This window comes from Oncorhynchus masou, chromosome 31, assembly GCF_036934945.1.
Source record: "Oncorhynchus masou masou isolate Uvic2021 chromosome 31, UVic_Omas_1.1, whole genome shotgun sequence".
NCBI lineage: Eukaryota > Metazoa > Chordata > Actinopteri > Salmoniformes > Salmonidae > Oncorhynchus > Oncorhynchus masou.
In genome coordinates, this window is record NC_088242.1 from 18,030,257 (window position 1) to 18,174,435 (window position 144,179).

General features: G+C 42.8%; 3 protein-coding genes across 4 annotated transcripts; 1 reads left to right on the plus strand and 2 right to left on the minus strand.

Moving 5' to 3' along the window:
- Positions 1-31,160: 31,160 nt before the first annotated feature.
- LOC135523503 (stonin-1-like) lies at positions 31,161-50,181 on the minus strand. The gene is made up of 7 exons (XM_064950239.1): positions 49,957-50,181; positions 36,688-37,993; positions 36,332-36,529; positions 34,832-34,972; positions 34,109-34,628; positions 33,527-33,729; positions 31,161-33,220 (listed from the first exon to the last, which is right to left on the minus strand). The coding sequence occupies exons 2-7, from the start codon at positions 37,891-37,893 to the stop codon at positions 33,155-33,157; spliced, it is 2,334 nt and encodes a 777-aa protein (XP_064806311.1). The 5' UTR covers positions 37,894-37,993; positions 49,957-50,181; the 3' UTR covers positions 31,161-33,154.
- A 1,975-nt stretch (positions 50,182-52,156) lies between these two features.
- On the minus strand, positions 52,157-76,516 carry LOC135523504 (protein phosphatase 1 regulatory subunit 21-like). 2 transcript variants are annotated; one of them, XM_064950242.1, is made up of 21 exons: positions 76,209-76,516; positions 74,580-74,648; positions 74,257-74,403; positions 73,776-73,880; positions 70,445-70,588; positions 70,157-70,215; positions 68,665-68,759; positions 68,053-68,105; positions 66,253-66,402; positions 65,414-65,604; positions 64,958-65,094; positions 61,728-61,820; positions 61,343-61,470; positions 59,442-59,594; positions 59,102-59,194; positions 58,590-58,856; positions 57,362-57,397; positions 57,140-57,256; positions 55,737-55,835; positions 55,155-55,283; positions 52,157-54,325 (listed from the first exon to the last, which is right to left on the minus strand). In XM_064950242.1, exons 1-21 carry the CDS (start codon positions 76,260-76,262, stop codon positions 54,293-54,295), a joined length of 2,352 nt encoding a protein of 783 aa, XP_064806314.1. In that variant the 5' UTR covers positions 76,263-76,516; the 3' UTR covers positions 52,157-54,292. The 2 variants fall into 2 exon arrangements, with proteins under 2 accessions (XP_064806314.1, XP_064806313.1); XM_064950241.1 differs by having other exon boundaries at positions 70,445-70,609.
- A 26,679-nt stretch (positions 76,517-103,195) lies between these two features.
- Positions 103,196-143,821, plus strand: foxn2a (forkhead box N2a). The gene is given in 6 exon segments (XM_064950243.1): positions 103,196-103,340; positions 133,534-133,631; positions 133,633-134,118; positions 138,138-138,312; positions 139,087-139,158; positions 140,052-143,821. Coding segments are annotated over 5 exon segments (1,281 nt in total). The 5' UTR covers positions 103,196-103,340; positions 133,534-133,547; the 3' UTR covers positions 140,516-143,821.
- The last annotated feature ends 358 nt before the right edge of the window (positions 143,822-144,179 follow it).

A 144,179-nucleotide genomic window follows, 5' to 3' on the forward strand; every position in this document is an offset into this window, starting at 1 on the left:
TCAACCTTATATTGTCACAACACAACTGATTGGCTCAAACGCAATTAAGGAATGAAATTCCACAAATTAACTTTTAACAAGGCACCCCTGTTAATTGAAATGCATTCCAAGTGACTACCTCATGAAGCTGGTTGAGAGAATGCCACGCGTGTGCAAAGCTGTCATCAAGGCAAAGGGTGGCTACTTTGAAAAAATCTAAAATATATTTTGATTTGTTTAACACTTTTTTGGTCACTACATGATTCCATAAGTGTTATTTCATAGTTGAGGTATTCACTATTATTCTACAAAGTAGAAAATAGTACAAAATAAAGAAAACCCCTATTTTTGACTGGTACTGGAAAGTATTCAGACCCCTTGACCTTTTCCAAATTTTGTCAGGTTATAGCCTTATTGCAAAATAGATTAAATTAAATAAAAATCCTCAGCAATCTATACACAATACCCCATAATGACAAAGTGAAAACATGTTAAGACATTTTTGTAAATTTGTAAAACAGAAACAGAAATACCTTATTTACATAAGTATTCAGACCCTTTGCTATGAGACTCGAAATTGAGCTCAGGTGCATCCTGTTTCCATTGATCATCCTTGAGATGTTTCTACAAGTTGATTGGAGTCTACCTGTGGTAAAGTCTATTGATTGGATATGTTTTGGAAACTGTCCTTTAAAGGTCCCACAGTTGACAGTGAATGTCACAGCAAAAACCAAGTCATGAGGATGAAGGAATTGTCCTTAGATCTCTGAGACAGGATTGTGTTGAGGCACAGATCTGAGGAAGGGTACCAAAAAATGTCTGCAGCATTGAAGGTCCCCTAAGAACACCGTGGCCTCCATCATTCTTAAATGGAAGAAGTTTGGAACCACCAAGTCTCTTCCTAGAGCTGGCCGCCTGGCCAAGCTGAGCAATCGAAGGAGAAGGACCTTGGTCAGGGAGGTGACCAAGGACCCCATGATCACTCTGACAGAGCTCCAGAGTTCCTCTGTGGAGATGGGAGAACATTCCAGAAGGACAACCATCGCTGCAGCACTCCACCAAATCAGGCCTTTATGGTGGCCAGTTGGAAGCCACTCCTCAGTAAAAGGCACATGACAGCCTGCTTAGAGTTTGCCAAAAGGCACCTAGTGAGTCTCAGACCATGAGAAACAAGATTGAACTCTTTGGCCTGAATGCCAAGTGTCACGTCTGGAGGAAACCTGGCACCATCACTTTGGTAAGGCATGGTAGTGGCAGCATCATGCTGTGGGGATGTTTTTCAGCGGCAAGGACTAGGAGAATAGTCAGGATCGAGGCAAAGATGAACGGAGCAAAGTACAGAGAGATCCTTGATGAAAACCTGCTCCAGAGCGCTCAGACTGAGGGGGATGTTCACCTTCCAACAGGACAACGACACTAACCACACAGACAAGAGTTCTTGAGTGGCCCAGCCAGAGCCCGGACTTTAACATCTCTGGAGAGACATGAAAATAGCTGTGCAGCAACACTCCCCATCCAACCTGACAGAGCTTGAGAGGTCTGCAGAGAAGAATGGGAGAATCTCCAAATACAGGTGTGCCAAGCTTGTAGCGTCATACCCAAGAGGTGAACTTGTACATCAAGCTGCCTCATGCTACAGAACCAGGAGATCGGAGCAGGAGCCTATGAGCTGTTCCAGCTCACACAAGCCATGGCTCGTGCAAGGCTACTGACTAAAGGCGCCCGCATACTAGGATCTAGGGATTTGCATCTCTCTCAAAAATATAGAATAACCATCTTTAAATGAATTACTTGGTTATAAGATAAAAGCTTGTTTTTAGTAATAACACTTGTTCACGTTACATTTTACCACTTTAGATTATACAGAACAATAAAAGAATGATGCTAGCGAAAGCCAGGATAATCACTTGTACAGTTGAAGTCGGAAGATTACATACACCACATTTAAACTCAGTTTTTCACAATTCCTGACATTTAATCCTCGTAACAATTCCCTGTCTTAGGTAGGTTAGGATCACCACTTTATTTTAAGAATGTGAAATGTCAGAATAATAGTAGAGAGAATGATTGATTAATTTCAGCTTTTATTTCATCACATTTCCAGTGGGTCAGAAGTTGACATACTGTACACCCAATTAGTATTTGGTAGCATTGCCTTTCAATTGTTTAACTTGGGTCAAACGGTTCGGGTAGCCTTCCACAAGCTTCCCACAATAAGTTGGGTGAATTTTGGCCCATTCCTCCTGACAGAGCTGGTGTAACTGAGTCAGGTTTGTAGGCCTCCTTGCTCACACACGCTTTTTCAGTTCTGCCCACACATTTTCTATAGGATGGAGGTCAGGCCTTTGATGGCCACTTCAATACCTTGACTTTGTTGTCCTTAAGCCCTTTTGCCATAACTTTGGAAGTATGCTTGGGGTCATTGTCCATTTGGAATACCCATTTGCGACCAAGCTTTAACTTACTGATTGATGTCTTGAGATGTTGCTTCAATATATCCACATCATTTTCTTACCTCAGGATGCCATCTATAGTCATCATGTCAGGTAGTCCTGGGGCATGGTCCTAGGGCTCAGGTCCTCCGAGAGAGAGAAAGAGAGAGAGAAGGAGAGAATTAGAGAACGCACACTTAGATTCACACAGGACACCGAATTGGACAAGAGAAGTACTCCAGATATAACAAACTGACCCTAGCCCCCGACACAAACTACTGCAGCATAAATACTGGAGGCTGAGACAGGAGGGGTCAGGAGACACTGTGGCCCCATCCGAGGACACCCCCGGACAGGGCCAAACAGGAAGGATATAACCCCACCCACTTTGCAAAGCACAGCCCCCACACCACTAGAGGGATATCTTCAACCACCAACTTACCATTCTGAGACAAGGCTGAGTATAGCCCACAAAGATCTCCGCCATGGCACAACCCAAGGGGGGGCGCCAACCCAGACAGGATGACCACATCAGTGAATCAACCCACTCAGGTGACGCACCCCTTCCAGGGACGGCATGAGAGAGCCCCAGTAAGCCAGTGACTCAGCCCCTGTAATAGGGTTAGAGGCAGAGAATCCCAGTGGAAAGAGGGGAACCGGCCAGGCAGAGACAGCAAGGGCGGTTCGTTGCTCCAGAGCCTTTCCGTTCACCTTCCCACTCCTGGGCCAGACTACACTCAATCATATGACCCACTGAAGAGATGAGTCTTCAGTAAAGACTTAAAGGTTGAGACCGAGTTTGCGTCTCTGACATGGGTAGGCAGACCATTCCATAAAAATGGAGCTCTATAGGAGAAAGCTCTTCCTCCAGCTGTTTGCTTAAACTTCTCTGTATAACGAGACCCAGATACAGATGGTTCGAGTCTCTGATATTGATTAGAAAACAAGGGGCAGGCAAGAGACATGTCGTGAACAGGCAAAAGATTATAAACCAGGTCAGAGTCTAGGAGGTACAGAGTGGCATGCAGGCTCAAGGTCAGGGCAGGCAAAGGTCCGAACCGGGAGGACTAGAAAAACAGAGACTTAGAAAAAGCAGGAGCACGGTTTACTTGACAAATCAAGACGAACTGGCAACAGACAAACAGAGAACACAGGTATAAATAAGGAGGGTAATAGGGAAGATGGGTGACACCTGGAGGGGGTGGAGACAAGCTCAAAGGACAGGTGACACAGATCAGGGTGTGACAGTTCCCCCCCCCCCCCAACCCCCAGAGGCACCACCTGGCATCCTAACTTGGGCGTGCATACCTGGTTGATTGGGGTGCCGGCAGCGAAAGTCGGCGAAAAGAGCCGGGTCCAGGATGTCCTTAGCAGGGACCCAGCACCACTCCTCCGGGCCATAACTCTCCCAGCCAACCAGGTACAGAAAACCACTGCCCCGTGGTCAAACATTCAGGAGGCGTCTCACCATGTACGCCGGTTGGCCATCAATGACAAGGGGAAGTGGGGGGAGCCTGGAAACAGAAGACAAAGGGCTGTGAGACAAGGGCTTAATCCTGGACATATGAAATGTAGAGTGTATACGGAGGGCACGGGGTAACAGATGACAAACAGCAGTGGGACTAAGGACTCTAGAGATGGGAAAGGGATCAATGAAACGGGGGGAAAGTTTGCGGGACTCCACCCGGAGGAGCAGGTCCCGTGTTGATAGCCATACCCTTTGCCGATAGCGGAGAGCTGGAGTCCGGCGGAGGTCCGCTTGTTGACGATACCTGGAGTTGGTCTTAAGAGCCGCCCAAGCTCTTCTCCAGATACGCCGACAGCAGCGGACAAACATCTGAGCCGAGGGTATGTTGACTTCCTGTTCTTTTTCCGAGAAGAGCGGAAGCTGATACCCCAAGGAGCACTCGAAAGGGGAAAATCCAGTGGCTGAGCAGGGACGAGTGTCCCCGGCATACTCCACCCAGACCAGTTGTTGGCTCCAGATAGTGGGGTTGGTCGAGATGAGGCACCATTGTGTCGTTTCCGGGTCTTGTTTCGTTCGCTCTGACTGGCCGACGACCCATTAAGGGTGCAGACCGTCTTCGAGAACCGGAACGAGAACTGAGGACCCCGGTAGGAGACCATGTCCACAGGAAGTCCATGGATCCAGAAGACATGCTGCACCATGAGCTGGGCCGTCTCTTTGGCAGAGGGTAGTTTGAGGAGAGGAATGAAATGGGCGGCTTTGGAAAACTGATCCACTACTGTCAGGAACTAGACAATCATTTGTGCCAGGTGTGATATCCCTCCTAAATAGCTTGGGCTAATGTTCCTATCGATTCAGTAAGGCCAGCAGGCTAGTCTTTTTATTGGTATGTAACCGTTATGAAAGTTGTATTGTAATTTTCTTTAGTATTTAAAACGCCACTTTAAATGTGTATATGACACTGCAACAAAATTTCCCCATGGGGACAATAAAGTCAGTAAGTAAGTGTTTCCATCAGACTGAGGAAGCCCAGTGACAAAATCCAGGGAAATATGTGACCAGGGGCGATGAGGAACAGACCGTGGCTGAAGGAGGCCCGGCGGAGCTTGCCACGCAGTCTTATTCTGGGCACAGGATGACAGGTAAGCCTGGAGGAATGAGCCCATTCCAGGACCTCGGACCGGGCTGAATATCTGCTTAGCTGGGAACCCTCCAGGGTCCGTTGTGCCTTATGGACCAGGGTCTTAATATCCCAGACAACTGAAGCCGCAAGGCATGAGATAGGTAGGATGGTCTCAGAGTCAGAGGGTAAGGCGGTGGAACTGTACAGGCAAGCTAGAGCATCTGGCTTCACATTCTTAGACCCTGGGCGGTAGTAGATGGTGAAGTTGAACCTGGTGAATAACAGAGCCCAACGGGACTGCCTGGAGTTGAGGCTCTTGGCTGTGCAGAGATATGCCAAATTCTTATGGTCGGTCCAAACCAAAATGGATGTTATGCTCCTTCCAGCCTGTGTCTCCACTTGTCCAGCACCATCTTGACTGCCAGAAGTTCCCAGTTACCTATGTTGTAGTTTCTCTCAGCGGAATTGAGACGATGAGACATGAAGGCACAAGGATGGAGCTTTTGGTCCTGGAAAGATCGCGCTCTAACGTCAGAAGCATTGACCTCAACCAAAAACTGACGGCGACGGGTCGGGATAGACGAGGATGGGGGCAGTAGTGAATCGAAGATCTACAAACGCCCTGTCAACAGCTGGGGACCATGTGAATGGTACCTTTGAAGTGAGTGCAGAGAGGGGAGACGCCAGGGTTCTGTAGCCCAAGATGACGGGGCGGTAGAAGTTGGCAAACTGCAGGAAATGTTGCAATTGCACTCTGGATGTCGGTTGGGGCCAATCCACCACCGCTCTCACATTTTCAGGATCCATCTGGACATTGCTTTCAGCGATGATGTATCCCAGAAGGAAGATTGTAGAGTGGTCAAACTCGCACTTCTCAACTTTCATAAACTGGTTCCCCAGGAGGCGCTGAAGGACTTGTCGGAAAATCAGCCAAGACCTCAGAAAAGAAATTGTAGACCTCCACAAGTCTGGTTCATCCTTGGGAGCAATTTCCAAATGCCTGGATGAACCAAGTTCATCTGTACAAACAATAGTATGCAAGTATAAACACCATGGGACCACGCAGCCGTCATACCTCACAGGAAGGAGACACGTTCTGTCTCCTAGAGATGAACATACTTTTGTGCAAAAAGTGCAAATCAATTCCAGAACAACAATAAAGGATCTTGTGAAGATGCTGGGGGAAATGGGTACAAAAGTATCTATATCCACAGTAAAACAAGTCCTATATCGACATAACCTGAAAGGCTGCTCGGCAAAGAAGAAGCCACTGATCCAAAACCACCGAATGACAGATTTGTACCTTGTCAGCTTGTACCTTCCGGTTACTAGTCCAACACTCTAACCCCAATGACAATAACCCCAAGCATACTTCCAAAGTTGTAGCAAAATAGCTTAATGACAACAAAGTATTGGAGTGGCCATCACAAAGCCCTGACCTCAATCCCATAAATATGTGGGCAGAACTGAAAGTGTGTGCGAACAAGGAGGCCTACAAACCAGACTCAGGTACACCAGCTCTGTCAGGAGGAATGGGACAAAATTCACCCAACTTATTGTGGGAAGCTTGTGGAAGGCTACCCGAAACGTTTGACCCAAGTTAAACAATTTAAAGGCAATGCTACCAAATACTAATTGAGTGTATGTAAACGTCTGACCCACTGGGAATGTGATGAAAGAAATAAAAGCTGAAATAAATCACTCTACTATTATTCTGACATTTCACATTCTTAAAATAAAGTGGTGATCCTAACTGACCTAAGACAGGGAATTTCTACTAGGATTAAATGTCAGGAATTGTGAAGAACTGAGTTTAAATGCATTTGGCTAAGGTGTATGTAAACTTCTAACTTCAACTGTATATAGCCATAGGACAGACTGAGCATCTAACACTATCAGATTAGGGGGGGGATTTTATATTTTTGTCCCCACTGTTGTCACTTGTCATATAGCAGATGAAAAAAATTGGGCTGGTAATATGTCAATATGTATCTTTAGAAATGAGCTATGACATCCATAGCCAATTAATATAAGATACTGTGGATTGAATTTCACTCTCTAAAAGCGAATAGTTTTGACTGTTTTGAACTTTACTGAGGAGAGCTGATCTTCTCCTGTTCAGACCAGTGCGGCTCATAAAACTTGTCCTTGTTATGAAATTACAGATTTACACAGATTTACACTATTTATGCACTGACCTTTTAAAGCAGAACTATCAAGAATAGTTGAACCAGGGAACCCTATCGGTGAATCGAAACATCCCTACTAGGTTCGGTTTTCTCCTAGCAGAACTCGGCTAGGCAAAGTGAATGTCTGTGCTTCACATAGCTGCTCCCTTATAAGACTTGAAACATTTGAGCAAAAGCAGCAATATTACGGTTTGTCCCTCTTGGGACGCCGTAGCAACAGCTAGCATACACTTCCCCAAAATAGTCTGAATTAAGATAAATCAAGAAATATAATACATTTAAAAGTTTTTTTGCTTAGGACTTAGTTGTGCAACTTTATTTCTAATTAAGATGTTTGGTGTAGTATTTCTCAAGTGAAAGTGGTTAGGGTGTTGGGCCAGTAACCGAAAGATTGCTGGATCAAATCCCTGAGCTGACAAGGTAAAATAAATAATATGTTGTTCTGCCTCTGACCAAGGCAGTTAATCCACTGTTCCCCGGTAGGCGGTCATTGTAAATAATAATTTGTTCCTTACTGACTTGCCTAGTTAAATACAAGAGAAGCACATGGAGTTATCTTGGCATACAAACCAGATCAGGGTGAGGTAGCTGCTGCCACACTGGTTTTTGCCAAAGTGTTTTAAAGTATTGTTGTTGAGTATATGGTGAGTTGATTAAAGTGCATTGTTTGTATTGTATTTTTTGCTTGTGTACATTTTAAAAGCGGAACGCCATTTTGTATTTGCCTTTAGCCTGATTCATTGGTAGCTAATAGCTTGTGTGGCTCAAGTGTGCTGTGCTTCACCATCACCGAACCTGAGTGCTGTGATTTATACCTCTAATTTGAACATTTGGTGTGATATTCTATTTAGAAAACATTGTGATAAGTTAACTGTTCCATTAACCAATAAAACCTTTAGTATCCCCTTTGTTTCATTGAAACTAGTAATAAACTATATTTGTAATTGTGTGATGTTTCCTTGACTTTGTACCTAGTTGAAGTCTCCATCTCCAGTATCAAGAGTCTGTTACATACAGTATTTAACCAGAATTAACTCAATTCCAATTATTTACTTTATTGGGAGTCATACAACACTGTACATAATGGAAATGGACTTCCTGCCATTAGCTACATTTTCTGACTTTTTGGGCACACAATCAAGCTAATGCATTTTTGAGCACATGAACCTGTTTGCAAAGAGCACATGGCAACCTATTCCATATAAGGCTCTGGTAATAGTGCATTATATAGTGCCATTTGGGAGACAACCATGGTCGTATACACCAGGGTTTCCCAACCCTCTCCTTGCTAACCGGATTCAATTAGTCAAAGGCTTGATTAGTCGACTAATTTAATCTGGTGTGCCAGTTCAGGGTTAAAACTAAAATGTGAAACGTCTGGGGGGGGCCTGAGGAGAGGGCTGGAAACCCTGGTGTAAAGCATCCATTTGCCCTGACTACATAACATGTCCTTTTCCATTTAGATTCTGTGTTCTGTATGTACATTCTTAATTTATGACAAAATAACAGCAGGGTTCATATTAATGATTTTATTTTATTGGCAGTGAAAACATAAGAGGTATTTGAATTCACATTTCAGTCACTACCAAGAACTCAGAAAAGACCACCATGGCAGAAAAAAACAAACATTTTGTGGTATACTGTATACATTGTTTTGTAACATTGCTGAGAATAGAAAATCACATGATGTATCTCTTAACATGAATGAATTTGATACATATAAACAAACAGAGCATCATCAAAAATGATTAAGCTCCGTTTGGACCTACTTGGCAAATGTGCTCATTAATGGCATTACACAACATAAATAAGAGAAACATTTTAAATAGTTAAATAAAGGATGAAATCAACAATTCAGAAAGACCTTACTGTACTGTGGTGGCTGAATTAGATATTGTGAGCATCCCAAATGGAACCCTATGCACCATATAGTGCACTACTTTTTGGGACAGACACATTAATTCTCATCCAGACATTTCCTTCACAGAAGTCTGTATAGATTCCAAATAGTTTTTTCTAGCTCACTGAACAACTAGTTTTCCCCAATAACTTCAAACTGATAATATTATTGTTATTATACATCTCGTTGGACAAATTTAAGACTAAGTCAAGGCTGTAGCCACATGAGTGAAATACAGACCAGGGTTCTGTTCTGATATTCACACTGGTATGCTACTTAGGATCTGTATTGGCATTACAGTGGAACATAACATGAATCCAATCACCACTCTGCCTCCTCAACAGCCTTCGAGAAGACAGTCCTCCCCTCCGTAACACATCACCCCACCCTTCAGATAAACTTCCACTGGTTCTTAATGTGGTGAATCTGAAGTAATATGTTTGGAACATCAAATCACAATAAAAATCACAGTATTGAATCGCAATACATGTTGTATTAGCACCGAACACCATACCCAAACCAGACAAGTGCAAATAGATTTTGTCCTCCCACACCAAACGCGATCACGACAAGCAGGTTGAAATAGCAAAACTAACTCTGAACCAATTAAATTAATTTGGGGACAGGTCAAAAAGCATTAAACATGTATGGCAATTTAGCTAGCTAGCTTGCAATTGCTAGCTAATTTGTCCTGGGATATAAATGTTGAGTTGGTATTTTACCTGAAATGCACAATGTCCTCTACGCCGATAATTAATCCACACATAAAACGGTCAACCGAATTGTTTCTAGTCATCTCTTCTCCTTCCAGGCTTTTTCTTCTTTAAACTTTATATGGCGATTGTCTTTTTTTTAAACACCTTCATTTAACTAGGCAAGTCAGTTAAGAACACTTTCTTATTTTCAATGACGGCCTAGGAACGGTGGGTTAACTGCCTTGTTCAAGGGCAGAACGACAGATTTTCACATTGTCAGCTCGGGAGATCCAATCTTGCAACCTTACAGTTAACTTGAACCAATGCTCTAACCACCTACCTCTCATTGCACTCCACGAGGGGCCTGCCTGTTATGCGAATGCAGTAGAAGCCAAGGTAAGTTGCTAGCTAGCATTAAACTTATCTTATAAATACAATCAATCATAATCACTAGTTATAACTACACAAGGTTGATGATATTACTAGTTTATCTAGCGTCCTGCATTGCATATAATCGATGCAACGCTGGGGGATGATTTAACAAAAGCGCATTTGTGAAAAAAGCACAATCATTGGACGACTGTACCTACCCATAAACACCAATGCCTTTCTTAAAATCAATACACAGAAGTATATATTTTTTAACCTGCATATTTAGCTAAATCAAATCCAGGTTAGCAGGCAATTTTAACCAGGTGAAATTGTGTCGCGTTCATTGCACGCAGAGTCAGGGTATATGCAACAGTTTGGGCTGCCTGGCTCGTTGCAAACTAATTTGCCAGAATTTTACGTACTAATGACATATCATTGAAGGTTGTGCAATGTAACAAGAATATTTAGACTTAGGGATGACACCCGTTAGATAACATACAGAATGGTTCCATATTTCACTGAAATTATACAGTAGTTTCCGGATTCGACCATATTAATGACCAAAGGCTCGTATTTGTGTGTGATGTTATAATTAAGTCTATGATTTGAGGTAGGCAGCAGCAGGCTCGTAAGCATTCATTCAAACATCACTTTCGTGCGTTTTGCCAGCAGCTCTTCGCAAGCACAGCGCTGTTTATGACTTCAAGCCTATCAGCCTAATGGCTGGTGTAACCGATGTAAAATGGCTAGCTAGTTAATGGGGTGCGCGCTAATAGCGTTTCAAACATCACTCGCTCTGAGACTTGGAGTACTTATTCCCCTTGCTCTGCAAGGGCTGTGGCTTTTGTGGTGCGATGGGTAACGCTGCTTCGAGGGTGGCTGTTGTCGATGTGTTCCTGGTTCGAGCACAGGTAGGGGCGAGGAGAGGGACGGAAGCTATACTGTTACACTGGCAATACTAAAGTGCCTATAAGAACATCCAATAGTCAAAAGGTATATGAAATACAAATGGTAGAGAGACAAATAGTCCTATAAATATTATAATAACTACAACCTATAACCTCTTACCTTGGAATATTGAAGTCTCATGTTAAAAGGAACCACCAACTTCCATATGTTCTCATGTTCTGAGCAAAGAACTTAAATGTTAGCTTTTTTACATGGCACATTTTGCACTTTTACTTTCTTCTCCAACACTTTGTTTTTGCATTATTTAAACCAAATTGAACATGTTTCATTATTTATTTGAGGCTAAATATATTTTTATTGATGTATTATATTAAGTTAAAATAAGTGTTCATTCAGTATTGTTGTAATTGTCATTATTACTAAAAAACAAACAAAAATGGCTGATTAATCGGTATCGGCCTTTTTTGGTCCTCCAATAAATCGGTAGCGGTATCAGCGTAGAAAAATCATAAATCGGTCGACCTCTAATATATACAAAAAAGTTTCTTACCCAAACGGGCGGTAAGGTATATGGTTACAGTGAGCGTTGTTTCCAAATGTACAATAAATGTCCCTTTCTCACTCTCTTTTCCCCACCTCCTTCTCCATGTGTAACAAGCCGTCATATCTTGTCAGTCCACTAGGGACTTTTGTCTCATGTAAGTATGTGTGTGTATTCTGTGTTATTATTTAGTTAGTTAGTAAATAAATGTGTGTAGTACTGAATAATCAGAAAAGGCTGCGGTTCTTGCAGATTCAAAAAGTCTGCAAAGTTCAGCATGAGACTGATGAGGTAATGATTAATAAGTGACTTCTCGATATAACACACACAGTGGCAAGAAAAAGTATGTGAACCCTTGGAAATACTTGGATTTCTACATAAATTGGTCATACAATTTGATCTTCATCTAAGTCACAACAAAAGACAAACAGTCCGCTTAAACCTATAACTCAAACAATTATACATTTTCATGTCTTTATTGCACACACCGTGTAAACATTCACAGTGCAGGGTGGGAAAAGTATGTGAACCCTTGGATTTAATTTTACCTTTATTTAACTAGGCAAGTCAGTTAAGAACAAATTCTTATTTTCAATGACAGCCAAGGAACTGCCTGTTCAGGGGCAGAATGACAGAAAAAGCATCAGCTCAGGGGTTTGAACCTGAAACCTTCTGGTTACTAGTCCAATGCTCTAACCACTAGGCTACCCTGCCACCCCAGCAGGTTGACCCTCCTTTGGCAGCAATAACCTCAACCAAACGTTTTCTGTAGTCGAGGATCAGACCTGCACAATGGTCAGGAGGAATTTTGGACCATTCTTCTTTACAAAACTGTTTCAATTCAGCAATATTCTTAGGATGTCTGGTGTGAACTGCTCTCTTGAGGTCATGCCACAGCATCTCAATCGGGTTGAGGTCAGGATGATGACTGGGCCACTCCAGTAGCGTATTTTCTTCGGTTGAAGCCATTCTATTGTTGATTTACTTCGGTGTTTTGGGTCGTTGTCCTGTTGCATCACCCAACTTCGGTTGAGCTTCAATTGGTGGACAGATAGACTAACATTCTCCTGCAAAATGTCTTGATAAACTTGGGAATTATTTTTTTCTCTCCAATTGATGATAGCAAGCCGTCCAGGCCCTGGGGCAGAAAAGCAGCCCCAAACCATGATGCGTTACAGTTGGGATGAGGTTTTGATGTTGGTGTGCTGTACATTTTTTTCTCCACACATAGTATTGTGTGTTCCTTCCAAACAACTCAACTGTAGTTTAAACTGTCCACAGACTATTTTGCCAGTAGCGCTGTGGAACATCCAGGTGCACTTCGGCAAACTTCATACTTGCAGCAATGTTTTCTTTGGACAGCAGTGGCTTCTTCCGTGGTGTCATCTCATGAACACCATTCTAGTTTAGTATTTTACAACATCTCTAATCTCATCTCATCTCATTGATTGGATTTAGCCGACTCCTGACTCCAATTAGCTTTTGGAGAAGTCATTAGCCTAGGGGTTCACAAACTTTTTCCAACCTACACTGAATGTTTAAATGATGTATTCAACATAGAAAAGAAAAATACAATAATTTGTGTTAGGGTTAAACGCTCTGGTTTTGTTTATGCCAATAAGGCATACGAGGCCCCAAATACTGTATGGTGATTACTGTCAAACAATGAAATAGCAATATTTACTGATTTTTGTACAGTTTCATCAGCATGGGAATCTCAAGGAGATTCCCCATCATTTGTCCCGGACTAGGCATGATCTCTGTCCGGCAAACCAGACCCAAATACTTATTTTGAAAAACAAAGAGGACAGGACGCCCTTCTTTTCCTCAATGGAAATGGGTTTCTTAGCTCTTCCACTGGGATTTCATCCATCCAGACACCATCACCACTGGAGCTGGAGTTGCCATCATCACTGCTGCCCTCTGCCTCCTGTAGGGCCTGCAGAGCCTCCGCAGTGATCATACCTACAAACTCATTCTCTCCCATTGCACCTGTGAACACAGACGGAAGAGGAAGCGAGACATCCCACACCCTCATCTTTTGTGGTTCATATACAGTTGATGAACTAAGCAGACCAGACCCAGCTACTAATGCTTGTTGCCTAAGTGCATTGCTGCCTAAGTGAGCGCCACCCTGTTCAGACTGGAATTGACCATTTTGGGACATCTTCATGTGGGACATCTTCATTTATCCACCATCTTTGCTGTAACCACACTCGTTAGCTTGTGCATGCATCAGCGAGCTCCTCTATGAGAATGACGCAGCGACCGTTAGCTATCAAGGCAAACACTTCCTTTGGCTAGCATAACTATTGTTGACACAATGCTACACACCTCCATCCATCTCCTCCTCCAACTCCTCCACATCAGAACTGCTGTTCAGGTGGATGATGTCTGCTAGAGCATCGTTGAAGTTGTAGTCTTTCAACAGGGTCATCTCCAGCTGGAGAAGGAGGAACAGGAAGTGTTATGAACTACAAATTGAGACCAGATGCCCGATATGTTTGTGGAGATCTGAGAGAATTTGACTGGTGTTAGTGTAATTCTGTGAGTTAGGTCTTCATCTTGTAGAAGCTGACAATGCGCCATCAGTGCCAGACTGCACTTTAATGATGAGACAGAACGCATAACTTATCAGGGGATAATATAAATAAATAATAAGGGGTGGGGGAATGGGACCCCTCCACTGAGTAGGCTACATTATAGCCACTCTGCCTGATCCCCACCCAGCAGCTCCTTGCTAAAGTGCAGAAGCCAATTAGAGTACAGGTGGATGTTATCAGAATAAAATTCCTTCAACACATATGCCACATCTTATTCCCTTCCCACATTAGCAATATGACAAAAGCTCCACCTTGCCCTCATAGGTTAAGTGGAAGTTTCACCATATCACTTAAACTGTACCTACAGTATGAAATCCTTTCAGATCTCCAAAGTACATAGGGTCTAGGGGTGGATTTGGGATTGCTATCTCCGGTCTTACCTTGGTACCTTGGTAGCATACACAGGTAGACCCTCCAGGTGTGTTGTCATATCCTGCTCAGGTGTGTTGTCCTTCTGTTCACCATCTCCTCCACCCCCACCTCACTGGCCCCAAAGTCCAACCCCCCCCCTACCATGACCCTTCAGAAATGCTTATCTTCATCTTGACCTGGGTAAAATAGACATGATTATGTAAGCTGTATGTTGAACCTTGGCTCGGGTCGCTTGTTGTCCAATGGCACACTATTCTCAATAAAAGTGCACTACTTTTGACTAGAGCCCTATGGTCCCTGGTCAGGATGTGTACCATATAGGGAATAGGGTGTCATTTGGGAGGAAGCCTCTGTCTTATTAATTATAGCAGTACCCTGCCTTGCCATTGTAATTCAATTACATGAGATTGTTGACTATATGATGAAGATATAGCTGAGTTGTCCACAAGTCGTTGAAAAAAACATATAATACTTTACCTAAAGCCTTGGTATCTGGGCGGAGCCAGAGGAAAGGGACGAGGACAGGCTCATGTCTAGCTGCTGTCGACTGTCGAAGTCAATCCCATCCAGATTGAAATCACCACTGTCAAAAGGTTTCTCTGGGGGGTGAGATGGCGGTTGGGACGAAAATAAAAGGACACTGGAGTCTGCACAGAAAAGCATGCCTGAGCTAAAGGAACCTGTGGCTGCTGAAGGAGATGGTTCTCCTGAACTGGGGGCTGGACCACGGGTTTGGGTAGCACAGGCTTCTCATCAGGTGATTGGGGAATAATAATAATACACTTTATTTGTAAAACATATTTCAAAAACATTTCAAAGTGCTACAACAACATCAAGATGGTGGTTCCCCTGGACCGGAGGCATCACCTGGATGGATGTATCAGGGTCTGCTCTGGTGTCTGAGGTACAGCTGTGGGAGGGGCCACAGGTCGTGGGGAGAACGGATCTGTCTTCGGAGTGGTCATGGTCTTGAGGACAGTAGAAGGGACCACCATAGCTGACTGCTGGGAAGATGAGCTGGGATCCTTCCACTCCACTGCAGGTATCCCCTTCTGGAGCTGAGGAGAGAGGGCTGTGGCCCGGCTGGAACCTGGGACACCATCACTATAAAGTTGACCATGTAAAGCTGGCCTTATGGAGGTAAAAGAGGGGAGAAATAGATACAAAAGTCCCATTGTAAATGTTGGAGAAAAAAAAAAAGACTGATGAAGCCATTTCTTTTTTCTATATCGTGACATTTCATGTATCATAAACATACATCATAGAGATTTTGGTAAATGTTTCTATGAAATAGCATTGGACCATTCAATTAAGTTAATCGAGGGAGTGTATGGAGGGCTATGTTTTTCCCCTTCTTACCAGAGGATGTCTGCGTTGTGAACCCTGCAGGGATCTGGACTGGGTAGGTCATCCGTGGAGGAAGAGAGAGGTGGCCAGAGTCCCACTGTTGTTCTGCAACACAATTAGACAGTTTACACATATTTGCTCCACTCAATGAAAGAACGTTCAACTGTATTTGTTGTATAGACAGGGAAATTGCTTGTGCAACAAGAGCACACATAAAATAAAATGCAACAGTTAGTAGGCTACAAGTCTTCTTGACCTCTGCTCTCACACAAATAACGGGGTCGCTGAGTTGACTTGTCAGTTACACTTATCACTGTTTTCCAGTGAGTCCTGGGTTCAGGCTCAAGTCCTGGGAAATTAGAGGCTGTCTAAGAAGCATAAGAAAACATTCAACATTTTAACCTCATCAGTTGCACAGAGATATAGATATGCCATTATAAAAACTCACTAACAATTAGACTACATCACTGTCTGTAATTTCATAAAAGGAGTTACTGTAGTAGGTCATCATACAGTTAGTGTAGAAAAAAGATTATCCTGTTCAGCTTGACATGACTAATACAGTATAGGAGGACTGTTGACATCATGACTCATGCCGCTACAGTATAACCAAACACATAAGACTGTTTAAGGTACTGAGACGTGCTAAAGGTAGCTACTTAAAGGCCCAATGAAGCCATTTTTATATACATATCAAATCTCTTCTGGATAACAATTAAGTACATTACTGTAATAGATTTCCATGAAAAAGTGCCAAAGATTGCTGTTATTGGCAGAGGGGTTTAGAACTATCTGTGTTACTGATCAATTAACCAATTTACCACATGGTGATGTCACAATGGAAAGCACAAACTCCCGTTCATGCAAACCTGCTCATTAAAAGCTCCTGTGTAGATTGAATTTTAAACCAGCAACTTCTACAACTACCAGGAAATAACACTGATCACACTGTTACAGTGTTCGTTTCATCATCTACTGTACAATAGGATATAAAACACAGGAAAACAGAATTGATTGCACTGGGCCTTTAACATCAAATTGAGAGAGAGGGGAGAGAAGAAAAACCCTAGCTGCCCACAAACAGGATGCTCTAAAGACTGATTTCCTTTTTACCTTTCTTTGCTCTGCCCACATCTAGGCCTAAATTAAAATGTGCCCCACCATCCCATCCTTTGTATGGTTAATATAGTGTCATCTTGACCTGTCCTCCTGTTACCAGACACAACATAAGGCCCTTTCCCAGACAAATGTGTTACCAACCCTGGTGTGTACAGAATCACATAAGAACGTGGGGTTTAATAGGCTGCTGCTGCTTTTCCCCAGTCACTCTCAGGGTGTGTCCCAATAATCTTTCCTTCTTCCCAAAGTGTGCACTCATTCACTTTTAAAAGCATTGGATTGATGTAGGCATGTGCTAGAGCAGTGTTTCCCCAACTGCAGTACCCCCAACAGCACACATTTTTGTTGTAGCCCCAGACAAACTCACCTGATTCTTCTCATCCAGGGTTTGATGATTAGTTAACAAGTTGAATCAAGAGTTTGTTCGGGGCTACAACAGAAATTTGTACTGTTGGGGGTACTGGAGGACCGGAGTTGGGAAACACTGTGCTAGAGGAAGTTTCCATACATCAGTGATTTCCTTTCAGATCCATGAAGGGAAATGAACAAGTGCATACTTTGTGAGAAAGGAGAGATTATTGGAACGCAATCCTAGTGAGGTGTAAAAGGTTGCCCCAAAACAACAAGGTGGTGAGGTCTCTCTGTTACCTTTTTCACACCATCGTGTGCTGACCCTAACCATACAGTGCTGCTAGCCTGGCTCTGATATTTGCTGCTGCCCTGACTCTGATCAAGCAGCTGAACACCTTATTGACAACTTGGCATGTCAATCAGGGTGTGGCTCCAAAATTAAACATATTGACGGAAGTTTTACTTACTATGACATGTGGTTGTCGTACCTTGAGTTGAATGAACTAACTATAAGTCGCTCTGGTTAAAAGTCTCTGCTAAATGACTAAAATGTCATGTAAATCTGGCTGACATGAAAAATACATTAAGAGGAAAATATCCACAGACTCCAGAGGCTGATTATCTTTCTGCACACCTGTGTATTTACAATGCTGGCTGCCATGGTTATTACAAAACGCTGGACATCGAACAGTATTTTATTAGGATCCCCATTAGCTGTTGCAAAAGCAGCCGCTACTCTTCCTGGTGTCCCAACAAAACATAATGCAGAACATCAAGACAAGAACAGCATAAAAAACATGTAAGGTACACGTAACCTACATATCAATGCATTCACAAACTATCTAGGTCAAATAGGGGAGAGGCGTCGTGCCATGAGGTGTTGCTGTATCTGTTTTTTTAACCAAGTTTACTGTTTATTTGAGTAATAGGAGATGGAATGAAGTTCCATGCAATAAGGGCTCTATATAATACTACGCTTTCTTGAATTTGTTCTGGATTTGGGTTCTGTGAAAAGACCCCTAGTGGCATAAGTGTGTGTAAATTGACAATGCAAACCATTTGGGATTTTAAACACGTGAATGTTTCTTATAAAAAGAAGAAGCGATGCAGTCAGTCTCTCATCAACTCTTAGTATTTATATGTATGTCAGTATCTCTTGGCTATCAGCCCTCTGATTACAATGAAGAGCAAAACATGCCACTATGTTCTGGGCCAGCTGCACCTTAACTAGGTATTTCCATGCAGCACTGAACCACACGACTGGACAATAATCAAGATTAGACAAAACTAGAGCCTGTAGAACTTGCCTTTTGGAGTGGGGTGTCCCAAAAAAAATTGTACATCTCTTTATTACAGCCAGACCTCTCCCATCTTTACAACCATTGAATTTATATGTCTTGACCGTGGCAGTTTACAATCTAAGGTAACGGCAAGTAATTTAGTCTCAACTTGTTCAACAGCCACACCTTTCATTACCAGATTATGCTAAGGACTAGAACGTACGGAATGATTTGTACCAAATATAATGCTCTTAGTTTTAGAGATGTCCAGGACAAGTTTATTACTGGCCACCCATTTCAAAACAGACTGCAACTCGAAGTGTTTCAGTAACTTCAATAACTGTGGTTGCTTATGCGTATATGGATGAATCATCAGCATACAGTGCCTTGTGAAAGTATTCGGCCCCCTTGAACTTTGCGGCCTTTTGCCACATTTCAGGCTTCAAACATAAAGATATAAAACTGTATTTCTTTGTGAAGAATCAACAACAAGTGGGACACAATCATGAAGTGGAACGACATTTATTGGATGTTTCAAACTTTAACAAATCAAAAACTGAAAAATTGGGCGTGCAAAATTATTCAGCCCCCTTAAGTTAATACTTTGTAGCGCCACCTTTTGCTGCGATTACAGCTGTAAGTTGCTTGGGGTATGTCTCTATCAGTTTTGCACATCGAGAGACTGAAATTTTTTCCCATTCCTCCTTGCAAAACAGCTCGAGCTCAGTGAGGTTGGATGGAGAGCATTTGTGAACAGCAGTTTTCAGTTCTTTCCACAGATTCTCGATTGGATTCAGGTCTGGACTTTGACTTGGCCATTCTAACACCTGGATATGTTTATTTTTGAACCATTCCATTGTAGATTTTGCTTTATGTTTTGGATCATTGTCTTGTTGGAAGACAAATCTCCGTCCCAGTCTCAGGTCTTTTGCAGACTCCATCAGGTTCTTCCAGAATGGTCCTGTATTTGGCTCCATCCATCTTCCCATCAATTTTAACCATCTTCCCTGTCCCTGCTGAAGAAAAGCAGGCCCATGCTGCCACCACCATGTTTGAAAGTGGGGATGGTGTGGTCAGGGTGATGAGATGTGTTGCTTTTACGCCAAACATAACGTTTTGCATTGTTGCCAAAAAGTTCAATTTTGGTTTCATCTGACCAGAGCACCTTCTTCCACATGTTTGGTGTGTCTCGCAGGTGGCTTGTGGCAAACTTTAAACGACACTTTTTATGGATATCTTTAAGAAATGGCTTTCTTCTTGCCACTCTTCCATAAAGGCCAGATTTGTGCAATATACGACTGATTGTTGTCCTATGGACAGAGTCTCCCACCTCAGCTGTAGATCTCTGCAGTTCATCCAGAGTTATCACGGGCCTCTTGGCTGCATCTCTGATCAGTCTTCTCCTTGTATGAGCTGAAAGTTTAGAGGGACGGCCAGGTCTTGGTAGATTTGCAGTGGTCTGATACTCCTTCCATTTCAATATTATCGCTTGCACAGTGCTCCTTGGGATGTTTAAAGCTTGGGAAATCTTTTTGTATCCAAATCCGGCTTTAAACTTCTTCACAACAGTATCTCGGACCTGCCTGGTGTGTTCCTTGTTCTTCATGATGCTCTCTGCGCTTTTAACGGACCTCTGAGACTATCACAGTGCAGGTGCATTTATATTTATCATCATTAGTCATTTAGGTCAACATTGGATCATTCAGAGATCCTCACTGAACTTCTGGAGAGAGTTTGCTGCACTGAAAGTAAAGGGGCTGAATAATTTTGCACGCCCAATTTTTCAGTTTTTGATTTGTTAAAAAAGTTTGAAATATCCAATAAATGTCGTTCCACTTCATGATTGTGTCCCACTTGTTGTTGATTCTTCACAAAAAAATACAGTTTTATATCTTTATGTTTGAAGCCTGAAATGTGGCAAAAGGTCGCAAAATTCAAGGGGGCCGAATACTTTCGCAAGGCACTGTACATGGACACACATGCTTTGTTTAACGCCAGTGCAGGTCATTGGTGTAAAAAATTATTTTAAAAAAGGGTCTAGAGAGCTGCCCTGCGGGAAACTACATTTAACATGTTTGACATTAGAAGAGGATTCTATTAAAGAAAACCCTTTTTGAGTTCTATTAGATAGATACAGTTGAAGTCGGGAGTTTACATACACCTTAGCCAAATACATTTTAACTCAGTTTTTCACAATTCCTGACATTTAATCCTAATAAAAATTCCCTGTCAAAGGTCAGTTAGGATCACAACTTCCTTTTAAGATTGTGAAATATCAGAATAATAGTAGAGAGAATGATTTATTTCAGCTTTTATTTCTTTCATCACATTCCCAGTGGGACAGAAGTTTACATACACTCAATTAGTATTTTGGTAGCATGCCTTTAAATTGTTTAACTTGGGTCAAACGTTTCAGGTAGCCTTCCACAAGCTTCGAAGGCCTCCTTGCTTGCACACACTTTTTCAGTTCTGCCAACAAATGTTCTATAGGAAGGAGGTCAGGGCTTTGTGATGGCCACTCCAATACCTTGACTTTGTTCTCCTTAAGCCATTTTGCCACAACTTTGGAAGTATGCTTGGGGTCATTGTCCATTTGGAAGACCCATTTGCAACCAAGCTTTAACTTTTAGCTTTAACTGATGTCTTGAGATGTTGCTTCAATATATCCATAATTTTCCTCCGTCATGATGCCATTTATTTTGTGAAGTGCACCAGTCCCTCCTGCAGTAGAGCACCCTCACAACATGATGCTACCACCCCCGTGCTTCACGGTTGGGATGGTGGTCTTCGGCTTGCAAGCATCTCCCTTTATCCTCCAAACATAACGATGGTCATTATCGCCAAACAGTTCTATTTTTGTTTCATCTGACATTTCTCCAAAAAGTACAATCATCTTTGTCCCCATGTGCAGTTGCAAACCGTAGTTTGGGTTTTTTATGCCGGTTTTGGAGCAGTGGAATCTTCTTTACTGAGCAGCCTTTCAGGTTATGTCGATATAGGACTCGTTTTACTGTGGATATAGATACATTTGTACCCGTTTCCTCCAGCATCTTCGCAAGGGCCTTTGCTGTTGTTCTGGGATTGATTTGCACTTTTCGCATCAAAGTACATTCAACTCTAGGAGACAGAGCGCATCTTCTTCCTGAGCGGTATGACAGCTGCGTGGTCCCATGGTGTTTATACTTGCGTACGTTTGGAAATTGCTCCCAAGGATGAACCAGACTTGTGGAGGTCCTGGCTGATTTCTTGTGATTTTCCCATGATGTCAAGCAAAGAGGCACCGAGTTTGACAGTAGACCTTGAAATACATCCACAGGTACACCTCCAATTAACTCAAATGATGTCAATTAGAAGCTTCAAAAGCAATGGCATAATTTTCTGGAATTTCCCAAGCTGTTTAAAAGGCACTGTCAACTTAGTGTATGTAAACTTCTGACCCACTGGAATTGTGATACAATGAATTATAAGTGAAATAATCTGTCTGTAAACAATTGTTTGAAAAAGTACCTGTGTCATACAAAGTAGATGTCCTAACCAACTTCCCAAAACTAAAGTTTGTGGAGTGGTTGAAAAACGATTTCTAATGACTCCAACCTAAGTGTATGTAAACTTCCAACTTCAACTGCTCTGAATCAACGATATAGGAGGTTGAAAAGCCATAACTAGGGTTGCAAAGAGTCAGAAACTGTCAGGTAAATTTCTGGAAATTTTCCATGGGAAGTTAAGCCCGGGAATTTGGGGAATTTTGCTAAATTCATCAGAAAAAGTTAGCTTATAACAGTCAACTTTTTTGTGGGATACACAATGCAATTCTAGGTCTTGTGGCATATTTTGGTTAAACTATCCCCAATTCAATGGAATTGCAACCCTCTGCATTAGAGGTTGACCGATTATGATTTTTCAACACCGATAATTGGAGGACCAAAAAAGCCAATACCAATTATTTGGTGACCAAAAAAGCAGATACCGATTAAATCAGCCAATTTTTTTATTTATTTGTAATAATGACAATTACAACAATACTGAAAAAACACTTATTTTAACTTAATATAATACATCAATAAAATCAATTTAGTCTCAAATAAATAATGAAACATGTTCAATTTTGTTTAAATAATGCAAAAACAAAGTGTTGGAGAAGAAAGTAAAAGTGCAATATGTGCCATGTAAGAAAGCTAACGTTTAAGTTCCTTGCTCAGAACACGAGAACATATGAAAGCGGGTTGTTCCTTTTAACATGAGTCTTCAATATTCCCAGGTAAGAAGTTATAGGTTGTAGTTATTATAGAATTGATATAGGACTATTTCCCATTTGTATTTCATTAACCTTTGACTATTGGATGTTCTTGTAGGAACTTTAGTATTGCCAGTGTAACAGTATAGCTTCCGTCCCTCTCCTCGCTCCTACCTGGGCTCGAACTAGGAACACAACAGTCACCCTCGAAGCAGCATTACCCATGCAGAGCAAGGGAAACAACCACAGGCTCAGAGCGAGTGAAGTTTGAAACGCTATTAGCGCGCGCTGACTAGCTAGCCATTTCACTTCAGTTACACCAGCCTCATCTTGGGAGTTGATAGGCTTGAAGTCACAAACAGAGCAATGCTTGACGCACAACTAAGAGCTGCTGGCAAAACGCACGAAAGGCTTACAGCCTGCTTCTGCCTACCACCGCTCAGTCAGATACTTGTATGTTCAGTCAGATTATATGCAACGCAGGACACGCTAGATAATATCTAGTAATATCACCAACCATGTGTAGTTAACTAGTGATTATGATTGATTGTTTTTTACAAGATAAGTTTAACTAGCTAGCAACTTACCTTGGCTTACTGCATTTGCGTAACAGGCTCCTTGTGGAGTGCAACGGTCATTATTGCGCTGGACTAGTTAACTGTAAGGTTGCAAGAATGGATCCCCTGAGCTGACAAGGTGAAAATCTATCGTTCTGCCCCTGAACGAGGCAGTTAACCCACCGTTCCTAGGCCGCCATTGAAAATATGGATGTGTTCTTACCTGACTTGCCTAGTTAAATAAAGATTAAATAAACGTGTAATAAAATAAAATCGGCAAAATTGGTGTCCAAAAATACCGATTTCCGATTGATATGAAAACTTGAAATCGGCCCTGATTAATCGGCCATTCCAATTAATCGGTGGACCTCTACTCTGCATGCACAGTGCATTCATCAAGTGTCTTCCATCACATGTACAGCTGATTCTCAAGATCTTGCACACTAATGAGATGCTATGGAGCCCAAACTACTACACTGTCTGAGCAAAGGACTACATGCTTTCTGGTAAGTTTGATTACGATACTGGGTGGGGTGAATATATTTTGACATACATCATTGTTTTTGTTAACTAGTAAATAGTAGCCTACAGCAAAGTGTGTTTAAATCATTTCTAAATTGTTAACCATTTCTTCTAGTTAGTGTTTGCTAACGTGGGTTTTAGCTTGCTTGAGCCTGCTAACTGAGTGTTAATTCACCTGTTTCCATAAAAAAAAATATTTTAAAACATTCATCTTACAAAAGGAGTCGTTTAATCTAACTGCTTAACTTTTTATCATTGAATTGTATTATTTTGTATTCATTTTTCCCCTAATCTTCACAGGAAAATTCCGCAGGCAATATCTGATTTGTGGAGACATTTCTCTGCAGCTAATGTAGAAGGAAAAGCAGTGTACATTTGCAAATACTGTGCCAAAATCATATGTGAAGACTAACAAAGATGCAGAATCATCTGGCCAAGTGCATAAAGTTCCCTCAGTGCTCACAACAAGCAACCTCTGACAAAACTCCCTCTACTTCTATTTGAGGTGAAAATAATGAATCAGACATCTTATCGACAGCAACAGCTCATGGTCCTCCTCGAATCAGAAGGTTTTTTGACTCAATGGAGGAATGTGGCCATGCTGATGAATGTCTTGCTCGAGCTGTGTATGCAACTGCTTCACCTCTGATGCTCACAGGCACTGTGTATTGAAGAGATTTCTGAATGTTCTACACCTAGCATACACCCCTCCTACTCAATTGCTGGATGCAGAGTTCAACAGAGTTCAAATGAAGGTCAAGCAAATCATAGAGAAAGCAGACTGTATTGCAATCATCTCTGACGGGTGGTCGAATGTTCGTGGGCAAGGAATAATTAACTACATAATCTCCACCTCTCAACCAGTATTCTACAAGAGCATAGACACAAGGGACAACAGACACACCGGTCTCTACATTGCAGATGAGCTGAAGGCAGTCATCAATTAACTTGGACCACAGAAGGTATTTGCTGTGGTGTTGTCATCATGTTTGACAGACTCCTGGAGGGGAAGGGGTCTCTCCAAGAAACAACCATATCACAGTCTGCTGATATGGACAGCCCCAGCAAGAGAATCCTCCTGGATGATGTATTTTGGGAGAGAGTGGTAAGCAGCCGGACTCCTGAAACCTATAGCAGTAGCCATTGCACAGATTGAGGGAGACAATGCCATCCAGTCTGATGTTCAGACTCTGCTTGCAGATGTAAGAGAAGAAATCCGTACTGCCCTGCCCACTTCACTGTTGCTCCAAGCAGATGAAACTGCAGCTCTGAAATACATCAAAAAGTGTGAAGACTTCTGCCTGAAGCCCATACACGCCGCAGCATACATGTTGGATCCCAAATATGCTGGCAAGAGCATTCTGTCTGGTGTAGAGATCAACAAGGCCTACGGTGTCATCACTACCGTGTCTCGGATGAGGGCAATGTTCGTGGCAGTCTGGTGAAGTACACTTCCAAGCAAGGGCTTTGGGATGGAAATGCAATATGGCAGTCGTGCCAACATATCTCATCAACCTCCTGGTGGAAGGGACTTTGTGGTTCAAAGGCTCTTTCCGCTGTTGCCTCCATCATCCTCTAAATCCCACCAACATCAGCCACCTCAGAGCGCAACTTGTCCTTTTTGGGAACACACACACACCAAAGCACGCAACAGGCTTACCAATAAAAGGGTTGAAAGATTGGTGGCCATCAGGGCAAATTTGAGGCTTTTTGAGCCTGATAACGAACCATCCTCAACAAGGTTGGAAAGTGAAGGTGAAGATGAGGCCATTGAGGAAGAGATGGACATTGAGGTCAAGGGAGAAGACATGGAAGCCTGAGAGGAAGACAACCAAAGCTTGAGTTTCTAGACTATCATTTTACAGATGTCAAACATTTTTGTTAGATGCGATGGATCATTGGGGATCATTCAATATTCCCTTTTGTTGTTCAGTGAAATCAAGAGTCAACTCAATTAATTAAAGTTGAATTCGTAACTAAATAGTTTATTTTGTTTCTATTGGAAAGATTTAATCATTTGCAATTATGTCTACTTATGATAAGGTAAAAGGTTTATGTTTGTCTCCATATGATAAATATATCCAACGCAAAAAACATCTACATTTAAATGGTATTAATATTAATTTGCATATAATTTCTGTTAATTCCCATATATTCCCGTTAATTCCCACGTTTTTTCACAAACAGGTTACGGTCAATAATATGAAAAGGCTGCACTGAAATCCAACAGTACAGAGCCCACAATCTTCTTATTATCAATATCTTTCAACCAGTCAGTCATTTGTGTCAGTGCAGTACATGTTGAGTGCCCTTCTCTATAAGCATGCTGAAAATCTGTTAATTTGTTTACAGAGAAATGGTATTTGGTCAAACACTATTTTTTTCCCAACAGTTTGCTAAGAGCTGGCAGCAAGCTTATAGGTCTGCTGTTAGAACCAGCGAAGGCCACTTTACCACTCTTGGGTAGCGGAATTACTTTGGCTTTCCTCCAGGCCTGAGGACAAAGACTTTCCTCTAGGCTCAGATTAAAAATATGACATAATATGGTAGCTGACTCTGTAGCCACTCCTCAGTAGCATTCCATCTAAATGCCATGTTTGTCATTATTTATCGATTTTTCCACCTCTCCCACACCAACTTTACAAAATTCAAATATGCAATGCTTTTCTTTCATTATTAGTTTTTTTTATGCATGAATACAATTGCTCACTGTTCGTTGTTGGCATTTCCTGCCTAAGTTTGCCCACTTTGCCAATTAAATAATCGTTAGAATAATTGGCAACATCAAATGATTTTGTGATGAATAATCTGATTCCATGAAAGATGGAGTTGAATGTCTTTCTGTCCATAATTTAATTTAAAGTACACCAAAGTGTTTTTCCCTAATTCTTTATATAATTGATCTTGGCTTCATAATACAGTTTATTCATCTTTTTGTTGAGTTTAATCACATACTTACTGAAAATTGAGAAATGAATCCAGTCAGATGTGCAGCCAGACTTATTAGCCACTCCTTTTGCCCATCTCTTTCAACCATACAGTTTTTACATTCCTCATCAATCCATGGAGCCTTAACAGTGCTGTCAGTTTCAGGTGCACGTTAATCAATAAATTGGAAGAAGCAATTTCATAAATTCAAGTGCAGCGTCTGGATGCTCCTCATTCAATCACATCAGACCAACAAATATGTTTAACATCATCCACATAAGAGTCACAGCAAAATATTTTGTATGATCTCTTATACACTATTTTAGGCCCAGCTGTTGGAACTTTGGCTTTCCTGAATATAGCCGGATAAAGCTTTAGAATAAAGTTGTACAGTATTAGTACAAATGTGATCGATACATGTGGATGATCTTGTTCCTGTAGTGTTCGTAAACACCCTGGTAGGTTGATTAATAACCTGAACCAGGTTACAGGCACTGGTTACAGTAAGAAGCTTCCTCTTGAGCGGACAGCTTGATGAAAACCTGTCAATATTCAGGTCCCCAAGAAAGTATACCTCTCCTTTTACATCACATACACTATCAAGCATTTTCACACATATTATTTAGATAGGCCACTAAGTGCTAACAGTCTATAGCAACACGCCAAAAGAAAAGGTGAACCTGCAATCACAACACTTCATTAACACTTGACATAAGATCTTCTCTAAGCATTACATGCATATGGCTCTGAATATACACAGCAACACCTCCCCAGAGGCATTTATGTCTCTTTTAAAGAGGTTATATCCTTGTATTGCTACTGCTGTATCATCAAACAAATTATCTAAGCGAGTCTCAGAAATTGATAATATTTGAATGTTATTGGATGATGGCAAGTTATTGATTTCATGAACCTTATAAGGCTACATATATTCATATGGGCTATTTTCATCCCTTTCCTGGGAGGCTTACCAGAGAGACATAATACTGAAAAGAGCAAACAAGGCAAGAGAAAAATACAATCAGCAGTCCATTAATCAATTGGTGTGTGTGTGCTACGGGGTTGAAGCTACGAACCCATAGGCTTGGCTCTCTCATCCCTTCGAGGCTTCTGGGAGGGAGGGAGGACAATAAGCCTGTCATAGCAGATGTAAGCAATGTCGCCACACACTCTGGCAGCTTTCATGGCTGGGATCAGTTCTTTCCTATTCTGGCGCACACCTTCAAGATAGTCCTTGTTGAGGAAGATATATGTTCCTCTCAAGTTCTTGGCTCTTTCCAGAAGAGCTACCTTGTTCTTGAACCTCAGGAACTTGACCACCATCGTCCTGGGCCGGTGGTGGGTTTTCCAGTCCTCCGGGCACGCTCCACCTCAATCTTCCTGTGGTCCATCTTCAATTTCTTAGAGAAAATTTCCCTGTTTCAACTAATCGAGCTGACCCTGGGAGAACTGCAAACTGTTCTTCAGGTCCTGGACCTCTCTGGTCAGGTCATCCATTATTTTATTAGTAGAATCTAAGAGTATTTGGACAAAACACTTGAAGCCATTTCCTTGTTGTAACAAGGTCTCTTTTTGTTAATTTAAAAATATCCTTCATGTGTGATAGAGAGACACCACTGTCCTCAACTGTACTCCCGCTGGCTTTGGTCTTTGTCATGGTAGCTAGCAACGTAGTTTACGCTGTCACTCCTCGCAGTTCCAGACAGGGCAGGTCACAGGGAAGATTGAACACAACAAACAGCTGGGATCTAGACAGCCACAAACCCGGGACTATCCGCGGTCCCAGCCACAATGGCTAACTGCGTCATGGGCTGCGTTCATGAAGACCCTGCTAGCTTAATATGCTGCTAGCTGCGATGCCAAATAGCTCCTCAGACCCATCCTTGGTCAGCAGGATCACTGGAAAGAGACAAGCAGTCCCAGCAACTGATGCCAACTGAGTGGCGGGATCCAAACTAAGAAGCTAGCTAATTGCCATGAACTTCCAATACACTTTCAAACAACAAACTTAAAAATTAAATTAAAATACCGAGTTCTTCCATGGTGTCTTTATGACGTCTGACCATAATATATGGTCTGTATCTCTGTCTTACAGAAAGTCAAATAAATATTTGTGCAAACTGTAAGTGTGACTTCTTTCCCCAATGATTTCCTAAGGCTGAGGTATTTTGTCAGTTATTCCATGACAAGATGAGGCTGAATGACAAGACCACAAACAAACATACACACAAAATAAAAATAAATCTCATTGGTACATGACTGTTCAGTCTGTTGAATATTCCATCAATGAAAATATGGATTTATTGTCTGGACAAAGGTTGTATTTAAAAAGGGACACACACAATAAAGGAAGTTTAGAAAATAAAGTAATTAACAGAGCATTGGGCCAGTCACCAAAAGGTTAACCATAATTGCTCTGGATAAGAGTGTCTGCTAAATGACTAAAAAGTCCACACTTCAGAAGAAGGACAATGGATATGCAGCCAATGTTAATGGTCACATACCTTCCAGTCATTAGTATAACAAAAAAAAAGCAGGTTTCTATAAAAGGGTAAATAATTGACAAGTTGTTGCAGTAGTAAGGCAATGGATCCAGAGCTGTATATGTTAATTATGGACATTAAGGTCACGGGCAGGTAGAGGCGGTCAAATCACCTCAGGCCCTTCGGAAGGGGAGAATATTAGGGTTAGTCAAATTAAATGTGCTTAATTACAGGCCCTTAACCAACAATACAGTTTTAAGAAAAATATGTGTTAAGTAAAAGTGAGGGCATCACTAAAAGCATAGTACACCACATGCACTTGGAGTAGAGAATAATTAATAGTGTTGCTGTGGACACTGGATAATCTGACTAACACACACCTGTTTGACATTGCTGAGTCAATTCAGGTAGCATTCAATGTTTATCAAGTTGATACTTGAAAAGTACTTCAATTAAAATGAGAGAACAGAAAATGATAAAATATGTTAATATGAAAAATATTAGATAAACGTATTGGTCATGCAAATACATTTTTGCGCTCTGGTTGCCAGATGAGCTCGCTCATTCCACCAACACTTCCACTCAGCCAGACAGGTACTGAACTGAATGCTTCAAACATCACATCAATAGCTAAAATGTCTGGCAAATGTAGATTAAAACTTGCCTGGCAGGATATTGATGTTTATAAATCGGTTTTGCCAGACCCAACCAGGGATGTAGTGGAGGGTAAACGCAGTTTACGCACCTTTTTATATAGTGTTCACTCACCTTTTTTATTTTGTTAATTAGCATTTACCCATTATTGTGTTCCTAGCGTTGAAAATGCTCAGAAGACTTCTTGATCGGAGTTCTAATTGTGCCTACCTTTGCTAACGAGTTGAATCATGAATGATTCATGTATGCTCGTTATGTTCACCAGCTGCCTTGGATTTGCCTTGTTAGCAGCACATTCATTCACCACTCTGTCCAACGAGAAACTCTGCCCGTGACAGGCCGAGAGGTAAAACAAACATCCTCAGCCCAGACCTACAGTGGTAAATGGCAGAGTGGGATTTTTTTTTTTAATCCCTTGACTCCTTCCGTGTCAACAGACATTCCCCAAATAAAAATAAAAACTGACTCTCGGAGAATGAGTTTACAACTGGTAAATAGTTGCTGATATTTCAGTCAGATGTCTAGCTCGATAGTTATCTCAAGGGCTCCAGCTATAGCTTGCTGGCTAGAAGGATGAAGTTAGCTTCTAACGTTGAACAGAGCATGACCTCAGCAGGAGCAGTTGACTAAAATGAAGCTAGCTATAATCAAAGGATGGGCTATAAATTCTCATAACAAAATACATTTTCTTTACCGAGAGTAGTGAGATAGACAGTGATGAGTCAGGCTGCAATGAAGGAGGCAAAAGAGATGCACAGAGAGAGGAAGCATTGAAGCAAGCAGGGAGAGAGGTTTGTAGTACAGTGGTTCCCAAACTTGGGGTCCTTGACCCATGTTGGGTCCCCTAAAATGTAAATAGGGTCTCATGAGATAATCTTTAATGTTATGAAACACAATAACTTGTTTCTCTTCAAATGGGTATAGGATACAACATTTTAGAGGCAACTAAGGGCCTTTTACACTGTTAAAATTCACTTTCATGTCATTGTGTTGGGAGAGCCTACGGGACCTAACATTTAGTGAAATATATAGAGAATTTTAATATAAAGACTATTTAATATTATTATAATGTGCACTGAACAAAAATATAAACACAACATGCAACAATTTCAAAGATTTTACTGACTTACAATTTGTGTAAGGATATCAGTCAACATCATCAGTACTGACATATAACTCATGTATGTAGTAAATAAGTAGTGAAACACGTATTATTGAGTAGAACTTGTAAGGTAGTGATGAATGGTAGGTATTATTATTTTTTTTTACAAGATTGTGGCAATATACTGCTATCTGGTGGTGACTAGAACAATTGCATAATAGGAACTATTACAAATGGATGGTCCTTGAAAATAAATACTAGTACTTGAAAATGTACTTGAAAGTCCTTGAATTTGACTTGCCATTGTCTGTACGAACCCCGTAAATGTATGATGGACATCCGCAAATGAATGCATATCACATGAAACATAAAGTATCATGCTAAATGGTTTGTCCTGGATTTACTATCAAAACAATACAAAATCCTCTGAGACCAGGTTGCAACCTTTGATCTACACCTCTACCATTTCACAAACACAGGCATAAAATGCAGATATCTTTAATTTGTTTTGTTAATAACTACCACTTAATTCATATACACATACAGCATATTTAATAAATGTAGTTATATAGTTTCTTTAGTGAGCGGAGACCATTGCTGCATCTCTAGAGCCCCCTCTGAAATATTGTAATTAGTAATGCATTTTAGTCATTTAGCAGACACTCGTATCCAGAATGACTTACAGTAGTGAGTGCATACATTTTCGTGCTGGTCCCCCCCGTGGGAATCGAACCCACAGCCCTGGCGTGGCAAGTACATGGGACCATAATGTATGTGGGCTACTTCATATAACCATAAGTCAATGATATTGACTTATAGAATAATAGATGAGTGCACATGCTAAGCTGTGCAAAAGGACCATGGTCAGCTAGCTAGTCAACAAATGACAGGACATTTATATAATTAGCCTAATTGTCTTAATTGGAAATTCATTCCAGATAGTTTTTGGAAACACTATGGGTTGTTTCCCAGAGACAGATCGAGCCTTGTCCTGGACCGAAAAGCAAACTCAATTGAGAATCTACATTGAAGGTGCTTTTTATATAATAATAATATATGCCATTTAGCAGATGCTTTTATCCAAAGCGACTTAAGTCATGCATGCATACAGTATATTTTATGTATGGGTGGTCCCGGGAATCAAACTCACTATCCTGGCGTTGCAACTGCCAACTGAGCTACAGTGGACTAGATTTAGCCTAATCTCACATGAGGTTGGTGGCACCTTCATTGGGGAGGACGGGCTTGTGGTAATGGCAGTAGCAGAATAGGTGGAATGGTATCAAAAACATGGTTTCCATGTGTTTGATGCCATTCCATTTGCTCCATTCAGGCCATTATTATGAGCTGTCCTCCCCTCAGCAGCCTCCTGTGCCTAATCTGTGTCTGGAAAACCAGTCCTTTTGAGTGTGTTAAATGCAAGCCTACAATATTATATGTGGTATTTACTCTTTTATAAAGAGAGCTTCTTCAACCGCCTGTCATTTCACAATGAATAATCTTCTGAGAGAAATGTAAAGTGCATTGTGATGGTAGGGCTGTGTGTTCGGTTGTTTGTTCTTCCAATCATAATATATTTGTTTGTTGTAGCCTAATTCTATTCTACCGTGCAGGTTAGAACTAGCCTGGCTGCCAGTCTGTTTCTGCTCTCTTGTCATGTCTGGCACCCAGGATAAACAACATGTTAATATCCATACATACAGGAGTACAATAGGACCAAACAATATTATGACAGACTTAAAGGTGATAAAGTATACACCACGAACACAAAATATAAAAGCACAATTGTTCATCAGCCACATGTAGATTATGTCCCTTTCAAACATTTGTCCTTGTATTGAAACAGCGAGGATGAGTTTGGTTGGCAAAAATGTCTTGGACCAAGGATAGGCATCTAGTGTATAGCCTCAATTCCAGACTTCCTTATGACTAATGAGACTTGGGAGTATGGTAATGTAAGACTTGATCCTTTAAGACTTCCTTGATCATAATCATTACTGTGTTGTGCAGCCTGATTGCCCTTGTGCTTCTGTCTCAATCCACTTCTTCTCAATTTCTACCTATAAAAAGGACAGACCGATACGGTTCAGTTTCATTAGATATGGAATAATCACTATAGCATGACAACGATAGAAGATTTTGCTACACTACAGCACATGCCTAGCCTGGTCCTATAGTGTAAGGTCAGCTGGTGTCACAGTAATAACTACAGTATAAAAAATACCCTGCACCCTTAATCACAAAGCATGATTCTGCTTGGGAAATAGATTGAAATAGAGTCTACAACAGCATTATAGATATTAAACAGCAAAAAAATACTAAACATTATAGATATTAAACTTAACTAATAATATCTCAGGCCTTACCTGACAATAATAGTGGGTCCTACTGGTGACATGTTTCTGAGGCTGAATGTCACTCTCTGTGCCCAGTGACGTCACTCTGGTCTGTGAAACCACGGCCCCCACCATGTCACACTCCATTGTGACAAACGGGTACCAGTCACTGGGGATCTCCTGGTCTGAACCAAGCTCTAACTTACAGGAGAAGGTATGGGGATGGTCCACTGCTGTGAGGTAAAAAGGAGAATGTGTAGTTAGCAATCTATACCACTTGGGGGAACACTATGAGCAGAATCTGAAAGATACATGTTTCCATCCTCTGGCACAATGCAAACAAATCACTAACATCAGTCAATTGGAATGTAATATTTAGCCAAGCAATAGTTTAACAAACCATAATACTATAAATAATATGTATTGTAGCTAAACTGATTAGGGAACATAAGTTACAATTCACATAGACTATTTGGAAACCTATTTCGGTAAGTTGTAATTATAACATGTAAAATAAAGCCAATATTGTCAGAATAAACCAGCATTCCATATGAAAATAGATCAATAGACCGCCATCATCAATAGACAGCCAAACTCTTCCTTAGTCCTTACCCATGTTCTTAGCAGGCAGTCTGTCGATCCTCCACACTATGGCTGAGTACACATTCTCATACTTGACCGTCCCCACGGTAACCTGCATGACTGGCTGTGACTCTGAAGCGCTGACTGACCCCAGACAAGCGTTCCGGTTCATCCTGGCCGTCAGTGACTTACGTCGTAGCAACGTCACTGTACGCGACACCTTCACCCAGTCCCCCGGTACCGGCACACGGATCAGGACATTCTCGCAGAGTGGCTGAGTCTCCGACACGCTGATAAATGACGGGAAGATGGCTGACATGTTGAGAAAGGCTTGGAGTTCCACGTAGGCCCCTTGGACAGTCACCACAGCTTTGACGGAGAAGGGCAGCTCGGTACTTCCCAGGGCTAATGTCTTGTAGCGCATCAGTTCTACTCTACAGGCGTCCGGAGGAGAGAACTTGAGCAGCCGAGACCTGTGGAACTCTAAGTCGTTGATGCACTTGTGGAAGTGGCAGTCACTGATCTCCATCCAGCCCTCCAGGAGGTCATCCTGAAAGACCACAATGGCAATAGACATATCTTGATTTCTTTTGGTCATCCTGGATGATTTTACTCATGTTAAAATTGTATGTTTGTGTTGATGGGTGTTAAGATTGTGCATTGATGTGTGTGTTCAAATTGTATGTTTAGTTGTTATGCATGTTAAAATGTTGTTTGTGTGTTGATATGCATGTTAAGAAACTAATACTAAACCTCCTCGGAGCCAGAGCCATAGCTGGCGTCGAAGCGGAGAAGCCCCAAGTCGTTGAGAGCCAGGAAGCACTCCCCTGGGCCATTGAGGAACGCCAGGCAGTGGATCCTCGTCATGGCCGCCCGGTCCATCAATACACCGTCCTTGAAAAATGTATCCTCTGATTTTAGCAAATGAGAGGTGGAGTGGCAAAAAGGATCCCCAAGGGGCATGCAATATATACAAAATAGGAGGTAGGGAATCATTTTCATGTGAAAGATTTTAGGAAAAGACATTCATAGAAATGTATACCCTTATTATTTAGGCTTTCAATGTGTTATATAATAAGTAACAGCAATTAATAAAATCGTTTTTAATAACGCCTGATTTTAAGAACCTGTAATGTATAGCAACCCCAGGTGTAAAATAGTAAATAACTGCTACTTCTCAGAGAGAAGTATGGCTGAAAATGCATAACATTGATCTAAAATTTACCCTAGAAATAGTACTGTTAGGAGATCTGGATAGACCGGGTCAGTCTATTACTAATATACTAACACTCTTGGTAAACGTATATATCTTCAACTCGCAATCTGTGGATTCTATTCGATTAGATCGATTGAAATTGTATGTTAAACATCACAGCATAGTTGAAAGATATGTGGCGTAGAAATCCAAACAGGGTGGCCAGCAGAGATGGATGGGATGTGGAATTGGAGACAAGTGGGAGTGGAGTTGCTGGGCGGGAGATAGAATGATAGTCAAAGATAAAAGTCAAAAAATAAAGTCAAAATAAAACATAATAAAAAGAATGACACTGAGGGGCAGTGTTTTTACAGCTAATGCCGGTTTGCCAGAGGCTGATGCCATGCAGGTGTTTGTACACATCCATATACACACACTCTCATTCAATACACACATGTAAATAGTGCCAGACATGCACTCAAACAAACAGTTGGCCTTGCTGTTATGATTTTAGTTGTCCTTTGATGTCCTTTTTTTTGCATTGTTTTCTGTTTTCCTTTTTGTCTTTTTTGTCTTTAGTTAATATTCTTGGTTGTTGGCGCATTGGAGGGCTTCTTGGGGGTGGGGAATGGAATTCATTAATTTTTTTATTATTGGGGGGGTGTGGGAGGGGTCTCGGATTGTTGAGGGGCAGCTATTGGGGAACTGTGGGGGGGGGGGTCTTAGAGGATTCGTGTCCCTGTTTTTTGCCTTGTGAGAGATCTGTCGACATGCTCTTGTGCAGGGCATTGACCCTGGATGCTTCTGTGTGTCGCCCTGAATGGGAGTCTGTTGGATGAATGACTGGTATGATGTCGTTGTTGAGTGGCTTCACTGCAAGTATATTGTATGTTTTGGATATTCTTTTTTTTTAAATGTAAAAAATTCAAAGAACATGTAATAATGCTGAAATACCAATGAACTACACTAGCAAAGTTACATTTCCTGACCAAAATGTGTGTGCTTGCGCCAACTGTCTTACAGTAGTTGTATGGTAGTGGAAGAAGAAGTACATGCACCTTGTCCAGCTGCACCCAGAGGTGGTCTGTGATCTGCAGTGTCATCTCCTGTTCGTCGTAGTGCCGTTTCTGCAACAACGGCGGCGCCAGCCTGAGAAGCTCCTCCTCCATAGTTTCGAAAAGGTCCTCCATGTCGCCGTGTTCCGTGGTTCCAAACTTCAGCAGCTGCTCCACCTCTGCCTCGTGGGACACCTCCAGCTTCAAATCAAACTTTATGCATTTAAAATCACGACACACAGTAAAACAATATGATGACATCTATAACAGTAATATCATTGATTGATTAAACGCCAAGCTACAAAAGGTGTGTTTTAAATGTGATTTAAAAACCTCAATTGTGCCTCCCCCCACATTACCTTGGGGTGGTAGCGCTTCTTCTCTGTGTAAGACACGTGCTCCACCTTAACTGTCTGAATCTTGCGAGGCTCTCCATTGCTTTCTAGCTTGAGATCTGACAACCTGCAGTGAGGCTGCAGCTGGAACTCTTTGAAGGGCTTCTCCAGTCCTTTCTCATAGTACATCTGGAGCACACCTCCAGACAGCAGACGCAGGTAAATGGGGCCCCACTGTCGGGACGACATTCGGTTTTTCTTCTCTGGGATCCTCAGCATTAAAGACCAGCCGTCTCTCTTCTCGCTACGGAACAGACCGTGAGAGACAAAGGCTGGGGATGGTCCCTCCTCGGCTGCCTTCCTGTCTCTTACTCCTCTCCTCTCCCCCCTCTCCATCCCTACTCCTTCCTCTGTGTCATTGTCTTCCTCGGCCCGCAGGCCCTCCAGCTTGTGGCAGATGTAGGAGTAGGAGCTCTGGAGGTGGTCTGGTCGAGGAGGCTCGTTGCCGTCTTTCGTCCGAATGAAGAAGCGAGGCAGACTAGAACCTCCAGCCTCGGAGTCGGAAGATGAGCTCCCAGAGTCCACGCTATGCCCACCAGCCCCCTCCCAGAATGGGTTGAAATGTCCCGGGTCCCCCTGAAAGGAGGGGAAGGTACTGGGGCCATCGGAGACAGAGATGTCACCCTGGAGATGTGTGGTGGTGCCGGTAGTGGTGGCCTGGTCTGGGCCAGGGGGAGAAGAAGAATAAGGCACAGAGGCAGAGGATGAACTGGAAAAACTACTGAAAAAATCCTGCTGATCCCAGGGCCTGCAATGGAAAGGTAACGCGCCGGTAGGAGGAACCTCCCTCACCGGAGTGCAAAGAGGAGTGTTGCAGGGCACACAGGAACTTCCATTGAGGTTAAAGTGCATTGGAGGGGAGCTGGATTCAAGGGAACTGCTGAAGATCCAGGATGGATCTCCCACTGGGGGCAGTATCAGCTTTAGTCCATTGGGACGGGGGATTGTCTTTAACCCTGTCGTTGTCACACTACCTGGGGCTGTCTTCAGGGGTGTAGAGGCAAAGGAAGGGGGTGAACTTGTCTTTGCCCCTGGTGACTTCAGGGGTGTTGCGGCCAACTTTGTCCCACTCTCTGGGATCTTCAAGGGGGTTGAGGCAAAAGAAGGAGACGTAGACGTTCTCCCCTCATCCTCGAAGGTCACCCAGTTTGGATTGTTCACAGAGCACATGGCTTTGGTTGTTTGGTGTCAAGGTTCAAGACAGCACTTCCTGCTTCTGTTGTTGGCGTTATCCTCAGACTCTGCCACAGGGGTCTTCCCTGCTGAAACACTGAACAGAACATAGTCATAGATTAGAACACACAGAGTATCAGAAAATAATATTTTTCTGTAGAATCTACAGTTATTATATATTGATGCATTTGCTTTGAAAGATATCAGTTATCTCTTGTGTACACCGAGAAATGACCCTACAGTGTCCCCTTGTGAGCATTCTGGCCTAAGAGACATCTATAGTTAGTGTTGCCAGATAGGGTCGTTTCATGGGCTACTTTTAGTAGATTGGAGGGGGATTTTTGCTCAGATTCACCTGAAAAGTGTCATGAAAATCTGGCAACACAGTGCAGTTAAATGATGTCCCCTCTCAGCCACTCGGCAACATTAAATTTCCCACATGACTGTTGGTTTAATTATTTAATAGCTGGTGTGTTGGTATGTTGGCGTGTTTCTTTTTTCCTTTTTATTTGTGGCAATTCAGCAACTGGCTCCATGTGGTAATATTTACAATAATGCTCTTTGTGCTAGGAGTAAATTCAAGTAAAATACATGAGGGGAGGAAAAAATATAGTACAACTCTTTGCTGTGTCTAAGTGTCTTGTCACCAGTCAACCACACACACTCCATGTGTTCTCTCACTGGAATTGAGTAGGATAAATATAGAAACACTGAATATGCTAGTGGACACTGCTGAGTAACATTTGGCTAAACGCTACAGCTGCAGCCTTGTTGAATGAAAATGCAGAGAGGTACAGCTCTGCTCTGTCAGCCACTACCAGAGGAATTGTGGTCAATTTCAATTTGGGTTGAACTTCAGGCGTCAGCGCCCTCCTATTCAAAGGTGGTGAAATTTGGAATAAAGTGGAGTTGGAATAAAATGTAGGGTTTTGGAATTTGTAGATAAATTGTGTTGGATGAAAATACCATGCTCTGGTAGGAAATGTAGAAGACGGAACTGAAATGGGATTGGTTGGAGGGGAACCCAAAGCCTGGGTAGGATTCAGGAAACGTGTCACTGGCACTCGAGCAGAGAACCAATCATCCTCTTTATTCTGCATCAGTAAGAAGCCATCTGTGATAACTAGGCTGTGGAACACTGGAACAGCTGGTGTGAGGGTTCTGGATTATTTAACAGCTGGTGAGACATGAGGCACAGACACTCCTGTGCTGTGGTGTAATGGGAACTGGAAAATCCAAGCATAATGAATGTCCTCATAGGACTTAGTTAGTTACACCTCCATATATATAAATCGGACAATTTTTTAAATTTATTTGTAATTAATGACAATTACAACAATACTGAATGAACACTTATTTTAACTTAATATAATACATCAATAAAATCAATTTAGCCTCATAAATAATGAAACATGTTAAATTTGGTTTAAATAATGCAAAAACAAAGTGTTGGAAAAGAAAGTAAAAGTGCAATATGTGCTATGTAAGAAAGTTAACGTTTAAGTTCCTTGCTCAGAACATGAGAACATATGAAAGCTGTTGGTTCCTTTTAACATGAGTCTTCAATATTCCCAGGTAAGAAGTTTTAGGTTGTAGTTATTATAGGACTATTTCTCTCTATACCATTTGTATTTCATATATCTTTGACTATAGGATGTTCTTATAGACACTTTAGTATTGCCAGTGTAACAGTATAGCTTCCATACCTCTCCTCGCGCCTACCTGGGCTCGAACCAGCAACACAACGACAACAGCCACCCTCGAAGCAGTGTTACTCATGCAGAGCAAGGGGAACAACTACTCCAAGTCTCAGAGCGAGTGATGTTTGAAACGCTATTAGCGCGCACCCCGCTAATTAGCTAGCCATTTCACATCACATCGTTACACCAGCCTAATCTCGGGAGTTGATAGGCTTGAAGTCAAATAGCAGAGCTGCTGGCAAAACGCATTAAAGTGCTGTTTGAATGAATGCTTATGAGCCTGCTGGTGCCTACCATCGCTCAGTCAGACTGCTCTATCAAATCATAGACTTAATTCTAACATAATAACACACTGAAATGCGAGCCTTAGGTCATTAATATGGTCGAATCTGGAAACTATCATCTCGAAAACAAGACATTTATTCTTTCAGTGAAATACGGAACCTTTCCTTATTTTATCTAATGGATGGCATCCTTCAGTCTAAATATTCCTGTTACATTGTACAACCTTCAATGTTATGTCATAATTACGTAGAATTCTGGCAAATTAGTTCGGTATGAGCCAGGCGGCCCAAGCTGTTGCATATATCCTGACTCTGCGTGCAATGAATTGCTGGCCCACACTGCTTGGGGCTGCAGGGTAGCCTAGTGGTTAGAGCGTTGGACAAGTAACCAGAAGGTTGCAAGTTCAAACCCCTGAGCTGACAAGGTACAAATCTGTCATTCTGCCCCTGAACAGGCAGTTAAACCCCCTGTTCCTAAGCTGTCATTGAAATTAAGAATTTGTTCTTAACTGACTTGCACGCAAGAGAAGTGACACAATTTCACCTGGTTAATATTGCCTCCTAACCCTGATTTCTTTTAGCTAAATATGCAGGTTTAAAAATATATCATCAACCATATGTAGTTATAACTAGTGATTATGATTGATTAAGTTTAATGCTAGCTAGCAACTTACCTTGGCTGCTTACTGCATTCGAGTAACAGGCGGGCTCCTCGTGAGGCAGGTGGTTAGAGCGTTGGACTAGTTAACCGTAAAATTGCAAGATTGAATCCCTGAGCTGACAAGATAAAAATCTGTCATTCTGCCCAGGGCAAGGCAGTTAATCCACCGTTCCTAGGCCATCATTGAAAATAAGAATGTGTTGACTTGCCTAGTTAAATAAAGGTTAAATAAAGGTGTAAAAAAAAACGGGAAATTTGGCATCCAAAATTACCGATATCTGATTGTTATGATTCCTTGAAATCGGCCCTAATTAATCGGCCATTCTGATTAATCGGTCGAACCCTAGTTGGAACATTGCTGCAGGGAATTGTTTCCATTCAGCCACAAGAGCAGTAGTGAGGTCGGGCGCTGATGTTGAGTGATTAGGTCTGGCTCGCAGTCGGCATTCCAATTCATCCCAAAGGTGTTTGATGGGTTGGAGGTCAGGGCTCTGTGCAGGCCAGTCAAGTTCTTCCACACCAATCTCGACAAACCATTTCTGTATGGACCTCGCTTTGTGCACAGGGGCATTGTCATGCTGAAATAAGAAAGGACCTTCTCCAGATTGTTGCCACAAAGTTGGAAGCACAGAATCGTCTAGAATGTCATTGTATGCTGCAGCATTAAGATTTCCTTTCACTGGAACTACGGGGCCGAACCATGAAAAACAGCCCCAGACCAGTATTCCTCCTCCACCAACCTTTACAGTTGACACTATGCATTCGGGCAGGTGGTGTTTTCTTGGCATCCGCAAACCCAGATTTGTCCGTTGGACTGCCAGATGGTGAAGCGTGATTCATCAAGCCAGAAAATGTGTTTCTAATGAGTCCAATGGCGCAAGCTTTACACCATTCCAGCTGACACTTGGCATGGCGCATGATGATCTTAGGCTTGTGTGCGGCTGCTCGGCCATGGAAACCCATTCCATGAAGCTCTTGACAAACATTTCTTGTGCTGACGTTGCTTCCAGAGGCTGTTTGGAGCTCGTTAGTGAGTGTTGCAACTGAGGACAGACGATTTGTATGCTCTTCAGCACTCTGCGCTCCCGTTCTGTGAGCTTGTGTGGCCTACCACTTCGTGGCTGAACTGTTGTCGCTCCTAAACGTTTTCACTTTACAATTACAGCACTTACAGTTGACCAGGGCAGTTCTAGCAGGGCATAAATTTGACAGACTTTTTGGAAAGGTGTTATCCTATGACGGTGCCGTGCTGAAAGTCAATGGGCTCTTCAGTAAGGCCATTCTACTGCCAATGTTTGTCTATGGAGATTGCATAGCGGTGTGGTCTATTTTTAAAGACCTGTCAGCAACGGGTGTGGCTGAAATAGTCAAATACACTAATTGGAAGGGGTGTCCACATACTTTTGTACATATGTGTACTGTAAACCTCATTCCCAGACTAATTGCTAGAGAAAGAGCCGGATGGTGGAAAAATCTAATACAATGGTTACTGCATAGCCTATTATGTGGTAGCAGTTTCTTACGAGCTGTGGAAATATAGCCTGGTCCCAGATCTGATTTGCAAGACATCACTGACAGATCTGGGACCAGGCAATTCAAAATATAGGCTAGTACATTATCCTGAGCTCTGATGTCATTCATGTCCTCCACCCTAGCCTCGACCCCAGCTGTTAAAGATTTCCAAGTTAGAGAATATGGCAGAATGGAGAGCAGTTACGCTGTAATCAACATACCATCTAGCAATTGATTCCCAGTCAACCTCAGCAGCCAATTGTGCCTTGGCTGTGACACGCTGGCAACACTGCTCTTGCCAGCAGCAGCAGCAGCAATGACAGTAGTAACACCCAGACAGAGGCAGATCAACTGGTTTCAATCTGTATCTGTCACAGCCACCGACCTCACCACAGAGATAGAGGCCTAACTTACATTACATTTACCACAGTCAATTGGTTAAATATAATAGGGCAAGTTTCCCTTGATGCTATAATGAAGTATATGAATAGAGCTCAGGGGCTGTAGGAACCCAAGGTAGCATCTCAGAGTAGGAATGCTGATCTAGGATCAGTTTTTCATTTTAGATCATAATGAATCAACGGGTGTATTTACTTTACAAATAATTTCCTGCAATTCTACAGTTAGACATTACTTAAAATACCCCTCTCGAGGCATAATAAGGGGTATATGGAGGGGTATTTTGAAAACACAGTATAAGTGGAAAGAAAACCGCTAACTTCCTGCATTTCAACACGTTTTACTATGGGGCAGAGAAAAAAGTTTGCTGTTTTATAGCTGATCTCATGCTATTCACCACATTTTGTCATGAGGATTAGACATAATTTTGTAGTTTTAAAGTTAATTTCCTTCTACTCATTTTGCCATGAGACAGAGGCAATGTTGCAGTTTTCAAGTAACTTTCCAGTGAAAATCTCACTTTTAAAAGTTAATATTCTCTTAACTCATACCCAAATAATGTTGTTGACTCCTCTTATACTCGTGGTTTGTGGCCAGCGCATAAATTGGGAGGGGAAAAATCACTTCAAAAGCCCCACCTCCAACGTGTATCTCAAACAGACCATTTCAAAAATGCTTGCTATCTCCTCAGAAGATGATGTCATCCTCCTGAGCAGGATGAGCTGGCCAATCAGCGGTCTACTAATATTTTTTATGACCACTATATACGCCCACACCATTCTGTTGTTGGGGTTCGCCCACACCATTCTGTTATTGGGGTTCGCCCACACCATTCTGTTGTTGGGGTTCGCCCACACCATTCTGTTGTTGGGGTTCGCCCACACTATTCTGTTGTTGGGGTTCACCCACACCATTCTGTTGTTGGGGTTCACCCACACCATTCTGTTGTTGGGCTTCGCCACATCATTCTGTTGTTGGGGTTCACCCACACCATTCTGTTGTTGGGCTTCGCCCACACCATTCTGTTGTTGAGGTTCGCCCCACCATTCTGTTGTTGGGGTTCACCCACACCATTCTGTTGTTGGGCTTCGCCCCACCATTCTGTTGTTGGGGTTCACCCACACCATTCTGTTGTTGGGCTTCGCCACATCATTCTGTTGTTGAGGTACACCCACACCATTCTGTTGTTGGGGTTCGCCCACACCATTCTGTTGTTGAGGTACACCCACACCATTCCTACACAGAAAAGCTGCTTTTGAACATACTTAATTACAATTTTTTTGTAAGAAAACTATTTTACTCATATTGTAGTTATGTCATATTTCATATTTCATATGTAAATATGTCATATTTCATAGAAATCTGGAAACACTGAACAGTTACTTCAAAGGTTGACTTTGGGCAAAAACAACTCCTTTTAAACTGTATAACTGATCAATGAACCATCATACCAGGTCATTTAATGATTAAAAACAAAAAAAAGTTATTTGGCTACAGAAGTGTAATTTCTTACTGATTTCTACAGCTTCCACCAAAAAACAAATCCTGTGAAATAACATCAACACATACTGGAGAAGTGGCTAGCTTAGCTAACAAACTAGCTACATCGGTCGTGGCTTGTATGAGAGCTGGGTCATTAATATGAGGACCATCCTCTCCCTCCTTCTTATGGACTCACTGAAATGTGGTTTGATCTAGCAGTGCTTCAATAGCCTTGTAGACGACAGGCTAAGTGGGCAATGGATCCAATGGATCCAGCAGTGCTTCAGCCTTAAAGCCACATTCTGGAATTGTCATTTAAATGAAAGGTTACTAAATCTACAAAGGCAGAAAAGAACAGACATTCTAATCATTCCTAAGGGACAGAGCAGCATGCACACAGGAAATACCAGCCTACTCTACTGCTTCTGCACACACACACACCACACACACATACACACACACACACACACACACACACACACACACACAGAGAAAACATCAACTCAATGTCAGTCTCTGTCAATGGGTTCACATACACTGTAAATGACAGTGATTACACTGTACACTACCGTTCAAGAGTTTGGGGTCACATAGAGAAAAAAAGCACATTTTTCTCCATTAAAATAACATCAAATTGATCAGAAATACAGTGTAGGCATTGATCAGAAATACATTGTAGGCATTGTTAATGTTGTAAATGACTATTGTAGCTGGAAACGGCAGATTTTTTATGGAATATCTACATAGGCGTACAGAGGCCCATTATCAGCAACCATCACTCCTGTGTTCCAATGGCATGTTGTGTTAGTTAATTATTAGAAGACCTGTTTGCAATTGTTAGCACAGCTGAAATCTATTGTTCTGATTAAAAAGCCAATAAAACTGACCTTTAAACTAGTTGAGTATCTGGATCATCAACATTTTTGGGTTCGATTACAGGCTCAAAATGGCTAGAAACAAAGACCTTTCTTCTGAAACTCGTTAGCCTTCATTTCTCAGAACAAGAATAGACTGACGAGCTTCAGAAGAAAGTGCTTTGTTTCTGGCCATTTTGAGCCTGTAATCGAACCCACAAATGCTGATGCTCCAGATACTCAACTAGTCGAAAGAATGGCGAGTTGAATTGCTTCTTTAATCAGAACAACAGTTTTCAGCTGTACTAACATAATTGCAAAAGGGTTTTCTAATGATCAATTAGCCTTTAAAAATGATAAACGTTGATTAGCTAACACAGAGTGCCATTGGAACACAAGAGTGATGGTTGCTCATATGGGCCTATGTAGATAGTCCATAAAAAATCTGCCATTTCCAGCTACAATAGTCATTTACAACATTAGCAATGTCTACACAGTATGTCTGATCAATTTGATGTTATTTTAATGGACAAAAAAATAGCTTTTCTTTCAAAAACAAGGAAATTTCTAAGTGACCCCAAATTTTTGAACTGTACTGTACATGTCACTCAGGTTTGGTTGCTCATGTCAGCTGATTTACGATTTGAAGCCCAAACTTTTAGGGTTAGGGACACCAATTAAGCCTAATCTGGGACTAAAAAGCATTTTAAATGGAATTTCTCCATTGAGCTTGCTTTTTAGGCATGGTTTCCCGGACACAAAATGTAATCTGTGTCCGGAAACCATCCCTCACTCTATGAAACTCTTTTGTCGGCATGTAGCCTAGTGGTTAAGATAGTTGGGTCAGTAACCGAAAGTTCACTGGTTGAATCCCCGAACTGACTAGGTGAAAAATCTGTCTGTGCCCTTGAGCAAGGCACTTAACCCTAATTGCTCATGTAAGTCACTCTGGATAAAAGTGTCTGCTAAATGAATCAAATATAAATGATGTAAGGGCAAGCATGCTCAGGGGTCTAATAACTAAATAAGAGGTATATGTTCATAATGTTTGCATGTTATGATCGCTCGCTTTCCAGTAATGTTTGTCTCACATGATATAAATCATCCTTTTATAATGACTTGAAGTGGGAGAAAGACAGCCCTTGTCCCCATGAATCAAGATATAGGGAGACGCCAAGTTCAAAGCACCTACAAGATAGCTATGGAACTTTTTAACTCTAGGTTATGTATTTTCTGGCAGAGACTCTTTCCAAACAGTCACAAGACAATGACTTGATGAGTGAGAGACAAAAAAGCCACATTTAGAAAAGAGATGTGACTTCCCTTGTTAAATAAAGAACCGTCTCGTTGTCTAGTCTTTAAAACTGTCAGACGCTTGCTGCAGAAGTGAGTTGAGTGAGTCACGACAGATTTATTTTCTTACTTGATCCTTAGCTATTCCTACTTGCATCCATAGCTTTGTCTATGAATTATTTGAGAGTGGTAACATTTCTCCAGTCCCATCATTCAGTTGTTTATCAAAACAAGTGGTCATATTCCAGATTGCCCCTTTGAAGGTTGTCATCGTGACCTTATTTGACGTGTTCAGCCAGTGGAAATGTACATGAATGCATATTCGACTACTGTCTTCTTGAGCATTTTACAGTATCGTATTTGCTTCCAAACTTTGACAGAATACTTAATAGCAGAATAAACAATGTAATCTGGAATCAAATACTCCCTGCTGTGACTAAAGAAGAGATTCATGCCCCCTACAAGTACTGCTATGCCCTGCTATTCCCCCTGCTACTGTGCTGAATTCAGGCATTTGAACAGGGAATAAAATATAGAGTCCCTACAGTACCTTTGCAAAAACGGTGTCGTTTGTAAAGTTGTGGGCATTCTTATGATGTCTCCTTCCCATCTTGATTATGACCAAATGTAAACAAGAGTGTTGATGTAAACATAAGATAAACACACTATGATCTGTAGATCTTGATAATGCCTTTATAGCCATCAGTGATGACCCTGTGCTGACACCGTGTCCTCTAGATGTCCCACTGGCAACTTAGATCAGCATGGCTTGATTAGAACAAATCAATGACTTGATAAAAGGGCCAATCTGCAGGTCGAATGATAACAAAGGGGACACAGCTGAGGGATGGTGCTGAAGAAATGTAACCACTCAAACAGATCAGCTTTAATATTGCCGATATACTGAACAAAAATACAAACTCAACATTTAAAGTGTTGATCCCATGTTTCATGAGCTGAAATAAAAGATCCCAGAAATGTTCCATATGCAAAAAAAGCTATTTCTCGCAAGTTTTCTACACAAATTTGTTTACATCCCTTTTAGTGAGCCTTTGCCAAGATAATCAATCCACCAGACAGGTGTGGCATATTAAACAGCATGGTCATTACACAGGTGCACCTTGTGCTGGGGGCAATGAAAAGCCACTCTAAAATGTGCAGTTTTGTCACAATGCCACAGATGTCTCAAGTTTTGAGGGATCGTGCAATTGGCATGCTGACTGCAGGAATGTCCACCAGAGCTGTTGCCAGAGAATTTAATGAATTTAATGTTCATTTCTCTACCATAAGCTGCCTCCAATGTCATTTTAGCGAAATTGGCATGTAGTGACATGTACAGTGCCTCACGGTGGCATTGGGGTTATGGTATGGGTAGGCATAAGCTACAGACAACACACACAATTCGTTTTATCAATGACAATTTGAATGCACAGAGATACCGTGATGAGATCCTGTGGCCCATTCATCCACTACCATCACCTCATGTTTCAGCCTGATAATGCACGGCACCATTTCACAAGGATATGTACACAATTCCTGGAAGTTGAAAATGTCCCAGTTCTTCTATATCCTGCATACTCACTAGACATGTCCCCTACTAAGCATGTGTGGGAGGCTCTGGATTGACGTGTACGACAGCGTGTTCCAGTTCCCGACAATATCTAGCAACTTCGCACAGCCATTGAAGAGTGGGACAACATTCCACTGGCCACAATCAACAGCCTGATCAACTCTATGCAAAGGACATGTGTCGCGCTGCATGAGGCAAATGGTGGTCACACCAGATACTGACTGGTTTTCTGATCCAGAAGTAAACTAATGGACAAGAATACTTCTATTTACAGCTATTTTCCCTTATACCTATGGTACCTGTAGTTAAATAATTATACCTATTCCTAATTTCCTCTTCAAGTGCTTGATTTTCACCCATAACGGCCAATCCACCATCATTCTGATCTTAACCCCAACCCTCCGATGTCCACACATTAGCCCATCTTTCCCAGTATAATGCGATTTTGCAATTTCCTTTTGCAATACATCCCTCCATTTTACTATAATGTCTTACAACGGTCCTGAACCTCCCTAATTGTAAAATGTCTACCGATATTTCTCTAAAACTAAATACTTTACAGAAGAGTATAATGATAGTTCCCAGAGACTGATCGTGGTTTTTCAGATCCCCCTAACAATACAGTTTCCAGGTCCATCTGAACCCTGATATTATGACATAACCATTCCTGGACCTGACTCCAAAAGTGAGCAACCGATGGACAGTACCAGAAGATGTTTTCTATTGATTCTGTTTCCTCGTGGCAAAATCTACACAAGGCTGAGTTTTCAATGCCCCATATATATATCTAATATATTATATATATATATATATATATATATATATATATATATATATATATATATATATATATATATATATATATATATATATATATATATATATATATATATATATATCTAATATATATATATATATATAATATATATATATAATATATTATATATATATAAATATATATATATATAATATATTATATATATATATAATATATATATATAATATAAATATATATATATATACTATTTTTTTATTTTATTGTAAATGTAACCTTTATCTAACTAGGCAAGTCAGTTAAGATCAAATTCTTATTCACAATGACGGCCTACCCAGGCCAAACCCGGACGATGCTGGGCCAATTGTGCGCCAGCCTATTGGGACTCACAATCACGGCCGAATGTGATACAGCCTGGATTCAATCCAGGGACTGTAGTGACGCGTCTTGCACTGAGATGCAGTGATCTGACCGCTGTGCCACTCTGGAGCAAAGGATCTTCATTTGAGCCAGTTTGCTACAGCAGGAAAATAATCCAGCAGCATCAGGAAATATTATGTGGATTATAATTAATGACCATTTTTGTAGGGGTTGATGCATTTTTCAGAAGGGAACATTTCATATTGGAAATTACAAACTTCAGAAGCCTTTTAAAACCTCAAATAATGTTTCAAGTTAATACAAGTTAAAGATTTCCTGCATTTAAGGAAAGTAATCCTGCAACAGTGTGATGAAATTCAGATCCTAAATTACAACTGATATTGTTTATCAACCAATACATGTTTAGCAGGCACTATGTGTGGACACCATCCTGTTTAAAAGCGTCTCTGCTATAGCTGATGTATTGCTTTTGAGTGACATACGCCAAGTCTATGTCCAGTGTACAAGAATGTATTGTTGAGTGACGTCTGACCTAGTGGTTTGAAAATGGACATATAATGAGACAACAAAATGCTGAATTTTGGTCCTATCGCATCCTTCTGTGAAACGGTGCATAGCGACAATAGTTGTTTTTCCATGTTTTGCTACAACGCAGACTGCATTGGTCTCCGTAATAATTCAACCGTGCTGTGATCGTCCATGACTCATTACCGCCGGAGGAACTCTGGTCTCAACATCAGGACAGGAACGACGTTGTTTTCAATGCAATGCCACGAAATGAGAATGAGGCTATCCTACCAGCGTATTTGTTGTATTGTCATTCGACCTATGACTTTCGTTGTAGTTTGTCAGCAAAGAATATGACAGTTTTAAAATGGTTAATTATATGCTACCGTTATAAACGCAAAGTCCACTCGTTCAAGAAATATCAATGGCCATGATAGTCAAGATTGGCCACTAAGAATAAAATACATATTTTATAGAATAAACTTTGCACAGTGTGTGGTAACAAGTCCCCAAAATAGAAGTTAGCTATTGTTGTAGCCTTGCTTGCTTCTTCTACAGTAGGTTGTTTTGACGGAGCAATGAGATGGAAGTTGTCAATTGACTCTCTGGTGGAAACTTGCAACGAAACCAAAAAATACTCACGTTCTACACAAATCCCGAAATAACAACAATCAGGTCATGATTCTTATTTTCCGTTAAAACAGCAGAAATCCCAATATGCGAGGCCGAAAGGTTTCTCTCAAAATGGCAGAGGGAGAGAGAGAAAATGCAGCCGATTTGCTATCCCCTTTCAGCCCTCCCGTTAACGGGACGTCCCTGCTAGAGAAATGAAGTGGGGCGAGTGAAGGAATGAACCGAGGATGCCCATATTCTCCTCCCACATCTCATCTGGCCGAATGATGACGATGCTTTTGGTGTGACAGGGAGTTTGTTTTTGCCAATGTTATGAGTGTCCGGTGAAGTAGACAAAGCTTATGGTTTGGCTACAATAACACACACGATAAAACATCAGGCTGTATTGTTGCGAGCGCAAAGAGCCATTAGCATACATTACGAGTAGATAGCCTAGTTGGAAGCTTTATGAATGTAATATTTTTTGTTGATTTCCACCAACTAAGTAAAACGGTAATTAATAAGTAGTAAAGCACATTCTAGACATTCTGACTCTTTTTTTACGTTCCAGGTGGGACATTTAGAAGTTGGAATAGGACAAGGAGAGGGTTGTCTGTCAATTAACCTCTTCCCCAGCTCTAGCCCGACATCACAGTGTGCTAGGCCAAGTTACAAGCTATGGAGACTGGAGAGACTATAAATTATGACCAAAGAGAAACATCTGAAGTGAGAAAGAGATTTGAGCGGAGATGGAGAGTTTGAGCTGAATTTTGGCAGACATGTTCATATGACATGATAAAAAAGGGTAGTGGTTCACACAGTGACAGAGGTCTGATGCTAGGGTGGGACAATTAGGCATGGATGACTAGAGATTACTCACCAAGGGAGGGGTCAGCGGTTGGATGGGAGATAATTAAAGGGTTGAAGATAAGTCATTGAAGTGCTGTCATCTGGAGTTGGTCCAGACAACAATCACACTCTCACATACACACACACTAAATTAAACCAATATCAACACAAACTGAAGTGGTTTTCCTCTGTTCCCCGGACGCCGAAGACGTGGATTAAGGCAGCCCCCTGCACCTCTTTTTCAGAGGGGTTGGGTTAAATGCGGAAAACATTCAGTTGTACAACTAGGTATCCCCCTTTTCTTTCTGTTCGATAATAGATGAGTGGAGGAGGGTGGATAAACGGGATAACATAGCACTTTTCACAGAGGGGAGGAGGAGGATGGCTATGGGTTATGGCCAACCTTCAGCCTAACACAATACAAGGTCATTTAGCCCCTTTGGAACAGACCCAGAAAGAACACAATGCAAACAGAGAGAGGTAGTATTTGGATGAGAACAGTGTCACAGAGAGAGAAGAGAGGTAGAAGTTAGATGAGAACATTCAGTCACAAAGAGAAGGGTGGTGAAGCCTAGTGGTTAGAGCATTGGGCCAGTAACCGAAAAGTTGCTGGATCGAATCCCCGAGCTGACAAGGAAAAAATATGTAGTCATGCCCCTGAGCAAGGCAGTTAACCCACTGTTCCCCGGGCGCTGAAGACATGGATGTCGATTAAGGCAGCCCCCCGCACCGCTCTGATTCAGAGGGGTTGGGTGAAATGTGGAAGTTGAATACCTTTCAGTTGAATACATTCAGTTGGACAACCCTAGTAGTTGGATGAGAACATTCAGTAAGAGATGGAGAGGACAGAGTGAGAGGAGTATTTGGATGAGAACACCCAGTCACAGTGGGCCAAGGGCACACTGACAACATGAATGTGATCAGGGTTTATCCTGTTCTTTGCTGAAGAAGTAACTGTGCAGCTGGCAACAGAAGTCTGTAAGGGCCATCATCCTGGAACTGCCAACTATTATTATGGGTGGTAGTGTATGAGTGGTTGCAAAAGCTCTGACGAAGGCCTTGAGGCCGATGGGTAAAGCTTATTAAAGAACAGTGTTGAATACTAGCAAGAGCGGTGTGCAGGTTATTTTTTCTCATATTATTCAACTGTTACCATGCACCTGCAACAAAAATAGCTTGTGAAATTTGCTTGTGTAGGAGTGAGTGTTTGGTTCTAGCTGCTAGTGTTGCCTGAATTATTTGAGATAGGGAACATTTGACATAGTTAAGTTTGTTTGCCATATAACATTGGAACTTCATAAATCTACAGTAGCTTGTCAACATATCCTGAAGTGTTCAACTCTGTGATACGTCATCAATAAGTACTAGTACTAACACAAAACAAAGAATATTGAGCTCTTTATTAATTATTTCATATGTGCAATCTGTTGGTCTGTCAGATTACATTGTTTTACAAGTTTCAGTAGTATAGGGCATGTTGGCAAACCTCTTGAATTCTCATCATATAAAAGATGCAATGGCAGGTATAATAGAGATCTCATTACTGGTAAACCTGGTGGTTGAACTGAACACGTAAGAACCAGTCAAAAGCATCCAAACTCATCAAAACCAATTTTCGGTCTAAACCGTCCACAGGATAAGGTACAAAATGGAAGAAAATGTTCCATAACTGGCCGAAACAGCATTTAACTATCTGAACTTTAATTTTCCGTTGCTAAAAGTTTTGATAGTGTACCCCAATGAACACGACCCCGCTGTTAATTGTAAACAGTTTAGAGATGTGTAATGACATTTCCAGACAAGGGGTTGACTAGCTTGCCAACATGCCAAGAATACAATTGTAAAGTGCCGTACACAAACAGTGATACAGTCTCACTCGAGTTCCAAGAGAGTGGACCTTTGTGTGTGTATTGCCTTTCAATAGACATATTTCCAAAGATCTCAAACCCAATAATCAAAAAATAAATGCAGGTGAGTGATTGATTACCTTGATATTTCTTATCTTTTTCATTGATCAACTAGTCATTTCATTGGGTCATCATGGAAATTAGACATTTGAAACCATAGAATGAATGCCTTTGTTTTTTAGTATATTACTTTTAAGAAGTACACAATACAATAAATGTACATTGAATGATTCAAAAGGAGTATTATATTCACAACCCTTTTTCATCAATACATAATAACATGGGTTTAGCGACTGTGGTGCTACACATACTATGTCCCAAATGGCACCACATTATTCCCTATATAGTGCACTACTTTTGACCAGGGTCCATAGGGCTCTGGTAAAAGTAACACACTATTTGGGAATAGGGTGCCATTTGGGACGCAGACATAGTTCTCCTCAGTGCACATCCACACTACAGAAACATCACAGACAAACGGTCACCATTTTATGAACTCTACATTGGCCCGAGTTCAGATAGAAATATCATATAGAACAGTTCTGTCATGTTAGAACTGATTGGCGAATCGAGACAGATCTATTCTGTGTCACTGCATTTCTATCTGCACCGTCACATTCTTTACGTTTCATCTCACGGAATACACCCCTGGACTTCTTCCAAAATGGCACACTTTTCTCTATATAGTGCACTACTTTTTTACCAAAGCCAGTGCACTAAATATGGAATTAGTCTGCCATTGGGATATAGACAAGAGCTATCTCCACCTTCTGGCAAGTAAGGTCATAAATGCTACTTGAGTGTATGGATTCTTCTATCCGTTCTAGAGGATAGATGGGATATCTATTTAAGGGAATGTGTCTGTTTCAGGCTTTCGGTTAAGCGCGAAGCCTGGACTTCAGAGGCTAGTGTGTGTCTAATTAATTGGTCACTCATTTCTTGATTTAATCTGGGGCAGCCCTTCTTCAAACAGAAGACTGTGGTAAACATAACCAACATTTGCACACATTTTCTCTCACTGAAACTAAAAACCATCTAATAAAACATGGAAAGATTCAATTATTTTCTGTCACAGTATTAGACAGACATTCCCTTACATAATGCAAACACATTCTCACTCGTTCGTATGATCTCCTCTTCCCACTTAATAGCAATTTGAGTAATACATATGTCATTCCTACGCTTAGCACACAGAGATAGGAGAGAGAGAAAGACAACCATGAGGGCCTGGTGGTCTTCATCCCTGACTTTAGTGAGCATCCATGACCTCACTAGGATTTTTATTTTTTCCTCTACTTCCCTCAAACCAAAGGTCAAAGGGTCAGGCAGTTGTCAGTCTGCCCTCCGTCATACGTCAGGAAGCACTTTACAAAAGTCATCTGTGTAAATCAGAAATACACATTAGATAAACTGCTTATTTATGGTTAAGCAGAGTGGTATCAGAGAGACACCCCCCAATAGCCAACCCTCTGATAGAGAAGTTAACAGGGTCCTCCATCTTGGGGTGCTAGGGAGCTGACAGGACTGTAGTGGGTGGGTTGTCCCATAGTAAAGCTTAGTCCAGGGTGCTCTGCCGATCCAAAATGTAGCAAGTTTCCCAACAGACTTTCCTACCGACTCTTCTTCAGAAGTTTGGAGTGTCCCTGGAAAAGGCAGGAGGGGTTGAGTTACATATAACGCATGGTAAACCAAGACTCAATACATTTTTCAATGAACATTAAAGCGATAAAGCAAAAGCGCTAGTCCTCGTATCAACACTTCTGTTTTGGTACTGTAATCTGGAGATCGGAATGGCATTTTTTGAATAAGATTGTGGTGTTAGTACGTGACCAGTGATCACTCATGAAAGAAACCACATGAATGAGTCTGGACTTTGAAACATTGTTAGTTCCATTCTAGAGTTTCACTCACAGCTAATCATGTCATCGGTTTATTTCTTTACACTTGGATTGTATTCAGGTTGAATAGGCTTGTGTCAGCACTTGGCAGCCACCATTCACACACAATAGCTTGGGTTGATGAAATCCATACCCTCAGAACGTATACACACACCTCATCTCAGAAGTGTTTTAAGAGAAGTGGGTTTTAACAGAAGGCCTCTTCCTTGACTTCAACAGCCCAGCAAAACAGTAATGAATTTCTCAGATGTCAGACTGACTCCAGCAGGTGCTTTTCCTATCAGACCCTGCTGTGCCGACCCTGCTGTGCTCCCCCCTTATCCCCCACTGGCACATCCCAGCTCCCCTCAGAATGGATAGTAGTTTGTTACTGGGTTATGTCTATTTCAGCATAACCTGACCTAGTACTGCTTATGTTGCTGTGTGGGCCAGTGAGTGAAGTGTTTTATTGAACCTTAACTTATCAAGGTTAGTCTCAATGAGATCAAATCTGTTTTGAAAGAGAGACCTCATCAATTTAGTAGCAGTAGACAGAGTATGTAGGAAGTGAGGAATGTGTGAGGTGACTCTTTACTTTGCTGCCCAGTTTGAGTGTGTCGATCTCCTCTCTCTGTTTGCTGAGAGTCTCGTTCATGCTGCACAGGTGGTCACTCATCATACTGAGCTGTTCCTTGTAACTCCTCTTGGTCGTGGCCAGTTCATCCTGAAAGACAAGGAACATGTTGTGGCTAGGTAGAGCCAATATGTTTATTTAAAAAATGTCCAACTTTATATTCATAATCTCCAGCACCACCCAAACATCAACATATGTGAAAATGATGTCTTGTAGTAAAAAAAAAATAGAGGAAAATGACAACCAAATTTATCATCCTCTTTTTTACTACAAAACAGAAACGCGCAATTTTCACATGAGGTGGTGCTGGAACTGAATATGAAGTTGAACATTTGTATATTTGTTTTTAAGGTTAAAGTGAATATGCCATGTTTACTGAATACATGGGAATCCTACTTTCTAAATCCTACTTAAAAAAGAAAAAGGTCAGAACAAATATACATAATAAACAACAAATATCAATGTAATAAATTATAAAGCTGATTGGATATGGGATATGCTGGTTTCTTTCAGTCAGGCAGTTAGACAACAGATGTCGTTTACCTGGAGACGTGTGATGTTCTGATTGGCCAGTTTGATCTCCTCCGTCAGAGTCTCCCGTGACTTCTCTGCGATAGCCAGACGCTTGGCCAGGGCTCGACACTGAGGGTGGGAAGTTACAACACAGGAGATAGAGAATAAACAACCCTACAAAATATAACATATCCACAGATGATCACTTCAACGAATGGGATGCTCTTCACTAAAACTATTTAAATATAGGCCTACATGATGTCTGGGTATGAACTGAACGGACCCTGCGATAGTAAAGTTTGACTTTGTGGGAGATTCTAAGTCACTACTTCCAGTTCCCCATCTATCATGAGGAATCATACTGCCGTGATGCATAGCACGGAGGGTTGACATGTGACAGTAAGTCAATACTACATACTAACGCCACATGGCTATCTTTTGATTTGGTTAACTATAGCATAACAACTTATTTCATGCCAATGTAGATACATAGAAAATATATAAATATATATAAAAAAAATATTAAAAAAGTAACAATTCTGGAACCGGGAACACCAGTGTAAAAATGTAATGATTTCCCTGTGAGCACACCTGTGTCCGTCCAGCCGGAAATACAGGATGGAATAGAAAGAGCGGATCGAGAGAACCGAAAGAGGAAGAGAAAAGACAAAGTTGTCTACTTAGGGAAACAAGGTTTGACTACAGTATAGTCAACTGTTGCCGTTTCCATTTCCCTTGGAACAAGACGTATAGGACTGAAGTAGGTAACCGAAATAGCAGCAGGAACATATACACATGTACAGTGCCTTCGGAAAGTATTCAGACCCCTTGACTTTTTCCACATTTTGTTATGTTACAGCCTTATTCTAAAATGGATTACACTTTTTTTAATCCTCAGCAATCTACACACAATACCCCATAATGACAAAGCAAAAACTGTTTTTTAGAAATGTTTGCAAATGTATTAAACATAAACAAATACATAACTATTCAGACCCTTTGCTATGAGACTGATATTGAGCTCAGGTGCATCCTGTTTCCATTGATCATCCTTGATGTTTCTACAACTTGATTGGAGTCCAATCAAGTTATAAACTTGTTTTTTCATTGTCATTATGAGGTATTGTGTGTAGATTTGAGGGGGAACATTTTAGAATAAAGCTGTAACTTAATGTCAAGGTGTCTGAATACTTTCCGAATGTACTGTATGTATTAGAGGAAGGAAGACATGAGGGGAAATGGTTTAGTAAGTAACTGTACAACTAGTAAGTTAGTCTTCTGTATAGCAGCGTCTAAATTGAGCGCACATGTGACTTGGTTCCCCATATCTCTCCCCAGTATCCACCAACAAAATAAGATCTACACATCCTTTTACATTCAATAGGAAATAATAGTTCTGTGTTTATGAATGGGAATTAGATCCAGTATCTCACCTCAGCATGGAAGTTAACCGCCTTGCTGTCAGAGACCTGTAGCTGTGTGGTGAGCTCTCCTACTCTGGCCATGTAGTGAGTCTTAATCAGCTGTTCTCTGGACTCCTCGTCTCCCACCTGTAAGCACACAGAGAGGACAACAACTTTACATGAAATTGCTCTTACACCGGTGTTGTAATTACACTAGGAATAGTTGGGTCAAGAAGAACAAGACAAACTTACATCCTCGTTGGTAGGAGTTGTGGTTAACATGCCAACCTGATGAGATGAAAAACACAGTTAGATACTCACTCCCTATGAGAATTGAGAAAGCTATAAAAATTGAACCAAGCCTGGTCCCACATCGGTTTCTGTCATCTTGCCAACTGCCATGGTCATTTTTGGCTATACAGCACAAACAGATCTGGGCCCAGGCTAATAAAACTCACTGAAATCCAACTACAGGCCCCTAATGGTATCTGAAACTGGACCTGCAAGGAATTGAATTTATAGACACCTGTGAATGAAGAGTTTAGCTGGTTGTTAATGACAACCGTGTCCAGTTAGTGACTAGCATGGTGCTAGCCAGGTCCCAGATTTGTTTGTGCGATCTTGACAACGCAGATAGATCTGGGACCAGATTAAGTGGGTGTATCCTGGACATTGAGTATGCTATTAAAATACAGGCATTATGAAACAAGGAAGCTGGTGCCTCCCAATAATATTTATTTTCTCATGAGGTGTACTCTCGTTCACTACTATAGGGCTCCAGAGTGGTGCAGCAGTCTAAGGCACTGCATCTCAATGATAGAGGCGTCACTACAGACCCTGGTTCGATTCCAGGCTGTATCACAACCGGCCATGATTGGGAGTCCTATAGTGCGGCGCACAATCGGCCCAGCGTCGTCTGGGGTAGGCAGTCATTGTAAATAAGAATGTTCTTAACTGACTTGCCTAGTTAAATAAAGGATTAAAAAAATATATACATTTAAAAATTAAAAAGCATTGAATTTGTGGAGGCATGGGCTCGAGGTAGTTTCCAACATATTCCTTATACCCATAATTTACTTTCAAATCAGAGAAGGGAAATGAACAAGTGCACACCTTGGGCCAAAGGAGAGATAATTGGAACTTAACCATACACTGATAACACAACCGCCTTCACTGAAGCCAAAACACTCAAATGCATGTTACGGCTGCTCCCACGAGGATGTGTCGGACTCATTTTGTGGGCAAGGGGAGGTTTGTAAAGGGAGGAATGATGTCCCTAGATTTAATCTCACGTCATGCCAGTCTCACGCAACTGCAAAGTAGTATTGTTAAGAATGAGGATGAAGACAAATTCAATCACTGTTGAAGAAAAATAAGGTCGCAAAATTCCGGACAGTTTCCAAAAGTTACCAGTTTTCCTGAAATCCCTTTGAGGATTCTTGCAGCCGTAAAGAAAAAACAAGAGTGAAGATGTATCTACCAGACTGTTGCTTAGCATAGCCTCCTTCCCTGCTCCTCTCTCCTCCACCTCGCCGTCCTCCAGGCTGGTGAGGGCTGGGCTGCCCGGGGCCTGGCCCAGGGAGTGGGCTGGGCTGCTGCCTCCTCCCAGGGCAGAGGAGAGCTGTGTCTCCAGGTCATGTATGCGTTGGCTCTCCTTCTCCAGCCTCACCCTGCCCAGCTGGGCCTCCAGTAGCCAGTGCTCCTTCTCCTGCTCCAGACGAGCAATCTTCTCCTGGCTCGCCACCACCTGGGGTGATAGAGGAGGGGACACAGAGGAAAATGGAGATGTGGAGGAGATGACACAGAGGAGAGGACACAGTGAGGAGAGGTGGAAAGAAGAGGAGCGAGTTGGTAAGAGGACTATACTTCTCTAACACACTTACTAAGTCAGTAACCAAATGGGTTACCTTGAGCATTATAAAGAGTCAGACGTGTGTACTGACAGACTGAAGGGTAGAAGGGAAGAGAGGAGCGTGGAAATACAAACAATACCTGTTGTGTGAGTCCCTCTCTGCTCTCTGTAGAGCTAGTTAGAACACGGCGATGCAACAGGGCCTCTCTGTATGGAACAGTCTCTGGTCTGGGCTGGATACACAGACAGGAGTCAAATACACGCTGTTATACTGAACCACAGCATCGTTGTTAAGGGGATGTTCCACTGTTTGCTTTAGGCAGCCTGGATTGGCGTGCCAGATGGGGCAGGATTTACACTTAAGACTATTTTATTGGTTCTATTTGGCTAGACAAGCTTAATTGAACACAGCTGAATGATGTTTAAAATAGTATTTTAACCCAAGTCTGTGAAGGTGACATGACCAGCAAAGCTACTGACCTTTCTGATGGCATGCATGTAGTCAGAGGCCTTCTTCTTGTTACCCAGCATGCTCTCTGCCTGCAGGGGGTTGAGTGCCCCGGCCCCCCCTCTTGGACTGTAGCCTGTCGAAGACGTGAAGAAATCCAGGTTGTTGCTGAAGAACGTCGCAATCTGTAGAAAAACAGTACAGAATGAATATTACGGTAAGACTTATCATCCAGGTATAGACACTAATTCTTTATCATTTGTTTTAAGGAAGTATAAGCTTTATAAAAGGTGGTGAGCCATATACATGGTCTTCTAGGCCTATATGTTGTAATCCACACCGCTATTTCAATATCACGGAGCAACAATGTCATAGAATATATGTTTTCAATCTGTCAATATTGTATACGCATCAATGAGGGTGAAACAGGTGCAATTAAACAAACTAATGTGAAAGGAGTACATACAATCTTTTGTCATGATTACTTCACTATACACAATGCTTAAACCCACAACACCAAGTCAAACTTTCCTATACACACACTTATCCAATACAACTACATCTCTGTTCCTTTAAGTAGGTCAGTGGAAGGGATTGACAGAATAGACAGATTTCTAACACACACACTCCCACTACAACTTTTAACTATATGACGAGTGCCTTGCTCCTCTTTTTTTACACTCCGACTACTGTTAACCAAGTTCCTATTACTTTTTTATTTAACATGGCCAGGTGGCCTGGGTGGGCGGAGTTTGCACATTTTAGACCACCTAGGGCACCAGGCCATTCAAAACAACTCGCCCACTCAGATCACCTCATAGTAAACATCCTTCCTTCAGAACTCTGCAACCAGCCAGCCCAGAGCATTCCATCCCTGTTCTTCCACAACAACATAGAACAGTAGTCCACCTCTCATACCTCAAACAAACAGTCGGTCTGTGTCTGGTGCATTCATCAGCCAGGCAGCAGTAGAGACTAAAAACATGCCTTTTACTATTATAACTATAATACCAAAAAATAATCAGTATGGTTATTACAGTTATAACAGTAACATATCTACTTCCTCTACATACAATCAGTTGGTACGGTCGTGGTTTCAATTCCCGCAAGGCTCTGATACGTATAGTACAAACGTATCCACTCACTGTACGGTCTCAGTTTCAAAGCCCCTATCGCCGACCCCTTTTACCTCGGGTACACAGCTGTAATGCTCTGATATGGTGCAGATCTGTGAAAAAAATCCCTCCTGCCCCAACTAAGCCCTTCCTTATTAGTGGTCATGTATTGTAAACGACCAATCCTCACGGTCGATGAGCCAGATACCAAGGCAGTTGCTACAATTGCTTAAACTCATCATTTGTAAAGAAAATAGCAAAAATAGGGACCACAATGGAAATAAGTCCGATGTCATTGACTATTCTCGGGAAGTAAAAAAATAGTCTTATTTTTTTACTGACAAACATCAATCAATATTTTCTCATGTTACCCAACCTATGAAACTGTGAAAATGGCAACCAAAACAACAGCGGCTCTGTCAGTGCACTTGTTTGCTGGGGCCAGTTGTGTCCATTTAGACACAGATGTTGTGATAACAGATAGGGCCAGGAATTGCCAGGGAACTCGCGATACGATATTACCACCATACTTCGGTGTCCATACAATATATACTGCAATTTGATGTTCCAAACATATTGCTCATTTATACGTCTGCTGCAGAGACAAGAGAAAATGTGTTTGGATCAATCATGGAAATAAGTGTTGAAAACATGTTGGCTCACTATTTAAAAATAAGATCGAGAACAAGGATGATTTGATGACAGCTGAATTGATAGAATATCATCCCAAAATAATATTGCGATATGTAACTGCATCTATTTTTTCCCCCCAATCACTAATACATACCCAGTGTTTCTATAGCGGTAAATGGTCCTACCTTGCCGGTGCTGCTGGTGAGGGAGCCCAGGGAAGCCAGCAGACACTCATTAGTAGTGCGGAGCTTCTGAGTGATTGTAGACAACTCCTGTTCCAGACTGGCCTTCTGGCTGTAATGAGTAGACATCTCTGTAGAGACAGAGGGATTTAGCTTATACATACAAAATAATCTCCACACACAAAGGAAGGAGACCAACAGTTAAAGGATGGCACAGGGGGCTTACACTGTTATTGGTTCCATTTTATTTGAAGCCTGCAGGTATATTGCTTTATAACAGTTAAGCTTAGACATCTCTACAGAACACAGAGGAAGGACAGTGTGGCTTGAACATTAGTCTATAAAAACAGACAAAATAACAATTTCTAGTAAAAAAAAAAGGTTTCACCTTTGACCGCATCGTGAAGGCTGTGTAGACAGGCCGCGAGCTGGGTGAAGACAGCAGAGGAACTGCTCTGGGGCATGGAGTCCTGTCGAACACCTGGAAAACAATTGCACACATGATTTTCCTCAAGTCCCACACTACACACTAGTAAGGCCAGTAAGCTGACATTTTTTATTTAATTTTTATTTAACTAGGAAAGTCAGTCTTCCGAGTGGCGCAGTGTCACTAGAGATCCTGGTTCGACTCCAGGCTCTGTCGCAGCCGGCCCAATTAGCCCAGCGTCGTCCGGGCTAGGGGATGGTTTGGCCGCTCGGGATATTCCTATCCCAACGGGCACTAGCGACTCCTGTGGCGGGCCGGGCGCAATGCACACTGACACGGTCGCCAGGTGTACGGTGTTTCCTCCAACACATTGGTGCGGCTGGCTTCCGGGTTAAGTGGGCATCGTGTCAAGAAGCAGTAAGGCTTGGCTGGATGGTGTTCGGCGGAAGCTTGGCTCTCGACCTTCACCTCTCCCGAGTCCGTAAGAGAGTTGCAGCAATGGGACAGGAATTTAACTACCAAATTGAATAACATGAAATTGGGGAGAAAAAGGGGTAAAAAAACAACAACTATAAAGTCAAATAAACTAGGCAAGTTAAGCAGTTAAGAAGAACAAATTCTTAGTTACAATGACGGCCAAACCCTCCACTAACCAGGACGACCCCGGCGTGCCACCCTATGGGACTCCCGATCACAGCCGGTTGTGATACAGCCCAGGATCTATAGTGACACCTCTAGCACTGTGATGCCTCAGATATAGAACTCCCGAGTGGCACAGCGGTCCCTCTCTCTCCTCACTAGGTAAAGCCAGTAGGATGATATACACTGAGTGTACAAAACATTACTCTTTCCATATCATAGACTGACCAGGTGAAAGCTATGATCCCTTATTGATGTTTCTTGTTCAATCCACTTCAAAACAGTGTAGATGAAGGGGAGGAGACCGGTTAAGAGGATTTTTAAGGCTTGAGACAATTGAGACTTGGATTGTGTACAGTATGTGTGCCATTCAGAGGGTGAATGGGGAAGACGAAAGATTTAAGTGCCTTTGAACGGGTTATGGTAGTAGGTGCCAGGTGCACCGGTTTCAGTGTCTCAAGAATTGGAACACTGCTGGGTTTTTCACACAACAGTTTCTCGTATGTATCAAGAACGGACCACCACCCAAAGGATATCCAGCTAACTTGACACAACTGTGGGAAGCATTAGAGTGAACATGGGCCAGCAGCCCTGTGGAACGCTTTCGACACCTTGTAGATTCCATGCCCCGATGAATTAAGGCTGGTCTGAGGGCAAAAAGGGGTGCAGCTTTTACACTCAGTGTAACTCACTAGGCAAGGCCAGTAGGCTGATGGCAATCAAAGATCATCTACAGGGCATTCAGAAGGTATTCCTAACCCTAGACTTTCTCAACATTTTGTTGTGTTACAGCCTGAATTTAAAATGGATTACATTTTGATTGTTACTGGCCTACACACAATATATATAATGTCAAAGTGAAAATGTTCACAAATTATCAATACACCCAGTCACTAGAAAGATACAGGTGTCCTTCCTAACTCAGTTGCCGGAAAATAAGAAAACCACTCAGGGATTTCATCATGAGGCCAATGGTGACTCTAAAACAGTTATAGAATATAATGGCTTTGATAGGAGAAAACTGAGGATGGATCAACATTGAAGTAACTCTGGAGTTGCCTACCAAGACAGTGAATGTTCCTGAGTTACAGGTTTGACTTAAATCTGCGTGAAATCTATGGCAAGACTTGCAAATGGTTGTCTAGCAATGATCAACAACCAATTTGACAGCTTGAAGAATTTTGAAAATAATACAAATTGGTAAATATTGGACAATCCAGGTGTTCAAAGCTCTTAAGAGACTTACCCAGAAAGATTATAACATGTATTGACTCAGTGGTGTGAATACTTACAGAAAACATTCTGAATTTCATTTTCAATAAATTTGCAAAAACATGTCTTCACTTTGTAATTATGGTGTAGTGTGTAGATGGGTGAGGAAAGAACATTATTTAATACATGTTGAATTCAGGCTGTAACAACAAAATGTGGAATAAATCAAGGGGTATGAATACTTTCTGAAGGCACGACCTTGACAAGATATTTGACCGTCTGCTCTACCAATGTGAATAAATATCCGCAAAGGACAAAGGCAGGCGGGAGGAGACGGGAACATCCTAGACATTTACATTTAAGTCATTTAGCAGACGCTCTTATCCAGAGCGACTTACAAATTGGTGAATTCACCTTCTGACATCAGTGGTACAGGCAACAGACAATGAGAGGGCAGATATGCATGTGAACATGCACAACCCCGATATAAAATATTTTTCTCAAAGCTGCTGGGATGCCACGTGCATTCTCTTATATCAGTACATTTGTAACAACTTCTATTCTACCAAATAAGCCTTGCTTAACAAAATTCGACACACTTCTAGGCTTGAGTGGTATACCGGGGTATTTTCGAAAACCAACTGTATGATGTTCAATACCATCCCCCAAATATTTTTGTTTCTTTTTCATTCACAAAAATCCTATTGAGCCAGTCACATAGTTTGTTTACAAAGATCATATGGAGCAAACTGGTGTTTTAAACTTACGTTTTGTGTTACGATGTCCACTGTTGAGCAGCACAAGTGGTGATCAAGTTCCACTTGAAATTCCCTACTAAATATCTTAAACATAAGTTATCTAAATGCCAAATACATTTTCTCCATCTCAGGGTTGCAGCTATGCATTTGGTTTGCTAACCTGCTAGCTGGTTAGTGTGTGATGGTTAGTGTGCAAGTTCAAGCTTCTTGGCTACAGCAGTGAGTTGCCTTTTGAGACATTTGTAAAACTTTATGAGTTGGGTTATCTGTACTTGCATTTAGTTTATGTTCGCTTGTGCTTGTTAGCATTTAGTTAGCATCCAATATAGGAATTCACTAGTACTTTGTTAGCATGATATATATTTTTTATACTCTGAAAGAAATAGCACCCCTTCTGTGCACTGCTGGTAATACCGTATACCCAGGTATGGTACAGGAACTGTATGAAGGTATGGAAATCCACCCAACCCTAACACCCTCCATACTAAACAAATCCCACTTGGTCTGCTTCACGCTTTATTCTTGCGCTGACTGATTTTGGCGCAGTCAGTCCTCTCACTTCTATTCTTTGTGTTAACTCACTAGGTAAGGCCAGTAGGCTGATGTAGCTGTGTAGTTTGTCGAACAAAGAAGTGATTCTCTTCATGTCACTCTGCAGCTCCTGGTTCTTCGAGGTGAGAGAGGAGGTACACAGAGGAGTCCAGCACTCTTCCTCCAGACTGGTGAGGAGAAGAGAGGAGGAGAGGGTGAGACATCGGCTACAGTTACACAGGCAGCCCAATTCTGATATTTTCTTTTGACCAATTATCTGATGTGATTTGTCAAAAGACCAATTAGTAGGAAGAAAATATCAGAATTGGGCTACCTGTGTAAACGCAGCCATAGAGAAACACACACACTCAGAGGTGAGGGCTCAGGTACAGATAGGGGCCGTACTCTTCCTCCAGGTTAGGGAGGGGAAAAAGAAGAGGGGGATAGGGAGGAACACACACACATGCATGCATATAGTACACATTACCTAATGTAATGAGTACTGACCTTTTGAGCTGGTATGGTAGAATCTTCTGCAGAAAGTGGGTGTAGGAGGTGAAGTGATCGGCAAAGTCCTTGAGTTTCCCCACAGTCTCCAGCACTGTTACTGTGTCCTCTGTGATGCTCTGGTGTAGTTGCACTAGTCCTTCCTCCAGGGGGCGCACATAGGCTGCATTCTCATGTAGATACTGGGAGAACTGGGGAAAAGATTGGAGGAGAGTTCATCTTACCTACTTCAGCCAAAATCACTTATTGTATGTCACTATGGATAAGAGCAGGGGTGTCAAACTCAATCCACGGAGGGCCGAGCGTCTGCGGGTTTTTGGTTTTGCTTTCAATTAAGCCCTAGACAACCCAATGAGGTGAGTGCCTTACTAATTATCAAATCAAATTGTTTTTGTCACGTGCCGAATACAACAGACCTTAGCATGAAATGCTTACTTACAAGCCTTTAACCAACAATGCAGTTCAATAAAGAGTTAAGAAAATATATACTAAATAAACTAAAGTTAAAAAAAAATATAAAAACAAAATAACAATAGCGAGGCAGTTGATTAATTATTCATGGCTTGGGGGGGACATGGCGCTCTGGTACCGCTTGCCGTGCGGTAGCAGAGAGAATAGTCTGACAATTTTTTGGGGCCTTCCTCTGACACCGCCTAGTATATAGGACTAATTAGTGACCTTTAAATTCATCAATCAAGTACAAGGGAGGAGCGAAATCCCAAAGACACTCGGCCCTCTGGAATGAGTTTGACATGTATGGATAAGAGCATCTGCTAAATGACAAAAACAGGATGTTATGGCATAGACTGTGTATGTGTGTGTGTGTGTGTATCCCTGACCTTCTGGTTGAGTGGTGAGATGGGTTCGATAGAGGAGTCCAGAGGGTAGATGTGTACCCTCTGCTCTGTGTAGGAGTGGAAGTTTAACAGAGCAGCCACTATGTCCTGGACGAAGCCTAAGGCCTGACCAGCCACGTCTCGGGCCTTCAACTAGAGGACAGGAAAATGAGAAATTAGTACCAAAACTCTGGACCACATATCTACAATGACAATGTATGATGGAGCCCTAACTGTTCTATAAAATATGAGGAAAGCAACAATAATACAGGATCATGCTATAGTCCAGGGTTCCCCAACTAGTGGCCTGTGATTTGTTTTGCCCCCCCAAGTTCTCTTAGCAAAAACATTTTGGGACACAAGTCTAAAAACACCAGCAAATCAGTTCCAAGTGATTTTAATTTGGGAAATTAGTTCCAAAGTATTCCTACACACAATAGAGATATGTGGTCTGGGCCTTAAACTAACCTTCTGGTCCACCAGCCACTGTGGCAGACACATTTTTTTTTTTTTATTAAAAACAGACTGTGTATATACAGTGCCTTCGGAAAGTATTCAGAGCTCCTCTGTGGAGATGGGAGAACCTTCCAGAAGGACAACCACCTCTGCAGCACTCCACCAATTAGCCCTTTATGGTAGAGTGGCCAGACGGAAGCCATTCCTCAGTAAAAGGCACATGACAGCCCGCTATGAGTTTGCCAAAAGGCACCTAAAGACTCAAGACCATGAGAAAGAAGCATCTCTGGTCTGATGAAACCAAGATTGAACTATTTGGCCTGAATGCCAAGTGTCACGTCTGGAAGAAACCTGGCACCATCCCTACAGTGAAGCATGGTGGTGGCAGCATCATAATGTGGGGATATTTTCTGCGGCAGGGACTGGGAGACTAGTCAGGATCGAGACGAAGTTGAACGAAACAAAGTACAGAGAGATACTTGACGAAATCCTGGTCCAGAGTGCTCAGGACCTAAGACTGGGTGAAGGTTCACCTTCCAACAGGACAACGACCCTAAGCACACAGCCAAGACAACGCAGGAATGGCTTTGGGCATGGAGACCTGAAAATATGCCCATCCAACCTGACAGAGCTTGAGGGTCTGCAGAGAAGAATGGGAAAATCTACCTTGTAGCGTCATACCCATGAAGACTTGATGCTGTAATCACTGCCAAAGGGGCTTCTAACCACTATGGAATGAGCATGCTTTGTAATGTTTCTAAAACAACTGAAGTGATGTGGTATATTGCTCAATATTAGAAACATTTTTGTGACCCGAATATTTTAACCTAAATATCAGATGAGACATTTTCTCAACTGCTTAGTGACAGTGTGCCTGTGTGAGCTAGAGAATGTCTTCACTAGAAGTTGAAGTAAACTCCAACATTGAAAAACAACCTATCTTGTAAACAAAACGATGTAAATTGTCAAGAAACAAGGACAAAGTCTCACGAGTTGACTTTAGTAAATTAGACCAACTTGTATGCCTGTGCGCAGTGCTCCTAAAAATGTATCTTCAGCACTTAAATCACACTGCTCACAGCTCCCTACCCAGCATCATCGCTGCTCGTTGGGCGATGTGGGATATATATTGTAGGATTCTTAGTTCAACCCGCATTTAGAGGGTGTTCATATCAAACCTTGTAAGCAAGGTTAAAAAAATTTTTTTTTTTTACAATATATCAGTTTTGGCTTCCTGTGATCAATTTGCAGTCTATAAATAATTTGTAATTATGTTCTGGCCCGACCATCCAATCAAGAAAAAAATCTGATCTTGTTGATGATGCCTCCTATAGGACTTCCTCTCACCTGGTGTCGTCTGTTGTGTGGTGGAACGTTGAGACTGTTGTAGTCACTGAATTCTAGAGAAAAAGGGAGGGAAACTTAAAGGAGAGGTTGCGAGCAACGGCTCGCCAAACTACCTTCAAACTGCACGCAGAGACATACAAACGGTATCCATGAGTTCATCTGACTCTGGGTGCTTAATTGACAAAATCTTGCACTATGCCTTTAAAGCGCCGAATGGCGGCATGTCATAGGTCGGTCCTTCATTTAGCATGAAAACCATCTAAGGAGGAAAACAAGGCTCTGGTGGCATGGCATGACACACATTACACAGTGCTTCAGTTTTCCTCTTACAGCGTCAGTGAGATAGAAACATAATTCAATTTCATTAGTAGTTAGTACTGCATACATATATATGTGTGGGTGTCATGTCTTAGAATGGGAAGACATGCTCATAGATAAACCATCATCAGTGATGTTTCTACAAGGTTGTGTTCATTAGAACACACACACTGCAACAGAAAATGTATAATGAGCCGTTCATATTGGACAAATCCAGGTAGTCCATTACTCTTTCAGTCTGTTTTCTTCCTAATAAACATGATCTGGGTCAGTGAAATGTTGCATAGTACTCACTGGTGTCGTTGAAGGGCACTTTCTCTTGGATGACAATGCTGCTCTTTTTCACCTGTCTGCTGAGCTCTGACTGACACTTCCTCAACTGCTGCTGACTGGAAAGAGAGGGATGATTGTGAGAAGAAGGGAGGGTTGAGGAATCAGGAGATGGTGAATGACCACTCAGTGACCATATTAAATACTTTCCTCTCCGCATTATTACAACCCTCATTATTCCATCATGTTAACCACAAGTCCTCTACCAGATACATACAATCATTCTCCATCTACACTGAGTGTACAAAACATTAGGATCACCTGCTCTTTCCATGACACAGCTTTCACTTGGAGGCACCTGGTCAGCCTATGATCCCTTATTGATGTCACCTGTTAAATCCACTTCAAATCTGTGTAGACGGGGCCTCCCGAGTGGCGCAGCGGTCTAAGGCACTGCATCACAGCGCTAGAAGCGTCACTACAGATCTGTGTTTGATCCCGGGCTGTGTCACAGCCGGCCCCGACCGGGAGACGGCGCACATTTGGCCCAGCTTTGTCCAGGTTAGGGAAGGGTTTGGCTGGCTGGGATGATAGTAGGTGCTAGGTGCTCCGGTTTGAGTGCGTCAAGAACTGCAACGGGTTTTTCACGCTCAACAGTTTCCTGTGTGTATCAAGAATGGTCCACCACCCAAAGGACATCCAGCCAACTTAAACTGTAGGAAGCATTGGAGTCAACATGGGCCAGCATCCCTGTGGAACGCTTTGGACACCTTGTAGAGTCCATACCCCGACACATTGAGGCTGTTCTGAGGGCAAAATGCAGTGCAACTCAATATTAGGAAAATGTTGCTAATGTTTTTTAACACTCAGTGTAACTCACTAGGTAAGGCCAGTAGGCTGATCAAAGAGTATCTACAGGGCCTTCAGAAGCTATTCACACCCTTGACGTTTCCACAGTTTGTTGTGTTACAGCCTGAATTTAAAATGGATTACATTTTGATTGTGTGTAGGCCAGTGACAATACCCCATAATGTCAAAGTGGAAATGTTCACAAATTAAATAAAAAATGAAAATCTGAAATGTCTTGAGTCAATAAGTATTCAACCCCTTTGTTACGGCAAGCCTAAACTACATTCAGGAGTAAAAATGTGCTCAACAAATCACATAAGTTGCATGGTCTCACTGTGTGCAGTAATTATGTAAACATGATTTGTGAACGACTACCTCTCTGTACCCCACGCATACAGATAATTGTAAGGTCACTCAGTCCAGCAGTGAATTTCAAAAACAGCTTTACCCACAAAGACCAGGTTTTCCAATGCCTCGCAAAGAGGTCAACATGGGCCAGCATCTCTGTGGAATGCTTTCAACACCTTGTCGAATCCATGCCCAAACAAATTGAGGCTGTTCTGATGGCAAAAGGATTGCAACTCAATATTTGGAAGGTGATTCTAATGTTTTGTACACTTAATGTATATCTAACTGGTACATGTGTAGATGAGAACAAGTTTTTTACCATTCCTCTGTCCGAGCTCTGCACTCTTTAGCTTCCCTCTCCAGAGTCTGGGATTTCACCTGTAGGAGGACACAGAAAATAGCATCATGTATTACTATTCTATCATTTTACCAATAACAAAAGATTGAGTTGCCTTTGTTCAGTCGCTTCCCACTTGCCCTCATCCTCCTTCCAGCCGTCTCCCTCTCCATCTCACCTCTACTCAGACCTTGTCACTAACGTTTCTCAATAGTGTCCATGTAGTTGGAGGTGAGACATCCACTAGTCTCCACCTCCCCTCCCTCTCACCTCTAGTCTGGCCTTGTCACTCTGTAGTCTCTCAATAGTGTCCATGTATTTGGAGGTGAGTCCGTCCACTACGGCCTGGTGCTGTTCGTGGTCTCTCTCCAGCGCCTCCAACTGGACCTTCAGCTGAGACTCCTGCTGCCTGTGCTGCTCATCAGCCTCATAGAACTTAGAATAGAACATAACTTTGTCCAACCAAGGATTAAACATTTCTTTGTGCATCACCTTATAAGAATTCTAAAAATATCATAATTCTCAGACACACATTCTAGAACAGACCAGCACACAAAAACAACTGATCAAATACATTATGTAGTACACATATTCAAGCCAGTAGTCTTTGTAAACACTTGCCCATACATACAGTTGAAGTCGGAAGTTTACATACACCTTAGCCAAATACATTTAAACTCAGTTCTTCACAATTCCTGACATTTAATCCTAGTAAAAATTCCCTGTCTTAGGTCAGTTAGGATCAACACTTTATTTTAAGAATGTGAAATGTCAGAATAATAGCAGAGAGAATGATTTACTTCAGCTTTTATTTCTTTCATCACATTCCCAATGGGTCAGAAGTTTACATACACTTAATTAGTATTTGGTAGCATTGCCTTTAAATTGTTTAACTTGGGTCAAATGTTTCAGGTAGCCTTCCACAAGCTTCCCACAATAAGTTGAGGAATGGGCCAAAATTCACCCCTGACAGAGCTGGTGTACCCGAGTCTGGTTTGTAGGCCTCCTATCTCGGTTCTGCCCACAAATGTTCTATAGGATTGAGGTCAGGGCTTTGCGATGGCCACTCCAATACCTTGACTTTTTGTCCTTAAGCCATTTTTCCACAACTTTGGAAGTATGCTTGGGGTCATTGTCCATTTGGAAGACCAATTTGCACCCAAGTTAACTTCCTGACTGATGTCTTGAGATGTTGCTTCAATATATCCACATCATTTTCCATCCTCATGATGCTATCTATTTTGTGAAGTGCACCAGTCCCTGCTGCAGAAAAGCACCCCCACAACATGATGCTGCCACCCCCGTGCTTCACAGTTGGGATGGTAATCTTCGGCTTGCAAGCATCCCCCTTTTCCCTCCAAACACAACGATGGTCATTATGGCCAAACAGTTCTATTTTTGTTTCATCAGACCAGAGGTCATTTCTCCAAAAAGTATGATCTTTGTCCACATGTGCAGTTGAAAACCGTAGTCAGGGTTTTCTATGGTGGTTTTGGAGCAGTGGCTTCTTCCTTGCTGAGCGGCCTTTCAGGTTTGTCGATATAGGACTCATTTTACTGTGGATATAGATACTTTTATACCGGTTTCCTCCAGCATCTTCACAAAGTCCTTTGCTGTTGTTCTGGGACTGATTTGCACTTTTCGCACCAAGTACGTTCATCTCTAGGAGACAGAATGCGTCTCCTTCCTGAGCAGTATGACGGCTACGTGGTCCCATGGTGTTTATACTTGCGTACTATTGTTTGTACAGGTGAACGTGGTACCTTCAGGCATTTGGAAATTGCTCCCAAGGATGAACTACACTTGTGGTCTACAATTTCTGAGGCTGATTTCTTGTGATTTTCCCAGGATGTCAAGCAAAGAGGCACTGAGTTTGAAGGTAGGCCTTGAAATACATCCACAGGTACACCTACAATTGACTCAAATGATGTCAATTAGCCCATCAGAAGCTTCTAAAGCCATGATATCATTTTCTGGAATTTCCCAAGCTGTTTAAAAAGGCAGTCTACTTAGTGTATGTAAACTTCTGACCCACTGGAATTGGGATACAGTGTAAACAATTGTTGGAAAAATGACTTGTGTCATGCACAAAGTAGATGTCCTAACTGACTTGCCAAAACTATAGTTTGTTAACAAGAAATGTGTGGAGCGGTTGAAAAACTATTTTTAATGACTCCGACCTAAGTGTATGTAAAGTTCAGACTTCAACTGTATACAGTGCATTTGGAAAGTATTCAGACCCCTTGACTTTTTCCACATTTTGTTTTGTTACAGCCTTATTCTAAAATGGATTAGATTGATGAGGGGAAAAAAATATATCTACACACGATACCCCATAATGACAAAGTAAAAACATGTTTAGACATTTTAGCAAATGCACATACAAAATGTGAATAAAATATTTACATAAATATTCATACCTTTTACTCAGTACTTTGTTGAAGCACCTTCGACGGCGATTACAGCCTCAAATCTTCTTGGGTATGACGCTACAAGCTTGGCACACCTGTATTTGGGGAGGTTCTCCCATTATTCTCTGCGGATCCTCTCAAGCTCTGTCAGGTTGGATGGGGAGCGTCGCTGCACAGCTATTTTCAGGTTTCTGAGATGTTTGATCTGGTTCTCCCAGTCCTTGCTGCTGAAAAATATCCCCACAGCATGATGCTGCCACCACATTTCACTGTAGGGATGGTGCCAGGTTTCTTCCAGATGTGATGCTTGGCATTCAGGCCAAAGAGTTCAATCTTGGTTTCATCAGAGCACAGAATCTTGTTTCTCATGTTCAGTGTCCTTTAAATGCCTTTGGGCAAACTCCAAGTGGGCTGTCATGTGCCTTTTACTGAGAAGTGGCTTCCATCTGGCCACTCTACCATAAAGGCCTGATTGGTGGAGTGCTGCAGAGATGGTTGTCCTTCTGGAAGGTTCTCCCATCTCCAGAGAGGAACTTTAGAGCTCTGTCAGTGGCCATCGGGTTCGTGGTCACCTCCCTGAACAATGCCCTTGTCCCCCAATTGCTCACTTTGGCAGGCAGCAAGCTCTAGGAAGAGTCTTGGTGGTTCCAAACTTCTTCCATTTAAGAATGATGGAGGTCACTATATTCTTGGGGATCTTCAATGCTGCAGACATTTTTTGGTACCCGTCCCCCAGATCTGTGCCTCGACACAATCCTGTCTTGGAGCTCTACGGACATTGCCTTTGACCTCATGGCTTGGTTTTTGCTCTGAAATGCACTGTCAACTGTGGGACCTTACATAGACAACTGTGTGCCTTCCCAAATCATGTCATATCAACTGAATTTACCACAGGTGGTCTCCAATAAAGATGTAGAAATCTCAAGGATGATCAATGGAAACACCTGACCTCAATTTCAAGTCTCATAGCAAAGGGTCTCAATAATTAGGTAAATAAGGTATTACTGTTTTAATTCTAAAAACCTGTATTTGCTTTGTTATGATGGGGTATTGTGTGTAGATTGATGAGGATTTTTTTTAAACCCATTGTAGAATAAGGCTGTAACGTAACAAAATGTGGAGAAAGGGAAGGGGTCTGAATACTTCCCAAATTCATTGTATACACTCCCATGTCTCAGACACAGACATACCTGGATGTGAAGCCTCTCGTTCTCCTGGATCTTCTTCTGCAGGTCCTCATCAAACACACTCTGGGTCTGCTGCAAGCCCTGTTGGGAGGGGGAGTCCCCTTTGTTCTGGTGAAGAGAAAGTGTCTGAGATCGACTACACCGAATCACTGACCGACAAATCACCTTGCATCCCAAATTAATACTTATTATGTGATCGAGATGAGTGATTCTGCACTTCGCCTTCCTTAAACTGATCTCAAACATGATCAAAGGTAGAAGGAAAGCAAGGTAAGCCTGTCGAACTATGACATGTCTGATTGTGGGCTGCACCCGCCTCCCAGTCTAATATACTGCCATTTTAGCAGTTGCCTTTATCCAAAGCTGTAGTCATGCGTGCATACATTTTACGCAGGGGTGGTCCCGGAAATCGTCCCAACAATCCGGCCGTTGCAAGAGCCATGCTTTACCAACTGAGCTACAGTGGACCAGTGTCTGTCTCTACCTTGCTCTTCTTGCCCTTGGCCTCGCTGGCAGACAGTTCCTCTTGCAGCAGCTCTACTCTCTTAGCCAGCTGCTGGTTCCTGAAGGTGAGACTGTCCATCTCCTGCTCCACCTTCCTCAGGCTCTGTTCTCGCTGCTTCACCTGATCCTGTAGTGTCGGTGTGGAGGAGAAGACGCTCAGTGATTTTAAAGTATATCACCCAAAATTCCCAGGTTTTTCAGAATTCCTGGTTGGAGGATTCCCTTCCGGGTTATTTCCTCCAACCAGGATTGGAAATTGGAATTTTGAAACCCTATTCCAGAGGGCTCTGAATGGTTCTGTACCTTAAGAGAGGTGGAGCTGGCCTGCTCATCTACCACGCCTTTCTTCAAGACCTGGTTCTGTGCCCGGAGCTATGGAGACATGGGGAGTACAGACACTGAGCTGTAGGTCTACTGCAGACACACCACCTCTAAAGACCCAACTGGCCAAATGTACAGTATTGCCTCGGCCTTTGGCTTCTAAGCAAAGCAACATAGCTATTTTACGGATTTATTTTGTGTGAGACATATTGTTAAATCATCAAATATGGATAACTCCACTGCAATGCATGACTGCACTAACATTTCTGAAGGTTGGGTGAATGTTGCTGCTTATTGGGAAACTACACCCCATATTTAATGGAAAATAGAAATAACAGGATATTGGCCAGCGGGGAGCTATGGTTTTACAAGTCAGACAGGAAACACCATGCATTCCATTCACTGCCTGTCAACTGACAGTGTTGGTCAGGAGAATGGTTCTTATATTAACCAAAGCTAGTCAGTCTAACTGACTTATTTTAATAATGCCTAAAAAGGGTTTTTAGGATGGGTACTATTGACATGGATACCAATCCATTTTCTACCTAACGTATGATAGGGGATTTGAAGAACATGGCTGCCCGTGGTTTACTCAGGCAATGTAACATTGTATTGTTTAGAGAAGGGTGGCTTCTGTTCTGGCCTACCCTCCTCCCTTTGTCATAAAAGACAAACACATTGTGAGTGTCAGCTGACATATCAGGCAGTGACCAAGGCTAAATCATAGAATGAAGAAACCAACCAAATGTTCTACTATTGTTTTGATTGATTGACAGCAGTTAGCTACATCCCTTGCTGTACACAGTTCACGTTCATAGTGAACAGTGCAGTAAAGACACCAACTATTGCCTTTGATTATCAAACATAAATCAACCTATTAATGGGCTGCTCTCTCGATGCTTGACAATACACCCAGGAGGGTGACACACTAGTGAGTTGTGACACCCTGCAAAGGAACTTGATTGGAAACAGATTGAGCTAAGTAACTAGATACTTTGGACAGCACCTTTTATTTTTTAGGTTGGTGGAGGAGGAATAATGGTTCAGGCTATGCCCCTTAGTTCCAGTGAACGGAAATCTTAATGCTAGAGCATAAAATGACATTCTAGATGATTCTGTGCTTCCAAATTTGCAGCAACAGTTTGGTGAAGGCCCTTTCTTGTTTCAGCATGACAATGCCCCCGTGCACAAAGCGAGGTCCATACGGAATTGTTTTTTTTAGATCAGTGTGGAAGAACTTGACTGGCCTGCACAGAGCCCTGACATCAACCCCATCGAACACATTTGGGATGAATTGATAAACCGACTGCAAACCAGGCCTAATCGCCCAACATCAGTGCCGACATCACAAATGCTCGTGGCTGAATGGAAGCAAGTCCCGCAGCAATGCTCCAATATCTAGTAGAAAACCTTCCCAGAAGAGTGGAGGCTGTTATAGCAGCGAAGGGGGGCCCTCCATATTAATTCCCATGATTTTGGAATGAGATTTTCGACGAGCAGGTGTCCACATACTTTTGATAGTGTGCCTTGCACGTTAGTTAAAATGAATCAGCAATCGGATTAAATAGCCAAGAACTGTGGCTAACGATAGAGCAACAAATAACTGCTTACCTTTGAATACTCCAGGGCTAATTTGGTGTATTTCGCTTGCAGGTCTGCAGCCATCGCTTTAGGAAAAATAAAGCTAGTTAGCTGGATAACCAATATGTAATGGAATAGCTAGCTAACGCGAGAAAATAAACTGGCTAGTTACTGTAGCGCAGGTACACTGACGAGTTCGCTTGCCGTTTCTTTATCTGAATGACAGTTGGTGCAAGTGACTGATAAACAGTTTCATGCCATGTAGGAAGGGGGGATAGCTATTCTATCATCTGATTGAGTGGCAAAGCCGGATGTTATTCAGCTAGCTAGTAAGCTAACGATCCAGCAACAATAAATAAAAAAGCACTTCCGGGTCAGTGAATTTTCCAAATAAAAGTCCTCCACGTAATCGTAGAAAAGTATCAATAAACGGTATATTTTATTATATGAAAAATAATTGTATATAACTTAACAATGATTCATATTTGTTCTTATTTAAGTGACATTTGAACCACGAAAACATGTTTCAATGTCAAATAAAGAATAACACATTTCTGTATACAGTATACACATATAGCAATGCACATGAAAACTATCGAATGTGTGTCCATAAAACCAGGGTCTAGTCTACTCACTGGAGTCCCTAGAAAATAAATCAGGTGAGTTTGAACAAAAAGATAGGTCATAATAAGTGTTGCTGGACTTTTACTGTGGTCAAAAAGTGTAAAATGTGCTGGTCTAGTTCCAGGTCTTTCTGCAAAGTGTTCCAAGATGATGTAAAGGGAAACTATAACTACATGTAACTACAATCCTTTATAATTTATTTAACCAGAGGTCACACTGTGATTTATGCTGCAAGAAAGCAGCATAAATATACTGTAATCAAGGATGTGCAAAACTTCCAAAATTCAATTACACAAAATACAATTACAAAATACCGTAATGATCAATGTATCAAAATAAACAACAAAATGGTTGTATTTTGAAATGTATTTAATGAAATACTTAAAAGGAGCACTATGCAGAAATCAATTCTTCAGGTGAATAAGTCAACATGTTTGTGGTAGAGAAATTAACATTAAATTCTCTGGCAACAGCTGTGGTAGACATTCCTGCAGTCAGCATGCCAATTGCACGCTCCCTCAACTTGAGACATCTACAGCATTGTGTTGTGTGACAAAACTGCACGGTTTAGAGTGGCCTTTTATTGCCCCCAGCACAAGGTGCACCTGTGTAATGATCATGCTGTTTAATCAGCTTCTTGATATGCCACACCTGTCTGGTGGATTGATTATCTTGGCAAAGGAAATGCTCACTAACAGGGATGTAAACTAACTTGAGCAAAATATTTGAGAGAAATACGCTTTTTGAACATATGGAACATTTCTGGGATCTTTTATTTCACCTCATGAAACATGGGACCAACACATAACATATTGCGTTTGTATTTTTGTTCAGTGTAGTTCATAGAGCATGCCGTCAGACTTCTGATACCAATGCAGGGTGAAAGGGGACACGAAATTGTGAACTGCTATACAAAATATAAAAAATTGCATAAAGTATTTTGAAAATACAAATTACAGCACTCAAAAGTATGTTGTTACAAAATATATTGGAGTGTAGTTCAGCCCAGTGTAATGTTAATGACAAAATACTCCAGTGAAATACATATTTAAAATACATCCAACAGAAGTGTTGCATTTAGTAAATGCATGAGACACAACAAACCATAAAACATAACAATGAATGCAAGTTAAAAAGGCGCAAAGTGAATAAAACAGGTTAAAAGAGCAAGTTTAAATACATGTGCAATTTGTGGTCAGCAGCCCTTCAATCTGGGATTTAAAATCATCAATCAGAGTAAAATTATCTAGTTTTAGGTCCTTCCGAAAAGTGTTCCAAGATAAGGTAAATGGAAACTATAGAGGTCTTGCAGTTGACGTACGACGCCTCCTGGTGGCCATGTTGGAAGACCACATTAATTAATCCGACAACAGCTGTGACTACCACAAACTACTTGATAATGGTGCCTTAAACTAGTTGATTCATCACCATGGTAATTTTCTGTTCAGCATTTGCCTGCTCCAACAAGGCAGGGAAGACAATGAGGATATATTTTTTTACAGATTCCCTGCAACCATTGGTGACAAGGAGATGGCATGCGCTCCAGCAGGGATATATTTCACTGGTCATCCCCAAAGCCAATACTTACTTTGGGCGCGTTTCCTTCCAGTTCTCTGCTGCCAATGACTGGAACGTATTGCAAAAATCTCTGAAGCTGGAGTCTTATATCTTCCTCTCTAACTTTAAGCATCAGCTGTCAGAGCAGCTTACCGATCACTGTACCTGTACACAGCCGATCTGTAAACAGCACACCCAACTACCTCATCCACATATTATTACTTACCCTCTTGCTCTTTTGCACCCCAGTATCTCTATATGCACATCATCATCTGCACATCTATTAGTCCAGTGTTAATGCTAAATTGTAATTATTTCACCTCTATGGCCTATTTATTGCCTTACCTCCCTCCTCTTCTACATTTACACACACTGTACATAGATTTTTCTATTGTGTTATTGACTGTACATTTGTTTATGTGTAACTATGTGTTATTGTTTGTGTCACACTGCTTTGCTTTATCTTGGCCAGGTCGCAGTTGTAAATGAGAACTTGTTCTCATCTGGCCTACCTGGTTAAATAAAGGTGTTCTCATCTGGCCTACCTGGTTAAATAAAGGTGTTCTCATCTGGCCTACCTGGTTAAATAAAGGCGTTCTCATCTGGCCTACCTGGTTAAATAAAGGTGTTCTCATCTGGCCTCCTGGTTAAATAAAGGTGTTCTCATCTGGCCACCTGGTTAAATAAAGGTGTTCTCATCTGGCCTACCTGGTTAAATAAAGTTGTTCTCATCTGGCCTCCTGGTTAAATAAAGGTGTTCTCATCTGGCCTACCTGGTTAAATAAAGGTGTTCTCATCTGGCCTCCTGTTTAAATAAAGGTGTTCTCATCTGGCCTACCTGGTTAAATAAAGGTGTTCTCATCTGGCCTACCTGGTTAAATAAAGGTGTTCTCATCTGGCCTCCTGGTTAAATAAAGGTGTTCTCATCTGGCCTACCTGGTTAAATAAAGGTGTTCTCATCTGGCCTACCTGGTTAAATAAAGGTGTTCTCATCTGGCCTCCTGGTTAAATAAAGGTGTTCTCATCTGGCCTACCTGGTTAAATAAAGGTGTTCTCATCTGGCCTACCTGGTTAAATAAAGGTGTTCTCATCTGGCCTACCTGGTTAAATAAAGGTGTTCTCATCTGGCCACCTGGTTAAATAAAGGTGTTCTCATCTGGCCTACCTGGTTAAATAAAGGTGTTCTCATCTGGCCACCTGGTTAAATAAAGGTGTTCTCATCTGGCCTACCTGGTTAAATAAAGGTGTTCTCATCTGGCCTACCTGGTTAAATAAAGGTGTTCTCATCTGGCCTACCTGGTTAAATAAAGGTGTTCTCATCTGGCCTACCTGGTTAAATAAAGGTGTTCTCATCTGGCCTACCTGGTTAAATAAAGGTGTTCTCATCTGGCCTACCTGGTTAAATAAAGGTGTTCTCATCTGGCCTCCTGGTTAAATAAAGGTGTTCTCATCTGGCCACCTGGTTAAATAAAGGTGTTCTCATCTGGCCTACCTGGTTAAATAAAGTTGTTCTCATCTGGCCTACCTGGTTAAATAAAGATGTTCTCATCTGGCCTCCTGGTTAAATAAAGGTGTTCTCATCTGGCCTACCTGGTTAAATAAAGGTGTTCTCATCTGGCCTCCTGGTTAAATAAAGGTGTTCTCATCTGGCCTACCTGGTTAAATAAAGGTGTTCTCATCTGGCCTACCTGGTTAAATAAAGGTGTTCTCATCTGGCCTCCTGGTTAAATAAAGGTGTTCTCATCTGGCCTACCTGGTTAAATAAAGATGTTCTCATCTGGCCTACCTGGTTAAATAAAGGTGTTCTCATCTGGCCTCCTGGTTAAATAAAGGTGTTCTCATCTGGCCTACCTGGTTAAATAAAGGTGTTCTCATCTGGCCTACCTGGTTAAATAAAGGTGTTCTCATCTGGCCTACCTGGTTAAATAAAGGTGTTCTCATCTGGCCACCTGGTTAAATAAAGGTGTTCTCATCTGGCCTACCTGGTTAAATAAAGGTGTTCTCATCTGGCCACCTGGTTAAATAAAGGCGTTCTCATCTGGCCTACCTGGTTAAATAAAGGTGTTCTCATCTGGCCTACCTGGTTAAATAAAGGTGTTCTCATCTGGCCTACCTGGTTAAATAAAGGTGTTCTCATCTGGCAACCTGGTTAAATAAAGGTGTTCTCATCTGGCCTACCTGGTTAAATAAAGGTGTTCTCATCTGGCCTACCTGGTTAAATAAAGGTGTTCTCATCTGGCCTACCTGGTTAAATAAAGGTGTTCTCATCTGGCCACCTGGTTAAATAAAGGTGTTCTCATCTGGCCACCTGGTTAAATAAAGGTGTTCTCATCTGGCCTACCTGGTTAAATAAAGGTGTTCTCATCTGGCCTACCTGGTTAAATAACGGTGTTCTCATCTGGCCTACCTGGTTAAATAAAGGTGTTCTCATCTGGCCTACCTGGTTAAATAAAGGTGTTCTCATCTGGCCTACCTGGTTAAATAAAGGTGTTCTCATCTGGCCACCTGGTTAAATAAAGGTGTTCTCATCTGGCCAACCTGGTTAAATAAAGGTGTTCTCATCTGGCCTACCTGGTTAAATAAAGGTGTTCTCATCTGGCCTACCTGGTTAAATAAAGTTGTTCTCATCTGGCCTACCTGGTTTAATAAAGGTGAAATAATATGAAATAAGTCTCAAGAACTGTCGGGAAAAGGAAAAGGTTTTTACCCGTCGAGACCCGAATCCAGACAGCCTTCAGTACATCTCTGGTTAGTCAAATCTGATCCGTTTCGAGTTTAGCTGTTATTCTAACCAGGTGTTAACAACAACATTAAATTAGCCAGCTAGATAGACTATAGTGTACCTATTAGCATGTGTCGCGTGAGTTTCACGTTTTGGGAAGCAATTTTTTTCACCATAAATCTGCACCTTTATAACAAAGTATTACATGCATCTATGATCGCATTTGCAGCCTTGTGTAAAACTACTATTCCTAATGTTGTGAATAGATGGGATAGTCATAATGTAGGCTATTAATGAGCATGTAGTGGCATATGTTTGGATGTTAAATGACCAGCATTGGCTATATCAGAGAAGTTTCTTTCCTTAGCCGTGAAAAATGTGGCCTTTTGATAAACATTGCATCCACTTCTACTACACTTTATGACTCGAGACATTATTACCCCAATAATTTTTAATACACAGCCTACACTGCTGACAACAGATCAATGACAACGACCTTGTCTTGAATGTTACCATGTAATCTAGATCTATAAAAAGGGATCCAGCTTGCGGTTGCCATTCTGAGCAATCGGGGGAGAAGGGCCTTGTTCAGGGAGGTGACCAAGAACCCGATTGTCACTCTGACAGAGCTCCAGAGTTCCTCTGTGGAGATTGTTGTCCTTCTGGAAGGTTTTCCCATCTCTGCAGCACTCCACCAATTAAGCTTTCATGGTAGAGTGACCAGATGGAAGCCACTTCTCAGTTAAGGGCACTTCTCAGTTAAATGACAGCCCGCTTGGAGTTTGCCAAAAGGCACCTAAAGACTCTTAGACCCTGAGAAACAAGATTCTCTGGCCTTATGAAACCAATATTAAACTCTTTGGCCTGAATGCCAAGCATCACATCTGGCACCACCCCTACGGTGAAGCGTGGTGGTGGCAGCATCATGTTGTTGGGGTGCTTTGCTGCGGGAGGGACTGGTGCACTCCACAAAATAGATGGCATCATGAAGCAGTACAATTATGTGGATATATTGAAGCAACATCTCAAGACATCAGTCATGAAGTTAAAGCTTGGTCGCAAACGGGTCTTCCAAATGGACAACGACCCCAAGCATACTTCCAAAGTTGTGGCAAAATGGCTTAAGGACAACAAAGTCAAGGTATTGGAGTGGCCATCACAAAGCCCTGACCTCAATCCCATAGAAAATTTGTTGGCAGAACTTAAAAAGTGTGTGCGAGCAAGGAGGCCTACTAACCTGACTCAGTTACACCAGCTCCGTCAGGAGGAATGGGACAAAATTCTTATTGTGGGAAGCTTTTGAGCCAAAACGTTTGACCCAAGTTAAACAATTTAAAGGCAATGCTACCAAATACTAATGGTGTGTATGTAAACTTCTGACCCACTGGGAATGTGATGAACTAAATAAAAGCTGAAATAAAAATCATTCTCTCGACTATTATTCTGACATTTCACATTCTTAACTAGGCAAGTCAGTTAAGAACAAATTCTTATTTTCAATGACGGCCTAGGAACAGTGGGTTAACAGTGGGACAGTGGGTCCCTGCCGCCCCAACTACTTTGAGAGCAAGCATCCCAAGTCTCCAGTGGTCCCAGTACTGGTTGATGTGCAGGCCTAAGGGACCACACACACTCAAATGGAACTACAGCTGGGGTAAGATTCTTCCATTATTCACCCGCAGTAGATATAGTGTAAACCACCATGTTGTAAACAAAATGCTGTCCTCAATGCTTAAATTGTATTGTCTATGGCTCGATTTGTGGAAATAGTCTTTAATGTGGTGATTCCCAGACACACTATGACCACGATTTAAATGCTGCAACTGAGTTGGAATGACGTCAAGGGACACACACTGAGACCCCGAGTATAACTAGACATGGGCCAGATATTTGCGACTACGACCTGAAAGGCGTGCAGAAGCACACCAGCACCCTATTTTATGTTTATTCCATGGCCAACCATCTCTCTAGCTACCCCTTATTCCACGCTATGCCTTTTATTCTCCATGGTCCCTCAACTTCGGACACTTTTTAACTATCCATCTTATCTCCATAAACCTACCCTACCTTCACCCATTTTTCCTATGCTGCTTCCTTCACTTGATCTTCCCCTGATTTCATATCATCTAAACTCAATAACATGTTTAAAAGTATTGTGGTGTACTGTTCTTGCTACCTTTTTTCCAACAAAATGGGTGTAGCTTCCTTGTTTAAGGCATAGCTTCCTTGTTTAAGGCATAGCTTCCTTGTTTAAGGCATAGCTTCCTTGTTTAAGGCATAGCTTCCTTGTTTAAGGCATAGCTTCCTTGTTTAAGGCATAGCTTCCTTGTTTAAGGCATAGCTTCCTTGTTTTAGGCATAGCTTCCTTGTTTAAGGCATAGCTTCCTTGTTTAAGGCATAGCTTCCTTGTTTAAGGCATAGCTTCCTTGTTTAAGGCATAGCTTCCTTGTTTTAGGCATAGCTTCCTTGTTTAAGGCATAGCTTCCTTGTTTAAGGCATAGCTTCCTTGTTTTAGGCATAGCTTCCTTGTTTAAGGCATAGCTTCCTTGTTTTAGGCATAGCTTCCTTGTTTAAGGCATAGCTTCCTTGTTTTAGGCATAGCTTCCTTGTTTTGAGTCTTAAGTGTTTCTCATTCAGCTGGAGTTGACCTTGTATTTTATATAAAACCTACCTTACGCATCCATTTTCCATTTGTAACTCACCCACCGAAATTACCTCTGTTTTACATTTTGTTATTTGTTGCTGGTCTAAATCCTAAAATGGAAATGCAGAAGAATCTGTGCGTTCTTGGACAGTAATAATAGTTTATTTGGTGCTCTTCGATGTTCCAGGTTTGTGGTATTGATGAATAAATAATTTTATGTTTTCTTATTCAGATGTTTATATGTTATGTATAAAAGGCATATGTATGCATTGTTTACTATTTTGATTTCTTTAAAACAAGGTAATTGTTGGAGTTCATGTGATTGATGTGTGACTAGGTGTATTCTTGTTAAATAAATATGCTTATTCATTCATGATTATGGATACATTCTGCAATGAGTTCATTTGCCATGAATCTATAACAGAATATGTCAACAAGTTAGTTATGAATTGATTTAATACAGCACTGCATTCGGACACCATGAATTGAAATAGATTTCACCTTGTTCATATAGTTGGCAGAAATGATAAGCGATTAAATAACTGGCTGAAGGAGAAGAGGCTCTGGAAAAGTATGAGTTTGTTGCCCATTATATCATCTAGGTAGGTTGCTAGCTATATAGCTTCCTTGGAAAAAACGGGGGGAAAAATAGAGGCGAATATTCTGATAAAAGTTACATGGTTATGTAAACCTCACGCCTACACGAAACATAGCCCTTGTTTGAAGTGTTTTCAAAATCCCAAATGGATAAAATGAATGATGGAAAAATGATTGGAACTATTTCTGTGTTTGACCGCTAGGTTTTATGGGTATTATGGCGTGTCCACTGTGGGGCTCAATAATAAGATACGAGCTGAAGCGAGCCACCTACGATTCCCAACATGGCATCTTATTTTCATTGTTGCTAGCTATCTGACCATTCAGAATCATAACGACCATTTTCGTGACGTTGTCAGCCAAACCTTCTATACTTAAACAATAAGGCCTGAAGGGGTGGGGCATAGTGGCCATATATCACAAACCCCTGAGGTGCCTTATTGCTGTTATAAGCTGATTACCAATTCAATTAGAACAATAAAAAAATGTTTCTAAAACTGTGGTATATGGTCTGATATACCAGAGCTTTCAGCCAATCAGCATCCAGGAGCCAAACTACCCGGGTTATAAATACAAATATAGCACTGTACAGGACAAACAATCGATTGTGTGCCCATAAAACTAGGGTCTAGTCTACTCAATAGAGTCCCTAGAATACAAAACAGGTGAGTTAGAACAAAAAGCCAGGTCATAGCAATCTCTAAATCCTGAACCATCAGCAAACCTGTGAAAGGCTGCTGTGACTATAATGACACTATAGTGACTCCTCCAACATCAAAGCAAAATAAATGGGGTGAAATTGGGTAATGATGACCTCTAACGGTTGGAAGAGCAGCTACACCTACGAGAAAAGCATGCTTGTCTGTGTTTTTTTATGTCAGGGATGGTCTTTGTGATTTTTTTTAATGAATCACATTTTTAAAATCAGCTATATTTTAATGTGGAAAGGCTGTTGTCCCATGCTTCCTCTTTTGGGCAAATTTCGTCAAGGTTATGTCCCATAATCTCTACATTTTTTTTCTAAAATCTCATTTGTTGATAGATTTAAATAATCCTCTATTGCCCAGTTTCTATTCCGAGATGATAATGCTGTAACGCATGAAGCTGTCATTAACCATATTCTGCTCTCTCTCTCTCTCTCTCTTTCTCTCTCACACTCTCACTCTCTGTCTCACTCTCTCTCTCTCTCCCTCTCTCTCTTTCTCTCTTTCTCTCTCACACTCTCACTCTCTGTCTCACTCTCTCTCTCTCTCACTCTTTCTCTCTCTCTCTTTCTCTCTTTCTCTCTTTCTCTCTCACACTATCACTCTCTCTCTCACTCTCTCTCTCTCTCTCTCTCTCTCTCTCTCTCTCTCTCTCTCTCTCTCTCTCTCTCTCTCTCTCTCTCTTTCACACACACACACACATGCACACACTACACTATACTGTGAAGCCAGTGGCTCCAGCTCTCGGGTTGCCTGGTAACTGTTGGCGTGGCGTGGTTGCTCGGGCCATGTAGGATAGGGGGGAGCCTAAACCGCTGCTCTGATTTCTAGTGAACTGAATTGAGTCAGTCAGCGGGGAGAAGAGGAGAGGCCACTGCTTGCGGCAGACGCACACACACAGACCCTCTCTGTCTCTCGCTCACACACACACACATGAGCACACGCACGGATGCGCCTAATACATACACACACAGGGCTGTTATGAACAGTAAAGGCTGTGCCAACGGGGCCCTGGGCTAGTCAGACAAGCCCTTGTTCAGGGTCACACAGGCAGCCCTAATGGCTCTGGCCAAAAGTAGTAGACCACATAGGGGATATACTTTCATTTAGGACACATGCAGTGTGTTCATATATCAGACCTCCGTGACTAATTGACCAACAGGGAGGTGTCGTTAGTAGGATTTCTGATGGAGCATCCATCACACACACACACACACACGCACGCACGCGCGCACACACACACACACACACACACACACACACACACACACACACACACACACACACACACACACACTTAGATCATAAGTAATGAAGAGTGCTTTTCTGGCTGTCTTCTATGTTGACGTTGATGTGCGTTGATGTGAGAGAGAGAGAGAGAGAGAGAGAGAGAGAGAGAGAGAGAGAGAATGGGCAGAGAGGGATCATGGTAAATACTTCCTATAGAACTGTCACGTGATTCTGCTTGATTGCATTTCTTTAACAAGCCACACGGTGGTGGTGTCTCACAATATTTTCTCTGGGTTTCTCACAATAATACAGAGAGGAAATTAGGTCAGAAATAGCATAGTAGTCTATTCTTTACTTCCTCCTTCCTAGTCAGTGAGGGAGCTGACCTCAAATCATCATGCATTTTCCAACCACTGTGATTTTATGGACACAGGACCCTGAGTGACAGGGTCCTGAAAATGTAGGCTACATAACCCAGGCTATGAAACGGCCACTTAGGATTTCTATTCAAACGTAATAAGCCCTTTCAAATAGATTTCTGTTTTGATGGTTAGCACAGGTGGGTAGCTGGTACTTTGTTAGACTTGTGATCTTGATCCTGCAAACTACAGTTACTACACTTATAAAATGGGGGGCATTGGAAGGTCTGCCTGACTGCTTTTGCCATTATCAGGCAGATTATATATATTTTTAAAAAGCTTATTTACTTATATAATTATAGGATGCCTTGAAAGAGGGATTGGGGGACATATAGAAGCAGTGAGTAAAAACAAAAATGCTATTATGCCCTCTGACAATGTGACAGTTTTCCACCATTTCCATGGTGACAGTATAGTGCACAGGAAGCTGCAGGCAGGGTGTGCATGGGTGGGGAGGGGTATCAGTACACTCCAGCTGGGCTGGTGTGTGTGTGTGTGTGTGTGTGTGTGTGTGTGTGTGTGTGTGTGTGTGCGTGCTCATGATGGCAGGATGTGGCAAAAAGTTCAAGTACTTATATTTTCCCAGCTGACAAAAGAAGAACAGAAACTCAACCTCAATATTGTTTTAAACTCATTAAATTTTGACGCACTCTTTTGACACACTATATCACAATTCCTTGGTATATTTCTTGAAATCTTAATTTGACAGTGAACCTCCTTGTAGCCTACCCTGTCCCCACCCTCCTATCTCCAAATATTCTGTAAAACTAAGAGAAGAAAGTTAACAAGTACACCGTAATATCTTGTTATAACTGTCCTTGTTCTTCCTCCTGCCTGTCCACCAACACAGTCATGACTCATAACCCCAGGCTGCTACCATGACAACCATGTCATGTGGCCTGTCCTGTTGATGCACACTAAACACCCCCCCATGCAAATGCACTATAATTACGTATATGACGTGTGTGTACATGTGAGCGTATGTGATGTGCATTAACATGATAATGCTCATGGACCATCCCTAAACCTGTCTTTAATGTCGAATTTCACCACTTGTGCCAGTTTCTCTCTCTCCCTCTCTGTCTCGTTTGCATGGAAACAGCACCATACTGTAAATCAAATCAAATCAAATGTTATTTTATACTGTATCCTGTAAAGATGTAAGTGAGTTACTGCTTTCATCCCCCATCAGGTTGATTTTGTACTGTTTTAGTGTCAACAAACTTGTGATGTCTGTCAAAATATAGAACACTGTGTGTGTGTGCGTGTGTGTGCGTGTGTGTGCGTGTGTGTGTGTGTGTGTGTGTGTGTGTGTGTGTGTGTGTGTGTGTGTGTGTGTGTGTGTGTGTGTGTGTGTGTGTGTGTGTGTGTGTGTGTGTGTGTGTGTGTGTGTGTGTGTGTGTGTGTGTGTGTGTGTGTGTGTGCCAGCGTATGTGCATGCATGTGTGTGAGTGTTTTACATTCAGATGTTGGTGTGGTGAGGGAGGCTTATGTGTTGGCTTGGTAACCAACCTAGTATCCAGTGGCAACAGAGGTCTATTGAGCAGCCAGCGATGGCTCTGTATTGGCTGCTCTGTGCCCACCACACGCCTGTGTCACAGAGACAGTCCCTATGAAGAGTATTCACATAACAGGCATTGATTACTAAATGGGGTTATTACAGTTCACTAGTCATTGTATAAACAACACTGATCCTGTATTTAGTCACACCTAGTAATAGGCTTCATCACTATCAGACACTGATGTAATGTTTAGCGATCACAACATAGACACCAGCACCTACAAGAAAACCATCAACTAGTTAACTTGTCTTTTAGCTTTGTCCTCAAAAGAAAATGAGGTCCTGCTTAAGTGTCACTAGAACCAGGGTATTGCCTGCTATTTACACATGTTATGTTGCAAAGTTGCTTAGGAGCTGGAAGTAGAGTTGCCATGTCTGTCGGCGCCATCTTGCCTTACAGGTATACCAGTTGTAAGTACTACGTCAAAGACAGAGAGAGAGAGAGAGAGAGAGAGAGAGAGAGAGAGAGAGAGAGAGAGAGAGAGAGAGAGAGAGATAATTGCATCAGCATGTGCGTTTAGTTAGCTGTCCGTCTATCAGCACCTGTAGCAGCTGATTTTACAACAGTTCTTTGTAAAAAACGACTTATAAACAGAATGAACACAGCTACCCTTTAATCACACACACACATTTGAGTCATTTAGCACACGCTCTTATCCAGAGAGGCTTACAGTCAGTGCATTCATCTTAAGATAACTAGGTGAGACAACCACATATCACAGTCATAGTAAGTGGCTATAATAGTAATTTCCTCAATAAAGCAGCTGTCAGCAGTCAGTACTAAGAAGTCATGTGAAAACACACACACAACCACACAACACACACACTCAACACACACTCACGCGTGCATGCACAGACGCACGCAACACACATTCACCAACAGTTGTCATTGCAGTTCACCAGCCATTGTCTACACAGAACTGAGCCTGTATTTAGTCACACCTGGTAATAGGCTACATCACTATCAGGCACTGATGTCATCTTTAGCGATCACAACAAGACCTGTCGAGTGTTTGGTTACCACTGACAATGCTCAGCAACATTTTTCCAAATGTGCAAAGTGAGAGTGAAGCCATGTCTTTCATTCTCACTCTCATCCTCTGTCTCTTCCACAGAAATACTGAATAATGTCTGAAGGTCTGAAGGTACTGTATCTATAGCAGAGCTCTTCAACCCTGGAGAGTTCCTGGAGAGCTACCATGCTGTAGGTTTTCTCACAGTTGTAACTAACCTGATTCAGTTTATTAACCAGCTATTTGTTAGAATCAGGTGCGCTAGATTAGGGTTGAAGTGACAACCTACAGGACAGCAACTCACCAAGAAAAAGTTTCAAGTTTTATTAGTTGCATGTATGCGATACATCGTCCAGCGAAATGCCTACTTACAGGCTCCTGAATGGTTGGACAGTCCTGATCTATAGGGACAGACACAACAAGCAGAGGAGGAGTCTTTGTCTCTGTGTCCCGCCAGTAGGCTGTCAGAGCCTGTCCCCCCAGCACTCCTACTCCTCGCTCCCCAGTCCCCCTACAGCCCACTCCCCAGCCCCCCTACAGCCCGCTCCCCCAGCCCCCTCCCTTGTTTGGGCCGCTGTGTTCAGAGAGGGCAGATGGCTCATTACCATAAATAGGACAGCTCGAGACAGAAAGAGTGTGAGGGAGAGGGGCCACCACCCCCACACCATCCAAGGGGACCATGATGCCTGCCGCCCAAAAACACAGGAAATAGGAGGCCGTTGCTAGGTGAGGTAGAAACACAATGCTGCCTGACTGCCTGACTCTATGACTCCCCCTACCCTCCCATTCGACCTCATCCCAGCTCACGCCCCCTCACCCCCTGCTTTGGGGACAGCGTGTGTGTGTGTGTGTGTGTGTGTGTGTGTGTGTGCGTGCGTGCGTGCGTGCGTGCGTGTGTGTGTGCTCTCTGCTCCGGGGACAGTGGCTGCCTCTCTCTCTCTCTGCTGGTCAGGGACAGATGGCCGATGGGCCCTACCATTGCTACAACTAGAGCCAGGCTGAGGGCTGAGGGCTGAGCCAGCACAGTGGGGCCTGGTTTGTGTGTGTGTGTGTGTGTGTGTGTGTGTGTGTGTGTGTGTGTGTGTGTGTGTGTGTGTGTGTGTGTGTGTGTGTGTGTGTGTGTGTGTGTGTGTGCGAGCGGGCGTGTGTGTGTGTGTGGCCAACACAGTGGTACCTGGCAGAGGGAGCTCACACCTTCTCCTCTCCGGCCCTCTAGGAGCAGGGTGCCGGAAGAGAGAAGTGTTAGGGCCTGGGTTGCAGACTATGAATAGCACCACACTTGCTGACTCACACCATGTTGGTATATCAACCAAAAATCCATAATTGTTTCATTGTAGTGTGTTGTTTCTACTCTGAATGGTGCTCTGTCATACATCTTACAAATACATATGACATACAAACTCAAACTTATATAAAAGTTTATTTGCATAAATTTCACGTCTCCTTGGATCATTGACTCCTAACAGTCAACTAGGCCCTGAATACATGTGAGAAATGTTTTTACATGTACAAATAGACATATCTTCTCTCACCCTAAAAGACAATCACTCAGGAGACTCACGTTTCTAGGCCCCTGGATCCCAGTGCAGATAAGACAGAGGACCAGACAGGGGTAATTTTCCCAGTCTGTGGAATGCCATTCAAGACAACACAACACTGGAGACGCAATATCACATCTGCTCAGGCTAGACCTCATAGGTCAATAGGGCAAAGGTAAAGAGGAAGAGAAGAGCAGAAGAACACAAGGAAGGAGAGAAAGAGGAATAGAGAACTCATGAAGAATTCATATAGCGGGGACAATGTGAACAAAAATTATTGAGTTAAAAAAGGATTTTCCTTCACTTTCATAAACTTTCATCACAAAAAAAACAGAATATGTACCTGCAGCTATTATATATGAATATGAAATAAGGCTTGTCTTTTGTTTGAGATGTAAATAGAGAGGTTTTTGATGGGTAATGAAAAGAGAGATGGCATGAGAAAAAACAAGAGCGAGGGACATGAGTGGACAGTTCATCTCGCTGAAGTCTGCACTCGTTCACTACTCCGCACAAATGTTGAAGTATTAGATTGGTGCAGGCATGGGCTCGCGGGAGTTCCCATATACTGGTCATTTTCTTTTAAATCCATGAAAGGAAGTGTACAAGTGTCCGCTTTGGGAGAAAGGAGAGATTATTGTGCCTCAACCAAGAGTGTGGCAGGGCTGGCAGCAGTAGCATGACCGGAGAGCAGAACAGAGCCAGGCCGGCAGGCAGCCCCCTGCACAGTGATATGGTACTGGTACTCCCTGCATATAGCTTCATTCTTGTGTTATTTATTCCATTTGTGTTACTATTTTAATTGTTCCCAAAACAATTTTGCTCTGCATCGTTGGGAAGCATTTCAAGGAGAAGTCTAAGTCTTATTGATCCTGGTTTTCGGCACCCTACCTACCCTGCAGCCACATTCTCCTCTCCTCCCCTCTCCCCCTGCCCTCCTCCCCTACTCTCCTCCACTCCCCTCTCCCCCTCCCCTACTCTCCTCCCCTCCTCTCCTCTGCCATGCTTCATTACCCTGTGCTCAGTGAGGCAGAGAGAGGCAGCACACGCTTCTTTCTATCCACACACACTGTCTGCAGCCGTGTTGCCCATAGCCACAGCCAGCCAGGCAGCCAGCCAGCCAGCCAGCCAGCAAGGCAGCCAGCCAGGCAGGCTCCCTATAGACCTAGAGTTCTTTATACAGCCCCATGCCCCTAGGCAACGGGTCACACTCACTCACAGCCCTACACCCCACTGTACACTCAAGTCTACACAATAACAATGTCCACACCACTATAGTTCCACAATTAACATTTTAGCATGCTAACACTTGCCCTTTAGTGCTTTACATTTCCAACACTCTGTACACACTAACTCTATTCAAACTAATTAGGACATATACTTATGTAACACTAACAGACACTAATAGACACTCAACCCCCATAGTGTATAGATTGTATCCCAAGTTTTTGTGATGCATATCCTTGACAGTCACTGCACAGTAATTGTACACACACACATGAACTTCATTAACAAAACACACACACACATGCTGCTCAGGGAACAATAGCTAGCTCCACGGCAGCCTACTATGGAGCTGATGGTGCCAGACAACATTGGCAGGGCACAAACACCACAATTGTCCCCCCAACACAAAGTGTACTTGTGCCCCAGGCAGAGTGGGGTGGATGGGATGCTGTGTGAATCAATGTGGTGGCAGTGGGACTGGTACACTCTTAGATAAAAAGGTTCCAAAAGGGTTCTTCCACTGTCCCTATAGGAGAACCCTTTTTGGTTCCAGGCAGAACCTTTTTGAGTTCCATGTAGAACCCTCTATAGAAAAGTCTCTACATGGAACCCAAAAGGGTTCTACATGGAACCAAGAATGGTTCTTCAAATGTTTCTACTATGGGGTCAGCCAAAAAAGCCTTTAAGGTTCTTTACAGCCCCTTTTTTTCTAAGAGCATAGAGCCCAAAGTACTCAGTGTTGTTACCTCTGGCAAGCCTTCACTGGTTACACTGAAGATGTTGAGGAAGACTAATGCTGAACCCCCTTTCACTGTAAACAACAACAATGACAACAAACAACTGATGAGTGAGGATGATTACGTTTACAATTTTGGATCATTTCAACATTGTAATGAACTATACTGAACATAACACAACATGTCAGAGTGGTCTGTCTGTCTGTCTGTCTGTCTGTCTGTCTGTCTGTCTGTCTGTCTGTCTGTCTGTCTGTCTGTCTGCCACCCATCTGTCTTTTCATCCTCTTTCCCTTGTCAGTTAATAGACTTGCCGAGGTGTTCATTTGCCAGCATGAGGCAGTCATTACCAGTAGAAACATAATTTAGCAGGGTAATAGAACAGTCCAGGATCAATAGGCTAATTTAATTGCCCCTGCATGTGGTTGATTGTATTGCAGGGTTATTTGCAGGAGTTTTTATAGAGAGGAATTATCCTCCCATGCAGTTTTACTGGGGCTATAAACCGTGAACCACAATCACAACAAAGAATAGAAACTAGCCTGGTCTCAGATCTATTTGTGCTGTCTAATCTACTTGTTGTTGTCATAGCGACAGTACAAACAGATCTGGGACCAGGCTTAAGAGAAACGGTTGTTATTGCTCAATAAGAAACTCTGTCCAACTGTAGTTACTACCAGCACTGAATTGGTTGCTACAATGACATAAAAGCAGGCAAAGTTCAGTGCTATGCTGTTATTGCTAAACTGAACTTCAGGAGTTGCTGTTTCAATGGACATTGCAGGTTGTAAACGTGATAAAAACAGGGTAAGTCACATGCCATATATCTAAGCCTTCCTTGACAGCTTGGACAATGCCATTTCCCTAGCTGTCAGCACTCTATTGGCAGTCTAACTCATCGGGTTGGAGTTCAACTTTGCACCGCTATACTCTCCAGTTGTCCCTTTGGTCCTTCCAGGAGAAGCTGTGACCAATTGCGGTTGTAAATCCAGGTCCTGGATTACTTTAGTACCAGGCTTTACAACAAAGCCCAGGCCAAGCCAGGCCCAGGGACACTGCTTTGTGGGCGGTGATTGTATTTGTGTTGGTGCTACAGTATATCTCCATGCTCGGTAGTCAGGCAAAGTTGAGGATATGCCAAAACAAAATACAAAAAAAGAAGCCTGTATAATACAGAGAAGATACTTAATGTAGATACTGTGTAAACAGAGGTAGGAGCAGAAATACATAGCTGAGCAACATGTTTCGACCAACCAGTCTTCCTCAGACTGTGGATATGGAAATGGAGGCAGGGGTAGAGTTGTGGAATCCCGCTAGGTTTTCTCTAGGAAGTGGGTTGATCCCGTGATCAGAGAGAGGCATATTTTTCATGGTCAGTGCTCCAACCAGCAAATCCCAACTCCCTATTGTGATGTCATCCTCCTTTATGGAATGTCCAACCCCCCACTCATTCCAGGTCCCTCACCCTCTAGCTGAATAGGCCTGGGGTCTATTGATTTTGATCTGTGATGCCTTGGTGCCTCACACTATTGCAGCTCTCATCCTGACCTGTAAAAAGGATAGCCACTCAAGAGCAGAGAGGGATTCCTTTTCAACCACTGACTGCTCTATACAGGTAAAGCCCCATGGCCAATGCTGTTTAGACTGTTGGGATTCATGTGAGATAATAATAATTTAATTCTGGCCACACTTCCTCTCCTAATCCCTGCCTTTCTTTCTTCCTGCTTCTCTTTCTGCTTAGTTATAATGGTGTAGATTAAAACTTTCTTACTGATTTTTAAACTGTTTCAAAGAAGTTAAAGAAATACTTATTAAAGGCAGAAACTCTGTTTCCACGGTTCATTGAACACAAAATGTAGACGCTATCATTCATCTATCAGTAAACTTAGCCCGCAGCAGGACATGGTTTAAAAAACAGGATTTACTAAGCAGCTGCTTCAACATTCCTGCATAGAAGTCTGTTAAGTCCTTTTTTATCAGTTAAAACATTGCTGATTGTTGTTTGTTCGTGTAATAGTGTTTGTGTACCAAATGGCACCCTATTCCCTTTACAGTGCACTACTTTTGACCAGGACACATGCATTATATGAAGAATAGGGTGCCATTTGGGATGTAGCCAGGGTCTGGGTGCTCATCCTGCCCTGAAGTGAATCAACAGTTCAACACCTCATCAAAAACAATGACTATTTACATTTCGAACCTGAATAAATAGGCTGAATCAATAGATAATTACTGGCTAATTGTTTGGCTTTAGTCTTTCTGAATGTGTGTTCCCTTTTTCTTTCTGGATAGCCACTCAGGAGCAGAGAGTGATTCCTAGACAGGCCGTCATTGCAAATAAGAATTTGTTCTTAACTGACTTGCCTAGTTAAATAAAGGTAAATAATAATAATACAATTTTAAAAAGAATGTTCCTACCTGCCTGTCTATTGAGTTATTTTATTGCCCCATCATTGAAGGAGGCCTTTATCAAGCTATAGATAAGAGACAGCCAGCGCCTGTTGACATAATTCATAAGGCCTGGTTAGCACAAAGGCCTGTCAAACACAGGGATTCTGTAAACAAACCGTCTCCAGTACTGCATTTAGGATTATTACTGTAGGCTAGGGAAGATAGGACAAGGGAGGAGCGGGAGGACAGGAATGGGAGGAGAGGGAAAGACCTAGGGAACAAAACCTGAAGACCCGATAAGTTAACAGAAACCTGTTAACCGCACGCGGTTCTTCGGCAGGTTTTCAGGCCTTCGGTCTCAGCCACTGCCCCTGGAGGACAGTGTATCGCTGCCGGCATGGGTTTGAATCTGCTCTATCAGCACCCTATCTTCTACCTTTCACCTCCATCTCTCTCCACCAATAAACATACAAAATACTTCATAAAATGAATACTGTATATGTTATTATTATTTTGTATTAATTTTGTATTTTTTTATCTACAGGTGTAGCACAGCAAAGGTAAAGGGGTTTTCCTTGAAAATCAGGATGTCAACCCATTTTGTTTTTGATTGCCTCCCCCACACTTTTATAGTGAACTTTGATCGTCATGTAATGGAGTAATAAGCTTGAGTTAGGGCTGGGCTCATTGACAGGGTAAACAAGCAGTATTTGCATTCGCCCAAGGGCAGGTACTGCCTGTTTGTCTGTGGAGCCGTCACTGCACACGTCACCTGGTGTAATGAAATGCAGTAAGTAACACTTACTGCATTGGGGCGGCAGGGTATCCTAGTGGTTAGACTAGTAACCGAAAGGTTGCAAGTTCAAATCCCCGAGCTGACAAGGTACAAATCTGTCATTCTGCCCCTGAACAGGCAGTTAACCCACTGTTCCTAGGCTGTCATTGAAAATAAGAATTTGTTCTTAACTGACTTGCCTAGTCATTACTTAGGTGATGTGTGCAGTGAGGACTCCACAGACAGACAGGCAGTACCTGCCCTTGGGTGAATGCAAATACTGCCTGTTTACCCTGTCTGCTGGCCTTGAGATCCTTATCTATGGAAATATAGCAGAGCAGTGTGTGTGTGCTCATGAGTTGTATACTGTTTAACAACTTCAGTTTCAACTCATTAGCACAAGTTAGCCTGAGCGTAGGGATCCCCTGGGAACTTCAGGTGAGAACGAAGCTGAATGTGTGTGGATTTGAATGTTTTGCATGAGTGGTGTGTCTCATATCACACTCATTCTGCAAAGGAAAACATTGCACAGGTAGGATCATTAGGCTTTGGCCCATATGGCGATCCCAATCGGTGTGTCTATAGTATGATGATTCAGCCTCGTTCTCACCAGTGCTGTCATCGGCCTCTACTCCCTGTAGGATCATTAGGCTTTGGCCCATATGGCGATCCCAATCGGTGTGTCTATAGCATGATGATTCAGCCTCGTTCTCACCAGTGCTGTCATCGGCCTCTACTCCCTGTAGGATCATTAGGCTTTGGCCCATATGGCGATCCCAATCGGTGTGTCTATAGCATGATGATTCAGCCTCGTTCTCACCAGTGCTGTCATCGGCCTCTACTCCCTGTAGGATCATTAGGCTTTGGCCCATATGGCGATCCCAATCGGTGTGTCTATAGCATGATGATTCAGCCTCGTTCTCACCAGTGCTGTCATCGGCCTCTACTCCCTGTAGGATCATTAGGCTTTGGCCCATATGGCGATCCCAATCGGTGTGTCTATAGCATGATGATTCAGCCTCGTTCTCACCAGTGCTGTCATCGGCCTCTACTCCCTGTAGGATCATTAGGCTTTGGCCCATATGGCGATCCCAATCGGTGTGTCTATAGCATGATGATTCAGCCTCGTTCTCACCAGTGCTGTCATCGGCCTCTACTCCCTGTAGGATCATTAGGCTTTGGCCCATATGGCGATCCCAATCGGTGTGTCTATAGCATGATGATTCAGCCTCGTTCTCACCAGTGCTGTCATCGGCCTCTACTCCCTGTAGGATCATTAGGCTTTGGCCCATATGGCGATCCCAATCGGTGTGTCTATAGCATGATGATTCAGCCTCGTTCTCACCAGTGCTGTCATCGGCCTCTACTCCCTGTAGGATCATTAGGCTTTGGCCCATATGGCGATCCCAATCGGTGTGTCTATAGCATGATGATTCAGCCTCGTTCTCACCAGTACTGTCATCGGCCTCTACTCCCTGTAGGATCATTAGGCTTTGGCCCATATGGCGATCCCAATCGGTGTGTCTATAGCATGATGATTCAGCCTCGTTCTCACCAGTGCTGTCATCGGCCTCTACTCCCTGTAGGATCATTAGGCTTTGGCCCATATGGCGATCCCAATCGGTGTGTCTATAGCATGATGATTCAGCCTCGTTCTCACCAGTGCTGTCATCGGACTCTACTCCCTGTAAGAATATGATTTGACGGTAGCCATAAAATAAAGAACAGGTGACAGAAGAAGGCAGTTCCACCGTATAACCCGTGTCCCCAATGGAACCCTCATCAGAGACCAGTCACGCAAGACAAATATGGCCTCCCACCTTGCAATGCAACTACACATTCTCTTTCAGAAACACACCCTGGTGGAATCCCAATTAGCAATTTAATTCAACAAAATAATTAGATCCATATCGCCACTGCTGAAGGCACAGAGTGATGAGAGCACCACTGGCTTCCTGTTTCCTCCAGCGGGCTACAGGTTAAACACCTTTCATGTGTGTCTGATTGTGTGTGTGTACATGCATGCCCCCCTGCATGCGTGCATACGCACGTGTTTGTGTGTGCAAGCCTGCCTACATAGATGTGTGTTCAGGCGTGTGTACGTGCATGCATGCGTATGGGTGTGTGTAGATCAACAAAATGTAAATCAAAACGAGACGTTAAACTGGCATCTGTGCCCAGTCGGGAGCATGTGGGTGCATGCTTGTGTGTGTGCATGTGTATATTAAAATGACATTACCAGGCTTGTAGCAGCCATAACCTAATCTTCTGTAGAGATGCATTACAGACACGTCTATGTTAAGAGCTGCTTAAATTCAATAACAACTCCAGCACAGTGACTGAGAGTTGTTATTGAATTTTTGAATTTGCCACTTTAATAATGATGTTTACATATCTTGCATTACTCATCTCATATGTATATACTGTATTTTATACCATCTATTGCATCTTGCCTATGCCGCTCGGCCATCGCTCATCCATATATATATGTATATATTCTTATTCCATTCCTTCACTTAGATTTGTGTGTATTAGGTAGTTGTTGGGGAATTGTTAGATTACTTGTTAGATATTGCTGCATTTGCAGAATTAGAAGCACAAGAATTTCGCTACACTCGCAATAACATCTGCTTACCATGCGTATGTGACCAATAAAATTAGATTTGATTTGATGTTGAGTGTTACCACAATCACAGATCCTCATAGGCCAAAAGTGGAACAAATATGACTGTGTAGTGTGTGTGTGTGTGTGTGTGTGTGTGCGTGTGTTTGTGCGTGTGTGCGCGTGTGCGCGTGTGCACGCGTGTGTGTGTGTGTGTGCGTGTGTGCGCGTGTGTGTGGTTGCTCACCCTCTGGAAAGCTAACTACGGTGTGAAGAGAGTATCAGGGGGGAGAAATAGCAAGCCAGGGAAATCAGAAGAGAGTCAGAATGAAGAGGACTTGTCATTAATGGAGTGTTTTAGGAGCTCCAACAGGGAGTATTGCTGTGTATGTATGTGTGTGCGTGTGCGTGTGTGTGTGTGTGCGTGCATGTGCAGCCTCTCTTATCGGATAGCGGCCGGCAGGGGCGTGTCTGTGTTAGTCTGTTTATGTCTGTGTGTCTGTGCGTGCGTGTGTGCATGTGTGTGTGTGTGCAGCCTCTCTAAATGGCTAGCCGCCTGGCAGGGGAGTGTGTGTGTGTGTGTGTGTGCGTGCGTGCTTGTGTGTGTGCGTACGTGTGTGTGGGGGAGCTTGGACACTTGCGGTCCGTAAAAAGGGCTTGATTCATTTCCACATGAGTGGGTCTCAGTGGGGCAGTGTCAGGCTAGCCAGGCCGCACAGATTTATAGACCATTAAAGCAGCAGGACTCCTGTTCTTCCTGACCACAACGCCACCACCACTACTAACACAATGCAGCCTGTTAATCTGACACACTACATACACACACACACACACACACATTGAAATATACACACACACATAGTCGCATGCATGCCCGAGAGCATGAACAAAATACAAGCACGCACACACACACACACACACACACACACACACACACACACACACACACACACACACACACACACACACACTCACACACACACACACACACGCACACACACGATGTCTCTCTCTCACACACACACACATACATACACACTCTCACACACTCTCACACACAGACAATGCACAGTATCTACAGATTGCATCCATCCTCATGTTTCATCCCTCCACTACCGCCTCACATACATAGTTCATCTCACACACTCAGTTCAACGGCTAGGCAGGTAGACTAGCGTTTAGAGCGTTGTGCCAGTAACCGAAAGGTTGCTGGTTTGAATCTGTCGATGTGCCCTTGAGCAAGGCACTTAACACTAATTTACTCCAGGGGTGCTGTACTACTATGTCTGACCCTGTAAAACATCACATTTCACTGCACCTATCTGGTGTATGTAACCATAAAACATAAATTAGCTCCTCCTTCTCATAGGTACCTCTCCACATTTAATGTCTTCCTCCATCTCTCCTCAATCTTCTCACACTCTTCCTTCCATCTACTTTATGTATCCCCTTCCTTCAATTTAGCCACCATAACCCAACCATCAACACATAACCTCCTCTTACCTATGCATCCCATCTAACTACATTACCTAATGCTTTACTATCGCCTCTCTATTTTTCATAAATATTCTCCTAAATGAAATCCAAGGCAGACTGTTTGTCAGTGATCTGGTCTGTGCCATTCCCTCCTCCCTGAATCAGGTATCTGGACCTATCCCTGTCAATGGTCTCTTGGGCATAATGCTTTAGATTGTAGTAACAGATTTAAAATCAGATTAGCACAGTTCCAGGCGCACAGACTAATGGCTCTGTCTTTTCAAGGCATACTCAATCAGCTCTGTTGCCCTGGTGATTGCTATATCTTGTTCTCCTCTCCCATTTGCTGTCTTTGCAACTTCATCATCCAGCTAGGGAAAGAGAGGAAGGAGTGATACAGGGAAGGGAGGAGAATAAAAATGAGGCAGAGTGATTCTCTGCTATAGGCTGTACGCTGCTGCTGGCTGTATGGCCCTATGAATAGCTCTTAGCATGTACAGTATGGAAATGATGACACGGCAACCTGAGCAAAAGCAACGTACAGACAGTACAGTAAGTGAAGGAAGAGGACGAACTCAAGGATTCTATTTTGACTTTGGTCATAAAACCTTTCGCTTTCCTTCTCATACACTCTCGTAGAGTATGGCTCATCTATCTGCTATATCTGAATAGCAGGGAGATTGGCTATGGATGACACCATGAATACCATTCTAAATGTATTATTATTCCTCTTTATCTCAGCTAGGTCTGTGTGAGAGTAGACAAACACCACGTACATACACTCACAAACCGAAACATACCTGTACATTCAGAGAGGATTACATGAACAATGTAACATGTGAATTATGAATGTAAATCATGACCATCAGAGCTATGTCGGTGGCTACACAAGCTACATACACACAAAGGATTTATTCAAGACAAATATAATGGTCCTTAGCTATCCAAATATATCTCTAAACAGAATGTGGCATATAGGTCAAATAAATGACCTTAAAGGGTTTGATTATTCAAAGGGGCATTTTTGGGGGATGATTCATTCCACTCCCACAAGGGACTTTTAACCAGTAAACCAGAAACAGACAGACAGCTTCCTTCATCATTTGTCCATCCTTTCCTCTTCTCCAAGCACGAGATAGGCCATGTGATCCAGTCACCAACAGTAGCCATGGTGAAATGTGCTGGGGGAAAAACAGAAACAGCAACTTCAGAAAGAAAACGAGTGAATGAGGACAACTCAAAACTGAGACTTCAAATCAAAGACTTGATAGAGCACCACATGTGGGATTATATTATTTCTTTCAAGCCTCAAAACGCAGAAAAGAAAAGAAACCATCAACATGAAAAGGAGTTATATGGGTTAGAACAACACTGCACCTGGGTAAACAAACACTACAGGTCCTGTTCAACCCTCTAATGGCTGGTTTACTTGAATCCAGTGTGGCTGTAGCATACCACCACCCTATGATTCACAGAAGATCCTGTTTATCCAGTTGAACTAACTGAAGGGCATGAAGTGAAACAGGGTGTGTTTCTGTGTTTCCACTAGAAGGATGCAAAAGCATTGTAAATACTACAACATCCCAAACAGAACAATGGCGTAGAAAGACATTTCAAAGTGAATAAAAAGGTAGGTCATTAATTACAAGGTAATAGAGAAATTATAAGCCTTGAACTCAACATATTGAAAGAAGAACTTTGGCAGGAAAATAAAATCTAAGCTACTTTGGTAGCTTTCAGAGTTATCTCTCTGAGAGAGGTTCTAAAAACAGGATCGAAGTGGACAGAGGAGGAGGTAAAGCCCCACCTTATCTCAGCTCATTGGTTACCATAGCAACACCCACCCGTAGCACACGCTCCAGAAGGTATATTTCACTGGTGATCCCCAAAGCCAACACCTCCTTTGGCTGCCTTTCCTTCTAGTTCTCTGCTGCCAATGACTGGAACGAATTGCAAAAATCACTGAAGCTGGAGACTTATATCTCCCTCTTTAACTTTAAGCATCAGCTGTCAGAGCAGCTTACCAATCACTGTACCTGTACACAGCCCATCTGTCAATAGCACACCCAACTACCTCATCCCCATAATGTTATTTTTTTGTTGTTGAAGCTCTTTTGCACCCCAGTATCTCTATTTGCACATCATCATCTGCACATCTATTAGTCCAGTGTTAATTCTAAATTGTAATTATTTTGCCTCTATGGCCTATTTATTGCCTTACCTCCCTAATCTTACTACATATGCACACACTGTACATATACTTTTTCTATTGTGTTATTGACTCTATGTTGTTGTTTTTGTCGCACTGCTTTGCTTGATCTTGGCCAGGTCGCAGTTGTAAATGAAAACTTGTTCTCAACTGGCCTACCTGGTTAAATAAAGGTGAAATAAAAAATGAATAAAAGAAGAACAGAGGGGTGGAAGGAGGAGCTCTAAAGGGGGTCAGGTATCACATTGATGTGAGAGTTGCAGTTTGGTGTAAACTCACTGATACTAAGAGAGTTGCACAGTGGCCCATACCAAATGAGTAATAGGGTCGACTCCAGAATACAAATAATGCAGCCCTTTCCATTATACTGTAGGTCTACATGACTAATGCTGTGCCTATCAATCACATATGTACTGAAATCAGGGGTCTATTTAGTGTTGGCTGCATATTGAGGCATTACAAAGCTTAACATGTACCTTTAATGATGACCCGTTTGCAGCGTTTAGGGAGAGATATACTGCAAATTAATCTGCTAGCGGAAGAGACTGCTTAGTCCAGATAAAGTAGGCTACATTGTACCATCATCATGACCGCTCACAGGCTGGAGTCCCCCGCCAAAATGACGTAGATGCCTTCTCGTCCCCCGCCAAAATGACGCAGGTGCATTCTATTACTTTAATCCCCACTTTCATCACCACATGCTGTGTAGTTTATTCTAACCGCTGAAATAAACTGTGTTATTTGGAGACACCCCAAAAAAATGTACTGTGCGTTTTTTTCTGTATTTTAATTAAGTTTACAATATGCCATATTCTATGTAGGCTACACAATGAACTCATACGGAAAAAAAGTAAAAAAGAAAATGGAGTGGCGTCGGCGTCGGCAGCGCCACAGAATAACCATGTGCTTCTGCGCTGCGGCAGTTGCCAGGGGATATGGAATGGGAGGGGTTATGATTGGTTGAAGTGGGTTTGTTGCCTTGGCGACGGCGAGGGGTTCGGTAGCGTTGCTGTGCGGCGTGATCTGCGCGTTGCGTGGATGGAGGAAGCAGCTGCCGATGTGATCTCTGACACTGAGACAGACATCTGAACACACAATTCCTACCATACTGCTTCTTTGCAGGCAACGCTTGCATGAATGTAAGTACTTGAAAATGCGTCTTTAATTTATTTAATGGTGTGATATTACGGAATGCTTTAATGTGTTTTCCGTGAACGGTGAAAGGTAGCGCAAAATACATGGGAGAAGTGACTGATAGCTCGAGCAGCCAGCATGGCAGTTCAATAGCGAACAACATGTACTGTACTTCCCCCATTTGTTCTCTGAGTTCTAGCGTTGCGTTATGGAATGGTAAGCTATAATAGAAACAATGCTATATCGAAACTTTTCAATTCTTTAGACTTTGTTTAATTTTTTTCCAGTTGTGCTAATACGTTGTTTTTTGCGTCTCTTGTCTTCCATGTGGCTCTTGTAGCAAACTTATTTTACGGTCGAGTAGTAAGTAGTTAGCCAACAACGAGTAATTTGTCCGTCCAATGTGTTTTCATTTTCATTTGAACTTGCATGAAACACCTAACTTAAATATCAATTGCAACAATGTGTACCGACGATGGATATTTTGTATCCAGCTTGGATAGCTTCGCCGCTTTTCCACCAATTTGAATTGGTCAGATAACAAATGGCTCGTTTGCGCATGCAGTCATACGATGAAAATGTATCGTTCTAGATTCTGTAAAGTGTTGGCTTGCTGCCCGTTTTAGTTGACATTCGATTGCCATGTCACGAGTCTGGCAGTGAGTTCGACTATTTCTGTCAGACACCATATCGATAGCTGCTTGAACTTATTTCATATTGAGCACCGAGGTCGTGTCAATTTGGTGTAATTTGGATTGTGGACCATTTTAACAGTTTGATATGAGTCATCTTGAATCAAATTTCAAACGTTTTTCAGCGAGCCGTCCATACAGGGACTATATATTTATTTATATTGTTTAAAAAAATATATATACATCTGTGTGTGTGTGTGTGTGTGTGTGTGTGTGTGTGTGTGTAAATGTAAGGCAACTTTATTGGGCGAAAGTAGCAAGGGGGGAGGTTAACGTGTTTGTGATTATATAGCCCATTTGCCGTGTGTCCTCTGATTCATTTCTTGGAAATTATATCAGTCATTTAGTTATTTTACTGTTATTGATTCCTCGTTTAGTGACATTGCCAGTGGAAAGTGTTCCAGGGGTTATCGAAGAGCTGAGCAAGCAAAATCTAGCTTGCTAACATTTCTGTTCTTCCGCTAAAGCTCCTCTGTCCCATGAGTTGGCCTGTACGCAATGCAATATGTCTGGATGGACTTTGAGTCAATTCCTCAAAAACACTCACATGCCCAGATTGTCGCGGTGTTGCAATTTTGTCAGTTGAAATGTCCCACACACAGTTCCAAACCCATCCACGCGCCTGTAAAGGCGCTGGTGAGGCAGGAGCGTGGCCTTTGTCATAATGCATAATTGGACAGCGACACAGCTCGCTGTTATAGAAGTCACAACAGCAACTCCGAAAGGCTTATTCACATATTAGAACATGTCAGCACATCACTGGACATGCAATGAGTTTAGTGTCAAGATGCCTTTGGTGTAGCTACAGGTAACTGCCAAAACATAAGGAAACTCCAACAGTGTTTAAAAGGGCTTTGGGCTACCACTGCCGCCAGAATAGCTGCAATTCACCTTGGCATAGATTCTACAAGTTTCTGGAACATAATTGGAGGGCTGCAACACCATTCCTCCAGGAGTTCCATAATTTTGTGTGTTGATGGTGGATGAAAACGCTGTCTCAGGTGCCGCTCCAGAATTCCCCATAAGTTTTCAATTGGGTTACGATCTGCTGACATAGACATGCGCACCCTTTAAACCCCATGCTCATTTGAGACCCCCCTTTCAAAGTCACTGAGATCTCTTCTAGACAAAATAATTTACTTTGGCATTTCTAGTCATTTAACAGACGCTCTTATCCAGAGCAATTTGGGTTAAGTGCCTTGCTCAAGGGCACATTCAACAGATTCGTCACCGAGTTGGCTCGGGGATTCAAACCGGCGGCCTTTCAGTTACTTGGCCAATGCTCTTAACCACTAGGCTAATAATGGGCAACTGGACATTTTTAGACATGACCCTAACCATTATGGGATGTTTATTGCTTATTTAACTAAAGAACCGCACCTGTGATTTTGGACATTGAAATTGGTACCAGAGGTTACAGCTAGGCTGCTACGCTGTTCATGATGTAATGGATTGGCCCAGATAGCTAGTAATTTGTATCTCCAAACAGTGAGTGACTGTTGGCAGCCAATTCATTATTTTTCTCTAAAGAGGTATGTCAGTTGGTGTGATAACATGCAATGATAGTTTCCCCTCTCGTGTGTCTGTGTGACCATGTTACCCCTTTTCTCTTGTCTTACAAAAGTTACAAATTTGGGATTTCTGATTGTAAAAATAAAAAAATATCCTAAATCAATTATTTGGATTGAAAAGTGTTGCCTACTGTAGTTGTCTTGTTATGCAGGCAACGGTTTGTATGTGGTGTGTGTGTTTGACATGAGGGTGGAGAGGGGCAATGTTCCTTTTTTTGACAAACAGTTTGCTGACTAATGTGCCTCAGATAAACAGTAAAACAAAGCAGGCCTGAGATAAAAGGAGAGGAACGGAAGTGATCAACCTGTCATTTGTTTACTGCCAGGAATTCATGCCAATAGTGTGTTTGTGTAGTGTGTGTGTGTGTGAACACAGTGTACATCATGATTGGTTTTCTTGGAACCATCTGCTGTTTTTTTTTGCTCTTTTATTACCCTGTGTGTTTTTGTAAATATGTTTTTTATACCATTGTCATTTGGTGTACAAATATGTATAGTTGCAGAGGAGGGCTGCAGTCAGACGGGTAAGTAGTTTAGCTGCCTGAAATAGCCTAAGACCTGCTCTCTTTCATGGCATTCATGACTATAAATATGCCCTGCCCATAACCCTAATAACGCTGCTGCTAACCCCGCTGCTAACCTCACTATGGAATGGCTATCTCTCTTCGCTCAGTGCAGCACGGGGGGGTGGGGGGGGGGGGGGTGGTGCTGTGCGTCGGTCATAATAAGGTTATTTAGATTGCGGGCATGAGATTCTGGAATCTACATTTCCTCCCTGTTTTTATTTATTTATTTGCGCTCGACACTAGTTGAGAGACACAGACACAGCCTATTCCACAGAGTGAAAGGAGCCATGCCATTTAATCAAGAAGTGGAATAGAAAGAGCAGCTGGTTCAATCTTAGTGAATATTCTGTCCTTGTCCTCTGGGACATGTTAAAGTGTACCAGACTGACTGACATTATACATCTCACTCTGGAGACAAAGGGAATGAAACACATGTTTCTGAAACATGTAGGAGGCTATTCAGTGCCTTCAGAAAGTTTTCACACCCCTTGACAGCCTGAATTTCAATTGGATTAGATTGAGATTTTGTGTCACTGGCCTACACACACAACCCCAAAATGTCAGTGGAATTGTGTTTTTAGAAATGTTTACTAATTAACAAAAAACTCAGTAAATACGTATTTAACCCCTTTGTTATGGCAAGCCTAAATATGTTGAGTCATTTTTTTTAAACAAGTCGCATAAGTTGCATGAACTGTGTGCAATAATAGTGTTCAACATGATTTTTGAATCACTACCTCATCTCTCTAACCCACACATACAATTATCTATAAGGTCCCTCAGTGAATTTCAAACACGTTCAACCACAAAGACCTGGGAGGTTTTCCAATGCCTCAAAAAAAGGACATTTATTGGTAGATGGGTAAAAAAAACAAAAAACAGACATTGAATATCCATTTGAGCATAGTGATGTTATTAATTATGCTTTGGATGGTGAGTCAATACATCCAGTCACTAGAAAGATATAGGTGTCCTTAACTCAGTTGCTGGAGAGGAAGAAAACTGCTCAGGGATTTCACCCTGAGGCCAATGGTGTAAAACAGAGTTTAATGGCTGTGATAGGAGAACTGATGATGGATCAACATTGTATACTGAACAAAAACTGTTCACTAACAGGGATTTAAACACACTTGTGCAGAAAATGTGAGCAAAATAAGATTATGCGCTTGTGTGTATGGAATATTTCAGGGATTTGTTTTTTAGCTCCTGAAGCATGGGACCAACACTACATGTTGTGTTTATTCTTTTTCCGTGAAGTTACTCCACAATAATAATCTAAATGAAAGAGTGAAAAGAAGGAAGCTGTACAGAATAAAAATATTCCAGAACATGCATCCTGTAAGGCACTAAAGTAAAACTGCAGAAAATGTGGCAAAGAAATGAACCTTATGTCCTGAATACAAAGCGCCAAATTCAACACATCAATTAGTACAACTCATCATATTTTCAAGCATGGTGGTGGCTGCATTATGTTATGGGTATGCTTGTCATTGGCAAGGACTAGGGAGTAATTTATTTTATTTTTAGGATCAAATAGTGAATTAGAGCTAAGCACAGGCAAAGTCCTAGAGGAAACCTGGTTGTCTGCTTTCCGACAGACACTGGGAGACAAATTTACATTTCAGCAGGACAATAACCCAAAACACAAGGCCAAATATGCAGTGTCTTCAGAAAGTGTTCATACCCTTTGACGTATTCCACATTTTGTGCTACAGCCTGAATTAGAAATGTATTCTTTTTTTTCCCTCACCCATCTGCACACACTACCCTATAATGACAAACTGAAAACATGTTTCTAGAAATGTTTGCAAATTTATTGAAAATAAAATGTAGAAATATCTCTTACATTACACACCCAATACTTTGTAGAAGCACCTTTGGCAGCAATTACAGCTGAGAGTCTTTCTGGGTAAGTATCTAAGTGCTTTCCACACCTGGATTGTGTAACATTTGCCCATTTTTATTATTTTCAAAATTCTTCAAGCTCTGTCTAATTGGTTGTTAATTCTTGCTAGACAATAGATTTTCAGTTAGATTTAAGTAAAAAAACTAACTCGACCACTCAAGAACATTCCCTGTCTTAATAAGCCACATCAATGTTGCTTCAACTTCAAATGTAGATTTGACTTTGTGTTTTAGGTTATTGTCCTTCTGTAAGGTGAATTAATCTCCCAGTGTCTGGTCGAAAGCAGACTAAAGCAGGTTTTCCTCAAGGATTGTGCCTGTGCTTAGCTTCATTACGTTTATTTTTTATACTGGGGGAAAACTCCAGAGTCCTTAATGATTACAAGCTTACCCATAACATGATGTAGCCACCTGAAAATAGGAGGAGTGGTACTCGGTGATGTGTTGGATTTGCCACAAACAAAGCGCTTTGAATTCAGGACATTAAGTTCATTTCCTAGGCAAATATTTTTGCAGTTTTGCTTTAGTGCCTTATTGCAAACAGGATGCATGTTTTGGAATATATTTATTCTGTACAGGCTTCCTCCTTTAAACTCTGTCAAGGTTAGTATTGTGGCGTAACTGAGTATGGATCAACATAGGAGAAAACAACTACAATCACAGCCATTATATTCTATAGCTGTTTCAAAATTCCCATTGGCCTCATGGGGAAATCCCTGAGCAGTTTCCTTCTTCTGCTGCAACTGAGTTAGGCAGGACACCTGTATCTTTGTAGTGACTAGGTGTATTGATACCACATCCAAATTTTATATTGATTCACCATACTCAAAAGGATAATCAAGGTCTGCTTTTTAATTTTATTTTTTTACTATCTACCAATAGGTGCCCTTCTTTGCGAGGTATTGGAAAATCTCCCTGGTCTTTGTGATTGAATCTGTGTTTGAAATTCACTGCTCGACTGAGTGACCTTACATAATTTTATGTGTGGGGTACAGAGAAGAGGTAGTCATTCAAATATCATGTTTAACACTTATGTGACTTGTTAAGCTACATTTGTTAAGCTAAGGCTTGCTATAACAAAGGGGTTAAATACTGACGCAAAACATTATAGCTTTTCATTTTAAATGTATTTATTTAAAAGAATTGTCCCCAATTTCGTGTTATCCAATTGTTAGTAGTTGCTATCTTGTCTCATCGCTACAACTCCCGTACGGGCTCGGGAGAGACGAAGGTCGAAAGCCATGCGTCCTCCGAAACCCAACCAAGCCACACTGCTTCTTAACACAGCGCACATCCAACCCGGAAGCCAGCCGCACCAATGTGTCGGAGGAAACACTGTGCACCCGGCCCGACACAGGAGTCGCTAGTGCGCAATGAGACAAGGATATCCCTTCCAGCCAAACCCTCCCTAACCCGGACGATGCTAGGCCAATTGTGCGACGCCCCATGGACCTCCCGGTTGTGGCCGGCTGCGACAGAGCCTGGGCGCGAACCCAGAGTCTCTGATGGCACAGCCAGCACTGCGATGCGCCACCCGGGAGGCCCACAGCTTTTAATTTTTTATTAATTTGTAAAACATATTTTCACTTTGACATTGAGGTATTGTGTGTGTAGGTCAGTGACTAAAAAAATATACATTTAATCTATTTTCAATTCAGGCTGTAACAAAACAAAATGTTTTGAATACTTTTTGATGGCACTGACGTTGAATGTTCCTGAGTGGCCTAGTTACAGTTTTAACTTAAATCAGCATGAAAATCTGTGCCAAGACTTACTAATGGCTGTCCTAGCAATGATCACCACCAACTTGACAGAGCTAGAATAATTTTTTTTAAGAACAATGTGCGAATATTGTACAGTCATGGCCAAAAGTTTTGAGAATGACACGAATATTAATTTTCATTCTGCTGCCTAAGTTTGTATGATGTTAACATGCATATACTCCAGAATGTTATGAAGACTGATCAGATGAATTGCAATTCATTGCAAAGTCCCTCTGCCATGCAAATTAACTGAATCCCCCAAAAACATTTCCACTGCATTTCAGCTCTGCCACAAAAGGACCAGCTGACATCATGTCAGTGATGCTCACGTTAACCTCTCTGGAATATGTGGGATAGTAGCGTCCCACCTGGCCAAAAGCCAGTGAAAATGCAGAGCGCCAAATTCAAATAAATTACTATAAAAATCAAACTGCCATGAAATCACACATGCAAGATACGAAATTAAAGCTGCACTTGTTGTGAATCCAGCCAGCATGTCAAATTTCAAAAAGGCTTTTCGGCAAAAGCAACCGATGCTATTATCTGAGGATAGCAAATTCCGAATGCTGCCACCTATCCTAGAGAAGTTAACACAGGTGGGAGTGTTGACGAGGACAAGGCTGGAGATCACTCTGTCATGCAGATTGAGTTAAAATAACATACATGGAAGCTTCAAGAGGAGGGTGGTGCTTAGAATCATTGTTCTTCCTCTGTCAACCATGGTCACCTGCAAGGAAACACGTGCCGTCATCATTGCTTTGCACAAAAAGGGCTTCACAGGCAAGGATATTGCTGCCAGTAAGATTGCACTGAAATCAACCATTTATCGGATCATCAAGAACTTCAAGGGGAGCGGTTCAATTGTTGTGAAGAAGGCTTCAGGGTGCCCAAGAAAGTCCAGCAAGCATCCAGAACCATCTTCTAAAGTTGATTCAGCTGCTGGATCCGGGCACCACCAGTACAGAGCTTGCTCAGGAATGGCAGCAGGCAGGTGTGAGTGCATCTGCACACACAGTGAGGCAAAGAATTTTGGAGGATGGCCTGGTGTCAAGAAGGGCAACAGAGAAGCCACTTCTCTGCAGGAAAAACATCAGGTACAGACTGATATTCTGCAAAAAGTACATGGCTTGGACTGCTGAGGACTGGGGTAAAGTCATTTTCTCTGATGAATCCCCTTTCCAATTGTTTGGGCCATCTGGGGAAGAAAGCTTGTCCGGAGAAGACAAGGTGAGCGCTACCATCAGTCCTGTGTCATGCCAACAGTAAAGCATCCTGAGACCATTCATGTGTGGGGTTGCTTCTCAGCCAAGGGAGTGGGCTCACTCACAATTTTGTCCAAGAAGACAGCAATGAATAAAGAATGGTACCAACACATCCTCCGAGAGCAACTTCTCCCAACCATCCAGGAGCAGTTCAGTGATGGACAATGCCTTTTCCAGCATGATGGAGCACCTTGCCATATGGCAAAAGTGATAACTAAGTGGCTCGGGGAACAAAACATTGATATTTTGGGTCCATGGCCAGGAAACTCCCCAAACCTTAATCCCATTGAGAACTTGTGGTCAATCCTCAAGAGGTGGGTGGACAAACAAAAAAAACCAAATTCTGACAAACTCCAAGCATTGATTATGCAAGAATGGGCTGGCATCAGTCAGGATGTGGCCCAGAAGTTAATTGACAGCATGCCAGGGCAGATTGCAGAGGTCTTGAAAAAGAAGGGTCAACACTGTAAATATTGACTCTTTGCATCAACTTCATGTAATTGTCAATAAAGGCCTTTGACACTTATGAAATGCTTGTAATTATACTTCTGTATTCCATAGTAATATCTGACAAAAATATGTAAAGACACTGAAGCAGCAAACTTTGGAAATTGAATATTTGTAATTCTCAACTTTTGGCCACGACTGTACAATCCAGGTGTGCAAAGCTCTTAGACTTACCTAGATAGACTCACAACTGTAATTGCTGCCAAGGGTGATTCTAACATGTATTGACTCGGGTGTGAATTCTTATGTAAATTATATTTAATACATTTGGAAAAAATGTCTACATTTTTTCACTCTGTCATTATGTGGTATTGTGTGTCGATGGGTAAGAAAAAAAAAATCTAACACAACAAAATGTGGAATAAGTTGATGGGGATGAATCCTTTCTGAAGGCACTGTAGGTGAAACACTTAATACATTAATCATGCCTTACCTATAGGTGATACTTTTGTCATAAATGTATGTTTCACACAGTAATATGCTAATTAGTCTGCTTTCCAATGTTTTTCCAAAGTAAATGCTGTTAGATTGCATGCTCTTTTTGTTCTTATCATTTGATAACCAATCACAGGAGGGGGTTGTCACATGGAATTTTAATAATTTTATAGGATCTTTATAGTGTCACATTCATTAGTGTTATGAAGGCCTTCTAGGGTCTTACAAACCCTACTATGTGTGCTTTTTTAAGGCCACACAAAGCATTCCCTATTACATTAAAGAAATACTTCCGGATTTTGGCAATGAGGACCTTGATCTACTTCCCCAGTGTCAGATGAACTCATGGATACCTGGGCGCTAAATGACTGGAAGTCTATGGTATCTACTCGAGGTCATGTGCTCCTGAACGTTTCTGCAAAAAGATTTAGTTCGATAAACTTGGAGTTTTTTCACAAGGACCTATAAAATATACTACCCTCTACAACACAACCTTCACTTTAAATAAAAACTCCAAACCTACAGCCTGGATTTTGGGCAACATTACTTGGAAGGATTCTTACTTCCAAGGACTCTCCAGCTAACTTTCTAGTAAACCAACAAACAGCAGAAACATCAAAATACCGTCCGACCTGAGTGAGTATTGTTCAGTCTGAAGCTGCTTCTATAGCCAAGATGTAAAAGGTACAATCTCTAGATATTTTACTTTATAAACACTGTTAAGTTAAGGCTACAGAACTACCAAGCTTGCTAGGACTGAAGAGACCCAGCTGCAACTTCAATTAGCGCTGAAGTATGAAAGACCTTGAACCCAACAATGGCAACAGAGAATCACAACCTCACCAATCCCAAATGCAGAGGGCTCTGAAGCCCCCTGCTCCATGTCTTCGTTACACCCCTGTGCAGAGGCTATCATAGTACAGTTCCCCTCAGAAATAAAAAATGACACCGCACGAAAAGACAACAAACAGAAGCTCCTCGGGGACAATCCAGAGACACTATTTGAGGACTGTTACAAGACTGGGAACATAAGCAATTTAATTTTCCACACAGACAATCCCCTGGCACGGCACAGTGCTATAAGACCACACTATCCCTCTGTCAAGAGTGAGGGTATTGGCCCCGGGTGGAAATGAAGACCCTGAGACTGGGACAGCCTCTATAAATTTTGTATCAAAAGGTTGGAACAGTGGTGGTACATGTGATTTTCAAACACTTCCAACAGGTCTGAGGTCCTCTGCTTTTGACCCAAAGAGCAGGCCCCCAGACTTCACCAAATAAATCAGAAATGCAGACATTGTCATCCTGGAAGAAACATGATATAGAGGAGATGGATCCACTGGTTGCTGCTAGACTCTAAAGGAAATTCTCTCTCAACAAATAAAAATGGCCTCCTGTGTGTTAACTATATTCCCCCCCCCCCCCATATAATTCCCATAGTTTATCCAGTCTGGAGGGGGAGATCAACAATTTCCATACCCAGGGACACGGTACTAGTTTGGTGAACTGGACAAGAACCCGACATTCTCAGCACACGGAGACAAATGCCTACCTGGAGATGAAGGCATTCCCTCCCAAATATGCTTCCCTAAACACATACCACAAAACAACCAACAAAAAATGGGTCACAACTCCTTGCAGCTCAGTCGCATGCTGGGTCTGTACGTAGCGAATGGTCGGCTCATCCCTTGGCAATGGGCACTGCAGACTAGATATCGACCGTTTTTTTTTTATTTTTATTTTTAACATTTATTTATTTAAAAAAAAAAATTTTTTTTTTTTAAATCGAAATGCCTGATTTCAATTAGGACCGATTTTCAAGTTTTCATAACAATCGGAAATCAGTATTTTTGGACACTGATTTTGCCAATATACAAAAATTCCAATTTCTGATTGTTATGAAAACTTGAAATCGGTCCTAATTAATATATATATATATATATATATATATATATATATTTGACATTTTTTATTTAACTAGGCAAGTCAGTTAACACATTCTTATTTTCATTGACGGCCTAGGAACGGTGGGTTAACTGCCTCGTTCAGGGACAGAACGATAGATTTTCACCTTGCCAGCTCGGGGGATTCAATCTTGCAACCTTGCAGTTAACTAGTCAAACCACCTGCCTCTCATTGCACTCCACGAGGAGACTGCCTGTTACGCGAATACAGTAAGCCAAGGTAAGTTGCTAGCTAGCATTAAACTTATCTTTATAAATACAATCAATCATAATCACTAGTTATAACTACACAAGGTTGATGATCTTACTAGTTTATCTAGCGTGTCCTGCATTGCATATAATTGATGCGGTGCGTATCGTTGCTCCAATATGTACCTAACCATGAACATCATTGCCTTTCTTAAAATCAATACACATAAGTATATATTTTTAAACCTGCATATTTGGCTAAAATAAATCCATGTTAGCAGGCAATATTAACCAGGTGAAATTGTGTCACTTCTCTTGAGTTCATTGCACGCAGAGTTGGTGTATATGCAACAGCTTGGGCTGCCTAATTTGCCAGAATTTTACGTAATTATGACATAACATTGAAGGTTGTGCAATGTAAAAGGAATATTTAGACTAATGGATACCCCTTAGATAAAATATGGAACGGTTCCGTATTTCACTGAAAATATAAACGTCTTGTTTTCGAGATGATAGTTTCCGGATTCTACCATATGAATGACCTAAGGCTCATATTTCTGTGTGTTATTATCTTACAACCAAGTCTATGATTTGATAGAGCAGTCTCACTGAGCAGTGGTAGGCAGCAGCAGGCTCGTAAGCATTCATTCAAACAGCACTTTTGTGCGTTTTCCCAGCAGCTCTTCGTTGTGCGTCAAGCATTGCGCTGTTTATGACTTCAAGCCTATCAACTCCCGAGATGAGGCTGATGTAATCGAAGTGAAATGGCTATCTAGTTAGCGGGGTGCGCACTAATAGCGTTTCAATCGTCACTCGCTCTGAGACTTAGTGGTTGTTCCCCTTGCTCTGCATGGGTAACGCTGCTTTGAGGGTGGCTGTTGTCGTTGTGTTCCTGGTTCGAGCCCAAGGAGGAGCGAGGAGAGGGACGGAAACTATACTGTTACAATGGCAATACTAAAGTGCCTATAAAGAACATCCTATAGTCAAAGATATATGAAATACAAATGGTATAGAGAGAAATAGTCCTATAATTCCTGTAGTAACTACAACCTATAACCTCTTACCTTGGAATATTGAAGTCTCATGTTAAAAGTAACCACCAGCTTTCATTTGTTCTCATGTTCTGAGCAAGGAACTTAAACGTTAGCTTTCTTACATGGCACATATTGCACTTTTACTTTCTTCTCAGACGCTTTGTTTTTGCATTATTTAAACCAAATTGAACGTTTCATTATTTATTTGAGGCTAAATGGATTTTATTGATGGATTTTATTAAGTTAAAATAAGTGTTCATTCAGTATTGTTGTAATTGTCATTATTACAGATAAATTAAAAAAATCGGCCGATTTTAATCGGTATCGGCTTTTTTGGTCCTCCAATAATCGGTATCGGCGTTGAAAAATCATAAACGGTCGACCTCTACTGTAGACTACACACCTCAACCCAGAGTCTCTGAGCGTTCAGTCAGCCCACTGATATCGCTATCAGATCACAGCAAAATCAGTTTACTTGAACAGAGCAATACTCGATCATTAGGTATTAAAGCCAAATAAACTGCATACTATTAAACGCTATAGATGGGAGGAGAGTAGTGTTGAAACCTACCAAAAAACAAATCCAATCCCTTTTCGACAAGTTCCTGGAGGAAACATTTCCCTGAAAAGCCTAAACAGTATTACATCATTTTCAGCTTCCTGTCAAATGTAAAAATGTCAAGCAGACAACCTAAAATTTACAATAATGACAAATTGTTTGATGAAGAATGTAAAACCCTACAAAATAAATTGAGAAACTTGTCCAACCAAAAAGAGACCCAGAACTTGAGCCTTCGCTATGGTGAAACAATACAGAAATACATTAAGAGAAAAGGAGGAACAGCATGACAGAAAACAGCGAATTCTCATTGAAGAATCCATAGAATCTAACCACGTGTGGGGAAAATTGGAACACAGTAAACAAACAACAACACGAAGAGCTATCTATCCAAAATGAGGATGTCTGAATAAACCACGTCTCAAATCTAGAACAAACATGATAAACTACAAATCTTAGAATCATCTATTAAAGACTATCAGCACACACTGGATTCTCCAATTTACATTGAATGAACTACAGGATAAAATAAATCCCTCCAACCCAAAAAGGCTGGTGTTGATTGTATCCTGAATACAGCTCACAAATTCCAATTGGCTATACTAAAACTCTTTAACATCATCCTCAGCTCTGGCATCTTCCCCAATATTTGGAATCAAGGCCCGATCACCCCAATCCACAAAAGTGGAGACAAATTTGACCGCAATAATTACAGTGGAATCTGCGTCAACAGCCATTTTGGAAAAATCCTCTGCTGTATCAACAGCAAACTCTAACATTTTCTCAGTGAAAACAATGTCCTGAGCAAATGTCAAATTGATGTCAAAAATGTCAAAAATACCACACAAATACACCCTTATTGTCAGACAAATAAAACAAAAGCAAAGTCAAGTAAGCTTTTGGCTCAATTTAGCATTAGGGTTGGCTATACAAATTAATGGAAAGCGGTGTTGAGTGGGGGGGACAACATTTAAAAAAATCAATGAACACAAACAATAAGTGTTCATCTAAAATTGGCTATGAACAGATATCTTTCCTCAGGGCTGTGGGGTGAGACAGGGATGCAGCTTGAGCCTCACTCTTCAACATATCAATGAATTGGAGAGGGCACTAGAACAGTCTGCAGCACCCGGCTTCATCCTACTATAAGCTGAAATCAAATGTCAACTAGTTGCAGATGACCTGGTGCTTCTGTCCCCAACCAAGGAGGGCCTACAGCAGCACATAGATCTTCTGCACAGATTCTGTCTGACATGACCCTGACAGTGAATCTTAGCAAGACAAAAATGGTGTTCCAAAAAAAGTCCAGTAGCCAGACAACAGATATAAAATCTATCTAGACACTGTTGCCCTAGAGCACACAAAGAACTATACCTACCTTCGCCTAAACGGTAGTGCCACAGCTAACTTCCACAAGGCTATGAAAGATCTAAGAGACAAGGCAAGAAGGGCCTTCTATGCCATCAAATAGGAACATAAAACTCAACATCCCAATTAGGATCTGGCTAAAAATACTTAAATATTTTATAGAATCCATTCTATGGTGGTAAGGTTTGGGGTCCACTCACCAACCAATAATTCACAAAATGGGACAAACACCCAATTGAAAAAATATACTTGGTGTACAACGCAAAACCCTAAACAATCCATGCAGAGCATAATTAGGATTATACCCGCTAGTTATCAAAAACCAGAAATGATGTGTTAAAATCTACAACCACCTTAAAGGAAGGGATGCCCACACGTTCCACCATAATGCCCTCAGCTACAGAGAGATGAACCAAGAGAAGTGTCCCCTCAGCCAGCTGGTTTTGGGGCTCTGTTCACAAATGCAAATAGACCCCACAGCCTCAGGACAGAAACACATTTGGACCAACCAAATTATAAGGAAGCAAAAACATAACTATTTCACACTGGAAAGAATCAATCAAATAACAGAGCAAATTGGAATACTATCTGACCCTGAACAGAGAGTACACAGTGACAGAATACCTGACCAATGTGACTAACCCCAAATTTATGAAAATTCTTGACTACGTACAGACTGAGTGAGCTTAGCCTTGCTATTGAGAGAGGCCGCCATAGGAAGAAGACAGGCTATGTGCCCACTGCCCACAAAATAAGGTGCAAACTTAGCTGCACTTGCTGAACTCCTGCCAAATTTATGACCACTTTAGAGATATATATTTCTTACAGATCACACAGACCCACAAAGAATTGATAAGCAAATCAAACATTTGATAAACTTGTTAGGCGAAATACTGCAGTATGCATTCACAGCCGCAAGATTTGTGACCTGTTGCCATGAGAAAAGGGACACCAGTTGAGTATAAACATTGTAAATACCACCAATATTAGTTTTTTTTCCTTCCCCTACTGTTCGTACTACAAATTCACATTGCTGAAACACTGTACAAACCTTTTTGAGTGCAATATTTATATTTTATACATTTTTTAAAACTTGTTGTAAACATGTTTCCCATACCAATAATGCCCCATTGAATTGAATAAAGGGTTTCATTGTAAAAAATCCTGAAGTATCCCTTCAAGATTTTAGCTGTTTTATCACAGTGTGATAGACTTTGACCCATAATGAAGAAAGGTTAGGATATACATCTTCAGAACTGTGGTATTGGTGTGCATAGGGAATTGTCTCTTATCTGGTGCAGTCTAATTGAGGCCATTCGGATTAGCAGAAGTTGACATGTCTGTTATTAAGAGACTGGAATGGTTAACTAATATTAATATAATACAAAATGCCATTTATCCAAACTGGCTTACAGTTGACGTCAAAGTTTACATACACCTTAGCCAAATTCCTGACATTTAATCCTAGTAAATATTCCCTGTTTAAGTCAGTTAGGATCACCACTTTATTTTAAGAATGTAAAATGTCAGAATAATAGCAGAGAATGATTTAGTTCAGCTTTTATTTCTTTCATCACATTCCCAGTGGGTCAGAAGTTTACATACACTCAATTAGTATTTGGTAGCATTGCCTTTGAATTGTTTAACTTGGGTCAAATGTTTCAGGTAGCCTTCCACAAGCTTCCCACAATAAGTTGGGTGACTGATGTCTTTATGTTGCTTCAATATTTCCAGATAATTTTCCATCCTCATGATGCCATCTATTCTGTGAAGTGCACCTGTCCCTCCTGCAGCAAAGCACCCTCACAACATGATGCCACCATCCCCCGTGCTTCACGGTTGGGATGGTGTTCTTCGGCTTGCAAGCCTCCCTCTTTTTCCTCCAAACATAACGATGGTCATTATGGCCAAACAGTTCTATTTTTGTGTCATCAGACGAGGGGATATTTCTCCGAAAAGTACGATCTTTGTCCCCATGTGCAGTTGCAAACAGTAGTCTGGCTTTTTTATGGTGGCTTTGGAGCAGTGGCTTCTTCCTTGCTGAGTGGCCTTTCAGGTTATGTCGATATAGGACTCATTTTACTGTGGATATAGATCCTTTTGTACCGGTTTCCTCTAGCATCTTCATAAGGTCCTTTGCTGCTGTTCTGGGATTGATTTGCACTTTTTCACCAAGTACGTTCATCTCTCCGAGACAGAACATGACAGAACATGTCTCCTTCCTGAGCTGTATGACATTGTGTTTATATATGTCCCATCGTGTTTATACTTGTGTACTATTGTTTGTACAGATGAACGTGGTACCTTCAGGCATTTGGAAATTGCTCCCAAGGATGAACCAGACTTGTTGAGGTCTCCCAATATTTTTTGGGGAGGTCTACAAAGATGTTTTCTTTTGATTTTCCCAGGATGTCAAGCAAAGAGGCACTGTTTGAAAGTAGGCCTTGAAATACATCCACAGGTACACCTCCAATTGACTCAAATGATATCAATTAGCCTATCAGAAGCTTCTAAAGCCATGACATCATTTTCTGGAATTTCCCAAGCTGTTTAAAGGCACAGTCTACTTAGTGTATGTAAACTTCTGACCCACTGAAATTATGATACAGTGAAATAATCTGTCGGTAAACAATTGTTGGAAAAATGACTTGTGTCATGGACAAAGTAGATGTCCTAACTGACTTTTTTTTTAACCTTTATTTAACTAGGCAAGTCAGTTAAGAACAAATTCTTATTTTCAATGACGGCCTAGGAACAGTGGGTTAACTGCCTGTTCAGGGGCAGAACGACAGATTTGTACCTTGTCAGCTCGGGGTTTGAATTTGCAACCTTCCGGTTACTAGTCCAACGCTCTAACCACTAGGCTACCCTTGCCAAAACTATATTTTATTAACAAGAAATTTGTGGAGTGGTTGAAAAACGAGTTTTAATGACTCGTACATACGTACATTTTACAAATGGGTGGTCCTGATAATCAAACCCACCACCCTGGCGCTACAAACACCATGCTCTACCAACTGAGCTATAAAGGACCACGCCGTAAACACACTTCTCTCACTCTTATTCTTCTATTGGCTCCAGTGTGCTTAGGTCAACACCGTTGGTGTTCCAACATTAACAAAGTGTGTGGGGATTGAGGTGGTGTTTTTCAATTGTAAAGCCATTTGCCTGTAGGAACAAAAACTGACGAGTTTCTTGCAAACTACAGTACCATTGACCTCTGGTTACTGCCTGACATTAGTCAGTCTAGAAAAGGTCTGCGTGATTTCACAATGACTTTAAATGTGCTGTTGTCCTTCGTGTGGTTGGTTGGATAATTTGTTTGCCCATGTTGATTGCACCATGGAAGAGAAAGATGAGGAGGATTGCAAAGACCATCACATTAAATCACAGATGTCTGGTTTTCATGGACAGACTGACAAGAGCAACACTTTGAACTATGCTAACGGTGTTGCATTAGAAAGGTAAACAATGAATTCCTGTCATTCAACCCATGCTGTATGATTTTAAAGGAAGTGAAATATGAGCAAAAACCATGTGCCTTCTTGCCGTGGTTCTTTCTTTTTGACGTCGCCTTAATTCAGTTATATTCATCATGACCGTCTATCCTTCTTGTCCTCTCTGTGCATTGTCCCTGTGGGGTTAGTAAGTTGTCTCCTCTGTCCATCTCTGGTGGCTTCTGATTTCTCCAACTGAACCAGCCACCTTGGCTGTAGCTGCTGCCCCTTATCAACCCATCAAAGCTCGTCTCTGCTGATATGATCTGGCCTTTGTTTGGAGGTGACTGCTTTTAATGACTGCAGCTGCACAAATTTTTCATCTCCTGACAGACAGGAGGAGGTAGCCGTACACCCCCACCACCACACACACCCTGAGCAATGCTTCCGTTGTCTTGGTTACATGACATCAGAGTGCAGTAATCAAATAAACGTGGCTGCTCTGAATTTGGGTTGCAAATGTATTACCGCTCTCTCTCTCTCCTCTTCAGGCAGAAGTGTGCCCCTCCACTCTTTAGGCCCCCAATCACAAAACAACAGTTGGTGCCCCTATCCCAATGGGGAGCACTTTTCTGAAAGCGTCACTGTCTGATCCGGTCTAATTAAGACGAGTGTGACTTTACTGTGTGTTCAGGCTTTAGGAGTGTGTTTAATTAAGCATGTTTGTAGTTTTGCATGTCTGATTTCTGAGAGTGGAGAGGTCGGAGGGGAGAAGACATGTAGGACTTTATGCCCCATAGAGAGAGCGAGTAATGGTGTCTTTTTGTAGACACAAACTCCGCCATGGTTCGTTGGACTAATGCCTATGGGGAAAAGCGTTTTTGGATGAACACTGAAAATAAGGTCGGTCGTAAACGCAGGCTTAAGAGATCAGCTTATGTCACTTTTTTTGTGAATTTTGAAGCATTTGTCATAATAAAGGTCATGTTTAACTGACTGCCATTATCTCATAGAACAACCTGTATAAGATCTCCGAAGCCTGTGTTAACCCCTGACCATATTTTTGGTGTTTATTCCAAAAACCCTGTTTTTCACCATTCATTTTTTTTCCATAGGGATTGCTGAATGAGCCAGAGGTAACATATGTCTGGATTTTAGGACTACAAGCTGGCGAGCTCTGTTTAAATGATGCTAAACTGTGACCGTTGGAGGGTGGGAGAGAGAGTGCTTGAATAAACAGGCTGGGTTTAAAGGAGATCGCAGTGTGACGACGCAGAACATAGAGCGGCTTGGCTGACATTGATCAGGGTTTGGGCGGAGGGGGGTGACCACTGGGGCAGTGCTACTGTGATTTTAAAGGCTTTTGTATGGTACTGTAAAACAGAATTCATAATGCTCTTAGTCCTATGTTCAAAGAATGCACAGCAACACATTGGTGTCAAGTTATTACATTGTAATGTCAAGAAAAGCTGAGACGATAGTAATTCGGTTATGAAAAAAGTATTGTCATTGTCAATACTTGTCTATTCAAATCAATCATTGCTGACATTCTCCACACAAATTAAATACTTTTTTCAGTCTTCTCAAAAGAGCACAAGCATTTTAATTTGTTTCAATGGTTGCCTTAGTGCTGCTCTTTTTGACATGATTCTGCAACATCTCTCCTCTGCCACGAATCTGTGTTAGCTGGCTGAACTCTAAACCACATGGTCCCTAAGAGATAGAAGGCATTCACACCTACCTCTCCTCACACACAGCACATGTTTTACTATCCTTGTGGGGACCTAACCCTGTATTTCCATCCAGAATTCCATCCCCTAACCCCTAATTATAACCTTCAACCTAACCCCCAATTATAACCTTCAACCTAACCCCCAATTATAACCTTCAACCTAACCCCCAATTGTAACCTTCAACCTAACCCCCAATTGTAACCTTCAACCCAACCCCCAATTTATAACCTTCAACCCAACCCCCAATTTATAACCTTCAACCCGACCCCCAATTACAGCCTTCAACCCAACCCCCAATTATAGACCTAACCCTTATGCCTAAAATAGACTTTTTCCTTGTGGTGACTGGCAAAATGTCCTCACTTGTCTGAATCTTCCTTTGTTATTTTCTTTTTTACCTGTACTGCATTGGGCAGACCGCACCACCCTCTGGAGAGCCCTGCAGTTGTGAGCGGTCCAGTTGCCGTACCAGGTGGTGATACAGCCCGACAGGATGCTCTCAATTGTGCATCTGTAAAAATTTGTCAGGGTCTTAAAGGGCCAAGCTGAATTTCAGCTCTGTGTCTCCTGTCTCTGTCTGTCTCTCTGTCTGTCTCTCTGTGTGTCTGTCTGTCTCTGTCTGTCTCTGTCTGTCTGTCTCTGTCTGTCTCTGTCTGTCTCTGTCTGTCTGTGTCTGTCTGTCTCTGTCTGTCTGTATTCAATTGACTTTATTGACATTTGAAGTTCATTATTACTTACATTGTCAAAGTATACATATCGAAAAATATAAATAAGATATATTTATATATAAATAAATGGTGGGACCAACAGCAATATTAATAGTAGTAGTGGACATGGGATTACCATTATCAACAACAACAATATTAATGAGTACAACAATACATTAATGCAATGGTAGTGGACCAGTGTCAACATGACTGAGAAGAGTCTATCTCTCTCTCTCTCTCTCATGACTGAGAAGACACATGACCTGGTATGAAAGATAAACAAAACAATGGGAAATATGATCGACATTACTTTGCACTTTTCACTGGCTGTCCCTCAGGTTGTGGCAGGAGGACACATTTGGCAGCCAAGACTGCACATTTTAGCTTTTCACCCAAGAAATGTTTTTTTTCTTCATCTTTTATAGTTTCAAATTCTTTGTATTGAATTATAATTTTGGGAAAGAAATATTCTCTTAGGTCTGAGTATTTGTTACAGTGTAATAGGAAATGCAGCTCTGTGTCTACCTCTCCCCTGGAGCAGTGAGCACAGCCTGTCCTCTCTGGGCAGCCAGGTTTGTCTGTGACGACCAGTCTCTATAGCCAGACTGTGCTCACTGAGTCTGTACCTAGTCAATGTTTTCCTCAGTTTTCTATCAGTCACAGTGGTCAGATAGTCTACCACCATGTACTGTCTGTTTAGAGCCAAATAGCATTGACGTTTTTTATTATTTTTATTTTATTTTTCTTCAATTTTTTCCCCCTTCCTTTCCTGGTCTTCCTCAATATAGGCCTATGTTAGGCTAAGTCGGTGAGCTAAAGGACACTTTATCGTCACAACCTGATACTAGCTGTCTGACTTCTATGACTGGTAGTCCGGTGACTTGGCCTCTCGAGTGAGGCAGTGGTCTTAGGCACTGCATCTAAGTGCTAGAGTCATCACTACAGACTCTGGTTCGATCCCGGGCTGTATTCCAACCGGCCTTGATCGGGAGTCCCATAGGGCGGCGCACAATTGGCCCAGAGTCGTCCCGGTTAGGGGAGGGTTTGGCTGGGGTAGGCCGTCATTGTAAATAAGAATTTGTTCTTAACTGACTTTCCTAGTTAAATGAAAACAATAAACATTGCAGCTGCTATGTGTGTGTGTGTGTGTGTGTGTTGTGGTACTCATCGCTGTTCTTTAACATCTCTGTTTTCATCCTCAACTCTGTTTGGGTTCAACGGTTTTGTATATCCCCATATGCCTGCTATTTGGGCATTGTTTTGTCTGACAGTGCATGTTGTGGCAATGAGTACATTCAGCTGACGTATGCAGCCACACACACAGCCAGAAAACCCTTCTGTGAGAGGACCAGTCTCCCTCAAGTAGGGAACTCCACTCCTTACACTGGTCAAGCACACAGTCCCATAGAGGTGTCTGTCTGTGAGTTGGTGTGTCTCCGTATATCAACTTCCTCACCAGGCCTGAAGGGTTTCCTCCTTGCTCAGTTCTCTGTTTAGAATACTGTGGGGGTTACCAAACATCGCCAGAGCAAAAACAACTGCTCCTTTTATGAGGAGAATGCCAAGCCTTTTTGTCAACTCAATTCTCCTTGTTTGCTTTGACCTCTAGCACAGATTAGACCCACGTGTATTTCTCAGTGTCAGAGGAGTTTAAAACCTCATTGAAAGGTTTATCAGAGACCTCTGGAAAAAAATGATTAACCTATTAGGTTACTGTCTTTCTGTCCTTTCTAATCAGTGGAGATACCTGTGTTTACTGCAGGCAGACAGGCAGGCAGGCAGGCAGGCAAGGCACCCACACACACTTAATAAAAACACACATAAACCAGCTTCACCAATAAAGTAAGACGCAAACTTGTTGAAACATATCTTACTCCTTGTTCCAATATCAGACAGATCAGGATGTTAAGTAACCCCCACTGTTACAATGATCAGTTGAAATCTAACCAACCTTAGTCATTATATATGCGTAAGCATCGTGACACACCTTTGTGTACCTATTAGAGGTGTTACAGGTTTGAGTCAGTGGTTTCGGTGCGGGAGGGAGGGAGGGAGGGAGGGATGGTGTGTGTGTGCCTTTATCCACTTAACTTCAAAATGGCATGTTTAGATATCAATGCAATATTTCAATTGTGGTGTGGGGCCATTAAATTGTTGTTTGTAAGGTAGGGTCTCATGCTTTTACTGCACTCTCAAAGAATGACATCTGGGCTGATCTCTCTCTCTCCCAGTCAGTCACTGAAGCCAAGCCACCTCTTTGTGATGGAGGTTTGAGGAGAATGGGGCTAGACTGCTGGCCTCAGCACTTTAAGCGAAGCGTGTATTGATCCCTCCACATCAGCCTCTCTTCTCATGCCTCGCTCTGCCACCATCACCACCTAGAATACAATCACTTCCCTTTACAGCTAGGCCCTGCTGCCACGGCAACCACACTGCAGATCAGGAGATAAGCATCTGGTATGTGGCCTCTCCTCTTCTGTTCTTCATAAACTGCTTCGTTTTAATAAGGCATTGAAGTTGCACTGAAACAGTGACAGACTACATGGACTTGTCCAATAAGAACTGTTTGTTTTCAGTTTTTTTTCCTTTGGGAAAAGTTTCAAACATTTTGCTACTGTGTGTCTGACCTAATGAACTTAACCCTGAGCTGATGTAATCTGTCATCTCTACCCACTATTGCAATCCTTCTGTACACATCTATAGAGAACTGCCCGAAGAGACGTCATTAAGTCACCACTAACCTAATGCCTCCATATGTTGTTTTGTGTCTTCAAATCAGTGCATTAGAAGGATAAAAGAGATCAGTTTGCAAGGGAAAATAGCCTAATATGTGCTCCGGCACCTGTCGTTGTCTTTTGTCTGTCTGTTACCACAATCATGTCATGAATTTGAATGGAGGGCAGGGGCTGGCCCGACGGAGAGGCGGGTTGTTTTAACTTGCAGATGAGCCGATGGGCCACCACCCAGGCTGGTGCTGCTCCGGTAGCGAGTTGCTTAGCATTGCGCTAACAGTCAACAGGCTAATCTCTCTCATTAGCTCTCTCTCCACTCCTCCACCCCTCCACTCAAACACAAGTGGCCCATTAACCAGCTAGCACATCCCTCGCTCGCCTTGCCGCCTCTCGCTTTGATGCCTTTTTGATAAGAGCAAGGATAATGAGGATAATCATAACAGCGATGATAATTCACTATCCAGCGCAGCGGCAACGTGCTAATCGCCTAAAAGCACTTCCTGTGTGCTCCTCAGATGGATGCTCTTCTGCTTTTTTACACACTCACACTTTAACACACACTCTGTTGATATTCAAATGCGCGTGGCTGGTGGAGGAGTGTGTGTGATCTAAAGGATCCAGGACCGGTGGTGCTGCAGAGAGGTGGCTGGTGGAGGAGTGTGTGATCTAAAGGATCCAGGACCGGTGGTGCTGCAGAGAGGTGGCTGGTGGAGGAGTGTGTGATCTAAAGGATCCAGGACCGGTGGTGCTGCAGAGAGGTGGCTGGTGGAGGAGTGTGTGATCTAAAGGATCCAGGACCGGTGGTGCTGCAGAGAGGTGGCTGGTGGAGGAGTGTGTGTGATCTAAAGGATCCAGGACCGGTGGTGCTGCAGAGAGGTGGCTGGTGGAGGAGTGTGTGATCTAAAGGATCCAGGACCGGTGGTGCTGCAGAGAGGTGGCTGGTGGAGGAGTGTGTGATCTAAAGGATCCAGGACCGGTGGTGCTGCAGAGAGGTGGCTGGTGGAGGAGTGTGTGTGATCTAAAGGATCCAGGACCGGTGGTGCTGCAGAGAGGTGGCTGGTGGAGGAGTGTGTGATCTAAAGGATCCAGGACCGGTGGTGCTGCAGAGAGGTGGCTGGTGGAGGAGTGTGTGATCTAAAGGATCCAGGACCGGTGGTGCTGCAGAGAGGTGGCTGGTGGAGGAGTGTGTGATCTAAAGGATCCAGGACCGGTGGTGCTGCAGAGAGGTGGCTGGTGGAGGAGTGTGTGATCTAAAGGATCCAGGACCGGTGGTGCTGCAGAGAGGTGGCTGGTGGAGGAGTGTGTGATCTAAAGGATCCAGGACCGGTGGTGCTGCAGAGAGGTGGAGGGAAGGAGAGACTTTGTGGGTGTCGGTTGGTGATTAACCTCGACTAGCATGTTTGTTGCCCCAGACCTGCACATCATAAAACAGAGCAGAGCACGGTTTTAATGTTTAAATAGTAGCTGCAGATACAGTACATTCGGAAAGTATTCAGACCCCTTGACATTTTGTTACGTTACAGACTTATTCTAAAATTGATTAAAAAAATTAAAAAATCCATTATCAATCTACACACAATACCCCATAGAGTACACCTGTATTTGGAGAGTTTCTCCCATTCTTCTCTGCAGATCCTCTCAAGCTCTGTCAGGTTGGATGGGGAGTGTCGCTGCACAGCTATTTTCAGGTCTCTCGCTAGATGTTTGATCGGGTTCAAATTCGGGCTCTGGCTGAGCCACTCGAGAACATTCAGACACTTTTCGCGAAGCCACTCCTGCATTGTCTTGGCTGTGTGCTTAGGGTCATTGTCCTGTTGGAAGGTGAACCTTTGCCCCGTTTTCATCAAAGATCTCTCTGTACTTTGCTCTGTTCATCTTTCCCTCGATATTGACTTGTCTCCCAGTCCCTGCCGCTGAAAACATCCCCACAGCATGATGCTGCCGCCACCATGCTTCACTGTAGGGATGGTGCCAAAGAGTACAATCTTGGTTTCATAAGACATAATCTTGTTTCCCAGGGTCTGAGAGTCTTTGTTTCCTTTTGGCAACTCCAAGCAGGCTGTCATGTGCGTTTTACTGAGGAGTGGCTTCCGTCTGGCCACTCTACCATAAAGGCCTGATTGGTGGAGTGCTGCAGAGATGGTTGTTCTTTTGGAAGGTCCTCCCATCTCCACAGAGGAACTCTGGAGCTCTGTCAGAATGACCATTGGGTTCTTGGTCACCTCCCTGAACAATGCCCTTCTCCCCCGATTGCTCAGTTTGGCGGGCAGCCAGCTCTAGGAAGACTCTTGGTGGTTCCAAAGTTCTTCAATTTAAGAATGATGGAGGCCACTGTGTTCTTGCTGCATAAATGTTTCGGTACCCTTCCCCAAATCTGTGCTTCGACACAGTCCTGTCTTGAGGCTTTAAGGACAATGCCTTCGACCTCATGGCTTGGTTTTTGCTCTGACATGCACTGTCAACTGTGGGACCTTTAAATAGACAGGCGTGTGTCTTTCCAAATCATGTCCAATCAATTGAATTTACCACAGCTAGACTCCAATCACATTGTAGAAACATCAAGGATTATCAGTGGAAACAGGATACACCTGAGCTCAATATCAGTCTCATAGCAAAGGGTCTCAATACTTATATAAATAAGGTATTTCTGTTTTATTTTTTTTTGGCAAAGAAATTATAAAAAATAAAAAATAAACATTTTGCTTTGTTATTAATGGGGTATTGTGTGTAGATTGAGGCAAAACAAATATTCAATTAATTTTAGAATAAGGCTGTAAAATAACAATGTGGAAAAGTCAAGGGGTCTGAATAATTTCCGACTGCACCGTTTATGCCAGCTGTAAGTGTACTGTAAGAAGTGCAATAGATCAGCTATCTGGTGTCCTGCACGAGGACACACCCACACTGTTTTTACACCAAACAATACCTCTCTGCCATACCTGTTTGAACACAAACTAACCTTCAAACAAAGCTTTCTTTGCTACACTTAGCGTGTGCTTTAAGAAGCCCATGTAGGGCAGAATGTAGCCTAGCGGTTAGGAGTTGGACCATTAACCGAAACGTTGCTAGTTCGAACCCCCGAGCCGACGAGTTGAAAATCTGTGTGCCCTTGAGGTGTTAACCGTAATTGCTCGGGAGTCGCCATGCATCATGCCTGACCCTGGCTGTGACCCCACTCTCTGAAGGTGTCTAAGGGGGAGTTGGGATATGCAACAAAAAAAATATCCAATGTATTATATAACTATAGAAGTAGAATAATCATTCTATTTCCATGATTTCAACAGTTCATCAAAGTGTTTTGCTCTAAATCACAAGTCAATCGCAATTGAAACATTTGGTAGAAAATAATGCCGAGACTGTTTGCTCACAACGTGTGGCCCTATGTGGCAGTGTGGAAATGACCTCAAATGAGTGCAGGAAATGCAGACATTGCTGAAAATAGAGAAAATTATTTTGGGTTGAATTTAATAGTGTAAAACATTCAGAATGGAGAAAGACTAAAATGAAATCATTTGTAATGTATGTGTTGCCACCCGAGGGCCATGCACTGCTCATGAAGCATATTGAGAACTTATATTATTCAAAAACATAAAATACTGGGCTGGGCCATATTGCCCAGCCCTATGTAACCAAAAAGGTTGCAAGTTCAAATCCCCTGAGCTGACAAGGTAAAAATCTGCCATTCTGCCCCTGAACAGGCAGTTAACCCACTGTTCCTAGGCCGTCATTGAAAATAAGAATTTGTTCTTAACTGCCTTGCCTAGTACATTTTTTATTTATTTAATGTGTGTGAAATAGGACAAATATAAGCACCCGCCAAATAATGATCATTATTATGTGATGCTAATGTCTCATACGCACTTAGAAACGGGACAAACACGCGCCTACACAGTCGTTATTGAGCTTGGATCAAAATTATAGGATAGTTGTAGACGAATATAACAAGTGGCATAAATGCAGACAACTGTGATTGTGATTGGTTCCTACCATCCCTATACAGTACATATCGGCAGAACACAGGCTAGAGCAGTTTGTCCTATCATCTGAAGTGCTGCCTGTTACTACAGGTATGTTTGTGTTGTATTAAAGATGCAGTCCGGTATTTGAAGCACTTATACATTTGTAACATATTGTCCATATTTGTAGAGAGAAGTAATTGGGGACCAAATGTTCAGGAACCTGTTTTGGCTCGTGAGCCACGACTTTCAAAACTACTGACTAAAATGTTACAAAAGCTTTGGAGCATCACTTTAAGAGGTGTGGCACCACAGCAGAGGCTACAGACCTGTCTGTCTGGTTTTAGATATTCTTTCTCTCATTCAGACCAGACAGAGCAGGGGTTGCACCCAGCCTCCCATGTGGAAATACGGGGGATGTATTTGTGTTGTGGTTCTGTATGTGGAGCTCATTCTCTTTAAAACAAACGGGCAGTTCTCTCGCTGTCTGACATGTCTGATTGCTCTACTTTACTCTGAGTTATGATTCATCTTCATCCTCAGCTAGCCTGCTACTGGAGATCTGACTTATTTCTTTATTTACTGTTTCTATGGCTCTTTGCTGCTTGTTTTCCCCTCTTTTCTCCATCCCTCTCTTCTATTCTTTTCTCCTTCCCCCTCTCTTTTCTCCTTCCCCCTCTCTCTCTTTTCTCCTTCCCTCTCTCTCTTTTCTCCTTTGCCCTCTCTCTCTTTTCTCCTTCGCCCTCTCTCTCTTTTCTCCTTCGCCCTCTCTCTCTTTTCTCCTTCGCCCTCTCTCTCTTTTCTCCTTCGCCCTCTCTCTCTTTTCTCCTTCCCCCTCTCTCTCTTTTCTCCTTCCCCCATCTCTCTCTTTTCTCCTTCCCCATCTCTCTCTTTTCTCCTTCCCCCCCATCTCTCTTTTCTCCTTCCCCCCCATCTCTCTTTTTTCCTTCCCCCCTTCTCTCTTTTCTCCTTCCCCCCTTCTCTCTTTTCTCCTTCCCCATCTCTCTTTTCTCCTTTCCCCCCCAACTCTCTTTTCTCCTTTCCCCCCAACTCTCTTTTCTCCTTCCCCCATCTCTCTTTTCTCCTTCCCCCCATCTCTCTTTTCTCCTTCCCCCCATCTCTCTTTTTCTCCTTCCCCCCATCTCTCTTTTCTCCTTTCCCCCCATCTCTCTTTTCTCCTTTCCCCCCATCTCTCTTTTCTCCTTTCCCCCCATCTCTCTTTTCTCCTTCCCCCCATCTCTCTTTTCTCCTTTCCCCCCCCATCTCTCTTTTCTCCTTTCCCCCCATCTCTCTTTTCTCCTTTCCCCCCCCATCTCTTTTTCTCCTTCCCCCCATCTCTCTTTTCTCCTTTCCCCCCCATCTCTCTTTTCTCCTTTCCCCCCATCTCTCTTTTCTCCTTTCCCCCCATCTCTCTTTTCTCCTTCCCCCCATCTCTCTTTTCTCCTTCCCCCCATCTCTCTTTTCTCCTTCCCCCCATCTCTTTTTCTCCTTCCCCCCATCTCTCTTTTCTCCTTCCCCCCATCTCTCTTTTCTCCTTTCCCCCATCTCTCTCTCTCTTCTCGTATATCCTTGCCCTCGCCACTCCTTCAGGTGTTGTGCGTTCTTTTTGAACATGGCCTTAGGCCCTTCTTCTAGGGGTGGGTTACTCTACACCCTGACATTGACTACCCAACCCCAGACCTAGAGGTGGGATGAGTGGCAGGGGATTTCTGGTGCACATCCCTGACCTCTTTTCTGCTCTTATCATCCCTCCATCGCTACGCTCCGAGGCTGCTCCCTCCTCTCTTCTTTCACTCTCTGCCCTCCCTCTCCCCCTCTTTCTCCTGCTTTCTATCAGTCCAGAGCAGAGCTTGACCCAATTCCTCTTTAACAACAACAGTGAAAGGATGGGCCCCAGCCGCCCTCCACCCCTCTGTTTCTCAGTGTCCCTCAGCCCAGACATAACCCAGACCACTGAGCCCAGCACCAGTCTAGTCACAACCCACCCCATTCCCAGCCTCAGCCCCACCTCAAGCCCAAACAACATCAGCTCTGCACAACCCAAGCCCCAACCTGCCCATACTGGGACGTTTGGTGGTGCCCTACAGACTGTAAGGTTCCCACAAGCTGAATGCTGATTTGGATGTTGGCTACAGTCAACAGACACAGCCAGCCTAGATGGATAACTTATTTTCCCATTTACTCTCTCTCCTTGGGAGGATTTCTGCTCTTAATTGAAGTGACAGCAGCAGGGTTGTCATGGTGACACTGGGGACATAGATTAAAGCTTGTTGTGAGTAGGGAGAGGATGAGCGGGGGAGGGGGGAGGAGAGGGGTGATGTCTCTTGCTGGCTGCCTGCTGTGCTCATGGTTGGCCTCATTGACCATCATGCAATGCTCTACACACTAGCATATCTGTGTTAGTATTCACTGCAGCTGCAAAGATATAATTGGACTATATAGCCTATATTTCTTCACTGTTTTTATGAAGTAGAAGTAGCTACTGAATGTGTGCAAACATTCCAGAGGAGGACTGCCCAAAATATGTGAGACTATTTCCTGTGGAGAGGGTCTTTCAGGACGGGCCTACTGAACATTTTGTAGCCCAGCTTCACTTGTCTGTTTTCCGTAGACTTTGAGCTGTTTTTTGGGAGACCAGATGATCGCTATCCGGGCTAATCAATAATATTCATATTGACTTGGCTGAATTCCTCAGTGCTTTTGAATAGCGGAAGGAGGACAGGCAGTATGTCAGTTGAATCCCTCTGGTATCAGGTGGGTTGAGTTAAGTAATGGTCTTGACTCCTAGATGATTGCAGGGCAGGTGGCTCTTTATTTGAGAGCTGTCCACTCAAGGCAGTGTAAGAAGGAAGGATGCCCTCCTCTCTCTCTCTCTCTCTCTCCCTCTTTTACCCGGGACAGGATTTTGCAGATGGTTTCATGCTCATTGGCGTCTAACAAGCAGGTGGTCTGAGATGAGGTGGGCGGAAAGGAGAGCAGTCTGGAGAGACTGGAGTCGTCTCCCACACTTCAGAGGTCCTCAAAGGCTCTCAGCTGGAGAGGGAGAGAGGAGAGGGGATAGTCTCTCCCTCATCACCCTGTGTGAGAGAGGGGGCAGAACGGAGGAGAGGGGATAGTCTCTCTTCCATCAGCCTGTGTGAGAGAGGGGGCAGAAGGGAGGAGAGGGGATAGTCTCTCTACCATCAGCCTGTGTGTGAGAGGGGGCAGAAAGGAGGAGAGGGGATAGTGTCTCTACCATCACCCTGTGTGCGAGAGGGGGCAGAAAGGAGGAGAGGGGATAGTCTCTCTACCATCACCCTGTGTGGGAGAGGGGATAGTCTCTCTACCATCAGCCTGCGTGGGAGAGGAGCGGGACAGAGATGTGCAGGACAGACCGATGGGGGTGTACCCTGCCCATGTGTGCCCTCAGGCCAACCTTAGACAAACACGTTGAGTGCTTGGAAGAGCACATCATTTCAATGTGTCACATCAATTTATTTCACATTTGCAGTGGTGTTGGGAAAGCAGCTCCCTCATTCCCCAGCATAACTACTGTGTTGCTGTGTGAAGGAAAGTTCTATGTTTCCACCACAGTTTTTATGTAGCCACTTAAAGCCACTGGTTCTGTAGCCGCTGTCTCTGTTGTAGCCACCGTCTCTGTGTAGCCACCGTCTCTGTTGTAGCCGCCGTCTCTGTTGTAGCCGCCGTCTCTGTTGTAGCCGCCGTCTCTGTTGTAGCCGCCGTCTCTGTGTGCTGTGGCCCCCGTCTCTGTACTGTAGCCCCCTCCACTAGTGTGTCCTATCCTGCAGTTGTTTTCTAACCATTTCTCTCCTCTCCAGACCTACCTGGTTTAATGGGTCCAATCATCGGGATGTCGCCGGATAAGAAAGCTGAAACGCCGGGGATGCAGGAGGAGAGGGCGGGGCTTAGGGGTGTATGTGGGGGGGGGGACTCTCCCGGAGGCGGAGTGCGGCGCAGCCAGCCCATTGGCCACCAGCCTGGACCGGGGATCCGGTGGCTCTGAGGATGAGGAGCTCACCAACCTCAACTGGCTCCATGAGAACCTGCTCCAGAACTTTACCCTAGGGGGGCCCGGTGTGGCCGGGGGGGCCCAACCCAGCGCCAGCCCCCTCTTTGACATCGAGGGTGACCCTGGGGCACCTCAGAACCCATCATCTTCATCCTCTTACTCCTCGTCGCAGAGGGACTTGTTGAAGTCCAAGCCTCCCTTCTCATTCTCTCTGTTGATCTACATGGCCATAGAGCAGAGCCCCAGTAAGAGGCTGCCGGTGAAGGACATCTATGGTTGGATCCTACAGCACTTCCCCTACTTTGCCTCCGCCCCCACTGGCTGGAAGAACAGCGTCAGACACAACCTGTCACTCAACAAGTGCTTCCGCAAGGTGGAGAGGAGCCTGGGAAAGGTGAGGGATCTATAAGGTCATGCGCGCACACATACACACATACACACACACTTTGTTTACCTTGCAAGGAGCTGGCAGTGCCTGGGTTTGATTCTCACAAGGGTCACACTAACACGTTATTTAACCATTTGAAAGTTGTCATGCTGACACTGCAGTGTGAGATTGATATGATGACATCATTGTGGGTTTGAAGTGGTTTTCTAATGGGGTTGAAATGAGCTAATAGTATCATTCCCCATTGAGATGGTTTGTTGTGTAAAGGTGCCACAAAGAGTCATTAGAGTTATTCACTGATATTCTGTAGTGGCAGTAATGTGACATTGACAATGTGCTCAAAGTGTTTGACTAACAGTGTTAACTGTACACCTCCACTCTGCGTACTTGTGCCTGTATAGGATTTGCAGCTCTCTGTATGGCTGACGGGCAGGGCCAGGGTTTTAACCCACCCTGAGGCCCCCTGACGTGTGCGTGTGTGTCAGGGCCAGTGTAGTGCCGCACCCTGCCTGCGGCCCCCTGTGTGCCTCCCCTTGCTGTGATAAGGCTGGGAGAGCCGGTGTATACCAGTCAAGGTCATAGATCCTCCTCTCTCTCCTTCAGAGGAAATGCAAACGCAGCAGTAAGATGGGGCACTATCTCCCAACACACCCCACACACTGCAACTGTAGAGCCATGACCAGGCAGTGGACACACACACACTGCAACTGTAGAGCCACGACTATACAGTGGACACACACACACTGCAACTGTAGAGCCACGACCACGCAGTGGACACACACACACTGCAACTGTAGCGCTACGACCACGCAGTGGACACACACACACTGCAACTGTAGCGCCACGACCAGGCAGTGGACACACACACACTGCAACTGTAGAGCCACGACCAGGCAGTGGACACACACACACTGCAACTGTAGAGCCACGACCAGGCAGTGGACACACACACACTGCAACTGTAGAGCCACGACCAGGCAGTGGACACACACACACTGCAACTGTAGAGCCACGACCACGCAGTGGACACACACACACACACACACTGCAACTGTAGCGCCACGACCAGGCAGTGGACACACTGCAACTGTAGAGCCACGACCACGCAGTGGACACACACACACACTGCAACTGTAGCGCCATGACCAGGCAGTGGACACACACACACTGCAACTGTAGCGCCACGACCAGGCAGTGGACACACACAAACACACACACACACACACTGCAACTGTGGCGCCACGACCACGCAGTGGACACACACACACACTGCAACTGTAGAGCCACGACCACGCAGTGGACACACACACACTGCAACTGTAGAGCCACGACCACGCAGTGGACACACACACACACACTGCAACTGTAGAGCCACGACCACGCAGTGGACCCACACACACACACTGCAACTGTAGAGCCACGACCACGCAGTGGACACACACACACACTGCAACTGTAGCGCCACGACCAGGCAGTGGACACACACACACACACACTGCAACTGTAGCGCCACGACCAGGCAGTGGACACACACACACACACACACACACTGCAACTGTAGCGCCACGACCAGCCAGTGGACACACACACACACACACACACACACACTGCAACTGTAGCGCCACGACCAGGCAGTGGACACACACACACACACACACACTGCAACTGTAGCGCCACGACCAGGCAGTGGACACAATAACACACACACACACACTGCAACTGTAGCGCCACGACCAGGCAGTGGACACACACACACAAACACACACACTGCAACTGTAGCGCCACGACCAGGCAGTGGACACACACACACACACACACACACACACACACACACTGCAACTGTAGCGCCACGACCAGGCAGTGGACACACACACACACACACACTGCAACTGTAGCGCCACGACCAGGCAGTGGACACACACACACACACACACACACACACTGCAACTGTAGCGCCACGACCAGGCAGTGGACACACACACACACACACACACACACACACACACTGCAACTGTAGCGCCACGACCAGGCAGTGGACACACACACACACACACACACTGCAACTGTAGCGCCACGACCAGGCAGTGGACACACACACACTGCAACTGTAGCGCCACGACCAGGCAGTGGACACACACACACACACACACACACACACACACACACACACACACACACACACACACTGCAACTGTAGCGCCACGACCAGGCAGTGGACACACACACACACACACACACTGCAACTGTAGCGCCACGACCAGGCAGTGGACACACACACTGCAACTGTAGCGCCACGACCAGGCAGTGGACACACACACACACACTGCAACTGTAGCGCCACGACCAGGCAGTGGACACACACACACACACACACTGCAACTGTAGCGCCACGACCAGGCAGTGGACACACACACACACACACACACACACACTGCAACTGTAGCGCCACGACCAGGCAGTGGACACACACACACACACACACTGCAACTGTAGCGCCACGACCAGGCAGTGGACACACACAAACACACACACACACTGCAACTGTAGCGCCACGATCAGGCAGTGGACACACACACACACACACACACTGCAACTGTAGCGCCACGAACAGGCAGTGGACACACACACACTGCAACTGTGCGCCAGGCAGAAGACAGGCCCAGGACTGAAGACCTGACCTGCACAACCACAGAGGGAGAGAGACGAGTGTCTGTGAAAGAAAGGGTAGAGAAGGGAAATGAAAGGACGAAGTGAGGGAGAAAGTAGAGCATATATAGGAAAGAGACATGGTTTCTGTAGTTGTGTTGGACACTGGTTCAAGCTCAGCTCGGGGACAAAGAGAATATAACTATACTGTTACAATGGGCTCAGTGGCTAGATGGCATGTAGTCTGCTAGGAGGGGCTGAAGACCAGTTAAAGTAGAAATGAGCTTAGCAGCAGCAGGACTGTTGTCCAGTGCATCACAATGTAGACAGCCTCTCTGAGATCAGTGTGCTGGGGGCTCAGTGTGAGCCCATCCGTCTGCTGAGCTGAGAGAGCGCGCAGCACTGGTTTCAGATGACACGCTGCCTGGTGGTTTGCGTTGCCATGGTGACATTTCCTCCTTCCTGCCTGCGAGTCGGCTGGTAATCTGAGTCAAGGTTATATCCCTCCTCCCTCGCTCCTTCCTCCTCCTCCTGGACAGAACCCCAGAGATACATAATGAGAGAACCATTTATACACTCTCACCCCCCCCCCCCCACACCCACGTAAACATTTATGTTTTTCTTGTGAAAACACCATGGAGACGTGTTGTCTCAGTGGTAGTTCATGAACTTGCATACAGGATATGACAATGCCTTCACATGTCTTTGGCTACTGTAGTGAGAGGTTCTACAAAGGCAAGTCACATGGACAGCACTATAAAAAGCTAAACTCAGTCCAACCCTGTAATAAATCATTTAAGGACGGTGTGGATTGTTTATCGACTGTTTTCCTCCCATCATGCAGTTCACCCAGCAGGGTCTGGATGGTTTATCACATGCTCAGGTGACTGCATTATGAGTCATCAAAGTTTGTCCTAGTTTAGCAGAGTATAAAACAATCTGAATGGAGAAGGCCTGTTAAAACCACTTAGAATTCATGAGTTGATGTCCTAGGGTCATGCAATACTCATAACATATTTAGAACTTTTTATTATTCAGAAACATAAAATGCTGTCAGATACCGCCATACCGTCAGAAATGACAATATCATGATATGTTGTTTTGGCCATATCGCCCAGCACAAGTCAAACTACAGGGAGACTACAGTGAGAGTCAGCCAAGCAGGCAAAAAAGTTGTAGGTGTTTGCTGTGGAAAATCTAGTAAGCCTAGTCATGATAAGTACTTTACCAAAGTATCTCTTGATACTACCGTGAGATTCCATATGAATTTATCCAATAAGAAATGCTCGGTTTTGAAACATTTTGTTACGATGTGCCCCAATGAACAACTCTCAGGTCAGTCTTACTGCTTTGTGATGTAGTATGTGATGTTTTTTCAGGTGAATGGTAAGGGTTCTCTGTGGTGTGTGGACCCAGAGTACAGACCCAACCTGATCCAGGCCCTGAAGAAGCAGCACTTCCCTGCAGCACATACCTTCTGCACACCGCCCGCCTCCCCACCCAGCGCCTCCTCACCACCCAGACACCACTTCCTGCAGGGCTGCTCCCTCAAAGGTGATTCCTGACTTTTTTTTGTTAATTTTGTACAAAGCTACACATTTTGCCAAGAGGTGTAAAGAAAATGTTTCTGTTTTTATAGCAAGTTTGCTGCAATTCTACACATTTTGCCATTGGGCTAAGAGAAGATTTAGCAATTTTATAACTAATTTTGCAATTCTACAACAACAAAAAATGGGGAGGGTGGGATTGATTTGAGGGCCTTCAAAAGAGGGCCCGCCGCCTGTTGCCCATCCCTGATCTAGAAATATGATTGGTAATAGATTTGATCCAGTGCATGTGATTTCAAATTCACATGGTTGTTGCCTCTACACATTTTTATCATGCAACATTTGCCGGCAAAACATTCAGCATCAACATCCCCTCATCTCCAACTGTCATTTTAGTCTTTATTTGATTTCTAATCATGGATGCCTCAAGGTAGATTATTCTAATCTGTATCCTCCACTTCTCTCTCTCTTTCTGTGTGTGTGTGTGTGTGTCTCTCTGTCTTGGTGTCTCTCACTTTAACGCTCTCTCTCTCCCCTACACTCTTGTTTGGTAACCTTGACTACAGAGGCCCTGGTGATGCTGATAGAGTGTAGAGCAGAGCACTCAGTCTCCACTCTAGTTGATTATAAATAATTTAGGGCCCCTGAAGTGAGGTATGGAGAGAGCTAGGAATCCTCTCTTCCTTTACCCCTCTACAGCCTCCTTCGCCAGTCGGCCACACACACACACACACGCTCAGGCTATTCCACTGACCACCATGCATGTTCTCTCCTCTTCCAGAGTCTGATATAGATGCTGCCACTGCCATGATGCTCTTAAACTCTGCCCCTGGTCATCACCACGCCAACCCATGTAAGAGACGCCACCCCACACCATGCCTCTTCCACTTCTCTCTGTCTCTACCTTTTCATTACTACTCTCCCCCTTTTTCTCTGTCACCTGCCCGTTTCACGCTTTCTTCTTTTATTGCTTTTACATCACTCGCCCAGCATCACTCGCCCAGCATCACTCGCCCAGCATCACTAGCCCAGCATCACTCGCCCAGCATCTATCCAACCCTTGTAAAACATCTTCCTGTGTCTCTCTATTGCTTACTATGTACACTCAACAGCACAGTTGAAGTCCTGCATAGTCCCGTCCCAAGTCCTGCGTAGTCCCGTTCCAAGTCCTGCGTAGTCCCGTTCCAAGTCCTGCGTAGTCCCGTCCCAAGTCCTGCATAGTCCCGTCCCAAGTCCTGCATAGTCCCGTCCCAAGTCCTGCGTAGTCCCGTCCCAAGTCCTGCGTAGTCCCGTTCCAAGTCCTGCATAGTCCCGTCCCAAGTCCTGCATAGTCCCGTCCCAAGCCAGACAAGGTTGCATATAGAATTATCTTCCTGTGAATGAGTGGTGTTGTATTTCATGCCCCCCCCCCCCCATGTGTTTTAAGTGTTCATTCCACGAGACACTTCTGCCTCTGCTGTTATGAATCTTAATTGCTGTTATCTGCTGGACACACGGACACTCCCTAGCCTGCTGGACACACGGACACTCCCTAGCCTGCTGGACACACGGACACTCCCTAGCCTGCTGGACACACGGACACTCCCTAGCCCGCCGCTTATTGGATTAAAAACACTTGACTCTCTTGATCACATAAGCTACTCTTACTGCCCTGTTGCATTCAGAAACACGGTTTCTTTAGTGTGAAGATGGTTTCTTCCTCAATCTCTCTTCCTCATCTCTCTCTTCTTTCCCTCCCTCTCACAGGTGAACCAGACAGTCCCCTGGACCTGTCCCAGCCAGACTTGGTCCTGGTGAGCAGCGATCCTAAGCAGGACCACAACTACAGTAGCATGACTCTGCAGCGCTGCTCCTCCCGCTCCTCCTCCTCCTCCCTCTCCTCCCTGGATGAAGGAGGCCCAGGCCACGCAAGGCCGCGCCCACGCCGCGCCGGCAGCGAGGGTTTCCATAGCGAAGAGGAGGACTCCGACCTCGGGGACCGGGACGAGAGGGGCGGCCACTCCCGGCCTGCTCCTCATCGCCCCTCCCCCTCTTCCTCCTCGGTGAAGTGCCCGGCAGGTAAGAGGGCACGTAGAGAGCTGACAGCCAAGCCGGAGCTGGATGAGGAGCTAAAGGAGGCGGCCGGGTCTCTGCTTCACCTGGCTGGGATCCGTACCTCCATGGAGCTCAACAAACGCAGTGCCAAGAGCAAAAAACTGAACAGGAAATGAAGTGGTCGTACTGCCTCGCCCTCAGACTCCCGCCCCTGTACCCTGATCTGATTGTGTGTCCTACTGATAGGTCCAGGTTGTGCCGCCTCCTGCTTTTCTGATTGCTGATTTTTGAGCCAGTTTTTTGGTTTGACACATGATGGGATGGGAAATCCCTCCCTATCCCAACACAACAAATGGCAATAGTATCATTCACACACAGGAGAATAAAGCCATATTGAGACTTTTGTAACTTGGGCGTGTCAGGTGGGTGGGGTTAAGTGGGGTGCTTGGGGACGACTGTGAAGAACCATCACAATACCCATCTATCCTAAACGAACGGCCTGTTTCTGATGGCTTCTCCACAGATCCTCGCAATTCAAAGGATTTTCTTCTGGATAAAAGACAAGACCAGAAAAAGCTTAAAGTTTTTTAAAACTCAAAGCATTGCATGCTTCCTCCTCAACCTGTATCCTCTTCCAAGTGAACCTATTTATAAGAGAATGAGTGCATGTCTGTAACAAACAACTAACCTCTCATCTTCTCGTCAGTTTCTCCCTTCTCCGTGCAAAAATCAAATAAAAACATGCCACTGTTTTTTGATAGCCGACAACCTTGGCCTGGAAATAACAAACAAAGAGAGATGCAATAATTGATCCGTAACCTTAAACTGCTCTTTATATTATTTAATTTGTTCAATGTTGGTATTTTTCTTGGGTTGATGACAACACTGGTGTCTAAAAGCAGTACATTATTGGGAATGTATTGAAGTAGTGAGATTCATGGCACTGGCTGTTTAGAGTGATCTGAACAATCTGATCCCAGAGCAGAACACTGGACTGGTTCCATGTCAGGATGTAATAGCATGGTGGGGAAACGCAACAAAGGAAATGTTGGAACTCTGCTACTGCCGTGTTAAGAAAAGGAATGAAACAAAGATAACCGACTGTGTGAAGATTGGCACGGTGAGGAAGAGTCCACTCTCATTTCCTACACTGAGAGGAAAAGTTCATTACATCGTCGTACCATCAGAACCCACTCGTCTTCATGGCTTTTCCTCTGTGGCCCCTCTTATTCTGTTATACATACATTATTTGTGTTTAGTGTGTGAACTGAGAAATGACACATTTGATACAGGACCCTGTATTTGTGCTTCTTCTCTTGATCTATCCTGTTCTCGTCCTTCCCTACCCTGTCCTATCCTATCCTATGCAAGGTGTATCTGGCTGAAACACAGCTATGGTTGTAACCATCGTGATCCCAAGACGATGCGCTTGCAGGAGAGCACTCACTGGCAGATGTGCTGCTCAGTTTTCAATCATGTAATATTAGTCACACCTCCTGACTTTTAGTATTCAGGCCAAAGGGAAGTTAAGACAAGGATGTAGTTATAATAACGTTGTAGTGAGGTTAGATTGACAATATTGTACTATTTACTGCCTGTTGTTGGCTGTGGAAAAGTTCCGACTGTGTTGCCAGAAAGAGGCTTTGCTTTGTCTTGCTCCACAATAAGAAAACACAAAGGGAGGAGGGAGGGCAAAACCAGGAAGCACACCACCCTCTTCGCTCCGCTGTACAGTAATGTGTTTACTGCCAGTTGATTGCATAGAGTTCAGTGACGGGAAGTACAGGATGTTGCAACAGAACTTGTGAAGAGAAGAGGCCAGACTGGTTTTCTTTCGGCGCTTGCATGCATTAACCTGCATTAGTAAGCAAAATGCCAAAAGCCCACAGCATGCCCATATGATATAATTGCTTTTAGTTGGTTCACTGTATGACAGTATACTGCCCTCTGTCATGAGCCCACTTAACTTTCCACTTCTGTTGTATAATGTTAAATGAATTCACTTCCATAAATACAGATTGCATGCAGTGCCAAACATTCATTTGTACCATTGCGACCATGTTCCTCTTCTCACAGTTTTTGTAACTGACAGTAACATTGGTACCCTGGAAGCCAACTAACAGGAAATGTAGGAGGACTCTGACCTTGTGGACTGACTTTAGTCTGACATGTAGTTTATTTTTTAGTTGTTTGGGAATGGGAAGAGCTTTGTTCCTAGAGTGGAAATGTTCTTAGAACTAAACCGCGGTTCTCCTAAATAACATGGGCATAGAATACACTGTCTGTGAATAAACAAAGAACAAATTAATGTTGTCCATTAAATCATCAATGTATTTATTATAATTAATTTATAATGGGACGATTGAATGGAACTTCTATCACATAATGGTCATTTGAAGCGAGTGGAAAGGTTACTTCCTCTCTCCCCTCTGGAAAATGATTTAGATGAATTGAGTTTTCTTCATTTTACTGCCATAGACCAATACTTTCACTATGTGATATAGTGATAAACATGTGATCTGTGTCTGAGAAAGTATTTTGCCAATGTATTTAGTCTTTCCACCAGGGATTTTTCAATTTAACCACGACTGCCAAGTGTACCGATTTGTTGAACTGGATAGAAGAAAATTGCTGAGCAAATTGATCCTGAACCATTTTTTGCCCACAGTGGTGTTGTACAGAGAAAGCTGGCGGAGACGTTTCAGATGAATGGATATTTCCTAACTATTGAGAACTTCTCTGCCAATTTGATTTGAATCAAACTTCACAGCCTTTATCTGAATTAGTATTGTTTCTATAATATTCTGACTGCCAGAAGTAGTCGCACCATAGATATTAGTTGGCATTCCTTCTCCATGTTAGGATCCTGCCACCATAGAAGTCATCTACATGTTTCCAAGGGTTGCCCTGGTGTTAGTCTTGGTACCCCCATGGACTTCTGTTTAAACATAGATAGTTGAGGACAACTTCCAGTAACTTGTTCATGCTGTAGTGCTTGTAGCTAGAAGGAAGATGTTATCAGACTCAAAGTGAACTTTATCCTGAGTCTCTTAGTAAGTGAATGTTTTTGAGATGGATCTTTAGGCCTACCTGCATGACATGGGGCTCTAAGACACACCGTGGGGTACCCCAGGGGTCTATATTTTTCACTTTACACAGTGATACATTGTTAGACTCAAAGCTGCATACATAGGATTGCTTCATTGTTTGAAAACTTGTTATTGGATATTGAATATGTGATTTTTATTTTTTCAAAAATGCAGTTGCAATTTATTGATTCTGATAAAGCGTTTTGTGTTGAACTAACTAAAGCTGCCAACCCAGTATCAGTCAGTCGTCTGCCATGTCTGTTAGACAGACACACCTTTTGGTTTTTGTATGCTAACCTCTGTTAATAAAATGTTTATAAAGTTTATTTTCGCCAAAGATATGCAATTGCATTATATATGGTATTACAAAATAAAAAAAATATTGTTTTATCATTTTTGTGTTTTTTCATGTTATTGTTTACTTTGATTGAACTATTATAAAGAAACTTCTGTCTAATCAAAGGATATATCAGGATAAATGGACTGTTTCATCTGAGGCACTGATCACAAATCCAAAATGACATTGACATCTGGTGCATTTGTGAAAAATAATGATGCATTCCATAAACTACACATTTGAACAACCAAGAATGTGTGACTCAGGCAGCCCCATTTGTTTTTGTTTTTTTTTACAAAGTTCTGATGTGAAAAGATCTGTGATTTGGTCAAAAGCCCAATTAGTGGGGAAAAATATCAGAATGGTCTGCCTGTGTAAACTCAGCCATCAGTCATTGGTTATGAAACCCGAAAG

Bases quoted from the DNA above. Each gene is read 5' to 3' on its own strand.
- LOC135523503 (XM_064950239.1), bottom strand. From the start codon at position 37,893: ATGTGCTCTGTGAACAATCCAAACTGGGTGACCTTCGAGGATGAGGGG. The intron at 34,629-34,831 runs GTTTAGTATTAG...GTGGTCTTTCAG, and splicing joins ATGGCTCTGGCTCCGAGGAG to GATGACCTCCTGGAGGGCTG. The intron at 33,730-34,108 runs GTAAGGACTAAG...TTTACCTCACAG, and splicing joins ACTGCCTGCTAAGAACATGG to CAGTGGACCATCCCCATACC.
- LOC135523504 (XM_064950241.1), bottom strand. From the start codon at position 76,262: ATGGCTGCAGACCTGCAAGCGAAATACACCAAATTAGCCCTGGAGTAT. The intron at 74,404-74,579 runs GTACAGAACCAT...CCGACACTACAG, and splicing joins CCAGCTCCACCTCTCTTAAG to GATCAGGTGAAGCAGCGAGA. The intron at 55,836-57,139 runs GTGAGATACTGG...TCCCACCCTCAG, and splicing joins CGGTTAACTTCCATGCTGAG to TGTCGAGCCCTGGCCAAGCG.